General features: G+C 44.6%; 8 protein-coding genes across 9 annotated transcripts in view; 5 read left to right on the forward strand and 3 right to left on the reverse strand.

Annotated features, from left to right (window-relative positions):
* Positions 1-9,524: 9,524 nt before the first annotated feature.
* On the forward strand, positions 9,525-40,967 carry arhgef39 (Rho guanine nucleotide exchange factor (GEF) 39; the record flags this gene model as incomplete). The annotated part of the gene is made up of 11 exons (XM_083691946.1): positions 9,525-9,674; positions 10,592-10,686; positions 14,206-14,326; positions 17,146-17,264; positions 24,447-24,517; positions 28,307-28,435; positions 32,642-32,871; positions 36,831-36,919; positions 38,483-38,624; positions 38,848-38,981; positions 39,825-40,967. 11 exons carry the CDS (start codon positions 9,525-9,527, stop codon positions 39,862-39,864), a joined length of 1,320 nt encoding a protein of 439 aa, XP_083548072.1. The 3' UTR covers positions 39,865-40,967.
* Positions 40,968-48,610: 7,643 nt separating this feature from the next.
* Positions 48,611-93,508, forward strand: LOC310820275 (receptor-type tyrosine-protein phosphatase zeta-like; the record flags this gene model as incomplete). Its single annotated transcript, XM_083691855.1, has 34 exons — positions 48,611-48,698; positions 67,810-67,881; positions 73,191-73,370; positions 74,236-74,387; positions 74,534-74,629; positions 75,093-75,159; positions 75,281-75,438; positions 77,077-77,227; positions 78,295-78,479; positions 79,911-80,037; positions 80,210-80,262; positions 80,377-80,901; positions 81,031-81,190; positions 81,376-81,621; positions 82,668-82,781; positions 82,899-83,582; positions 84,252-84,396; positions 84,922-85,013; positions 85,125-85,210; positions 86,663-86,683; positions 87,062-87,158; positions 87,255-87,337; positions 87,591-87,725; positions 87,980-88,111; positions 88,292-88,449; positions 88,670-88,805; positions 89,305-89,451; positions 89,758-89,851; positions 90,020-90,093; positions 90,247-90,375; positions 90,704-90,856; positions 91,017-91,159; positions 91,787-91,922; positions 92,275-93,508. The coding sequence occupies 34 exons, from the start codon at positions 48,611-48,613 to the stop codon at positions 92,416-92,418; spliced, it is 5,163 nt and encodes a 1,720-aa protein (XP_083547981.1). The 3' UTR covers positions 92,419-93,508.
* A 1,278-nt stretch (positions 93,509-94,786) lies between these two features.
* LOC310820418 (HMG box-containing protein 1-like) lies at positions 94,787-100,571 on the reverse strand. Its single transcript, XM_083692027.1, has 11 exons — positions 100,553-100,571; positions 99,444-99,642; positions 99,079-99,271; positions 98,829-98,952; positions 97,778-97,889; positions 97,254-97,366; positions 96,625-96,781; positions 96,364-96,508; positions 95,937-96,236; positions 95,673-95,814; positions 94,787-95,422 (listed from the first exon to the last, which is right to left on the reverse strand). The coding sequence occupies exons 1-11, from the start codon at positions 100,565-100,567 to the stop codon at positions 95,405-95,407; spliced, it is 1,518 nt and encodes a 505-aa protein (XP_083548153.1). The 5' UTR covers positions 100,568-100,571; the 3' UTR covers positions 94,787-95,404.
* A 435-nt stretch (positions 100,572-101,006) lies between these two features.
* On the reverse strand, positions 101,007-107,289 carry LOC310820178 (cAMP-dependent protein kinase type II-beta regulatory subunit-like; the record flags this gene model as incomplete). Its single annotated transcript, XM_083691736.1, has 11 exons — positions 101,007-102,932; positions 103,137-103,266; positions 103,543-103,611; positions 103,812-103,886; positions 104,346-104,447; positions 104,865-105,018; positions 105,233-105,342; positions 105,530-105,613; positions 105,884-105,939; positions 106,418-106,453; positions 107,007-107,289. 11 exons carry the CDS (start codon positions 107,287-107,289, stop codon positions 102,799-102,801), a joined length of 1,233 nt encoding a protein of 410 aa, XP_083547862.1. The 3' UTR covers positions 101,007-102,798.
* Positions 107,290-107,715: 426 nt separating this feature from the next.
* On the reverse strand, positions 107,716-117,864 carry pik3cg (phosphatidylinositol-4,5-bisphosphate 3-kinase, catalytic subunit gamma). Of its 2 annotated transcripts, none has more exons than XM_083691690.1 (16): positions 117,757-117,864; positions 116,705-117,095; positions 115,944-116,564; positions 115,525-115,820; positions 114,940-115,424; positions 114,549-114,783; positions 113,885-113,950; positions 113,613-113,756; positions 112,868-112,949; positions 112,565-112,668; positions 111,957-112,103; positions 111,553-111,643; positions 111,055-111,185; positions 110,479-110,590; positions 110,109-110,266; positions 107,716-109,890 (listed from the first exon to the last, which is right to left on the reverse strand). In XM_083691690.1, the coding sequence occupies exons 2-16, from the start codon at positions 117,081-117,083 to the stop codon at positions 109,609-109,611; spliced, it is 3,333 nt and encodes a 1,110-aa protein (XP_083547816.1). In that variant the 5' UTR covers positions 117,084-117,095; positions 117,757-117,864; the 3' UTR covers positions 107,716-109,608. The 2 variants fall into 2 exon arrangements, with proteins under 2 accessions (XP_083547816.1, XP_083547817.1); XM_083691691.1 differs by having other exon boundaries at positions 116,705-116,983; positions 117,757-117,778.
* Positions 117,865-119,115: 1,251 nt separating this feature from the next.
* On the forward strand, positions 119,116-133,381 carry nampt1 (nicotinamide phosphoribosyltransferase 1). Its single transcript, XM_083691708.1, has 11 exons — positions 119,116-119,252; positions 123,924-124,080; positions 125,385-125,488; positions 126,180-126,308; positions 128,923-129,081; positions 129,339-129,475; positions 130,269-130,494; positions 130,771-130,890; positions 130,978-131,118; positions 131,337-131,471; positions 131,627-133,381. The coding sequence occupies exons 1-11, from the start codon at positions 119,199-119,201 to the stop codon at positions 131,738-131,740; spliced, it is 1,476 nt and encodes a 491-aa protein (XP_083547834.1). The 5' UTR covers positions 119,116-119,198; the 3' UTR covers positions 131,741-133,381.
* A 526-nt stretch (positions 133,382-133,907) lies between these two features.
* On the forward strand, positions 133,908-138,793 carry sypl1 (synaptophysin-like 1). The gene is made up of 5 exons (XM_083691998.1): positions 133,908-134,167; positions 135,638-135,753; positions 136,301-136,505; positions 136,767-136,958; positions 137,222-138,793. The coding sequence occupies exons 1-5, from the start codon at positions 134,096-134,098 to the stop codon at positions 137,351-137,353; spliced, it is 717 nt and encodes a 238-aa protein (XP_083548124.1). The 5' UTR covers positions 133,908-134,095; the 3' UTR covers positions 137,354-138,793.
* Positions 138,794-142,869: 4,076 nt separating this feature from the next.
* The window catches only part of irf5 (interferon regulatory factor 5), a 9,326-nt gene continuing 8,016 nt past the window's right edge, over positions 142,870-144,179 (forward strand). Inside the window, exon 1 of the mRNA XM_083692222.1 lies at positions 142,870-143,186. The gene's annotated coding sequence lies outside the window, so the exon portion shown is untranslated. The remainder of the gene's footprint in view (positions 143,187-144,179) is intronic.

Raw genomic sequence — 144,179 nt, forward strand, 5'->3', positions numbered from 1 at the left:
GGCATCCCCGACTGCTCTTTCCCTCTCGGTACTTGCTTTTTCAACTGCACTTTCTTTTCACTTTTGGGGGGAAAGTTTTTTGGAGCGCACACCGCTCTGCTTCCCCCTCCCCATCCTCACCATGTAGCACAACACATCTCCCTCCCCTTGCATAAACCTAAACTTTGAGTCTGCTTGCTGCTGCACCCACTCTCTGGATGAGGCCTATTCCCAGGGCTCACTCTTTCCAAGTAATTGCCCTGTTTTTCTGCATGCACGGGATCCAGTGCCACACCGATGCGGTGCTTTAATTTGCGGGTAAATAGGCTTTCTGCTGAGTTTAAAGGCACTATGCCCGTTGGGGGATTCAGCTTTGGGGAGATACTCTGAGGCTGGGAGAAATCATTAGGCAAGAGGGGGTTCTTATTCTGGCTGTGTCTAGGAAGTGTGTAAGGCAGGCAGCAGAAGGGAGTTATACTGTGGACATGATTCATGATGTAAACAAGCATCAGGGCTGACCTTACGTGTGTTTTCATGTTGTTGTTGTTTTTTTATAGAATAGACATCGTATTCCTACATGAGTTGTTTTTTTTTATTTTTTATTAGAATGTATTGGAATTCCTTAAAAAACAGGCAGAGTCAAATCAGTCGGTGAGTTTATGAAGAGTTCTTCATGTAATTTAATGTTACGTCAGATATCACAAGGGAGCACATCCGGTTTTGAAATTAAAAAACGTCAAATACAAATACAACAATTTTCATGTTTTTAGAACGTTGGATATGTCCATTTCTAACTTCTAACTAACTAGCTAGCTTCTGTAAATAACTCTAGGACGAAAATGAAAAACAGCAATGTGGGGGTGTGGGGGAGCATCTAATCACATTGGATTATTTTTTGGGGTCTCCATCTCAGAATGCTAACATAAGGTCGGAGATACATCGCCTGTGGAAAAAGGCTGGTTTAGAGGCTGGTTTAGAGGCTGGTTTAAAGAGGCTAGTTTAGAGGCTGGTTTAGAGGCTGGTTTAAAGAGGCTAGTTTAGAGGTTGGTTTAAATAGGCTTGTTTAGAGGCTGGTTTAAAGAGGCTAGTTTAGAGGTTGGTTTAAATAGGCTGGTTTCGAGGCTGGTTTAAAGAGGCTGGTTTACGAACCTATTCAATCTATGGTGTTTATAGGGTTTACTCACCTGTGTTTTTACCACTGCATCCCTGGTCATGTCACTGTGACAAAGAGCATGTGTCTAGAGCATGTGGACCACTGGAGACTGGTGGAGGTAGAAATCGGAGGACGGGCTCATTGTAATGCATGGAATGGAATGAGAAATGGTATCAAACACGGGTGTTTGATACCATTCCTCACTTCATTCCGTGCATTACACTGAGCCCATCCTCCGATTTCTACCTCCACCAGTCTCCCCTGATGTGGATGCCAGGCTACCTGACACTGTGTTTTCATACTGATATGTTTACCAGTCATGGTGATCTCTTTAATCCCTTCATTAGCAAAGGGGTCGCCTTCTAAGGCTACCACATACAGCACAGCTCTGAAGCAATTACACTGCCAAGTAATTGCCTTTCAAATTGCCAGGTTTCATTTGACAACCCCCTACTTGAAAAGTGAAGAAAGTCTTCCTTAGATTCAAAGTAGAGCTCTGTTCTTCTGGTCTTTGATAGCCCACGTTGGTGTCATTAGAGTATCTTGAGCCACAGATATAGCACTTAGAAGTATAATTATTAGCATATGGTGACAAATGCACTGAAAGTCATTAGATAGTGTTGCGTCCCTCGTCCTGTATGCGTGAGGGTTCTCCTGTCGTGCTGTGTTTTGTGTTCCAGTCTACGTCTCCTCCTCTCACTCTCACTCCCATACAGGTGTCCGTCCACGATTGACCTGTCAGTCCCATCCGTCATCATTCGCGCACCTGTTCCGGATCAATCAACCGTCCGTCCGTCTATTTAAAGCCCCTCCTGTCCTCTGTTCGGGAGTCGTCGTCTGTCGTGTTTTGTTTGGTGTCGATTGTTAAAGTGAATTAGCCAAGCCATGCGCATATTTAGCTGTTTCTTGTTATGGTTTAAAACTATACACGGTATAGTGGTAAAACCATACATGGTATAGTATATTTTGGTTTTGGTTTTCATGTGCAGGGACAAGGGGATAGGTAAGCTGCCCATGGGTTTACTTTGCATCACATATCCACATCTCTGTTATAAACATTTAGACTAGGAACGGGTGCCCCCCATGTGTTTTGTGGGGGGGGGGGGGGGGCTCAACTCACAAAGGGTTTATATTAAGACATTTTGCAATAAATCAATGTATGGCAATGGACTAGTTCAGTGATTGTTTCCTCAATAATCTGCTATTTTAGTGATAAACTCAAAGTCCAGAAATTATTTCTATAAAAAGTCTATTTAGAGTTAGAATCTGAGAATCCTGAGTGCTGTGTTATCAAGCAGTAACTTAGATGATCAACTAAGCTAAGTAAATCACCAGAGCTTTTTATCATAACACACAAATAAACTCATAATAAGAAATTATCTGTACACACACACACACACGCATGCATGCACACGCACGCACAGACACACACACACACACACACACACACACACACACACACACACACACACACACACACCTCTGAGTACTCAGACCCTTCCTTGACCTGGTTTCATAATAGATAGACATTTACTGAACAGACGTCATTGATGCAGCTTGCTTACAGAGAAACCGTGCATTCAATAGCACGATGCTTAACAGCGCTACAGTTCAGCGAACACTGAATTACTCCATGAGTTCATTTCTATCGCTACCATGCCTGAAGCATACTAAGAACCATTAAAGATGAACAAGCTCTTGTAATATTAATTAATTCCTGCATTTGTCTGATATGGAATTATCAAAACAGTGAGAAATGTGGTCAGATGACCCAAGGCTCAAAGAGTTTAAGTCTGTAGGGACCTCTTCTGATACAAGGCAATACATCACCCGGGAAAATGTTAAACCACATTAAACTGAGTTAACCACAATTTAACCTAGTTTCCTTTTTCATCCACTACATCATATAATTTGGCAGTATGACTGGAAGAAAATGTAAAAAAAATAAAAAATAAATGAAAATGAAGACCAACCGTGTGAGCCCAGAAATCAGACAGAAACACCCTATAGTGACACTGACTAAGAGGACAGGCTGATTCTCTCTGTGAGATTAGAACTCTCTGCCATTCAGATAGTAACTGACAGATCGGCCTACATGACAGGCTTTCTTACAAGACAAGAAGTTCTAGTTCTAGAATGTGAACTGCTATTCTATTGTATATTCCAGAGAACTGTATTAGAACTGAGACATATGTGGGAAGGAGTTCTTCTGAGCATCATATTTGAAATAATGTAATTGGCTATTGTTGAGTTGGTTACATTTGAGGGACGTGGGTGAATCATGATAATTAAAATAGACACATCAGGAAAAGTGCAGCCCTAATAATGCGATAGAATGAGATAAGCAACAAGAGGAGTACACTCAGACACTCTTTGTATAGAATATAAAGGGATTTGCTTTGAAAATAAAAGACAAAATATCTCTGGAGAATAAACCAATTATAATGAGATAAAAGCAAGCTAAAAATAAGGTTGCTATGAAAAGGCTTGTTTGTTCACTCTGACTACCACTGTTAAAATAGTCCTGCTTTGACTCAAAGTGAGATCCCAAAGGTCTATGCAGGTTAAATAAGGGCCTTGACAATCCAAGCATGGTTCTAAATGATGGTTCTACTGTCAAGTTACACAGAACAGCATGCTGTTACTGGTCAATATGGGACATTCAAAGTCAGACACACAGTAGGTGGACAACCAGTAAAACACGAGAAATGATACCACGTGTTTGATACCATATCTTTCATTTCATGCATCACAGTGAGCCCATCCTCCGATTTCTACATCCGCCAGCCTCCTCTGACAACCAGGTGTACCTGCAGAGTCCTACAGCACTATACCAATTTACTTCTGATGTTCATATTCATTATCTCTCCTATATGTGTGTAGAGTGGCCGTCCTTTATAGCTGTAGACCGCGGTAGGCACCCTTCGGCCCCACTAGACAATACCCAGATCTAATCTCACCGACACAAATTCAATACAGGCCCATTTTGCAGTTTGATAGTTGAGCGACAGCTTTTGAGTGAGTAAGTGTCCCAGACCGTCAATTAGGGGCAAACCTCATTGACACGCATAAAAACCCTGCCATCATGCGCTTTCGGTAATTGTGGCCATGGCAGTTTATCACTGTCCATGAAAACCATTGGGTTTTGCAAACACATTTGCTGCTGTTTTGATGGTCCTCCTCCATTTGAATGTCACCCGACTGTAGTGTGTCTGTTTGTTTCCATGAGATTATTTTTTTCTCCCGAGGCCAAATGGTCATTTCACTTTAATGAGCTCACCGTTTCCAAACACACAAAACGGCGAGGAGAGTGGAGTGCCAGGTTGCGGAGGCTGATTGAGAGCTTTAATCAAGGCCACCAAAGGTAGACAATAGGCAATTATCGCAAATTGCTTTTGAAAATCCTCTACACACTAGTCTATCTCAATTTGTATTGTTTTCTCTTTTTTGTTTATTTGCTCGTTCAACTTTGTCTGGGACTTCATTTCCATTCGGTGACTTAATCTATCATTCGCCTTTTGCAACCCAATAATTAAAAGTATTTACTCTCTAGAAAGTTTGGGGAGATGGTTGCCAAAAGGACAACTTCCATGGAGAAAAAAGCAGCAGACCATACAGTAGACCATACAGTAGACCATACAGTAGACCATACAGCAGACCATACAGTAGACCATACAGTAGACCATACAGCAGACCATACAGTAGACCATACAGTAGACCATACAGTAGACCATACAGCAGACCATACAGTAGACCATACAGTAGACCATACAGCAGACCATACAGCAGACCATACAGTAGACCATACAGCAGACCATACAGTAGACCATACAGCAGACCATACAGTAGACCATACAGTAGACCATACAGTAGACCATACAGCAGACCATACAGTAGACCATACAGTAGACCATACAGCAGACCATACAGTAGACCATACAGTACACCATACAGTAGACCATACAGCAGACCATACAGTAGTTTGTATGAATATTCACAATTAGTTTGGTCTCCCCATGCCTGGAGAGACACTCCCCTAGAGACCGCTGAAACAATTGCTGCAATACCCTCAACGTATTATAATTTGAATCAGTAATTAAGACTTACTGATACAATGTATATTAGGACAATTATGTACTTAAAAGGCACCAAGGAAGCCCTCTGCACAAGTGTCAACACCTGACGCTGAGATAGCCATTTGACAAAAACATTGTAAATTGTTACCCACAAGTTAACTGAAGTGCTATGACCTCAGCATTTATTTTTGGCCCCTTCAACCACGGTAGATAACTATATGCGATATCAATAAACACATACTGAGGGTTTATTCTACATTAAGTGGCAGGTACCAGAAAAAAACAGTGCTATTTGGCATATGCCATAGTCTCATATTTTTTCTCAAGAGGTTTCTGTCTAACCAGACCGCATATTTGTTTTGATGTGACTTTATATTTGTTTTTTAGCAAACTGATTTGACATGTCTTGGACTCGCAGCAGCATCGTTTCATATGACATCTTCAAGCTAAAAGGTAGCCTTTCCCTCCTACTTTTGAATAATACATGAGCTGAAATCCAATACTATTGGATTGGAGTAAGGGGGGACTCAAAAGTTGAATTACAAAACATGCATTCTTTCATCTCATGAAGTTTTTGCAAGGTGCAGGGGTCAATTAAGAGTCCTCTGGCAATAGCGCGTATGAATAATGCACCACAGGGCGAAAAAACCTTGGGAGAGTTGCTCTACTTGTGTAGATTATTGATGCTTATACTGTTTTTTTTTCTTTCCTCAGGTAAAAAAGGACCCTTTGTCTGTGGTGTCTCGTAGTGCTCACGCCTAGATAGCCTGAAGGCAAAATGGGCCTAATTTGCACAGGTCTGTTTTGGGGCCAATTATTATAATACCAAATGTACTGGAAAACACAATAAAATTGAAAACAGTAAAGAGTGGACTGGCCAATGTCATCATACATTTTAATGAATTTCTCATTAAAGATGCATTTCAGCAATTTGCAGTGCTTTGCTTGACTTTCTTTACCGCCCTCTGAATTACCTGGAATTACATGGCTAACTTACTCCAAGCAGCAGTGTGTGGAAAATTGATGTGAGACTCAGATTTCAACCTAGTTTAGATTCTCTTTATGTACTTGGACCTCATCTGTTTACGTGTTAACTTTCCTGGCTGTAAGACATTTTTCATGAATATATTTGATTGATATTTACTTCGCTTTGTACAGTTGTTCATCAACTTTGAATGCATCGGAGGTAAAATGCAGTTTACTGTCAAACTCAAGGTCTCATCAGGCATTTGAACCCAGGCTCTTCACTGTTATCCCATCATAAAAGGTTAATGGCCATGCATTGGATTTCATCACGTACCGTGGAACACATGACAGAGACAAGACAGACCACAAATAGGCCTACAGTATTCACATACGGTACACTGGATTGTTGTGTCCTAACAATAACATTCCTACCCATCACAGTTGGGCAAACTGACCACAACTCCCAACGGTTGTGTATGACCACAATAGCAACGTGAGTTTTCAGTGCTTGAAACGACACCCGACTGTACATTTTCTGTGTATTTTCAGCATGTTAAAGGACACACTATTTTGCAATATCTGTGTATTTCAGTGTTCAGTAGAACCCAGACAGACACATCAGCAACACTAGATGTCAGTGTTCCTTCTACAGTGTGGGCTGCAAGCTGTGTTTCGAGGTTGAGAAAGTGTACAGGGACATGATTTCTATATATATATATATATATATATATATAGAGAGAGAGAGAGAGAGAGAGAGAGAGAGAGAGAGAGAGAGAGAGAGAGAGAGAGAGAGAGAGAGAGAGAGAGAAATATAAATATATATATATATAAAAAAGAAAAAGTAACCTATTCCTGCTTTTAAGTCCACGCTCCTCATGGATTAGATGGTATATACCAGGGACAGTTTTCAAGGAGCTGAGGCTATAAGTGTACCATTGCCTGATCAGGGGGCATCACTTTCATCTTACCCACACAGATTCATAATTAGCTGAAATGTGCTGAGATGTGTTTTCTTTTTCCTTAATTTCCTAAGATGTATCATCAAGTGTACGAATTCCCAGCATACTTTAGACTCATGCAGAGCAAAAGTCACTTGTTGCTAATTAAGTCTATGGGCAAAACTAGTGTGTGTTCTCTCTCTCTCTCTCTCTCTCTCTCTCTCTCTCTCTCTCTCTCTCTCTCTCTCTCTCTCTCTCTCTCTCTCTCGCTCTCTCTCTCTCTCTCGCTCTCTCTCTCTCTTTAATAAGCAAAAAGTTAAGCGCAACTACAGTAGTTTCACACAGCTGTGGCCTTTTGAATTTATTGCGTTTACTGATGTTTCATGATCTGAATATGTGAAATAATGGATGTACCTCAATCACGCACAGGTCTCCATAGTGCAGAGTTGGGATGTGGCGGAGTGTTGAGGACGTCACGTATGGGCGGCTCGCTGTGGATGTTTTCATATCCCCAGGGGCTGCAGCAGGGAGGGAGGGAACGAGCCAATCGCGTTGGTTGACAACCCGGAAGAACAGCAACCGAAAAGAGCGCCTGGATTCAATTTTTCCAACAGAAGACGCTGTCAGGTGAGTCGAACTGCAGTAACATTTCAATTTCAAGCAAAGCAGCGATTTATCCAGAACATCATAGTTACACGTCATTCGTGTACACTACCATTTGCATGTCGTCTTGTTGTGGACCAACACATATTTTCTTTGTTACATGGTCTTCTTTTAGGTATCTTGGAAAATAACATGTTGGCGACAAAGCTACCGCCGTTTTAGCCGAATATTTTGAGGAATAAAGTTGAGTTAACTATTGTGTATAATTAGTTTTACCGTCCCTTTAGACTGTCCCAACACAACCGCGGTGTTACTTTGCACGTGTTTAATGCACGAGACAGTGTAGCTGTCAAACTGCTGTCAATCAAAACAGCAGCGATCTGCTCCAGGTATCATTGTGTTAAGGCACACATACGTGTACATAACTGCAACTGTCTCGCCTCTCTTAGAGTTGCAGTGAACCAGCATAGTGTAGTACACTTCTGAAATTATTTATATATTAAAACTTCCTGTTGTAGTTGTAACTTTCATAGCTGTTTTTTTTTTTTTTTTAAATATATTTTCTGTAAAAGACACTAGGGCTACTTGTGGATCATACACATTTATACACAAGCTACTATTCAAATTATAGCTTGGCCTTTTGCAGAGCAGTCTGCAAAAACTGTAAGTCCTGAGCTGCCTCATGATGCAATTTACTGTAAGTTGACTACACTTTTTGTTTATTCTGTAGGCCTGTATCATAAAGTGCTCTCGCATGCTGAGCATGTGCCAGTTTGGTCATATATTTTCATAATTCCACACTCATTCTATGCTACAGCAAGCTTGACATCTGTTCACTGACAACAGAAGTGAGATTTACTGCTGATGGAAAACCATATCAAACACATGACAGAGAGAAGAGCCTGACTCTAAGGGTTGTTTCACAATCACATGCCTTCATAATACTGGCCGATCACGCTGGAGAGCAGACCTCGGCCATTTTGTGACTCTGTGTGGGGGAGAAGGGCGCCCTGTTTGGCCTTGATCAGGCCTACTTGTTTACAGTGTGTTAGTGGCTGACGTGCCGTGGCGCGGACCCCTGGGGACAGCACAGGGGTTAATTGCTGCTAAAGCGGTGGTCTCGGCCCACTCTCCGGCCCTGGTGCTACATAGAAGATGACACTAATGAGGGAGTGCAGGGAGGACACCTCCTAGCCAGGGGGGAGGAGGGTAGAGGGGGGGAGGAGGGAGGGAGGGGAGGACACCTCCTAGCCAGGGGGGAGGAGGGTAGAGGGGGGGAGGAGGGAGGGAGGGGAGGGAAGGAGGAGGAGGAGGGGCAAGGAGAGCTGGTGACAGAGGCAGAACGAGAGAGAGAGTGTCAACAATTGCAAGTGGTCCCTACTACAGTACCTCTACACAAACACATAAAACTATGCAAAGCAGTAATATTGGTCCTTGGCATTGGGCCCTATGCTAGACTGTGTGTGCAGTCCGATATGACACTCCAGTGATTAATTTGAGATACCGGCCCCCTATAATTTCTTTACACTTTCAAGTTCAGATTTTCACTGACAATCTAGTCAGTTTTCATAGCCATAGTGACTTATGAATTAGTAGCATTCCTATTAAGGAGGGCATATAGTCAAGTAATACCGAACCATCATTCAGAAAGTGCATGCATGCACATTTGGTAAACATCCACGTCCCCTGTGGTTTAATCATTGAATTACTACTGTATAATGTGGTTTGGGTGGTTGCTGTTACACATTTGTATTGATTTCAACTGGACCTCCTACAGTTACCCAGAGTGTGCGCCTGCCGCCAACAGCCATGAGCTTCTCCCCCAGCCCGTCCTGCCTTGCCGGCAGCCGCAGCGTCCAGGAACAGAGAGATCGCTGGGAGAGGAAACGGACCCGCACCGCCCGCGAGCTGGTGCAAACCGAACAGCGCTACTGCGAACAGCTGGAGCTGGTCGTCACGGTCCGTTCGCTCCCATAGTAACTCTACTGTAGACAGTGACGTTTACTCACCAACTTCTAGTCCTATCTGGGTTGGAATACATTGTTGGTAACACTTGGCTGTGTAGTAATTACTGTTGAATTAACCACATGTTGTTTCATACGTCAGGTTATCATAATCTGCATATCCTGTACACCACCACAGACTGGTAGTTACATTCACAGTAACGTGCCCACACTTTCTACCCCTGAAACACACACACACACACACACACACACACACACACACACACACACTGGTGCATCTACCAGTATAGTCGCCTCATCCATGTCTGCAGCCCGGCACAGCCAGCCACTCACTCATTCAAGAAATCTCTACCCTCTGTCCCATTATGACCCGTTTTGAGCCCAGTGTGCATCCAATTTGCTAGTCCCATATTGCTTTCAAATGACTTGAGACCGACACAGCTGTCCTCTTATTGCCGGTGGTGGTGGTGTGTAACGTAACCCTCTCCATGCTAACTTGTGCCGGTGAGTCACCAGCACACTCTTAGATATGCGAGTGTACATGATGTTGCAATTAACATTTGAGCTAAGGGGCTAGCTAGAGCTATTAACTGTATGTATTGTTGTCTCATTATGTTAATGAAGTGGTTGATTATCAGAACTAAATATTATTTTTATGTATGACATTGTATGCTTTACGCCGTCTCATCTTCACCCCCCCCTGGTTATACTCTGTGTGTATACTACGTATTATTGTAATTGAGATATCATCAGTGATGCAGGCACTTCTCTTCCTATGATGTTCCTTCATGTCTTGAGGGTATCCAATACAAGATGACAGCCCCAGTTAGATGGGGAGTCTTATGCAAATGGCGGAAAAATACTTAATCTTGTCCTTGTCTTCTTTTTTTTTTTTTGTCTTTTCTCCTTCAGTATTTTGTGGAGATTTTGAAGGCCAAAGGAACCCTCAGGCAGGACATTAGAGAAAGCATCTTCAGTTCAATTAAATCCATTCATTCAGTAAACCAGTAAGTATCTTTTGAATAATTAACAGAATATTCATGCTGCGGAGAGGGTGGGGAGACATAAATATGGGAAACTTAATTGGCCTCCTGCATGAGAATGAAGTCTAGATAAACACACGGTTTGCTCAACATAGTCCCCATCTTTACCACTGATAGGAATCAATCCGGTCTAGGACTAGATTGTGTTCCAATGTTCAAGCTAACATTCCACTAAACCCTGATTCACACTACAGGGCCAAACCGAGCTGAGCTGTTTTAACTGCGTAACCAGGCTAGCCCAGAGTGACTCAGTATGGTTCAGGTTGGCCCTGTAGTGAGTAAAGCCACTTAGAATGCACTACCAATACTTTGCTTCATTCTCTGTAGTACGATAGTGTGCATATTGGAACACAACCTTGGTTAGAGCTGTATCATCTTCCCCTGTGACTGTAGTCTAGATGTTTTATACACCTGTAGTTTACCTGACAGGTTACATTGATCTGGTACTTGATCTCCTGAAATGGTGAATCATCTGGGTTATGTAGTGCTTCATTTAATAAATGCAGATAGTTTGAATGGGACCACATGCATATTTGATATCCCAAATCTATCATCCTAGGCACTGCTTTTGAGTGTTTGACAAGCTTCAGAAAGCAAGAGCCTTGTCTGGTGTTTTTGGAGTTCAGTACTAATTCATGAGGCCCACTTGTGGCCCATCTTACCAAGCCTCAAGAATCCCAGTACAGTTCATTGGCTTGTGGCGGACAGCTTCTCCATACTGTGAATCAAAACCTAGAAAAGAGCTATTTGGAATTGATCTGAGGATCAAGGTGGTGCAAACTAACTTCAAATGTACTTGCAAGAGTTCCAAAAGTTAGATTTTGCCAATGCGAAGCTCATTATTGGACAGCACACCTGTGGTTGGGACTAGTCTGCAATTCATCACAGTCTATTTTGATGCTCTGAGAGGTTATGTTACCCATCGGAATTACAAATGAAGAAAGAATCTACTCTCTAGAAAGCAAACCTCCAACTTTTCCTAAGACCTTCTTGCAAACAGGAACAAACCCCACTTCAACATCCTCACAATCTTTGTCGTGATCCTCCCCTTTGCAATTTTGGATACAGTCTATTTGTATTTTCTCATTTCATACCCTGATCACACCGTCAACAACAACTTCTTCTGTAACACACTAATGAATATGTTTGCGGTAGAAGGTTGTTCAGATCCAGTGCTATCCAGTGCATCAGGGGGAATGGTTATATCTCTTTTGATTGAGAATTATATTTACAGTCTAGATAATGAATCGCCTTGAGTCTTTAAGATCCCCATCCACTCTAGACTGACAGGCCTTCTTCTTGAGAGTGCCAAAATTAAGATTGAGGGGTGAATTACCAAGTGTGATGTATTGAATGCATTGTTACCCGGTTTCCATACATCTTCATTACGGAGCCATGAAGATACATTTGTGGTGAAGCTGATTTAGAAGAATGACTGCTTGACTTTCCCTTTTCCAATAAGTCTCATCTGTCTATCATTTGGAAGATGATGGTTGCAGATTATGGTTGCAATGAGTACGATGATAATGCGGTTGCAGGTGGATAGGTTGAAATGGAGATGAGAAAGAGTACCCTCCCTGTCAAACATGCCATATTAAAGAGACACACTCGGAGGAGGGAGCTATATTCAATTGACATTTCCTGTTTCTATTTATTTTACTCCTGGGTAGTGAACAACTTTAATGAATTCCAGTTTTATTAAACATTGCATGTAACAAAGAAAGGAAATATTTCAATATATTGATACGCCCATGCCATTCATCATCGTTATAGCTGTTTATCGAGAGTAGAGACCAGGCAATGGTGGGAGCAACCCAATTATCCCTGACTGCTCCATAACAAACTGTGATAACGAACTTGAAAGAGCTGTCACTTTGTCGAGTAAGTAGCACAAAATCAAAAACGTATTTGAAAGATGAATATTCCAAAGAACGCATCTGGGGGCCTTCTTAATGAGAATAAATGTGATATGAAAATAGATCAAATAACATCCCACATGACGGAAGTCAGTCCTTGTCACCGTTGGAAGAAGAAAACCTGCTGCATAAAACCAAGTGGTACACTCTTTATTGAGTTCAACAATGTTCTGCCCTGTTATTTTGTTTTCCATGTTGTGGGTATGTATGTGTGTGTACAGAATGTGTGTGTGTGGGTACATGCTAACTACACATTGACAATAATTAGTATTCCTCCTGTTCTAGTCCTCCACAAATTAAGCCACATCGGCCTGGATTGTTTGGTCCAGGCTGTACCCACCCCAGATGTCGCAACTGCTAAGAATTAATGTGGATTAACGTGACGCAAGAGGAATGCTAATGTTATCTACATCCTGCTCCTGACGGCCAGACAATTTAATTGCCCTGAAAAAAAAAGTATAAAAAATGTAATTCGTAATTTCATATTTATCATAATAGCCTCTGGCTGTGAGGGGGGAAAAAAAACGGAAACACTGTTTTTCCCGCCCTTTGCCCTCGTTAGAACTCTCTTGGCTGCTCCGGCATCTCCTGATTACGAACAGAGGCTACCTTGGCGCGCAACTTCATTAAAATCTATTTAAATCAACTTCAACGGCAAAGTGCTCCTTCTTCCAGCATGTAAGAACGCAAAGTCTCTGGGAACATCATTAGAGAGTAGGACTGTGTGTGTGTGTGTGTGTGTGTGTGTGTGTGTGTGTGTGTGTGTGTGGGGTGGGGGGGGGGGGGTACTTACTACTTAAGTTTGGATAACAAGCTCCTTCACAAGTGTCAACACCCCCAACCAATTGTATCCAGGTTACAGTAATGTGGCTGACGGACTGAGTGACTGCTTTGCCTGATGCCTTAATTGTGTTGTTTTGTTCTTGGGTTCAGCGGGCGCGTTCACACTACAAAGCTCCTCTCGGTGCCCTCGGGGCAGACCCACTGCCTGAGTCCCAGTAAATGTGTCACACACAGGGAGAAGCCCCTCAAACAACACCACAGAGTGTCGACTCTTAAACACCCATTAACCAGGAAGTAATCCTCTGAACTTTACTTAACGTCCTCACTCTCTCCAAACGTGTTTCTTTGCCCAAAATTGATGCTTGAGATCTTGTCAGACTTGTTTTATTTGAGCTTTTGTGTTGATGCAGAGCAGCAGTGCATTCTTAGGCAGTAATAAGCACTAACTCAGAGTCCAATGTGGTATGATGACTCAAGGCCAAATGCTCACTGGGGGGTACTTTTGACATGAATGCGCAAAGAGTCTGTGATGCACAAGAAATATGCAGCCTGATATTGAAGTAGTTACTTATGCCATGATGTGTCCTCAATTCGTGTTGAAAAGGTCATTGCTATGACCTGACAAAGCCCTCTGGCTGGCATGCAATATGCGACACTGACCCAATGGAAGCACTCTGTAAAGGCAGAATGTAACATTTGTTAAGTTTATATTGATAGCGTTTCTCTTGTCTTGTCAACGACAACTGTTTTATTTCTTCTTGTTTTGTCTCTGTTCTTTGTTCAGGGCGCTGCTGGTCCAGGTGGAGAAGGGGAACTTTAGCCAGGCCTTTGAGGAGTTCTGTCCTCATTTGCATCTCTATACCACCTATGTGGACAACATCCAGAACGCCAGCAAGGTCCTTGGGGTGAGAGAACACCACTCAGACGTCTGTGCCCCCCAGAAACATGTCATGTCCCTTCTCTCTCTGTTATTAGATAGATACTTTATCGACCCCCAGAGAGGAACATTAAGTTCACAGTCCATTGTTACAGAGACAAATAACCACCGTGTCACAAAAGTAACATCACAAACATCACTCTAATGTTACTGTCTGGATATATTGGGTTTCCTTCTCCTGTGTGTTGAGGATGATTCAATTAGAACTCTTTTGGGAATGACTCTGTATCATTCAGATAACTGATGACTTCTCTCAATATTATTCATGGATACAGGTTCATGGATGTAGGCTATGTATTCAATATACTGTAGATCGTTTGAGATTAATTTCTTTGGCAAAACAAATGTCAACCCAAATTCGTCCAAAGACAACTTTTGTACCAAAGTTTCCCTCCACACACCCTCAATTCTGGACAGTGGGCTATTAGCAGTAGGGTGTAAGGCAGGCCCAGCTAAGAAACATGGCCTGTCTATATTTAGCATTTTGAACAGTTCACAAAATGGAGTCAACCTTCTTGATTGGTGGATGACACCCACTCCTGAGCCAAAGCCCCAGCGGTCCTATTAAGTCCAGCACTCCTCATCTCATTAGGACTGACTTAAGTGGTGCAGCAGCCTCCATCATTTGGCCTAAAAATTGCAATGGGGAATCTCACAGCTAATTAGCACCTTCACTCAGAAGGCACCTGTACCTCTAGTACATGGGTGAGTGGCTGGCTGGCTTACTGATTCTTTGTTAGGGTGAATCCACCAGCAGCTATGACACAGAAGGAAGAGGAAATGCTGTGGCACTGTGGTTACGTCAAGTTTTAATGCCATTATTATATAAGTCTTATAACAACATTATGTAGGCCTTATAACAGAACAATATGTAGGCCTTATGACAGAACAATATGTAGGCCTTATAACAGAACAATATGTAGGCCTTATAGCAGAACAATATGTAGGCCTTATAACAGAACAATATGTAGGCCTTATAACAGAACATTATGTAGGCCTTATAGCAGAACAATATGTAGGCCTTATAGCAGAACAATATGTAGGCCTTATAACAGAACAATATGTAGGCCTTATAACAGAACAATATGTAGGCCTTATAACAGAACATTATGTAGGCCTTATAACAGAACATGAATGACTAGATGACCAGGAAAGATGTAAAATGTATACAGTAGATCTGTGTTGCTGTGTGCGGGTCTGGGTCTGGGGGTCTGGTCTGGTCTTGTCTCTTGTCGTGGGGCCATGGCATCGCCTGCTAACATCTGCTCTTATTGGTCTACGGGAAGCCCTGAGCTGCACCAGATATTAATGTCTTAATTAAGAGGAAGGATGTGTCTGCAGCAAATGTACTGATCCCATTGATTAGGGACTGAGCCGCGCGAGTTAGCATTGATTCCTCCACCGGGTCTACATTGCTATAATTGCCTGAACATGCAGCCGCATGTTAGCGACGTTAGCCACAGGCGCGTGACTCACGCTGGGGTGATCTGTCCCTCTTAAGCAAACAGTGACCCTGTCTGGCATGATGCTGTGACTTCACCCAAACAAGGTCTGGATTCTGTTTTGAATATGTGCTTTTTCATCCAGTGCATTCCGAGTTTTGAAACGTAGGGCCCTTTTACACACCACTGTGTGTTCGAGAGAGATACCTCTCTGGTCATTCGATGTTGTTTGGAAATCATTTCAGTTTTTCAAATACATGTGGCGTGTATTGTGTAAATGTTAGTGAGATAGGTAGTTAGAGTTGTAGATTTAGAATGTTATTGTAGTTTAGAGCTATATCCTCCATCGCTTTCAGAGGAAAAGGTCTGTTCAAGTTCACAGTTCAGTCTCTCTCATTTCACCTCTTGCGCTTAAGGGATTCCTCTCACATTGTGCCCATCATTCAAGTGATTTAGAGTCTGTCTGCTTCACTGTGTCCGACTCCAGCTGCCAGAGGCATAATGGCAAGCTAAACAGCTGTGTCTGGTGTGAGCACACACAAGCATGCACGCACTCATTCACACACACACACACAGACTCGGCCACTAAGTGAGGCAGCAGCATCAGTGTGTATGGCACGGTGCTGTCTTATGAGTGAGGGTAGGATAGAGCACAGCTTTACCCTGGTTGGCCTGTGTAAATACAGGAGCATTGCTTGTTTTGATGGCTGCCGCGGATGACAAGATAAGACTTTTTTTGCCCTCCAAATGTTGACACATACTCGTGTTGACATGATTTGCGAATGCATATTTAATGACAGAAGCTGCTCCCCCCCTCCCCTAAACCCCAGCCCACCCCCCCCCCCCTCCACCCTAACCGGCAACTGGAAGTAATGAGTGACAGGAAGGTGATTTGTGGGGTTTGTCAGGGGGAGTATGCTACGCACACGGAAAGTGACACGAGATTGGGCGGTTGTTGCAGGTTGTGTCATGTTCCCGTTCGCCATCAGTACCAGTGACTGGGAGCTAATGTCATTAGGAGATGGAGAGAGACACGGTGAAGCAAAGTGCTGCAGAACACACAGCCTTCCTCCATTATCGTACTGCAGGCCCTCCCCTTCAGAGAACCACTAGACTCATTTAGATAATCACACACTACAGGGCCGACCCCAACCACACCAGGCTGGCTCAGATGTTTTCCTTTCACGTTGTCCTTTTCAGCCCTGCTACAGCAACTGTGGTGGATGCATAAATTCAGTGAGCTTCATTGACATGAATTATTAAATGACTGCCAAAGCAGACATAAATGGAAAGTATAAGTAAAAAATAAAACAGCATAAAAGTCTGTCTCTTGTCTACACCACAGCTGCAGATGAAGAAGAACAAGGCCTTCAGACGGTTCAAGAAGCTGCAAGAATCCAGGCCTGAGTTTCACAACTGCAAACTGGAGGACCTGCTCCCGCTGCCTGTCCAGCGTATCCAACAGTAGGTTTCAAGATTCAAGATTCTTTATTTGTCACATGCAAGTATGCAGTGAAATGCAAAAGTGACAGTGCCACAGAGGAGTGCAACAATAAATTTAAAATAAATAGAATAGAATATAAACAGCAGGTTTCACTGAAGATCAGCAGAATACATACTACATCTATGTACAGTAAACATCTTTTGATTGGACTAAGTGTCTTTGGATTGGCTGTCTTTTAATTGACTGTCAAGTTATCTGGCACACACACTGTACTGCAGGCTTACCTTTTCCCTTCGCAAGCTTCTCACCTTCACAAGGTGTTCCATCGTACGGGATACGGAAGTAGCGTTCCGCAGAGAACACTTTCGCTAGACGGGTCGTGGTTTCCATGCTTGATTTCTCCGTCGCCGTTTGTGTTGTTTGTTCGCCAGTCACCCGCTGCAGTGACAGATGTAATTATTATTTGATGTAACGCCTGTGTAAGCACTCAGACTGTCCAAGAACTGTCAAAATCCCCTTTTGACAACCACCCTGTTTTTTTGTTGGTTGTAATTTCATGCGGTCTTGAACCCAGTCGTTAATTAGTGTAACATGAGGAGAAATGGGCCGAAACACTCGTATGAGCGTTGGAAGATGTGGGTGACATTGGTTTATCAAGCTGGTCGGTTGTCTCTTAATTAGTCTCGTCTTCTCCGCGTCCTACTATGTGTAAAGTAGCTCTTAACGCCAACTGTCAATCCATCAAGCAACGGAGGAAATGTTCCATTCTCAGTCTTCTGACTTCGCTGTGTCGTTTCCACCTCAAACATCTGTTTGTACCCACAATACCCGATGTATGCAGAGTTAGGTTTCTATTTTATGTTTAGTTTGATCTCACACACATTTCTCTCTTTATTCCTGTGCATGCCCAGAGAGATTAATAGCTTTAGTCCCCCCCCACCTACCCACACACCCACCCACCCACACACACACACACACACACACACACACACACACACACACACACACACACACACATACATACATACCTCATCGTTTGAGGAAATACAGCACTTTTATATCAAACTCGTTCAGGCTATGCGTAACAGTTGTATTTTCTCCAGACCTGAGTTGGTCCGTAGCAGAGCGTCGTTCCCCATTGATTCCCGTGCTCTCCTCAGTGAAACTCTGGAGGCTCCGGGGACATGCCTAATTGTATGATGGTCTTAAGTGGCTGAGCCCAAGTGTTGCAGATAATCAGGAGGGCTCGGTGCCCGGCACCTTGCACCACGGCTCCACGGCTGGGAACAGGAGGAAATTGTTGTCACTTATCGCCGTTCAAGGATGATGGATGGCGACCACAGGGCTGGAGTATGGATACTTAAGGTGCTGCAAGGGGGAGAAATAAAATCATTGCCTTTATTAAGTGGCATTCACTGGAGCTGGCTGGCTGAGAGCCGTCTGCTCTCCCCCGAGTTTACGATTATGACAGTGATGGGGTCTGGAGTTGATTGTGACTTGTGTGAATAGCACATCTCTCTGGCTGTATTACCTGTGTCTGTGTCGATAATAGAGATGTAGCCCTCAAAGAGACGGCCGTCGTCTGAGACAGCTCAAGAGGCAGCTGCTTTGAGTTGACCGCCATGTTATACCGTGGGTGTGGGTGTGGTTGTGGGTGGGTGGGTGGGTGTGGGTGGGTGTCTGTCTGTCTGTGTGTCTGTGTGTCTGTTTGTGTAACCGTCAGTTACACGGTTATACATGGATGACCATAAACGAAAGGAAAGAAAAAAAAAACTGTTATAACTGTTTCAATACATTGACTTATTATTATTTATTTCATCATATAAATACACTTCAATCCAATAACAGCAGTGTAAAATAATGACTATGAACAATTATGTTGCTACTAACCCTAATCCGTCTATCAATCAAACTGTCTCCTTCTCCTCCCAAACGGACCGCGTAAATGCACTTTTTTTTAAACTTTCATGACGCGCGCACACACACGTCTTTGTACTGTAGCAGGAACAGTCATAAGGTCATTGCCATGGCTCCTAGATTTTGCATTGGCCATGCTTTCTTTTGTCCTGTATTTGTGAGAAGTGGATTTAAAAGTGATTGCCTGTGTGTTGTGACAGGACTTCAGATGGCTTCCTCTATACCAAGTGCCTATTGCTGTTGGCAATGGGGTCAGAAGGTCATCTTTTTTTGATTAATTTTTTTTGTTATCCTATGAAAGAATCCTGACGGACTTAACTTCAGTTTCTTTTTCTTTTGCTTCTCCTTCGTTTATGCTAGTATTGCAATTCAAAAAGGGTTAGTTTAGTGCCATCCGTCGTGAGTTCGAAGTTCATTGCCACGGTGTGTGTTCTGTGTGGTTACACAGTGAGACTTGTGTCCCTATGCTCTTGTGTCCCTATGTGAGGCATTCTAAAGTGAACTGAGAGTTGTTGTTGATGCCCTTGTTAATGCAGTTGGTGACTTTAACAGAACGACCTTCACTCTGAAGCCTCAGATTCTTTTGAATCTCATCAGTCATGTCGGCTAGTAAGGTTCCTGCTATGAAACGCTTTAAAACATTCAGTTCCTATAAAATAAATGTCACCACCGCCCTGTTCAAATTGATATTCTGATTTGAAATCAACTTACGGAACACAATAATTAATGCGCCGCCAATACTTTTGTAGTTAAACTAAACAATGTCTTACATTATCCACATTTGCAGCAAGTCCCATTCTCTTTCAGCAAATCCCTGTTTCTCACCCATTTACAGGGAGATAAGCCTCTCTTTGCCATTATTTTATATAACATTTTAATTGCTGAAGTTTTTGAGAGTAGAGTATCTCTGCACACTGCCTTGCAGTACTATGGGATGTGCCTTCGTCTTTCTTTTGAAGCTATTAAAGTTGAGTAATTATGCACAAGCCTATGCCGTGTTCACTAACCCATGCACAAGCCTGACAGCGCCTGTTGTCTCTTAATTAGAAATTTGAATCCTTAATGCACGTATTTAAAGGAAAATAATTAGACAGATATTTCCTCCCTCTCTTCTCCTTTACTGACGTGTGTAAGTGCCCGAATGACCCAACATGTCTGCCGGGAGAACAAAAAAAAAAACAAGGAGCGCATATCATCTGCATATTACAAAGGAATTAGCAAGCCCTGGCAGCCACATCCCCCTAACTAGGCCACCGCATGCTTTCTAATACTGCATTCTTCTTCATTAGAATATCTGAACTGTTATAAATATGGTTCAGATTACGTTATTGTCTCGTTATCTTCTCTTTGCTTTGGCGCTAATGAGCGGGACAGGGCGGCTAAGCGAGTGAGTTCCGTTTACATTATTTGGAATGTGCCGTAATAATGCTCATTAGGGGTGCTCCCTTTTTGTTACCCCGTCGCTTTAATTAGATTTTCCTCACCCCTCCCTAATAAGGACGAGGGCATCCGCTGCTGATAAAGCCTGTAATGTATTTGTTATTACAAGACGAGACAAGAAGAAAAATAAGTGAAATTATTTCTCTTTTTAAGTGTCTCTTAATTGAAGGCGGCTTAATTGGAGCTTGTTCGGTTTCCCTTTCATTGCTAATGAGTAATACAGTACTACAGTGTTGCTCTTTTCTCCCCTCTCGTTGGGAAGGCTTGCCGGTACGCTAACTCCGCAGTTCGGCTCTGCAGCTTTGCGATAGTTGCATTCAGTGTTCAGTAACTGAGCCTATGAAGGAGTTTCTGTCTGTAATTTTTTGCCATGGACTGACCTTCCTGTTATTGGGCTTGAGCTAACGATTGGACCGTTCATTAATCTACACAAACTTCACTTGTCCAAAGCCTTTACTGCCTCGGAAAGAAAGGCCTAACTTTGACTTCAACCTTGAGTTGCATTAAGCAGCAGAGGAGACCAATACACTAAATTGTCAAGAAAATCATAGTCTATGTGATATGATGTTGCAGGATTCAGATGCTTTCATTTGAATTATGCAGAATCATGCCGAATCACTTTCAAGGAATCAAGGAATGTAATCAAAAGCCGAACGACCCCAGGTGGTTGCTGCAAAAGAGAATATGTTCCCAGTCAACTTACTGGTGAAATAAGGGTTAAATAACATGTTTTGAAAAGCATGCAGTAACAGGAGTTCCTATTAAACACTGAATAGTTTTTGTTTTATTTTATTTAACCAGGTAAGAATTGATTGGAGATGTATTCATACCTAAACCTGAACCACAAGATACTGTACAAGTGACGTGGAATAACAACTCTGAGTTTGATACATTTATATAAACACAGCTCCTCTGTTATCACTCTCCTCCGCACAGCGCGTACACACACACACACACACACACACGCACACACACGCACACACACGCACATCACTCATCCCCACTCCACTGCCATCCAATGGGAGAAGTGCAAAAGTGGGATATGGCAGTCAGTCCGCGAGCATCACTAATGGCCTCTCTGGCACCTGTGTGTCTCTAAAAACAAGCCCAGACTGCACAAAGAGTAGGACTCTGAGAGACTAGGGGGAGGGAGGATGAGGGGAGGCGGGGGAGGCAGACACAGCGGAAATCAATGTCAATTGTCAATGCACTTCAAGGTCACGTTGTCCCTCCAAACTGCAGGATAAAGATTTCTGAGAAAGCTGCTGTTCTCCACAACTACTTTGTAGAGGGAGATTAAAGGGGGAGAGGAGGGTAAGTAAGGGAAGGGAAGGGAGGAGGGTGGGTGGGTGGGATAGGTTACTTTAATGTTTCCCTTATGGATCATACTGCACCTATAACACTATGAAATGGACATCAGCTTTAATATGCCTCTGTTGATCACATTCACACATTGTCGCCCCTATATGTCCGTGTAGTAACGCTGTCATTACTCGACGGACAATGTTGGTGTTAGAGTTTATAGTGCATTAGTAAAGGCTTTGTAATCGCAATGTTGAGTAGTGTGTGTTATTACACAAGCGGATTGTGTCGTTCACTGTTCCTGGGTTTCACTTTGTAACAACGCAAACCGTTCAAGCCCGTGTTAGTATTGTACAATGCTGTTCCTTGAGTAATTGGAGAGGTAGGCCTGCTGGGTAGGCCTGTACTGTAGAAGCAACTGAATGTTAAAGTGTCATCTCTGCAGCAACACTTTGTTCCTGATGTCTTTGACCATTGTCATTGTCATCACTTGGATTAATGCTAGTTCTTAGAGGCACAAGGCTTTGAGCAAAGAGTCCTCGTGTTATTTCTGTTTACTGCCCCAATATAACCCTCTTTGTTTAACCACCGGCGTGAGCAGCTGTGACAACACTTTTGTTTTGGTTTGTGTTCACTCAGGTGGAACAAAGAAACACCATTCTAAACTCATATAATGAACCAGCTCAATTCCAAAGCTTCTCTCAGTCTAAGCTCTTAATGTGAAGGCTTTGGCTGATCCTCCCTCCGCCGTCCTGAATAAAGAAAGATACAAACCCCTCCTTTCTCCTTTTCAGTGTGGAACAATAGCACATCACTTGTTTTCATCTCAGAGAAAGGAGGAGGGAATGAAAGAGAGAGGAAAGGAGAGAGAAAGAGAATGTGTGAGAGACTAAATTGGAAGCTTCTTCTCTTCTCATCCAAAGCTCTCCTTCTCTAGGTCGTCATCTCTCAGCCCCCCGAAAAAAATCGTTATAAGTGGAGTTTAAAGCCGGTGCACCGGGAGCAGGAGTGTCTCTGTACTACACAGTTCTCTCTCTCTCTCTCTCACACACACACACACACACACACACACACACACACACACACACTACTGTCGCTGTTCACAAGTGACAGGTGACATGGCCTCGGCTGTCGCTGGTATTTACACTTCTACATGGCTGCAGGAGGCCCGAGGCGGTGGCACTGTTCCCCTCTCGGCTCTCCTCCAATTAGGAGAGCCTCTGTGCCGCAGCTTAACCGGTGCTCCCTGGGAACTCCGGGAACGGCAGTACTTAGACTCAACTTTTTGCCCTCAGGGATTAAAAGTCTGGCATGTGAAATGGAAATGGAGCACTGTGGGTGAGGAGTTTTATTTCAAATGTAGGTACTGTTGCACCAAAAGCAGTGTGTAGCATCTGCAAACATTCAGGGAAGAAGTCATATCTTAAACAAGCAGACGGATACTGTATGTCAATGATGATTTCTACCTGTTTTTTTTTTTTACTTTATTGCCGTTAGAAAGTTTCCAAATTGTTTCAGGCCAGGGAAAATTTAACCTAGACGGCTAAATCTTCCGATTTTTACCTCCTTTTTTCATCTCAAGCAGTGTGCATTATGTAAATGTGTGTCTGCAGTTCTGAAGGAGACGTGATATCTGCAACGAAGACGGGTTATAATATGATCAGCTCTCAGGAGCTGGGATTGAACATTTTTGTCGTGCTTTATTATTAAGAAGAGGCCTTTGATGCTTTGAGAGTGGTTTGGAATGATGGGTACTCTGACTGAGCTCATCTTCTTTTGCTTTTAGAGAGAGAGAAAGTGAAAATAAATAACCCCAAATTTCCTTCATTTCTGTTCTATATCATCTCATGATGAAGGCCATTCCCGTAGCAAGAGGCCCATATTTGTCCTGTTATTAATAACCACTTCCTTTGGATACAGCTGTGATCAATATTAGATTATTCCTGGATGGCAATCCATTTAAAGAGGCATAGGAGTACAGTAAAGTCATAGATCTCTGTTCTGTCAAGTCCCTTTTTTCGTGTGGGTGAGAAATTGTCATCAGAACTTTATTTGAAGGAGGACCTTCAACAGTCAGTCGCTGTACTCAGGAGACAATCCAACCACATGAAAGGCTGCTGTGTAGTTTGTATGTCAGCCGGTCAGAAAGATGCCTTTCCGCTTCCCCGTGTCACGGACAAGGCAGGACTCTTCTTCTTGGTTTGCTGCTGTGACTTCCACTTGGGATGACTCCGAGGTGCATTCTGCCACGTCTTCCAAAGACACGTCTGTTGCTTTTGGTGTCTAGTTCTACGCTGACAGGATAGGTCTTATTGTTGTTTGGAGAGGATGGCAAAGAGCATGCTGATTAACGTCTTACCTCCTTCTGCAAACGTCTGGCTGCATGAATAATGTTTTATCCAAATGACAAGGCCCGTCCAATATGCTTACACCAACTTTTTGTTGTTGTCGTGGTGGTTGTTGTTTTCCTTTCTGTCTCTCTGTGCGTTTATATTTAGACATGCAGTACACATTGACCTTGTTTATTTTCTTTCTTTTCTCAGGTACAAGCATTTCTTACACAACCTGACAGAGAACACAAGTCCAGGCAACCCGGAGTTCCAACAGCTTTCAAGTAAGTGTCTTTCCCATAGCACAGCTAGCTCAATAACCATCATGTTATCTTTCAAGGAAAAATATTTATGGATTAACCCAGCCACGTTTCGAGAGCCTTTATTGTCTGGGGCTGGAGGCTCACATTTGCACACGTGTGAAGCTGAGGTTGATGTCGCTGTCACCTAGTTTGATGCGCACCTCTTTCCCGTTCTGAGTTTGTCAGGATTGTTCCAGTTTGTCAGCACTGAGGACCTAACAACAAGTGAAATGCATCTGATGATGATGTGCCTTGCGTCGCTTGTCACAAAGGCTTTTGCTCATTTTCAGTGTGGCTCCCTTCAAGCCTCCCTGACAGGCAAACTCAGGCATGGAAGACACTAAAGACACATACAGTACCAGGGGAGGCTGGCGGAGGCAGAAATCGGAGTTTGATACCATTCCTCATTCCATTCCATGCATTACAATGAGCCCGTCCTCCGATTTCCACCTCCACCAGCTTGTACTACTGTACAGTACAGTAGAGTAGAATATGGGGGCAAGTCTACTCCTCCATTTCAGAAATGAAATCACACACAGTAATAGGGTGCACTGACAACACTACACGACACTAGCCAGGGGAGGCCGGTGGAGGCAGACATCGGAGGACGGGGCTCATTGTAATGTGCGCTTGTCTGCCTCCGCCAGCCCTCCCTGACACGAGCCAAGTTTTGCGAAAGTGAAAGACAGTCGTCGCTATCTTCATTTGAGGAACAAAGAACAATACTCTCCCGCCCTTTCATCCCTCATTTGTTGTTATTGTCGCAGCAGAAGGAGGCTCGAGGAGGATGAAAGCGTGGCACAGCTCAACGTGAGTCGAAGTTCTCGATGTGGATTTTGACATAATTAATTGGGACCAGATCAGAGGATATTGAGCGGCGATATATTAATAAATAAAATCTTCCAACATCAACAGAGCCCGATAATGACTAATCTCAATCGTCAAATAAACAGCAAATCCGACTTAAGCGCAAATGCACACAAGGAATTATTTATGTGTATCAATTAAAATCTCATTGGTTGCGTGCTGCTTTTGCTTACAAATTAAAACAGCCCCTGACTCTAAGATGAAGGTACACATCGAAATGTGCTCCTCCATCGCCTCATCCTCCTCTCATTAGAGTTCCTTTTTTAAACTCACAGCTTTTTATGAAAGGGGGAGGGGGGGGGGGGGAGAGAAACTTTCCGTACTTAGCCTGGTTGTATTGTAAAGGGAATTATTTAAAAAGAAACCCCAGACAAATCACATTGTATCTGATTAAGCAAACTAGCAAGAGAGAATCGCAAGAGATCTTTGTTGTTGTTTTCAGTTTTCTCTTGTTATGTTGCTCTGTTTTTGTTTTCTTTTGTCTGTAGTTTTTTTTTTTTTTTTTTTCTAAATCACCATCTCATATTTGTATATGCATTTCGTTTCGGACGGCATGGTTTTAATTGTTGTAATTGGTACTTCAAGAGGTTTTCATGTGTGTGCGCGCGTGTGTGTGTGTGTGCGCGCGTGTTCATATGGCCTCACACTGCGCACTTCTGCCTGCCTACAACCCACTGGAAGCGTCTCAGAAACACCCCCGACTAACTCTGTCAAAGATTCATTTACAAAAGTTAACACAGTCATGCTCCTCTAACCAAGTGCTATTTAAACATTCTTGATAGATGAAATAAAGATGGTGAAAACGCAGAGGAAGATGTCTTCAGAATGTGTAATGGGTTAGTTCTATTATTAATGCGCTGGGCAGAGTCGGGCTGAGCTGAAGCATACCATAATTAGGGAGTTGTTGTTTTTTTTAAAAAGAGGCAATGGAAATATTCTGAATGCGTAAAAGAGCCATCTCTATACAGATGCTTTGTTTGGTTTACATTGTAATTGTTGTGAAGATAACCGAGCCAATTAGGCCATGATTATTTTATCGTAGAGGAATCGCCCGAAGCATCATGTTCATAGACTGAACCGCTGCGCTGCTCCCAACGAGAGCAAAAAAAAGTTGAGCTTGAAATTAGAATCCATCTATTTGTTGTTATTTTGGATGTTAGTGATGGAAATGTCGACAGCAATTATTATTACTTGCATACTGTAATTGGACGGTTCTGCCTAGCATTGATGATTCGCCTGCTTTGCCGAGGACGCAGATTCTCACAGAGCGCTTGTTAAAGAATGTTTGTTGCAAGAATTTCTCTCTCTCTCTGTGTGTGTCTCTGTATTCAGCTGTGTCGTAAAGTTAGAAACCTAGTGACCAAAGATACCAGAACCCTACTGAACAACCACCGAGATGAGCTTGCTATACTGTACCTCTGTCACTGGTGTGAAAGTCTTGTCCAGGGAGGGGGTTATATGTTAAGGTAAACAACAATGACAGAGAAGGGCTTGTTTAACCAAATGAGTGCTGCCTAATACAGAGGGGTGCAATTGTTTGTACACAATTAGCTGCTGAGGGCCTTGCTAGTTAGTGTGGGGGTTACAGAGAGCCCTGTAGTGCAGATTATGAGAACTCCTAATTAATGTGGCTGTCCACAAGGCCACACACACACACACACACACACAGACGACACACCCCACCCCTCTCTCCTCTCGGCGGCAGATCCGACCCAATCAGGAGTGTTTTGATGTTTTAATTCACACACCCTGGGTCAGCTCTCCGCCGGGGGCTGATGATGAAATCAAACATGGGGATGTATGAATGCCGACGGTGCCCGGGACAAACACAAACCCAGCATTAGCTTTAATCATGTGTGCTCGGCACTGTGTGTGTCTGTCTGTGTCTGTGCCTGTGTCTGTTTGACTGTTTGTTTCACAGGACCGTTGCATAGACCCCTAGGCTGCGTTTTGTACTGGTGACGATGTGTTAAATTAGCCATTTTGTTAATATACCAGTAATGTACTGAAATGCATGTCTGTGTAGTTGTATAATCGTTCATGGTTTGCTGGGTTGATGGATGGACAGGTATACAAACTAAACAAACTTACATTTATGTCCATAGACATACACTCACTGAGCACTTTATGAGGAACACCTGTACACCTTCTCGTGGTGGAGGTGGTGGAATGGTGTAGGGAATGTTTTCTTGGCACCCTTCTTGGCCCGTTAATACCAATCAATCATCGCTTGAATGCCACAGCCTATTTGAGTATTGTTGCTGACCATGTGCATCCCTTCATGGCCACAATTTATCCATCTTCTAATGGCTACTTCCAGCATGATAATGCACCATGTCACAAGGTAAAAGTCGTCTCAATCTGGTTTCATGAACATGACAATGAGTTCAGTGTTCTTCAGTGGCCTTCCCAGTCACCGGATCTGAATCCAATAGAACACCTTTGGGATGTGGTAGAACGGGAGATTCACAGCTTGAAAGTGCACCTGAAAAATCTGCAGGAATTACATGATGCAATCATGTCATCATGAACCAGAATCTCAGAATATTTCCACCATCTTGTGAAATCAATGCCACGAAGAATTGAGGCTGTTTTGAGAGCAAAGGGAGGACCTACCCAGTATTAGTATAGTGTTCCTAATAAAGTGTTCAGTGAGTGTATAAATCACACATAAGTCACATACTGTAGACTCAGGGATTGATCTAAAGTTTATGGGTAGGAACGCAGGAAAATGTATTGTATTGTATTGTTAAACAATACAATACATTTCCCTGTGTTCCTACCCATTTCCCTCCCACCCACACACACACACACACACACACAAGAGTGTGAGTAGGAGAGTGTGTGTTGGTTGAGTAATGTGTTCTGGCAGTACAGCGCCTCATCTGTACACACATGCTGCAGGGGCAGTGAAGGCGATCTCTGAGGTGTCCCAGCGTATCCAGGACAACGCCCGCAGCCATGAGAACCACCTGCAGCTGCGGCGGGTGCAGAAACTGCTGAAGGGACGAAAGACCAAGGTGCTGGCTCCAGGTTAGTGATTCTGATCAGATCAGCCATTCCTTTCATCTCATCTGAAGAGCTACCTCTCTCGCTCTCTCTCTGTCTCTCTCTGGACCTGGAGGAGGAGGAGGGCAGATGAAATGGGGGAAATTGGTTTAGTATGGAGAGAAGTTACATTTGATAGACACTTGACTTTATCGCATTTAATCCATGCAACATATTACATATTTCTGGGAAGATAATCCGATTTTTGCACATCAAAATGGCTAAATCTATCAATACATCTCTCTACACTAATTGGTGGGGAGTGGGAGTGTGCCTTCCTTCTTTTTCTCCCTCTCTTTCTTTCTGTCTTTGCTTCATTCTGTCTCTCTCTCCATCTCTCTACTTGTGGAGCAGTGGCCCTTTCTTCCTGCCTCTCCTCCCTGTTGTCTGTCCCCTGAGAGATGCCCACGTGTGGAACAACAGAGACAGCCCTCCTTCTGCACCGCTCGGCCTGCCAATCTCCCCAAGGACCAATTAGAGCTGAGGCTCATCTTGTGGGCCGGCAGATGAAAAGGAAGGAAGGAAGGAAGGCTTGTGTGTGTGTGTGTGTGTGTGTGTGTGTGTGTGTGTGTACACTTGTATATGCACACTGTGTGTGTGTGTGTGTGTGTGTGTGTGTGGTGTGTGTGAGTGTGTGTACAGAGGTGGTTGGGGGGCTACCGATGAATACCAACTGAGCGTCGGGCTCATCTCTCTAATGCGGACGTGGGACGTTTCAAAAGCTTCCTCTCATCCAAGTTCTCAGGCCCTCGCTACTCCGCCGAGCTCCCCTTCACCCAATAAGGCTCCAATCCCCTCAGACAAACTTCAGAGCTACCACACTCCCCCACCCCACACAGACCCACACACACACACACTCCCCTCCCCCCACCCCCACCCCCACCCCACCCCACACAGACCCACACACACACACTCCCCCCCCCCCCCCACCACCACTTCTAATGTGGGTAAAAGAAAGCCCCTGCTTTTACAGATGAGAAGCGCCAGAGCCCCTGAAACATATTAAGTAGCTCTGTAGGAGATGAGGGGGGCGATTCTGAGACACGAAGCCTGAATCAATGGGACATCGATACGCCAGACAGTCTGGCTGTTCCCTGGGAGGCTCGTGTGGGCTACTGCGGCGCTGCACACCGGGCTGTCTGCACCACCGGCCTCCTCAGGCCCCGCTCTGGCTCTCAGAGAGAGAGGGAGAGGGAGAGTAAAAGAGGAGGAAGAAAAGAAAAGAAGAAAAAAAAGGAGAGCGTGAGATTGAGAATGACATTGATCAAATGTCTCCTTGCACTTAAACTGTCCCTTAATGGTCTTATCAGACTGCATTATCCTTAAGTGGCTGTCCAAACTATTGTTTTCTCTACTCAAAGACTGCAGGTCACTTTTGAATATTGAGCAAATACATTTTTATGCACTTTGGATAGTCTATGAATGAGTGCTTCATGTTGATGAATGACAAAAGCACTAAAGGCCTCTCCAGATGAACACGTTGATGCTTCGCGTCCCGACACCAACGCCACCCGAGTGTCCTTTCACACTTTCATTTCCCTGGACTGGACACATCACAACGACCCTGCCCGAGGCCTTTGTAGTTTAACCTTTAGCCTACCTGGCCTATCCCCGTCAGCCCCCCCGCCAACCCCCCCCCCCCCACGGTTCCGACCGACAGGCCTTTGTAGCCGAGCAAAGGTGCTCTTTCACAGGGGAAGTTGAAAGGCTGGACATGGAGACGGGTGCTCACACTTCCTGCTCTTTGAACCCCAGGCAGCGCTGCTTAAAGTGCTTTTTGTGGTATGGCACAACACAGACAGAGGAGGGGGTGGAGGGAGGGGGGGGGGGGGGGGGGCTGCCCCCTGCCGAGTGCCACTGCCCCCTGGTCCCCTAAGAGCCACCCCACCCCCACCGTCCCCCACCCTCCCAGCCCAAAGCCTATAAGGCTCTCTACCTGTCTCTCTGGAGGCCAACGGAGACCATTCCATGCAATACAACGAGCCCGTCCTCCGATTTCTACCTCCACCCAGCCTCCCCCTGCGCCCCTACCTGCCTCTCCCTTCTCTGCGTCATTCTGAATGTTCTCCACTGTGCTGAGTACTCTGCTGTAGGCGGGGAGCTGTCTGGAGAAAGCTGGTGACGGGTACAACAGGTACAGAGATGAAGGCAGAAGCCTGTTGATTGTTGTTTCAGTTAAAAATAAGTGTCAAAGGTTTCTGCTCCCACAGAGCGCTGGCCTGCCTTTTTAAGTCAACTGAGATTTGTACTCTCAATCCAACAAATTCAACATAGACTATGTTTACATGCAGCTTAATCAGGTAATAGTATAATAACGGAATAAAACAACTTTAATCAGAATAGAGCGACTGATGTTTGAATGACGTGTTTGGGAATGGAAGGGCTGGGTTATATCTTTGATAAACCGTTTGGTAGGAGAATATTAGGTCATATTAAGCATGTAAATGCTCATTCAGCTTACTTGCCCAATCACAATAACGACGTTTTCTAATGCGCTTCAAAAGGCATACAAATAAAAAATGCCAGACGCATTATCAACGGGATAGGCGCTCACATGTTTGGTCCTAACACTTTCCATGAGCGTGCACAATTTTGTACAGGACGAGCGAAAGTCATCCGAAAGTTCTGTTTCCATTCCTCATCAGTAAATTCCGGGAGCTCGTCTTTCCCTCCAGTCTTCCCGCTGATCCAAGAGTGGGAGGATTTGTTGTTGTTGTTGTTATTGTTGTATGTCTAATTAGCAAAACAAAAGAGGATGAACACGAGCAGTGCAAATAATGTAACAAAAAAAACATATGGGCCGTTTGTACCGCAAAAAGGCCGCTGCACAGGACAGAAACGCCTCGATTCAGATTATACGTTAAGACATGTAATCAGTTACCTCCAAAAGGCCTCTTGAATTTGCGACCATATGAACCAGTTCGTTCGGAATAACTGAATTCGTTCTTAATGGCCAAATATTGTGCATGAAAACGTAGTCTGCATGAAACGACAAACTCACGATGCTCCTAGCTTTCCTGATTTGTCTTGACTATCTAGAAGTGTGTGTGTGTGTGTGGGCGGGGGGGGCGGGGGGGGGGGGCTGGCTGGCTGTCGGCTATATCTCTCTGTTGCTTGGCTGTTGGCTGCAGTATCTCTGTTGCTGGATTGAACTTGTAACCACATGCCCTTTTCAGAGCGATGGAACCCCCCTCAGTAGTGGACGTTAGACACTCAGCCAGTGAGCATGACTCTAACTGGGGTATGTTGAATTGAATGCAACCAGTCCAATCTCTACACAACACCTGAGAGAGTCACATGGAGTCACATCAATGTTTTCCCATATTAAACCCATGGCATTTTAAAAGCAATTTGACCCCCGCTAGAGCCCTCCACTAATCACAGTGGGGTTGTCTGTAGCTGAAAATGTCCTCTCTGAGCCCCACAGCTACGGCTGTTCGCTGGAGTCGTGATCACAGGGTACTGGGGCAATTAAAAAACCTGGGCCCAGGCTGAATTCCATCTTATCTATCCAAATGTCAGCCTCCCGTTTATTAGCCATCATACGGACTGCCAATCACCGAGGGATGAGGGTCTCCTTCACACCTCCTCCTCCTCCTCCTCCTCCTCCTCCTCTCTCTCTCTCTCCCTCCCTCTCTGTCTCTCTCTCTTCTTCTGTCTCTGTATGTGTGTGTGTGTCTCTCTCTCTCTCTGTACCACTCTGTTATTCCTGCTTAGCTGTAAACATACACATATTTTCAGAGCGTTCGGCAGGTGAGATCCCCGTTTAATTCTGTCTCACTCTCTCTCTTTCTCTCACTTTCTTTCTCTCCCCCGCTCGGGTTTTTTTCTGAAATCTCCATTTAATTCTCTCTCTCTCTCTCTCTCTCTCTCTCTCTCTCTCTCTCTCTGTCGTATTCTCGTACTCCTTTCCTACCTCCTAGTTAAATGTCTGTTTATCTCTCCCTCTCTGTTGTCAGTCATTTCCAGAATTAGATCTGCTCTATTTGAATGACTTGTTATGATTGAAATATTGACAAGGCAATTAAAACATGTTCCACAAAGTAATTAAAGAATAACAAAACAAGACACCCAGGTTCTTGAACCTTAACTAAAAATGTTATCTGCCTGATTGCCTCTCTCTCTCTCTTTCTCTCTCTCTCTCTCTCTCTCTCTGTCTCCCTCTCTCTTTCTCTCCCTCCCTCTCTCCAGGGAGGTGGTACATCCGGGAGGGCTGGCTGAGGACAGTGCCCCCTAAAGGTGCGGAGACCAAGCCTAAGATGTTCTTCCTGTGCTCTGACGTGCTGCTCCAGGCCAAGCCCTGCAGCGCCCTGCACCCCACCAACGGGGACAAGTTCACCTGTCAGCGGGCCTACCCCCTCAAGGACTGCACTGTGGACAAGGTGTTCGGACACACCAAGAGCCAGGGAGGCCTGCTCAGCGTGAGTCACAGACTGGGTGGAGGAGAGTGGTGGGGTGGGGTGGGGTAGAGAGAGCGTTTGGGTGGGGTAGAGGAGAGGAGATGAGAGGAGAGGAGGAGATGGGGTGGGCCAGTCAGACTAAAGCTCCCATAGCTTGCATACACACCAGGTGGAGAAACATCGCCATCTGTTTACTGATTTATTGACAAAACACATGATTTGCTTTTTTTAATCTACGTTTGTTTGATTTACAGTATGTCACTTTGTGTAGTACGTAGTGCACTGCGCCAAAAACTACATCCCTAAAAAACGCATTAGGTACACTATCTGAGGTAACGGTGAATGAAAATGTCATTTTTTCTGCCTGTCAGAAGAGTCTCCCCTCCCTCCCCCATCTCTCTCTCTCCTAATTACTTGAAAACCTCATCGAAGAAGCCAGAACTTAAACTTTTAATGCCTCTCCTCTCTGCTTGATCCCTCTCCCAGGTCTCTGTACAGCTGCTGTGTGACAAATTGTCTCTAAATGATGTAGCTGCTGTCATGAAACATTCAGACGAATGAGTCGCGCGTCATTGAGCGAGTAACCAAACCGTTTATGCAATGAGTGTTTAGTGTGTGTGTGTGTGTGTGTGTGTGTGTGTGTGTGTGTGTGTGTGTGTGTGTGTGTGTGTGTGTGTGTGTGTATGCTGCAACGTTATTAATATTAATATGAGCTGATGGTGCACTCAAAGAGCCCTTCATGTCCCAGCGTTCCTTGTGCCCCTGTGATACTAACCTGGTATTGGGAACATATAGGAGCGTGGTGTAATTGTTGCTTGGGGTTTTTGAAAGGTTTATTGGGCAATTTTTTTATGCTGCTTCCTCTGGACCAGAATGGTATGTGCTTTATTTCACAACCCCTGTTGTGCATTTTCAATAAGACTTTGTTCTTAACTGGCCTGCCGGGCCCTGGGTAAATAACGGTAAATAACGGACACAGACTTTGTGTCACCGTACAATATTGACAATTTCACTGATGTATCGGCATGACCAAGCCCAGGCATCTCCACTAGTTCAAAGTTCAAAGGCATGTGGATTAAAAACCTCCCGCACCACCCCTCAAGTGACTAATGAAGGGGACTTGGAGACTTGGGGGTGGGGGAGATGGGGGGGGGGGGGGCAGTTTTCTGCTCCCTGTACGTCTAGTGCGTGTGTGTCCCACGGTGTTGTGTGGCGGCGGTCTGCCTCCTGTGAGAGAGTGATGGAGGAAGACAGGAGAGAAGCTCTCAGCTCAGCGCTCCATCAGATTAGGCCCGAGATCCATCTCTTCCTCTCCTCCAGTAAATACATCTTCCTCAAGCCTGTCCCCCCCCCCCCCCTCCACCGGCCCGCTCCGCTTGGCGTTATCTAATGGCAGAAATGGCATTTCATTAGGTCCCTTATCCCACCGAGGCCCGAATGCATACTCCATAGCATTAGGCGTAATTTCTCATAAGGACATATTATTGATCCAGGGCCCTGTACCTGGGCTCAAGGAAAAGGACTGTCAGCACACAGGGGCCCTCCTCATCCAGACCATGAAGAATTAAAGACCAATTAAATTTGACACCTGTAAATGCCACGGCAATCTATATGCAAAGTTTGAAAAGGAAAATAAAGAGAGGGGAAAAAAAAGGAGCTTTTATGAAAATATCCTGCGTCTTCTCCCACATGTTTAAGAGAGGAGAGGAGAAAGCAGACTTTTTTATTTCTGAATATCCCTTCCTCATCTCTCTCTCTCTCTCTCTCTCTCTCTCTCTCTCTCTCTGCTCCCCTCCTTCCTTAATCTTCCCGTTCACCTCTCCATCCTCCCTTCCTCTCGTCCTCTCTTGCTCTCTCTTCCTCTCCTCCCATCATCTCCTCTCCCCCCCCCTCCCCTCTCCTCTCCTCCCCTCCTCTCTTCCTCTCCCCTCCCTCCCTCCCTGTCTGCTGCTGCTGCCTCTTCTTTCCCCCTAATATCCCCTCACTACTTGAATATTATTCTGCATCCGTGACAGATTCCCTTTGATGTATAAATAATCAAGCTAAATTATGTGCAGCGAGGAGCTCAGTGCTCCATCGTTCTTATTATACAAAGTAATTTCTACCTAAGAGGGTCAGATTTCCTGACAAATCCCTAATTACCGCGTCGCAATAGAAGTGGAATCTATTTGTGCATAAATCAACCCTCCCGTCCCCCAAGTGGCGAGCGCCTAATACCACGCGTCGCTCTATCTGGCCCCCCCTTACTGAACTCTGCAATTAGATAATACTTTTGATGATGGTACATTTGAAATCTTAATCCATTTAATATATATATATAAAGAAGAGACACTCTCTCCCCCGTCCCCCATCCCCCATCCCTCACCCCTACCGAATGAACCCCTCCTTCCCTCCATCCGTCAAACCATCATTATTTTCCCCCCAGGTATCTCTACCTCCGCCACTGTTCAGGTTACGAATCTCCCCAAACAAAGATGGAGAAATGTTCAATATGTCATCACCAGCCTGGCCCGTTTCCTGCGTGGAACGCGGCCGCCTGGGTAAATGTGAAGAGGTCATTTAATATGTTGAAGGCCTAATTCTGATCCTCCCTAATGGCTTTCCTGTTGTAATTATCCCCCGGTGTAAAAGGCCCCTTTTGTTTGGGCTTGGATGGGCTCCTGTTGGTCGGTCTGACGTGCAATCTCGGACGTTAGTCTCCCTAATGCGGATGAGAGATGGTAATGACTGTTGACTCGGGATGAGGCCCCCTGATATGGACCCGGCAGCGGGAGGGGGAGACGGAGGAGAGCACAGAACGGAGAAATTAAAAAAACACGGGAACCATATTCATGTCGTACTGTGATATCTGCAGGGCCCATATGGTTTTACTCCTCTTGGATGACGTTATGTTGTCCAGGGGAGGCTGTTGGAGGTAGAAATCGGAGGACGGGGCTCATTGTAATGCATGGAATGAGGAACCCTAACCCTAACCCTATCCCTATCAAACACACCTGATGTTGGCCTATGACCTGTTTGGACCAGCTACATGTAAACTGGAGGTACTCAACTGACCTAGTTTTGACTGGAGGAAGTAGTGGCCTGTTGTTATTGGTATTGTTGCTGTTGTTGTTGTTGTTGCCATTAGTGGTGGTGGTTTCCATCATCCTACCCACCTCAACACAATCTGTTCTTTCGTTCTTGGCCTCTTCTCTCTCAGACTGTGTGTGATGTGGCCTCTCCACCCCCTCTCTTTTCCTCTACTCATCCCATCATTCTCCTCTCCTCCACCTCCCACCCCCCATCTTCTCCCCCCCCCCCCCCTCCTTTTCCTCTACTCATACCCTCATGTACAGAAATGTTCTCCTGCGAGGTCGAGGTGGATATCCAGCAAACACACACACTGATATTTGCTGTCTGACATGCTGACAGAAAAGGCTTTCTAACTGAGTTTAGGCTGTCCTCTAGTGGTCAGGTGGTGGTGTTGCAGGAAGGAACCCCTTTCACCGGACACTCGTACAGCATCACAGTGTAGCATCATGTGGTGTAGTTGTCACAGCAAAAGATGAGTGAAGTGTCCGGAATATTTAGACACACATTATTCTGACATTGTACACTTAGTTTTTTTTCCTCCCTAATACAAGGGTTTAATATACTACCCTAACAGGACCAATCGTTTATTTAATAGTATTTCATAGAGGAAGGTTAAAGTGTATTTACAATGCTATAAGAACAGCTGCAGGTATGCACAGACAGACAGACAGACAGACAGACAGACGAGTATCACAGCACCTTCACACGGAGGGAGGGAGGGAGGGAGGGAGGGAAAGACGATTACCACAGTCTGCCAACGCGACAGTCTGGAAGACAGAGACGTCTGATCTACAGTGTATGGATTCTAATATGTCACCTAAAACCCAGTACTCTAACACCCCTGACTCCATCCAAGTCGGCCTAGTGACTCTCTCTCTCTCTCTCTTTCTCTCTCTCCCCTTTTCCAGTTGACCTTCCCCAAAGCCAAAGTCTTGCTGATGTCCACCAACCAGGAGGACTTCAACGACTGGTACCGCAGCCTGTCCTCTGCTGTAGGGTATGTTAACAATAACACACACACACACACACACACACTCTCTCTCTCTCGATGTGTACTTCACATACTGTACATTGGCTGGCCCAGTCTGCCTTCCAGACACCCTATCTGGCATTGTAGCATTGATCAAGCGTCAGCCTTCCCTGTCACAGTAACAGTAGCCCTGCATCCCTGAAGGAGGGCTGGGGTCACATTGTACGCACAAGGGCCATCCAGGTCTCCTGCTCTTCAGAGGGCCGGGGCCTACACTGCCTGGCCAGGCTAATTAGTTTATCACCCTGTCACAGGGACGAGAGGGAGAGGCTGTCACAGGGTCCTCAGACCTCACAGAGGATCCCCTCTAGAGCCGGTGTCTGCCTGGCCCCCGACCTCCAGGGAGTGTAATTAGCCGTGGAGGTCTGAGAACTGGACGGGCTGAGAGGACAGGGGTCATCAGGGCTCTGACTATTAGAGATGAGGGCATATAGGTGTGTGTGTGTGTGTGTGTGTGTGTGTGTGTGTGTGTGTGTGTGTGTGTGTGTGTGTGTGCGTGCGTGTGTGCGCGCACACCACACACACGCCATCTGCTCAGGTTCTTTGACTCTCAAAGTATTGATTTATTCACACATCTTACCGTTCCTTGATCACTGGTCTACTGAGTCTTTTTAAACCTATAGCCAGCTATATATATATAATGATAATCAGACAGGTAAGCGTTATCGTTTCTTATACAAATCAGTGTCAAATATCCGCAAGGTTGCTTTTACTGCTGTTGGATCAGAAATACGATCCTCTTATATCTGTTTATTGCATACCATCATATTATCGTATTAATCAATTAATAATAGCAAACGTAAGAGAAATACAATGACCTTATTCTCTGCACTTAAGGACTTCAACTTTAAGTTCATTTTGCATGGATGCTGTTTTTCCTAACTTGGTCATGAATAAGTTACACACGCACACACACACACACACACACACACACACACACACACACACACACAGCTCTAAGCCAGGGGACTCAATCAGTGCACAGATCGATGCGCTCAGTGACACAAGGTGAAAAAGTGAGGCTCCCTCCCCTCTTCAACTGCAGCAGTGGGGCCTTCTGGGAATCCACAGGAAGCTCTGCCTGGCCATGGAGGACAGAAGAACAGACAGACAGACAGACTGGTCAGTGGTCAGACAGGCAGGCAGAGAGAGACAGACAGACAGGCAGGCAGGCAGGCAGACAGACAGACTGGTCAGATACAGCGTCTCCACTGTGGCTCTCAAAGACCCACTGCAGTAAAGAATCGGGACTCCATACTGCAGATCTACTCTCTCCTTTTTATTCAGTCAATGGATGGGGGGGTCAATGGGAATAAAGCGGAAGAAATCGATTTTCTCCGTTTTTCAGTTTCAGGAGAAAGCTAATTTCATACCCAACAGTGAAAGTGTATGGAGAGAAAGTTTTAGACAGTTAGTGCAGTATATCAATCAAACATTCCATCCCATGCATTACAATGAGCCTGTCCTCTGATTTCTACCTCCACCAGCCTCCCCTGTTGTAAATGTGTGTCCTCTCTTGTGTTGTGGCAGGCAGCTGAGGTCCAGGAGCACCGTGGTCCACCAGAGGGACGAGCTGTGCAGGAGACCCCTACGCTCCACCACAGACGGCCAGCAGAGCACGCCAGCGGCGGCGTCTGGCGACCACGACGCACCCGGGAGGAAGAGGAACATGGTCAGACCCCCCACTCCCTCCTTCCCTCCCTACCTTACTTACTTACACACACACACACACACACACACAGACATCCCCACACCATACCGCAATACAACACAACACAGCACAACACACACACACACACCAGCATGTGGGGCCTACTGTTATATCCATGGCCATATTAATGCTCTACAGTATATGTAACTAATTTATAAGTTGAATATCTCTGTGAACTCAATAGAGAGGGGAGTTTAGCGGTCAGACCAGTGAGAGTTCCCAGAGCCAGACCCCATCCAGCAGCAGAGACGCCCCAGCCGAACCAGAGGGCAGCAGCGCCACCAAGAGGATGAAGCTGTCTGAGGTGCCACGGGAGAGGTCAGTTCTTTTAACAAGTTACAATTCAAATGTGCTGTATACCATTTAGCAGAAAGGCTTTATCCAAAGCCACTTACAGTACAGTGAGTGTATACCGTTTTTTTATACAGTATATGGTCCCACGGGAATCGAACCCGCAACCTTAACGTTGATATCGCCATGCTCTACCAACTGAGCCACACACCAAACAACTTCTTTTTTTTCACGAGGGATATTCAGTTATAATTATACATTCAGGATATAATTAATTCTGTACAGAACAAGTCACGAGGAAATTCACAAAACACCAGAGATGCATTTAAAAGGGTAACACATTGCATATACCACAAAGGTTACATTTGAGCTCTCTGAGTCCCCCTAGAGGGCGATCGAGGAGGCAGGCAGAAAACTTAGTATGGGAATACACCGTATAAGCCTGAATGATCGGACCGGGTCATCTTACCCACCAAGCCTCTCTGTGGGTTCACTCTATCCTGATAGATGGTATTACATTGTAATGACCATGATTTAAGGTACTCTAAGAGTAAGCAACTCCCTTCCTTGAGGCCTGCGGTCTGTACAGGTCTTCTTTTGTCTTTTTAATCAGCAACTGATCTGGGCCAGGGAAAGCTGTTGTATGGACTGATTGGACTCCCTCACCAATCAATGAAATACATACCTATTAAGTACCAGGGAGAGGATAACTAAACTAACACACACTACAACCTTAGGTCTTAAGTTGACGCAGATGTGAAGTCCAAAGGAGGTGTATCGCATACAGAGTTTTTATTCACGCTGTTTTTTTAGTTTTATACAGACATTGTTTGTATTATTGTTTTCATAATTCATTCATTCTTCCCTCAGTTCCCAAGAGTCTGCGGGGTCCAGCTGTGTGATCCTGTGATGGACGGAGGGATGACGGAGGCCTCCACACACACACACACACACACACACAGAGAGAGAGAGAGAGAGAGAAGAGACACAGAGTCTGAGAGGAGAAGCTGTTATTGGTGGATCTATAAGAGCAGGAGGCTGAGGGTGGGGTAGTTAGTAACTGGAGGATCAGGGTATCGGATCTCTTTGCTTTTTAGACATACTGAACATATACTGCCAAAAGAGACACAGATGGAAATCGTGTTTCGGTTCTTCTTTTAACGTGATTTAATTTTTTTGTCTTGAAATGTGAACATTTTAACACTGATGCCAAAGAGCAGATGCCTTGGACCATTATGGAGATGTTGGGACCATAATACAGCAGCCATATTTGTATCTCTTCACTTTTATATTACCTCCACTCCATAGTACAAATAGTTGGGATATCTGAGATATACGAAGCCCACAATTGTACCTATAATGAATGTAATGGTTATCAACCACATTTGCATCATACAAGTGCTTATTTGCTCATATTTAAATATCATGCTTGCCAAATATATTTACCATAACATATACTTGTATCAATATATCTTGGGAGAATTACAGTATGGAGATAGTTTGGATGCAGTGCAATAGTTGGAGGAGTGTATGCGAGCCAGTTACACTGTATTCAAATGAATTACTACGGAGGTGTGTGTGTGGTGTGTGTGGTGTGTGTGTGTGTGTGTGTGTGTGTGTGTGTGTGTGTGTGTGTGTGTGTGTGTGTTCCAATGAATTACGACTGAGATAATTCATCTATTGGTTCCCATTAGCAACATCTTCTCTGCCCAGAGAGAAATTAAACTTGTGTGTACATGCTTCAACATTAATTATATAACCTGATATGATTGCAATCTATTCACATTATATATCTATATTTTATGATCATGTACTCATCATCTATGCCCTCCTCTGAATATCAAAATGTATACATTGCAATCGTTCTTTAGGGTTTTTTTAAGTCTAAGATGTATTTTGACATTTTGTTTTATGTCTTTATTTCTTTGTCAATTTTTTCTATCACTCCTCCAATAACCTTGCTACTCAAAGCTGTTACACTGGTTCAAAATGACAATCCGTTACTATGCCTAAATAAAACTCCAATGGATTACAAAGACCCTTCTATGACCTAGGAAATTCATCACCAACCCCCACAGGGATTTGTAGGATATTACTTTGTAGGATATGGGATTGGCAGTGTGTACCATACATCTTATTTTTCTTTTTAATTCAATGTAATATTATCTTATGTTGTTCTTGTACTGTTCTGTCTATAACTGTTCAGTCCTCAGCCGTGTATGTTATGTTCTATATGGACCCCAGGAGGAGTAGTGGCTGCATGTGGAACAGCTAATGGGGATCCTGATAAACAACAGCAACAACAACATCAACAATAACACTCAGTAGCCACTAGAGGGAGACTAACATTAAGAGACATGGGGATGTTGTGGCACTTGATACAGTACTTATATTATATTATATATTAAATTATATCGTTTGGCCTCTAGGCCATTCACTTCAAAAGTGTTAGTTTCAGCATAGCTATCACAGTGCATACATTGATAGTGGCCTAATATGTTTTATCTTATGAAAAGACATGATCAATGTCTGTAAAAGGCCCATAAACTGTAATTCATCATACAAACAGAAATGCGACAATTGGCTGTTGATAAATCTGCTGTAGTTCGTATGACTTGGACCTCACTGAATCAGCAGGTCAGGATCATGATAAAGTCCGGTATTATTCGTCTCACTCCATCTCCGGCTTCCCATCCCCCCTGTCCCCCGCTGAGGGCTGGGTTAATGTTGATGAAGACATTTTAAATATTCAATGACCCCTATATGTGGAAAGCTTTAGAGAAAGACTGATTTGATTCTATTTTAAAGAGGAGGTGTTGAGGGGTCAAGGAGTTGTCTGAAGGATTAATACGATTACAATACACCGTCATCGCTTGTCCAAGTCTATTTATCATTAAGTGGTTTCTACCATTGCTAAAGCGGCCGAAAGGTATGTGCTCTTCTTCGCATTTCACTGAGGCATCGACCCTTGTTCAGTTTATCAACTGTTTTGGTAATCGTAAACAAACTCAAATCAAATATAGTGTATTCTGTAAAGCACAGTCCTCTCTTGTTTAGTGCTTTTTTCAAATGTTCTTTATTTTGTAGGTGGGCCTACTGCATACTGTTTTGGATTTCATCCATGCGAAGGAGTCATTGATGCATTATGAATGTCTTATTGTAAGGTCAATCAGTCCATATAGATAAGGAACTGCCTTTATACAATTCATGAAGTTAAGTTGTAAGACATTGCAGTACCACATTGTCCCCACTGGATGGCGATCCAAACGTTGAAGTTTGGAAATATTACTGGATTTTTCACTTTTTTATTTGTACTCATCTTCTGTGATTAAAGCATGTGACGCTTATACTGAATTTATTTTTGGTATTTAACACCCTGCTAGGAATGTTTCATGAAAATACAATCTCTAGCTAGGTATCCTCCTTAAAATAATTTACAATCTTGGTTACTATGTTGTTTACTGTGGCATTTATTGGTATCTGCCTGTCATCTTACCTGCTGTCTCACTGCAAAACACTTTATATTGTCATGGGTCATTCTCAGCCTTTAACATGGCGATATACATAAGGCTCCACATAAGCTTGCAGTCCTGTATATACAGCATACTGTGTGAATATATGTGGCCTATGCTCTATTAGTCAAACCAGCAGTAATTGTTTTTGCAGGACAACATTATGTAATAATCCTAATGTATTCATAATGATGTGGGGCTCTTGACCTGTTTGGTAATCTGCCCAATTATAAATGTGCGTGCGTGCGTGTGCGTGTGTCATGTGTACTCAACTTTATCGACATTACCTGCAGGTACAAATACATTTGTATGGAGTACTAGTCATCTCCACTGGGATGGCCGCCCCTGTAATAAAAACCCTGTGGTGTAGATGGATCATTATACCATACTCAGTTGTTCACTAATCAGTCTTGATGCCTGGATGCCTTGTGAAAGCATGGACGACCATGGCCCACTGTTCCTCTACTGATGACCTCATTGGTATTTCAGGGATGGACACTGTCTCACACTCACTCTCTTCTCTCCCTCCCTCCCTCCCTCCCTCTCTCCCTACCCCTTGGTCCTGTAAATGTTGTTTCCCCCCAGAGATGAGGCCTTATCTGCACTGTGACATGCTTCATCTGTATGTTAATACTGAGAGAATTATTCTCTACCACCGTGTCATGTTTAGCCTTTGACCCCGGTGTAAATCAGGCATGTCTAGAATTCATCAAGCTCTCTGAACAGGCTGTTCAGCACTCTGATTCAGTGATTTCTCGGAATAATTAAAAATGTCCTTTCGCTGTGACTGGCCAGATAAACACAGCATTAAAATATGAGCAATTCTTGACATGCTGTCCAAGCACTGCTTAGGACTTCTGAGGACAAACAAGCCCTGTGGACTTTCCTAAACTTACGTAAACACGCTTGGAAGCATGTTTTGTTCTTTTTATATATATATTTTCTGAGAACCACAAACAACAGGGCCTTTGGACAATGTTGGAAAATGACAGATTGATCAGATGGAAATATGCTGTTTAGAACATATAGACAAGGGAGTCTAATCAGCTCTACATTTCCATCTGCAACACTCAAAATATTTTACTGAATGTATGTTATTATTATTTGTATTGAACCTTTATTTATGCAGGGAAACACATTGAGACTAAGGTCCCTTGCGCTGGTCTGCCTTGTCGTTACACCCCAGGCCAGCGCAGTCCCTGGCCTCTGCTCCTACGTGACTGCAGGCCTATGTTCTGCTCTGCTCTGTGCTGTGCTGTGCTGTCGCCCGCATGGGATGTGATTAATATGGCTGACCTTGTATACTCTGTCCTGTCTGGAGGAGAGGCGCCATACAAGGGTACCCCAGCCTTCATCCTCTTCATCACAGTAAGACACGCCCTCGCCCATTACACCACCCATCCTCTTCATCACAATAAGACACGCCCTCGCTCTTTATCTCAACCATCCTCTTCATCATGTTAAGACACGCCCTCACCCGTTACACCACCATTTATTAACCTTGCTCTTTATTTTTCATATGTAGAAGTCCTATGTTAAAGTCTACTGTACTGCATGTTGTTCACTCATTCTCACAGCTTTCTAGCCTGGTCTAAATATGCCCAAGGGGAAAGTGTCATTAATAAATTAGTTTCATAACCAGGCAAGAAAAGTAGGGCTGAGGAAGGGGGGTGGGGGGGGGGCAGAACAAACATTTTCCATGCCCTCCAGTTTCAATCTCTCCATCATTTTCATTGTAATTCACCTCTTATCTGGCCTATGTCAGGTCAGCTTCTGCCAGCTTTTTGGGCGTCCATCTTGGTGGTGAGCCTGAAATGGGAGAAGATGTTGAATAACCTCCACACACAAAAGGGTAATGTTATGACAGGCTCCTTATCGCAAATATGAGAGAGTCCCTCTGTGGGTGGAGTAATTGGATTGGTCATTGCCTGCTAGTCAGTCACGCTGTCTGCACTCCATGGCAATTATGTTACCGTGGTGACCTTCTTCGAGGAAATGCGGTAGTACTGAAAGCTTTTCAGTCAGTTTTGCAGCCGATAGGACAGTGTGATCGAGGTGGTATGGTAATGGTGTCCTTGTTATGGCGTTTACACGCGGTTATGTGTGTAAACAGCATGGAAGCAACATGGAGTTCACATCCCTGAGAGACATGAGTGATGACAGCCAGGAAATGTTATTCAGCTTTCTGCCTCATTGCTTCCCATAACAACAGCCTTCATCTATTCTACACACTCAGGGGACGAACTAAAGGGACACGCCTGACCAGCAAGCCAATGTTGAATTTGTGAATTGGTTAAGGGTTTGGTTAAGGGTTTGGTTAGGGTTAGGGTTAGGGTCAGTTTTAGGTTTTGACCTAGTCACATACTGGTCAGGAAGGTCCCTTTAGTCTCACACTCACTGCAGTCTTCACCTTTCCAAGTCAATTTCCTGTATGCGCAAATATACTTGGCCAAATTAAAGAAATCTGATTCTGATTCTGATTCTGTCTGGACTAAATAAAGGGTTTGATCGGCAGCTACTGAATCAAACATGAGAGATGTGCCAAGTTTATGTGACATAATGTGTCACCATCTGGATGGTTGGCTTGACATTTCTGTTGCTTCAAGAAGTTGAATGATTCAGTTGCTGTGTCTGTGGGACCTCTTATTCATGTTATGTCAGTATGGCTTTTGTCATACTTGACCTCATGCTACGCAGACGCAAATGCCTGTTAAAAGGAATGATGTTTGAGTTTGAATCGTGTAATACCTATTTAACAAACATCCTGGTACCGAGGAAGTTACAGAGGTATTGTACTAGTAGGTCCAGGGGAGGCTGGTGGAGGCAGAAATCGGAGGACAGGCTCATTGTAATGCATGAATGGAATGAGCAATGGTATCCTCATTCAATTCCATGCATTAAAATGAGCCCGTCCTCCGACTTCTGCTCTTACCAGCCTCCCCTGTTACAGAGGTAGGTCGTAAATTATGGGAAACCCTTGTTCAAGTTCCAAGCAATTTCCATAACCTGTCGAGAAGCTGAAGCTTGAGCAGGACGTCTCCTCAAGTGATCCTTCTTTGCAACCCACATTCTATCTCTCTCTCTCTCTCATTTCAATCTCTCTCATCCAAACCTTTTCCTCTCTCCATCCCCGCCTGGGAGACTGCAAGCATGGCAACTGTCATCCAAGAACGGATCTGTACTCATCTTTTTTTCCATCCATAAATCCCACGCAGCCGAACAATGAGCCAGACTAGAGACACAGCTTGGCGTCCATTTAACAAATCCCCACAGACTCAGTGGGAAGCACGGGCACTGTGGGTTGAGTGAACACCACTCAATAGCACTAAAGCTAATAGCAGAACAAGTTAAAATGATTAAACCACCAGACCAGACTACTCTGAATACCACTGTATGTTACATACAGTTATATCTGTGTAGCAGTGGAGGCTGGTGGAGGTAGAAATCGGAGGACGGGCTGATTGTAATGCAGAACCCGGTCAACTGCTTGGAAGGCAGCTATGCTCACCACTATACCACCAATGCTCATGCTGTCATGGGATGCTCTCTGTTTTTACCTTGTCGCACAGACATGTCTCCCCCCACATCTCCCCCTATCCCCCTGACCTGAGGATCCCTTGGGATGGAAGGGGACTTGGGATGAAGGGGGAGAGTTCAGACAGACAGCTTGTTGGTCTAGGGTATGATTCTCTCTTCAGGTACGAGAGGTCTTGTGTTCAAATCCCAGACGAGCCTGTTAGTTCAGCCTTTAACTCAAACGCGCCTTGTCTCATTGCTTCAGTAGGCGCTGCCCCAGGTCACTGCAAAATTCCCATGGCACAATCAGCAAATGTCTTTCTGGCCGGCTTCTCAAAATGCATGGGAGGAGAATATCCGAGGTTTCACTTCTCCAATGTGTTTTTGAGGAGGACTCGAGAAAAAAGTTTGTAGATTTGGCCCAAGGCCAGGAACAGACGGTATTCATCCTCTCTATGGCTGTGGAGTCATCCTACTTTTTCGTTTTGGGAGAAATGGCAGTGGTGGGATTTGAACCCACGCCTCCGGAGAGACTGGAGCCTTAATCCAGCGCCTTAGACCGCTCGGCCACACTACCTCTTGGTTTAGGGTAGCAGGGCGGTTGGGTACCTCAGCCTTCCAGGCATCTTGAGACTTTAATTGTTTTCTGGCGTTGGGTTTAAGGATCTGGTGGGAAGAAGGACGGGGCCTATAGCGGAGCAAGACAAGATGGCTGACTGGTTAAGTCCATCGACTGCTAGTTCACTGTGCTTTGCCTGTGTGTGTTGGACTCGCCACAAGACCTTACTGCTTTTTCCGCCACTTGGGAAGACCGGGATGGACACAGAAATAAAAAAATAAACTGTTCTGAGAGACACTACACTCAGTGAGTGTATAATGACTTGCTTGGGTTGGGTCAGCTTTTCTAAAGATGGCAGCGGTGGGATTTGAACCCACGCCTCCAGAGAGACTGGAGCCTAAATCCAGCGCCTTAGACCGCTCGGCCACGCTACCCCTTGGCCTAGGATAGCAGGGCGGCTGGGTAGCTCAGCCTTCCAGGCATCTTGAGACTTTAATTGTTTTCTGGCGTTGGGTTTAAGGATCTGGTGGGAAGAGGGGTGGGGCCTATAGCGGAGCAAGACAAGATGGCTGACTGGTTAAGTCCATTGACTGCTAGTCCACTGTGCTTTGCCTGTGTGTGTTGGACTCGCCACAAGACCTTACTGCTTTCTCTGCCACTTGGGACCAGGTGTGGAGTCATCCTACTTTTTGGGGAAAAATGGCAGTGGTGGGATTTGAACCCACGCCTCCAGAGAGACTGGAGCCTTAATCCAGCGCCTTAGACCGCTCGGCCACACTACCTCTTGGTTTAGGGTAGCAGGGCGGTTGGGTACCTCAGCCTTCCAGGCATCTTGAGACTTTAATTGTTTTCTGGCGTTGGGTTTAAGGATCTGGTGGGAAGAAGGACGGGGCCTATAGCGGAGCAAGACAAGATGGCTGACTGGTTAAGTCCATTGACTGCTAGTTCACTGTGCTTTGCCTGTGTGTGTTGGACTCGCCACAAGACCTTACTGCTTTTTCCGCCACTTGGGAAGACCGGGATGGACACAGAAATAAAAAAATAAACTGTTCTGAGAGCAAATGGAAGCCCTACACTCAGTGAGTGTATAATGACTTGCTTGGGATGGGTCAGCTTTTCTAAAGATGGCAGCGGTGGGATTTGAACCCACGCCTCCAGAGAGACTGGAGCCTAAATCCAGCGCCTTAGACCGCTCGGCCACGCTACCCCTTGGCCTAGGATATCAGGGCGGCTGGGTAGCTCAGCCTTCCAGGCATCTTGAGACTTTAATTGTTTTCTGGCGTTGGGTTTAAGGATCTGGTGGGAAGAGGGGTGGGGCCTATAGCGGAGCAAGACAAGATGGCTGACTGGTTAAGTCCATTGACTGCTAGTCCACTGTGCTTTGCCTGTGTGTGTTGGACTCTCCACAAGACCTTACTGCTTTCTCTGCCACTTGGGACCAGGTGTGGAGTCATCCTACTTTTTGGGGAAAAATGGCAGTGGTGGGATTTGAACCCACGCCTCCGGAGAGACTGGAGCCTTAATCCAGCGCCTTAGACCGCTCGGCCACACTACCCCTGGGCCTAGGGTAGCAGGGTGGTTGGGTACCTCAGCCCTCCAGGCACCTTGAGACTTTCATTGTTTTCTGTTTGGGCCCGTTATTACCAATCAATCAAAGCTTGAATGCCACAGCCTATTTGAGTATTGTTGCTGACCATGTGCATCCCTTCATGGCCACAATTTACACATCTTCTAATGGCTACTTACAGCATGATAATGCACCATGTCACAAAGCAAAAGTTGTCTCAAACTGGTTTCATGAACATGACAATGAGTTCAGTGTTCTTTAGTGGCCTTCCCAGTCACCGGATCTGAATCCAATAGAACAACTTTGGGATGTGGTAGAACGGAAAATCTGCAGGAATTGCGTGATGCAATCATGTCATCATGGACCAGAATCTCAAAGGAATTTTTCCAACATCTTGTGGAATCAATGCCACGAAGAATTGAGACCGTTCTGAGAGCAAATGGCGGCCCTACACTCAGTGAGTGTATAATGACTTGCTGGGGTTGGGTCAGCTTTTCTAAAGATGGCAGCGGTGGGATTTGAACCCACGCCTCCAGAGAGACTGGAGCCTAAATCCAGCGCCTTAGACCGCTCGGCCACGCTACCTCTGGGTATACCTGAACCTGCCACGCTCCTTTTCAATGGACCCTGCACCTTTTTGTTGAAAAGAGTTTCTGACCGGGGAAAGAGTTTCTGACCAGGGACACACAATGTGTGGCGTCTTTTTATACCATACAAACTGGATGGGAGGGATTGGAGTTTCTTCCAAAATCCACTAGATGGAGCCAAATCATTGAGCTGAAAAAGTTGACCTGAAGAAGAATATTGATTTTCACCATAGATAAGTGGGGAGCTTGGTCCATCTATGTATATCGGACTCCACCTCCAACAAAACATTGTTGTAGTTATTAGCAGAGGAGGAGTGTAGAGAGGATACATTTATTTATTTATTTTAAATGTATGCCAACGTTTTATCATAATTATTTAGAAAATGAGGTGGCACACTGGACTGAACCAGGCATGAAGTCCCCCCCTATTCTCCCTAGTAAGTGGCATAAGGATTATGGCTCCAGATTGCAGATAAAAAGTACTTTTAGGTGTTTGAAAAATAAAATTATAAATGCTCCAGCTTCTACTTCTACTTCCCCTCTCCCTACTCATGTAATTTGTGGGCCCCTGTGATGCCACTGCTTACTGAACACAAGCTCTGAGAGGGTGAATAGGCCTGCCTGATGCCCGTTACTATGGATCCCAGCAACAATCCATTTCAGAAGCACCAGATTCAGAACTAAATAACACACATACCACTCAGTTTGATCCACAGTAAAAGTGTGTACTTGTGATTACAGCATTTTGACCTCAATGTCCTCCTAGGTCCTGTCTTAAGGATAGTAGCCTATACACAGAGCCACATTTGGTTCTAATTTAGGATACTTTTAAAGGTTATTTCTGTTTGGCAACAGAAAGGAGAGGAGAAAAAAAGATGGGGTGGATGGTGGGGGTTACAACTTTTTGGGGGGGTGATTAGGGTCTTAGCCTAGCACTAACCCTACGCACTAGGAGTGGGAGAACTGTTAAACCTCCATCCAGATTCCAAGACTTCGTAGTGAGCCAACACTGAGTGTTTAGCCACCCTTGATAGGCCATTTACAGAACCTGATATCTTTGGCCTCTATCTCAGCCTACTAGTGAGCACATAGAGAGACATTGATACTAGCAGGGCTGAGTAGACTGTTTATACTTCATTGTTGTTCAAAAGAAAAGAGCAGCAATGCAAATGCAGTGTCCTTGCATTTAGCTCTATACTCTAACAGTTTGGATTTGATTGGTTTGACCATTTAGAAATGACCTTCCTTTTTATACATAGTCCCCCTACTGTGCCATTGAAAGGTCACGGCTGTGCAGATTTCATGGCAAGCACAGATTAGAGTACAGAACATTCTCTTCACTCATTTAAACTGTTTCACCTATTTATCTCGAAACCTATACATCTATTTTGACCTCTGTGTCAATTGCATATGGAATCTAAACCATGTCTTAATTCAAATTTTTTACAAACTTGAAGAAAGTAGATTTGAGCAACCCGACCATTACTGTACAACGTCTCGAAGAGACTTTGTGTTTGGCTCTTTAAAAAGTCATTGAACAAAATGAATGAATAAAGAATACTGGCGTCATTTTGCACATGGTCTAGCTGTTTGATGTTCACAGTGGTTTTGCATGGCCTTTAGCCCTGTCCTTGCCTGTTGCTAGGGAACTCAGGAGCACCAGCCGAGTCCGGCCTTCCTCACAGAAGAGACGCTCATTACCTAAGGGGTAATCAATGACGAGGTGTGTGGTTATAGGAAATTAATCAACGCCATGGAGGTGGGAGGGGTCGTGTCCGTGTCCACTGGACATTTCCTAGTTGTTACAATGGGAAGAAAGTGATTCATTTGGGCATTTGATAAATCTGTTCACTTTTGGTGGTCTAAAGTAGGGGGACTGTCTAAAACGCGTTGTAATTTCTGAATGGTGAAACCAATATGTACACAAATACCAGTACCAATACGTCAAAGAAAAGCTGAATAAAATCCCAACTGTTGAGCCAAAAGAAGAATACTTCACTGCTCCAGTACTTATGCAGGGCACCATAATGACACGTTACATGTTCAAATGCATTTGGCTGTTATTGAAATGGATCCTGTACAACAGCAGGTTAAGATTTGTATTCTGCTCTATGTGGACTGTGGAAGAGATAGAGGTTTTCACATTACAGGTATTGTCTCAGTGGGAGGGTTGATTGACAGTTCATAAAAGGAGAGGCCCACATGCATTTCCTGTTTCCTGATTAAGGAAACCACAGGCTAGGATCCCCTGCTGTGTGCGTGTGTGTGTGCGTGTGCGTGTGTATGCGTGTGCACATGCTTATGACAGAGAGAGGGAGATTCCTATGACTCTGTATCGAGTATGAGTCTGTACCAGGGTTACTTGTCTCCTGTCTTTGTCTGGTTCCATGAGGGGGGTAGAGACAGGAGGGTGGATTGGCACTGTGGCTCTCTGACCCTGTGGTCCAGATGAAAACTCTGTGACACTCTCTCCTCTCTCTGGGTTTAGGGAAGCCTGATGTCACATGAGACGGGGCCTTGAAATGAAGCTGTGTGAGGTGCTATTGAGGATAAGCTTTATGCTGCTAGTGGACAGAAGGCTGTCTTCTCCGGCCGCCTCAGCATTCTGTTCCACTGAGGGCGTCTGAGGACAAAGTCTCAGAGAGAGGGACTGGGCTGTGAGGCAGACAAGTGGTCCCTAACCACTGATAGATTGTCAGATATGTTGTCATCCTGTAACGTCCCGCCCTGTTCCTTAGTTTATGTTTGTCTTTGTTTCATGTTATTTCATTTATTGTTTCCTGTTTATTTCTGTGTTACCTTGTCTCTCATTTCAAACACTTCACCACCTGCCCTTGTGTGTTCCCCGCCTGTGTGATTGTCTGCCCCGCCCTGATTGGCTTCATCTGTTCCTCATCATCCTTCCCTGTGTGTTTAGTCTGTGTGTTCCCCTGTCTCTGTGCCAGTTCATCTTTGTACCTTGTGTCAAGCATTCCAGTGATTTTTCCTAGTGTTGAGTATTCCTGGTTATTTTGATCTCTGATAGTGTTTCTGACTTTGCTTTTCACCTACCCCTTTTCTGATTATCTGCCTACCCATTGAATGCTTACCTGTGTACCAAACCTTTTTTGATAGTAAAGACTATTCTATTGGATTTAAGTTTTTGGCGTGCATTTAGGTCCTCTGCCTAAGTACTCCAGTCATTCCACATCCCCCTTATAGTAAAGGTTAAGAGTGTGTGTAGGGTAATCTGATCCCAGACCTGTGGTGAATGGCAATCTCTACCTTGACGGATGGTAGATAAGAAAAGCTCAGGTATCAGTTACATGCGTCCCATAACTGAGGGCTGGTTGTGGGCAATTAAACAGTGCTCCTTCCTGTCTCCTTTGGTAAGAGCACTGGTATTAGGGATAGTTTACACAGCTCTATTGACGTGCATCTTAGTTGAAAAGTATATGGGTGAGTGAGTGAATAAGTTAGTGCCTTTTGATACGTTTACGTAACACAATCAAACTGTGTCGCCTGAGAGGATGTGCAGTCATTCATGGAACACAGGCAGAGAGGGGTTGGTTGTGCACTTTCCTGGTAACCCGGCCCCGCTGTGACAAGCATCGATCTGTATGGCGAGCGGTGGTGGTAGTCCAGGATATTGAACTCCAGGCAACACAGCTGGTTGTCAATAATGTTGACACTGACTGGGGCTACAGACTGACACGGCTGTCATGGAAACAGTGCTGAGACAGCAAGCCAGCCACAATCTCACAGGGAGATGTTGGTTTCATTATGTTCTCACAGACCAGCCCATCAGGTCAGAGAAAGCCACCTCGGGGGGTCAGAGGAGAGTCCTCAAATGGCTTTGAGGTGCTTTACCTCCCCGCTGGCAAACACAGACTAGTAGTCCCCTGGTGTGTTTCGTTTGGTTGTTTTGTCCTGTTCTCCCATGGTTTTCTGTCTTATCTCTTGTAACTCTATCCACGGGTAGGGTCAGTCAGTAGGCTACAGCAGTCATATGGAGAAGACGGCTCTGTTTTGTTGTGCTGTTGTTTTTGTCCCACACTGCTCTGTGGTTTTGTGTTCCCTCAACTGATCTTTCTCAGACCTCCTCAACCACCACAGCCCCTCCCCATGGGTGTAACCAGACACTCTGCAATGACATGACAATGCTGTGTTCACCAATGGGCTCTTCTTGTCCCACATCTACTCCCTTTATTGATGAACACACAACTTTTCAGGTGTCATCGTACAATGACCCGATATCATTTATCATCCCCTCGGCCACATTTTGTCTGATAATAGGCTCAGTGAACGTTCTGGTACCAGATTGTTGTTCCATCCAGGATCCAGGTACAGTGTCCTGTGTGAGGAGAGTGAAGCATTTTTTCTTCTTTTGGTTTGGATTTGAAATCATAGGGTTGATCACAATGGCTTCCCTGACTTTCATTGACGTCTCTTTGGTCCTCATGTTGACGGACACCAATAGCAGACTCCAAATGAAAACGCAATACTAGACATTGACAGCTCTCTTATGACTGCACGCATGATGTGACAGAACACACCTGACAAACCAGAAACACCTGTCAAGCCAATTATCCCATCACTTTTGGGTACCCTGAAATAGGGGGACCATGCATAAAGTGTTGTAATTTCTGAATGATGAAAGCAATATGTACACAAATACCATGAAACAAAAGCTTTGTGAAATCTCTACTTAAACCTCATCGTAATTGTTTGATTTCAAATCCAAACTGTTGGAGTGTAGAGCCAAAAGAAGAAACAAATCTCTATTGTCCCTTAACGTACGCAGGGCACTGTATATTGATTTGCTTCACATATCAGCCATACTGGTTTCATGAAGGGGAAATGATCCTGGATCTGTTCTGCTCTCATGTCTGTATGAGAAACAGTATGTCTCGGTCTTTGCAACCTCAGTAGCAGTGAGAGGAGGTGGGCGAGTCTCATTTCTCCCCTGTTGTCTCCCCAGTTAGCCAGCCAGCCAGTAGAAGGACTGCTGCCTGGAAACCAGCCCCTCTGTTCTATTATCCTCACTGCAGAGGGAAGGACTCTCACATACACGTCCTTCATTATCAACAGGTTGTTTTCACAAAGCCACAGGGTAGCACAAGAGAGCACACACTCATATGCACACACACACACACACACACACACACAAACACAGATGCACACAGACACATGCACTCACTCACTCACTCTCACACACACACACACACATGCATACATGCACGCACGCACAGACACACAAATGCAGAATAGCGGCGGAACTCAACATGCAAAAGACAACTGTATCGACCACAAAAATGTGGTCAAACAAATGAAATGCAGATCCTGCATAAATTAAAGATAATCTCACTTAATTTATGGTAATTTATTCGAGGGGATAACAAGAAGGAACACCAAGTAGCATGTTATTGTGTGTTTTAAGTCCTGCCCCCAGATTAGAGTGGAAGTATCCAAGGGTGCACATAGTGTGTGTAGACCAGCGTGTGACAGCCAATGCTCTGCTTCCTTCTCAGGGAGAGGAGGAGACAGAAACTTGGTCAAAACAGTAGCCTAGATCGACATTCCTACACTGACGTATTGGGGCCCTGACTACAATTGCATGAATAAGGTCTATTCAGATCAACACTAATACAGTATAACTAATTGATAGACGAGTGAAGTGCACAGTAAGCCTTATTATTTCAGACCTCATGGACCACACGCTGATTCTCAAACCCATTCCAGCTGTTTCAGGAGGTAGTAATCCTGCCATTACGACTCCCTCTGGCATTATAGTTATTTACCCTAATTTAATTTGATTGCAGTGTAATGTTTGTCATTGAATCACAAAAACAAAACCGAGCTTTCCTTGGTTTAGCCGTTCTCAATGGATGCAATTGCTCCCTTACCACTGAACACTTACTATCACCGTACAGTGAGTGAGTGAGTCCAACAATCCGTTGTTTCCCTCTCTGCGTTTATGTGGGGTAGTGAGCGACGCGCCTACCCAATCCCCCTTGTATGCCAAGCGAGTGTACTTGAGTGAGTGGAACCAGTCCGTTCCGAGCGGAGGAGAGTGAATGTCAGGGAGAGGTAGGGGCACAACACAGTCGGCATGAGGCGAGCATAGCATCTTTACGCACCAGGATTGCATTTGATCTTTAAAACAAACATTTATTTTTTTGTTTTTTTCCTATCAACCATTTTTTTGTGTGCTAATATTGGAGACTTTGGAGACGGCTGTAACCAGAGTGAATATGTTGATCGCGCAGCTTCTGAGCATCTGTCAATTAGGTAAGGAATCAGAATGTTGATTGATTGTATATTGCGTACAATGCAGGTAAACTTGCAGAACGTATTAAGTTGAGGCACTGTGCTTTTTTGAAATGCATTCTCCCTTAATTCAATCGCATCCATAAAACGTAGCCATATTTAAGACTAATTTGTTGTATGCCAAACAAATCGACACTGTCAGGGTGCATACAATTATACAACAATTACATGTGTCACACAATAGTACATTGCGAGAAGAACATTTGCCCCCCTTGTCTCATGAGAACTTGGTGATGTTCCAACTCAGTCATCCTATTTTCAACCCTCCACAGGCAACTACTAGACTACAGAAGGCACACTGTTGTTTTATTCAAGACATTATAGGGTTGTTATTGGGAAAAGCTTTTGATTACTGTAATCTGTCAGTGGATCAATGTCTCTCATAGTTCCCCTCCCTAAGGAGGTTCTCTAAAGGATGTTAAAGGAGAATTTCTATTGACATTTTAAGATGCCCATTCAGAGAGCCTGTTGAAAGCTTGGGTATTGATTCGTTATTAAATTCAATTTATTCCTATTATCTTGTTTTCCATTGTTTTCCCAGTGAAGTCAGGGAAACAGCCTTAGTTACAGACTGACATTTAAGATGACTTAATGGAAGTCTAGCTGGTTACAAATTGACGGTACTGGAAAAAGAACATTGTGCTTTTGAGATGTATTTATGACCATGTGCATTAGATAGGATAAAATAAGGAAGTACACTTTATTAATCTCCAAATGGGAAATTTGATTTATATATAATCTGCTTGTACAATATGTTATGTCATCTGCATTAATAGCTTTCCAAGTTGTTATGTGTGATCCGAAGGATGGAATGTTTTGCTCATAGGGTGGGAATTGTGACAGCAATTCATTGGAGGGAAATGAAATAGCCCATCTCCAGCCATCTGTCCCTCAATATGCCAGGCCACCATACAGGAGCACACACACACACACACACACACACACACACTATATATCATATGTGGCCTACATATTGTACAGTATACACACTATATCCAATAATATCGTATCAACTAACATATGCTAAAAAACTGTTTTGAGCCGTGCAAGTGACTTCACCCCTGCCTGTTCCACCAGCAGCTGTTCTGTGAACTGTGTATCAGCGAGCACGAGGGGGCTGAGAGGATGTGGGCATGGTGGCTACACAATGCAATGATTATGAGGAGAACCCAGCCCACTGATGGAGAGTTCATATGCGTGAGAGCATCACACTGATATCCTCACTGGTTAAAGCCAGCAGTGCTCTCTCTCTCTGTGTGTGTGTGTGTGTGTGTGTGTGTGTGTGTGTGTGTGTGTGTGTGTGTGTGTGTGTGTGTCTGTGTATCTGTGTGTATCTGTGTGTGTGTGTGTGTCTGTGTGTGTGTGTGTGTGTGTGTGCGTGCGCGCGTGTGCGTGCGCATGCATGCAGAGAGCCCACAGCAGTCGCTTCCTCTCAGTGGGGCATCTGATCAGCTCTCTGCTCTCACACTTTCCTGCTTGTATGAGCAAAACAGACTAGTGATGAGGTTGACCTGTCATGTATCTAAAACTGTGATCCTGTCGATGGAGAGGGCATGGAGGAAAGCTATCGAATGATGGGATTAAAAGATTGATTTCTCACACTTTACTCTGTGTGTGTGCAATTGCAATGTGGGTGGGGGTGGGGGGTGGGCGGGGGGGATGGGGAGGGGGTGGGCGGGGGGGGGGATTAGGTATTATTCAGCCATGCAGCTCAGATGCTCATTTTATCTGCATGGGAAACCTTTTGCCATTCTTGGCACACATTTACAACACCAGCAAATGGTTTATGTTACCTATTTTACGAGCTGTAGCAACAGCCTATGTGGGTCTGTAACTACCCTGCATGGATTTGTTGATGTGTGTGTGCTGTTATAGGATTCCACCATCAGTAATTAGGAGAGTTGCTGGGCTCTAAACCGTGGAGCTTAATTGGTATTTGGCAGCGAGTCCCTGCAGGTTCCTTTGAACCTTTACAAACTTATATGGAATAAAAGCACACAAAAAACCAGACCAGTATCCAAGGCTATAGCGATACATGTTACAAGGTAGAATGGGAGGCTTCAACCGAATAGTAATGTATTGCTGCTGCTGAAAATGTTTAGCTGAAGAGTTAAACAACAAAACTGTGGCCTGAGTTTGCACTGCTTATAAAGCCTGTATTAGCCATTCATAGAAGGTGTTATTCACTGGTAGTATTAGTAGTTTACCTTATTAATGCAATGCCATCTCCTAAAAACCATAAGTGGATGATAGTTCTGCATATTAGGCGAAGCTAATTAGCCATCAGGTTTGACCCCTGAAAGGAGGTCATGTTTATCAGTCTATTAGCCCCACGGGTAATTATGTCATCCTATGAAGTGCTGCTTACGTAATGAGGAGGTAAAAAGGTAAATCGATTCAGAAATCAGCGATGCTTCAGCAGACCCATATGACTGGTTCACTAACATGACAGACTCTCCTGTATCAGATTAGATTCGTTTTCTATTTTGCCCAAAATTGTTAACTTAGTTTAGAGCGAAATATTTTAGCCATCCTGGTGGATATACTGTAGTCTCCTGTTTTTATTTTGTATGTGTCTGCAGGATAAATTAGAAGCGAGTGTGTGTGTGTGTGTGTGTGTGTGTGTGTGTGTGTGTGTGTGTGTGTGTGTGTGTGTGTGTGTGTGTGTGTGTGTGTGTGTGTGTGTGTGTGTGTGTGTGTGTGTGTGTGTAGCGGATGGCTTGAGCGATATCAAGCAGCAATGTTGCCTTCCAGAGTCTTACTGTTGCTGTTGGCCCTGACCCAACAATGGCTTGACCCTTCTTTCTTACTCAGACTCTGTGTCGAGGGACAGAATAGGCCTGAAGTACTTCATGCTGAGTCGCTTGTTTCTTACCATTTTCACACTCTGTCATTTTTTTGTCAGTCATGGCGACAATTAACCAGTGGGGATCTATCTAGTGCGACTATTAATATAACTAATTATGTCGATCATTAAGGTTACAATGCACAGCCAAAAGACAGGAATCTGTATCGGTAGCCATGGTAACATGGATGAAATAGTGGGTTAAGATGAAACAGTCGACAGGAACAGCTCATTCCTCTCCCTGCAAGTTGCTGTGTTTTGGGTTTAGATCGTGTATGTGATGTATAGATGCATTGATGTACTTTATACCCAGAGGGAATGTTGATCGTTCACATTTTCCTATGCAGCATTGTTTCAGGTGGATGTGTAACTAGGCCAGCAGAGTACCGCTCAGCTTGGCTCAGCTCAGCTGGGCTCTGTAGTGTAATTAGGATGTACTTGCAGTCAGTAGAGCTACAGTAGGATCTGCAAAGAGACAGAGGAGTCTGTATGCAGTTCCACAGCACTGGGCCTGCCTGCTGTCTGTAGTCCTGCCTGCAACAGCCTTGGCTGGTGACACAAGCAGAGTCTGTCTGTCTGTCTGTCTGTCTGTCTGTTTGTCTGTCTGTCCTCAGAGGGGCCTTTCTCAGCCCGTGAAATGCAATATGCTCTTTGTAAAGAAACCCTTCTGTCAGAGTGGACCTGGAGCAGCTCAGAGCTGGCTGGCTCACAGTAGTAAGAGCAGAGCAGGCTCCCAACACTACTGTGTGTCCTGACTCCCCTTTCCCTGTGAGGACTAGTTTAGCCCTCAATGTGCAAGATGAGATTAGATCCGGATGAACATTTATGTCCACAGCTCAGAACAGACCCACTCTGTCCCAACTCTCCCGGCCGTAAGCAGAACAAAGTCTTCATGGGACTGGAAATCTTGTTAAAAAGATTGTATAAATAAAGCCTTCTTATAAGAATCCTTTTTTAGGGGGAGGAAAAAAGTAGAATTGGCACATCTTACCACGGAGAGAGGAGAGATTTGGATATGAGTATTCAGAATATTTTGATAGCCACCTTGTTGATGAAACTGAAATCACAACAGTATTAAATAATTGATTCCTAGCCTGTCTTTAAAACCTTTACTTTTGCTTCTTTGCTTTTTTCGGGGGCATGTGTGTAATCAGCGCCACGCAGTCAACTGTAATCCAATTTATTCATAAGCACTCTTTCTCCAAACACCATTTACGCTGGTTGTCTGGCATGCAGTCACAGCTATTAGAACTTGATACAACCTACAACTTTGATCTCCCGAGTGAGAACAAAACCCAGTTAGGATACAGAAAGTTATTTCCACCCGAAAAACAGGACATTACATTAATGGCTGCGCATTAGGGTGGTGCCGATAAAATTGTGGATAGCTGCACATGTTTACAGAGAAGTGCCCTGTCATCAATTGTCATGAGTTCCCCCTGATACTCTCTAGTATGCTCTCTAGACACCAGTAATGGAAACAATGGATAAATCATGTCTTTGGTACTATGCCAATCCCAGTCCAGGGATTAATCCCTCCCCTATATGGTTTACCATGGCGCTGTCCCAGGACATGGGACCAGAGTGCTGTTATGGGTCCCCAAATAACTCTATTACACTACATCATCCTTTAGCTGCAGTGTAAATGTTTAGAGAAGACTGACTAGGGAGGAGGAGGTGAGTGTGTGTGTGTGTGTGTGTGTGGGGGGGGTTACACGGGTTGACAATAACAGGGCTTGCCTGTGGGCCGTAGCTGTGCAGCCAGTCAGTCACAAATAGAACTGTTGTTGTTTAAAAGGCCTGGCAGAGGAGAGGAAGAGAGACTTCAGGGGGCAGCAGGAGAAGGTCTGGCTGCTGCTGCACTTGTTGATGTGTGGGAATCAATCAACTACACACACATTTTTTTTACTGAGCTGAGAGCAACAATACTGCACAATGGTTCAAAATGCGATGTCAGTTCAAGGGATAGTTTTAGCAAATTCCTAAATCACTGGGACCCCATCAAAGAAGGGGGAGGGGTGGTAGTGAGGTGGACACTCTGTGAAAGAAGGTGGTAGGGAAGTGGGGGGGGCACCCCAGTGAAAGGTGAGGGGCTGACTCTGTGTCCATGGCGATGGGACAGGCGGCAGAGGAAGTCGGAACAAGTCAGGGTGGCCAGACGCCATGAGAGACTCTGCTGTTGTCAAGGAGTTGCGGCTGACGCTTGCTGCATGCTGATGATGGGAGACCTCAGCTGCATCTCAATACTCTGAAGCAGCCTCATCTCACAGCTCAGTGCAGAGGTGAATCTCAATAGTCTGAAGTCACCTCCTCTCCTCATCTCACAGCTCAGTGCAGAGGTGAATCTCAATAGTCTGAAGTCACCTCCTCTCCTCATCTCACAGCTCAGTGCAGAGGTGAATCTCAATAGTCTGAAGTCACCTCCTCTCCTCATCACACAGCTCAGTGCTGGGGTGAATCTCAATAGTCTGAAGTCACCTCCTCTCCTCATCACACAGCTCAGTGCTGGGGTGAATCTCAATAGTCTAAAGTCTGGTTGACATCCTCCATATTGTGTCCCAAAAGCCCTGTTTACAGATCAGGGAAGCTGAGGGAGAGGTGACAAGGAGAGTCCTTCTCATCATAGCTTGTGCTCTGATGCTGAGCAGATGGACATGGTGCATGTCACTGCATTTACTAGAAGAACCGACTAGGCCACACACACACACACACACACAATCACACACGCCCAAGTAGACCAGTGTAGCAGAGAACACACAGTTCTCAGTGTGGGTTGAGATTGAGCGTTTATGTCATCATGATGACAAACACACACATCTCCACTGCTGTGTCTAAGTGCAGTCCCTGCCTATACCTGCTCCTGTCTGGTTCTCAGAACTGGTGTGGGTGTGTGTGTGTGGGCGGGTGGGTGTGGGTGTGTGTGGGTGGGTGGGTGGGTGTGGGTGTGTGTGTGTGTGTGTGTGTGTGTTCCTCCATCTCCACTCGGCTTGCTGTGTTCTCTCAATGCTCGGGGGGTCTCTCTCTTTGCCTGATTTATTTATGAGCTCTTCTTGGGATGCAGCCTGTTTTTAGACAGACTTTTTGAAGCCGAGAAGAACTTTGTTTTTGTTATTTTAGGCCGTTCCTCAGCAGGGAAGTCCCAGACCAGCAGCACAGATTAATGATAGCATTTTTCACGAAATTGTTCCCAAATTTGCACTTCATGGAGACTCCAGTGGATCGTCTTTCACCATAGATCTAATCTTATTAAAAAGAACAGGCGTCTCTATGAAGCCATTGGAACAGTGAATTCTGTGTCCAAGGGAAGACCAGGGGAAAGATCAATCGGCCCTGGACTGTGACTCACAGATAATGACTGGAGATATCTCATCCAGTGTAGAGCAGTGGCCCGGCCATACGCACACACACACGCACACGCACACGCACACACAAACGCACACACACACATATACTGTGCAGTGTGACAAACACACATAATAGATGTCCCCATGATTCATGAGCAGAGCTCCCAGCCTCGTCTATGAGAACTGGGCTGGACTAAGTGAACAGGGCAGTGTTGCCTGGATAGTTTAAGACTAAACCCACTTGCAATTAAAATATGTCAGGTGTAATTGGATGCACCTGTGCAGCAGTGCTGAGGGTTTAATCTCACTTGCAACGTACCACTTACTGGTAATGGCGAAGGGATATGTTGGATGTTCAAATTAGACCTAGGAATTCAAGGTTTACGAGCATGCCTATATAATCTACATGCTGCATGTTTTGCCTAGGAAATCAATTGCGCACATGCTGTATTTCTACACTACATCAATATACACTACATCAATATTTCCACATCCGTGCCAATATTGGGCAACATGCTTTGTTATTTTAGGCTATGTGATATTTTCATGTGTAGTGACTATTACTCAATGTGTAGCTGAATATATAATAGCATTGTCTTGCACTCAATAAATGTAGGTTCATAACGACTCTGACATCTGCGATCTGTTATTCTCTGAAATCTCCACTGTTAGAAATGTGGTGATTATAAATATTATATTTGGTTTCTGAGAAGCATACAGTAGGCTACAGTTAGAACTCTTCTGGGAAAACACTAGCTGGGAAGCATCCTCCCTTTTCCATTCATATGGACTGATAGTGTTGGAGACTTTGTCATGTATCGAAATAAAAAAGACCCTGCCAAGCCACAATTTGTAATAAAATCCTGCTTTAACTCACTCTAATTGTTCCTCTGGTGGTTGTCTTCTTTGGCAGGCATAAAGCTTGCCAAATGTGCCTTCCAAAAACACACTTTTCAACCTACAATACCTCCTCTAGGGGTATACTTCGAAGCGAGGTAACTTTAGCTCAAACTCGGTGTTAGGTCACTTACTTGGCAAGAGAAATTTGTCAAGCTTGATGACCGTCAAAGGGGACAACCACCCAACGGACCACCAGAGTCAGTGAAAGAAGGATTTTAATACAAATTGTGGCTTGGCAGGGTAATTTTGATTTTGATACATGGCATAGTCTCCAACACTATCAGTCCATATGAATGTAAAAAGGAGGATGCTTCCCAGCTAGTGTTTTCCTCAAAGAGTTCTAGCTGTAGCCTACTGTATGCTGTATCTCTCCATAGGACTGTATAGGGGAGGAAGCTATCCAGCTAGGAAAACACAGAGGTGTGACATATAGCCAGCAACCATTGTATTTCCCAAACCTACTCATATTCTTCCAATAAATCTTTGCTTGTTTAATGGGTTTAGAACCTTTTATTAAGCTGACTCATCACATAGGCTTACATAAGCCCAACACTTACATAAGTCAACTTCCGCACACCGCTTCCCTTTTCTATTAAACCAGTACAGTACACCACAGTTGGTTTAAACCTCAGCTGTTCCCCCAGTGTTACCACCTCCAGGAGCAGGGCCCCAACTTCTCACGGTTACCGTATGTCACCAGTCCCCTGACCTCACCACAACAGCTGGACTCAAAACAAATTCTATGCTACACACCTCCTATGACCAATGAAAAACATGACGTGTGTGTGTGTGTGTGTGTGTGTGTCTACACCACTAAGTTCCCTTAGAACAATACACTGTTTGACAGTACCCCCTAATATCCCCCATTAGAATTTGGAATTAACCCTTTAGTCTTCCTCTGTCTATCTGTCAGACCTGCTAGTAGAACCTGCTCAAGGGGAACAAATGGGATAATTCCCACGGCTGTCCGTCCTATAGCAGCTGTAGCACATGAACACTGTGTGTGTGTGTGTGTGTGTGTGTGTCCGTGCGTGCGTGTGTGTGTGTGTGTGTGTGTCTACAGGGCCAACAGGTGCTCTCTAACAGGTGACACCACTATGTGGCTTATTGATCAAAAGGCAGATGAGTGGATGTTGTGGGTGCTGCACCCCTGCCCTCCTAAAGCTCTTGAAGCTCGGCGTTGTGTTCAGTAGGCCACAACCTCAGCAAACATTTGAAACACCAAATCGAAGCCATTGCTCTTATTGGACATGCTTATGTTCAGTACAGCACCTCTCTTAGCGCTGCAGCTACAGTACCAGGGCTCAGGAATTAAGCTAAAATTCTAATTCCAATTCTAAAGATTCTCCCTCCCTCCCTTCTGTCTCCTACCTCCCCTCCTGTGTATCCCTCCCTCCCTCCCTCCCTCCCTCCCCTCCTGTGTCTCAGCCTGCCTCTCCCTGGGGTGCTCTAAGCCTCCTAGTCTATTCATTAACATTCACCAGGGGCTCGTTGGCTCGCCAGCCATACGGCTTACAGTGAGACCCACCTACCCTCCATCAATCCATCCACAGTGATACACAGGCCTTCTTCATTAAGAGAGAGGCTAGGTCAGGGGCCCTGTGTTCTGGACTAAAGTGTTGTACTGGTTAATGTACTACTCTGCTCTAGTCCCTCCTCAATGACTTCTATTGTGCAGGAAAGGCTTTAAGCTCCTGGGTCTCGGCTCCCTTAAGAAGACAGTACGCCGATTCTTGGGTTACAGTATTTGGTAAGGCTCCATGGCCAACTCACATACTGTACAGAACTGAGACAGCTAGAATTGCACTGCCCTTAAAAAGAGAGTTCACCCAAACAGTCTTCATTTCTTAATCTATCACATACCTTAGATGTTGCCTGTTGACCAGTCGTGACATCTGTGAAGCACCTGTCATTTGTCACAGCAGCTTCGAGCGTTAGCATACTGTACAGTAGCTTCGGTTAGCAGTTTCTAGTTTCTCAATCTTCTAACCCAACAGCATTATTTGCATTACAAGCCAAAATGCGACAATGTTATCCGTACTGAAAGAAAGCATGGTCTGCAGAGCATCATTGTTATATTGTTGTATATCAATGGAAGGTGCAGTAGCATTTTCCAGTCTCTGGGATTTGAGGAGGAAGATATTGAGAACGAAACCTTACGAGGGGGATTTCAGGGGATCTTGAGAAATTAGTTTTATCCTTGCTTTTTACATTAACATTTTTATTTCTTTTTTTATGAACATTTTGAGGAGGCACTGCCTCCCTTGCCTCCCAAGCACAACACACCCCTGGTAAGGTGGTTCCCTCGTGACTCTATGTGAAATTTAGTCTCATGTTTTAAAAGAATGTGACCGAGGAGGAAAGAGATAAGATGAAGGGAAGAGGAAAGGGAGAGAGAAGGAAGGAGGGAGTGAGCCAAGAGGTTGTAGTGTTGATAATGGACTCATTAACATCACACTGTGAGGGATTTTAATCTAATTTGCTGCTGGCTTCTCCCTCTTGACACAGTGACTGGAGGAAGGCCAACACAGTGGGGTTCAGACAGATCTGTCACACGGGAGGGGGGCTTTAACACTGTAACACTGTAGCATTGTAGCTCTGTGGAACTGTAAGACTGTAGCATTGTAGCACTGTGGAACGGTAACACTGTAACACTGTAACACTGTGGAACTGTAACACTGTACCGTTGTAGCACTGTGGAACTGTTATACTGTAACACTGTAACACTGCCCAAGAGCTGTCCCTGACCTCTCACATTCCCCATGGTCCCTCTGGTGTGTTACAATTACAGTTCGATAAAATAGGACAGAGATCAGTGCTACATTGTGAATCCCCTGGGGCTGTATACTTTTGAGAATACAGTGTCAATGGAATATACCGTAATGGAGACTGTATTGTTGTCGGAACAAAGACAGTAACCTCTTTTTATCTTTGTTGTTTTACAGTATGGTAAACAATAAGATTATATGGACACAGCATCATGTGACCAAATTTATTGTAGGATATCAACAGCTTGGGTCGTGACCCATAGCTGACCTCTGGCTTCACATGAAGGGAACATTTCATAGAGTGTCACCATGACTCAACTTACAGAGGGAAAGAGAGAGAGAAACAAACTCTCACAAAACAACAGCAAGAAACAACAGCAAGGTCCTCTACATTCTGTTTTTATACCTGACTTCCAACCATAGTATTTAAATTAAGAGCTGTTTATAAGGAGAACCAATGAGACCTGATCCTATCAATTCTATTCATATGACACCACAGCATTAATACATTACCAAGGGCTTGGTAGGGCTTGGTAGGGCTTGCAAAACATCACAGAGAGATCACAGTCATTTGGGCCATCGGGGGAAGGTTCATCTGGCCCATCAAGGGAAGGGATCTCAATAAGTGGGGCAGAATTGATGTCTCCCTCTTCACTCTATGACTTTTTTATTGAGGAACATTTAGAATTAGAATTGGACTTTCAGCCAACTTCCTGAATTTAAACTAATTGAACCCAACCCTGTATACCAGCAGGCATTCCAGAGCCAGGCACAGCAGGTGTGGGGTAAACAAGAGAATGCCATCTGACACTGATTCCCTCTAATACTCTGAAGCGCCTTCCCTGAGAGCTCTGCTGTCATTTAGTTATTAACACCAGGCTGCCAGCTATCTGTTTCCTACACAACACAAACGCCTATTATCCTCTGACCATTAACGGGCAGAAAGAGCGTGTTTCACTACGTGACTTTGCCATTTTAAATGGAGAGGTTCGGGTGGACGGGGGTCAGAGAAGGGGAACAGGGAGGGGGATTGTGTAAACGGCAGCAACGCTGTGCTAAGCTGACTTTGATATGGATCGTTAAGTTTCCAGCCTATTAAGATCTCTTCTCTGGGCTTAAGTCCCGAAGGCTAAATATCCTTCATCCGATCAGCACAGTGACACTTTAATAATGTAAAACAGACCTGTGTGCCCGTGTGTGCCCGTGTGTGCCCGTGTGTGCCCGTGTGTGCCCGTGTGTGCCCGTGTGTGTGTGTGTGTGTGCCCGTGTGTGTGTGTGTGTGTGTGTGTGTGTGTGTGTGTGTGTGTGTCACCGTACCATCTAATCCATTCTACTGCTGTGGGTATGTAGACAGGAGAAAACAACTCTCACTTTGGGAGAATCAATAATGATGACCACCCCTTCATCACATTCTCATTAAGAGACCTGTTTACGGAATCAACCGCTCGCTGACAGAGCTGCAGACGAGGCCACGGTTGTGACGGCAATGTGGGAAAAGTCGGAGAGGCACTCTCATCAGTCAGGCCAGAATGTAAATAGAAAGAGAGACCTGAGAGGTCGTTCCGTGGCGCCCTCTACCTCCAGACTCACCCCTTCCATCCCCCGCCTCACCCATGCCTCACCTCTCACTCTCCCGCCCTCCTACCTCCCAACCTCACCCTCTTTCATCTGTCCTTCTATGTCGTGCCTCACCCCTTCTTATCCCCCCCCCCACCCCTTTCTCATCTATGTACACTCACTGAACACTTTATGAGGAACACCTGGACACCTTCTCGTGGTAGAGGTGGTGGAATGGTGTGGGGAATGTTTTCTTGGCACACTTTGGGCCCGTTAATACCAATCAATCATTGCTTGAATGCCACAGCCTTTTTGAGTATTGTTGCTGACCATGTGCATCCCTTCATGGCCACAATTTACCCATCTTCTAATGGCTACTTCATGGCTACACCATGTCACAAAGCAAAAGTCTTCTCAAACTGGTTTCATGAACCTGACAATGAGTTCAGTGTCACCGGATCTGAATTCAATAGAACACCTCTGGGATGTGGTAGAACGGGAGATTCACAGCTTGAAAGTGCATCTGTAAAAATCTGCAGGAATTGCGTGATGCAATCATGTCATCATGAACCAGAATCTCAAAGGACTGTTTCCACCATCTTGTGGAATCAATGCCACGAAGAACTGAGGCTGCTTTGAGAGCAAAGGGAGGCTCTACCCAGTATTAGTATAGTGTTCCTAATGAAGTGCTCAGTGAGTGTATCTATCTATCTATCCTGTGCCTCACCCCTCTCTCTCCTGTGGAGAATGGACCTGTGATACACGCCATAGAGGGCTCAAATCCAATCAAATCAACGTTTATTTATCATATTCTCTGGATACAGGAAAGTCTTGGAGTGCTAAGGCGCAATAACAGTCAATAACTGCTATGCCGCTTCACCCCTTCTATCCCCCGCCTCACCCCTCTCTCCCCCATCCCTCTATCCTGTGCCTCACCCCCTCTCTCGCCCACCTTACCCCTCTCTCTCGTGTCCCTCTAAGCCGTGCTTCATCCCCTCCACCTCCTCATGCCTGTCTCTCTCTCGTCCCTCTAAGCCGTGCCTCACCCCGTCTCTCCCTCCCTCCCTCCCTCCCTCCCTCTCCTCACCCCTCTCTCCCTTGAGCTTGAGAAGCTGTATTGAGAGACACTCAACAACTGGCTGCTCACTCTCCTCTCCAGCTAAATGAAGTGGTTGTAATGTACAATTTGACATGAGTGCAGAATGAGAAAGTTGAGCCCGTAACTCAGCATAATGCAAGGTCGCACAGTGCAGAGGTCTGAGTGTGTTTGTTGAGTGTATGTGTACTGTGTTTGGCTAATTCTAACTCTCTGTCTGTCTCTGTCTCTCCCTCCTCCCTCTCTCTCTCTCTCTCTCTCTCTCTCTCTCTCTCTCTCTCTCTCTCTTTTCTAGTGGTGGTGGCAGAAGCATACTCCAGGAACCCCCAGCGCAAATTCACAGAAGACATTGACTGGTCCTATACAGGTTGGTACAGTATGTACATGTGAGGTGGCAGCCTCCTCTCATCTTCTCTCATCTGAGCTGCGCTGACAGACTTGAGCATATGGTTAGCACATATGCTAACTCAGCACTGCCTGGGTGCACTAAACCAGCTAGAACCAGCCTTAGTAATTGCCTTCTCTCAACACTCTAGGCTAATAGACAGGAGTGTTGGGGGGGGGGGGGGGGTTGGGATTAGCTACCCCACTTATCCTATAAGGCCTTAAAGGGGCAATCTGGGATTGGTACATCCATGTTTAGACTTTTAAGTCTATGATTTATAGCCATTGATTCTTGAATATAACTTACAAATGCCTCATGATGTTAGTTCAACTGTCTTACCCCATTATAACTAAAAATCTAATCTTGTTTTACTCCATCATCTTGTTTTACTCCATCATCTTGTTTTACTACATTACTCCAGCCCCAACCCTCATCCCTGATTGTGCTATCAGTGTAATGGACTGTACTGGACCGGACTAGTCTGGTTTGGATAAGTTGTGTTGTAGATGAGAGTCATGAGTGAGGGTTTTGAATATGGTCAAGGGTGTAAAGTGAAAAAGATTGAGACAAGTTTATGTCAATCTCTGTCTGAATTGTGTATCTGTACAGAAGCCCTAAAAGGCCATATATCTTTTTTTTTTTTGAGATAATGACATAAATAACGAGAAAACAAAGAAAATTAACTTGTTATCACGGGAAAACTGAGTAAAAAATGTTATGAATACATGGCCTTTTAGGGCTTCCATATATCTGAGGAGACTGGAATAAATATTAGGAAAAAATATGTTCAGATGTACTATGTTGTGTTTTTCATACATATTTGACTTTCCATCCTCCAAATCTCTTATATTAAGTCCACTCCATTCCTTCTAAGGTTTTGGTGATTTTGCCTCACTAAAAATGAACTTTATGGTCATGAGTCATGAAAGGTCTTCCTCAAATGGAAATTAATGGAAATTTCTCCCTCTCTCTCTCTCTCTCTCTCTCTCTCTCTCTCCCTCTCTCTCTCTTTCTCTCTCTCTCTCTCTCTCTCCCTCTCTCTCTCTTTCTCTCTCTCTCTCTCTCTCTCTCTCTCTCTCTCTCTCTCTCTCTTTCTCTCTCTTTCTCTCTCTCAGAGAGTCTGTTAGATGTGCGTAGATATCATTAGCATTATGCTTCCTTCACATGTAGTTTCCACTGCTGGTCTCCAGAGTTCAGGGCAGCGTCACAACAAGCGGTGTAGTCTCAGGGATGGCGGGGCTGGCAGAATGTGTCCTCTTCTGAGGGGCCAGAGTGTGTAACTGTAGCTGTGCCATGTGTGGAGGAGCAGGCTTGTTTTTCTGACCTGGTATAATAGTGGCAAGGCGGCTGTCAGTGTGGTGCACTGAGCCGTGAGTAAAATAATTAACATGTGAAAGAGCACACTGCTTTGTGAGGCGCAGAGTTATAGAGAGAAAAGTAAGAGAAGAAGAAGGAGAGAAAGAGAGGGAGAGAGAAGAAGGAGAGAGAGAGAGAGAGAGGGGGGGGAGGAGGTAGAGAGAAGAAGGGGGTATACAGACTGACTCTTTAAGGAGTACCCAATCCCAACTTGAACTGAATTTGTGGCGTTTGAGCTCAGGAGTGCTCTCCCATTTAAATTGCATTTCACTTCTGAGTTCCATTTGTCGGATTGCACTTTGTACAAGCAATGGATTATCAAGAGAACCCATATGGGATTGAGTACTTATGGTGTGACAGATAAATGATTTGTCAACCCCGTTTGTCTTTTGAGCAGGCAGACTATCCAAATCACATCGTTTATGTACACACACAGGTAGATATGTGTTCATATCTGAGGCTACAGTATAGTACACAGATGATATTATGCCATGGCCCATGCATGTATCAATGTGTGTTTTAAGGTAACAGTACTTCAGTAAGTGGATATAGCAACCTCCCCCTGCCTTTTTACCCAAACCCCAGGGGGTCCCTCTGATCCCCGTGTCTGGCATTGCCCCCCCAAGGTCTCCATCTGCTATGGCTTCCGTGTGTGCGTATGTGTGTGAGCGTGTGTGAGCGTGTGTGAGCGTGTGTGTGTGTGTGTGTGTGTGTGTGTGTGTGTGTGTGTGTGTGTGTGTGTGTGTGTCTGTGTGTGTCTGTGTGTGTCTGTGTGTGTCTGTGTGTGTCTGTGTGTGTGTGTGTGTGTGTGTGTGTGTGTGTGTGTGTGTGTGTGCGTGTGCTTGCATGTAATCGCCATGCTCTGATAACCCTGGGCTCCAGCCAGCTCTTACCACGCGATGAGGGAGAGGTCAGGGGAGGGTTGTGGACGGACACTCAAGTCACAGCAGCTCTGTATGTGTAACCCCTCTGATCTCCTTCATCTCTGAATACAATCTCGCTCACATGCTTTCTGTCTTTCTCTCTCACCCCCCACCCCCTGTGTGTGTGTGTGTGTCTCTCTCCCTCTCTCTCTCTCTCTCTCTCTCTCTCTCTCTTTCTCTCTCTGTCTGTCTAGGGTCCTAGTACACACTGAGGATAGGAATTAATCATCCTCACAGTCAGACTGCATGCATATATTCAGAGCACGGCAGGGATGTATTCTCCCAGGGCACAGTTAACCACCACCCCATTGACTTACTCCAGCTCACTTAGTCATAGAATCTCTTCTGCTCCAGTTGTACCCCCCCCCCCCCCCCGCCCCCCAACCCCTCCCCCCCAAAAAAGGTGACTTGCCGGTTAGAGCAAAGGCTGACTCGCAGGACACCAGTTGCTATAGACAATCATCCAATACATGTTTTAATGCTTTCATAATAAAATGATGAAATGCTTAAATGATTAGTATTATCAACATTATTAGCGCTTACTAGCATTTAGATACTGATTTAGTCATTACACCGGTCTTTGGGCTTGTGACTGACTTCCCATCTGTGAGACTGGGGCTGGGGGGGGGGGGGGGGGGGGGCGGCTTACTCCCCCTCTGTGATCTGTGAGGCTGTGGGTAGGACTGGAGGGTGAGTATGGGGTTGGGGATGACTCCCCCTCTGTGAGGCTGGGGTTGGGGCTGGAGGAGGCCAGGGCAGGGGGCTGTTGTTGGGGGCTTAGGTAATAATGCAGCAGGGCTCAAAGCCTCAGTCACGCTGGATGGTGATGTGTGTCAGCCCATCATTACTCTGAGGCCTGTTGGTGAATATGACAGGTGAGGAGAGAGAGAGTCCCTTTAACGAACATACATAATACATACAGTATATTCAGTAGCTTGTCTATTTCCAGACTGGCTTTAAAGCAGGAGACAGAGAAAGAGAGAGGAGCATTCATTTTGAGACATCGGATGCATCTCTAACATTAATTCAGCTTCATTAGAGCCTCTTATAAGGAGTTTAAGATGCTCTTCAGTAAAAGGCAGTAATCTGATTGCAGGTAACTGCTGATATTATCTGTGCTTCTGAGAGGATAAAGTAATTGTGTTAGTGTAGGGAGTTGTGATGTCTGGTAGCCTGTAGTGTGTGTGTGTGAGTCAGGAAATGAGTGTCTTTGTCTCCAGGGATTTATTCAACCTTTCTGGATGCACAGGGGGCCACCTGTGTGTGTGTGTGTGTGTGTGTGTGTGTGTGTGTGTGTGTGTACGTACGCATGGGTATTGGGGGTTCATATTGAGTAATAGGGGGTCCATTTGAAACATTGAACATTTCCGTTTCTGGGAAGACAGAAAAGTGTGTTGCTTCAGGCAGTAAATTCCCCTCCAAAACCTCTGCAGCTACTTGTTGCCATGGTAGCGCCTCTTCAGCGAAGCAGCAGTGTGTCATTGCTCTCATAGGAGGCCACTGGGGCCAGATGTGGCCATGGTGCCCATTGACAACCCCCTGTCACTTCACTGTCGGTGGAGGAGAGGCGCGCACACACACCACACACACACACATTCTGACACACACACACACACATTCTGACACACGCACGCACACATACACATGGAAACACTCTCACTCACTCACACACACACAGAGTGCCTTGCTTAAAAAGCGCAGGAGAAGCTCCTCTCCTCTGTAACCAGCATAGTGACTTTCATTCCAGTCAACTTCACACACAATGGAAATGCTTCCCAATTCAACCTGGAAATAATTTGACCCATAAATCCTGCGGTGAATGTCGGTCACACCTGATGAACACGGTTAACTAGAACATCTGAGGCCCTGCTTACCTCCCCGGGCCATTGATACATCTGTATTCAGTTTTACTGTTAGAACAGACAGAGAGAGGAAGAGATGACAGATATATAGAGAAAGGGAGAGACCTGTGACAGACAGACAGAGAGAGAGAGAGAGAGAGAGAGAGAGAGAGAGAGAGAGAGAGCGAGAGCGAGACTTCTGTCAGAGAGAGAGAGAGAGAGAGAGAGAGAGAGAGAGAGAGAGAGAGGAGAGAGAGAGAGAGAGAGAGAGAGAGAGAGAGAGAGAGAGAGAGAGAGAGAGAGAGAGAGAGAGAGAGAGAGAGAGAGAGAGAGAGAGAGAGAGAGAGAGAGAGAGAGAGAGAGAGAGAGAGAGAGAGAGAGAGAGAGAGAGAGAGAGAGAGAGAGAGAGAGAGAGAGAGAGAGAGAGAGAGAGGTCAGAACAACAGAGATAGAGGTGATAATGAAGTCTTTCCTCCGAACATGCGTCTTTCCTCCTGTGTATTCTCATGCTAATGTCTCTGAGCTCAGACAATAGACAGGCTCATTGCACCAGCCACCATCAGGATCAGAGGCAGTCCACACTCAGTCCTCAGAGAGGCAGTCCACACTCATAGAGTACAGAGTGGGAATACTATACTGTAACAATTGCCCCATTTACACAGAGGCATTTGACATTATGTGTAGAATGGATAATGTAAAGTGCCATATGTGAACCCGTTCAGTCACGTGTGACCTACTGTTAATGACCATCTGTTCCATGAACCCCTCATCTGCTCCTCATCTGCTCAGGACTGAAGCACGGTTGTATAAAGTAGATACTGCACTCTGTGTGCTTTAGTTAATGTGTTTAGGTCATGGTAAGGTTAGCATGTCATCGTACTGTAAGCGGTCCATTTCGAGATGATCGCTTCTCATTTCTGGCACGTTGTAATGGCGATGATCCTTTATTTTTTGATGCAAACGTAATAAACAGTGATTGCAATAGTGTTTTTTTTTTAACTCAACCTCAACCGGCTTACTCTTGAGTGTGTGTGCTGAGTGCTTTAAGTGTGGCCATTATCAGCAGGCTTGTCATTCATCTCAGCTTTGTGCTTTGAATTCCCTACCATCGTTCACCTTTCTGCATTGTTCCATCTTTTTACAGATATTTTCTCTTCAATGTTATCCTCAGGGACTTTAAACCAGAAGAACTGGGGCAAGAGGTACCCGTCGTGCAACAATGCCAAGCAGTCGCCCGTCGACATCGACGAGACCTTCACCCAGGTCAGGGTAGAGTTCCAGGGCTTGTATCTGGAGGGCTGGGAGAGAGAGACCCGCGCGACCACCACCATCACCAACGACGGGAAGACAGGTTAGTCTGCTGTTATTGTCCTCTGTGGCAGTTGTATGGCCAACACAGTATCCAATAGGGCAGGTGTGCCCAACCCTCCTCCTGGAGAACCCTCCATCCTGCAGGTTTTCACTCCAACTCTAACCTATCATGACCTGTAGGACGGTGACTCTCGAGGATGGGGGTTGGACATCCCTGCAATAGGGGGATGTTTGGAAATCAGATGGGGCTGTGAGGATCAGTTACAGTATGACTGTTTCAGCATCGTATGAAGCGCTATTATGCAGAGAAAATGATGTAGATGTTTCAGTCAGTGATGAGTTTCATAGTTTAAGCGGAGTTGATGGTGGGAGAAAGAGAGAGGGAAAAGAGAGAGAGAGGGATAGGCATAGAGACGTGAGAAAGAGAGGCAGATGAATGTGTCTGTCCTCTAGATTAAATTAAATGTGTCTGGGGTATCTGCTCTCCATTATGAATCCTGCTGGCTGTCTTATGTAAATGCACCCTGGGTGCTGATATGAATCTCTCTATTCCATACGCTGACAAGAAAGCAATTTGCCAATAAAAAAAGATCTCTCTGAGAAGTCATTTATCATTCTGTTGTGTGAATCGGGGATCAGGGCAGGGGAGACAGGAGCTTTATTCTCAAGGGGAGTGGAGATGAATTAGGATGTGTTTCGGGGATAGTATAGTTTTCTTGTAATCTGTCTTCACAATAGTTTCAATTATAATACGTGGCATGAAGAGACAATAGCTGCTTGCCCTTTGGAGCCACTGCCACACAGGTCTATCCAAGCTTTACCTAACTTTCCTTTCAGAAGCAGTGTGACAGGCACATTACCTTCATGGTAGAGGAAATCTATTCAAGTGTGTGTGTGTATTACAGTGGTAATAGGTGTGGATGGAGAATACTATGTGAGTGGAGGGGGACTGAGCTCCAGGTTCAGAGTGGGCCGGATCACCTTTCACTGGGGCCGCTGCAACGCGTCATCAGATGGGTCAGAACACAGCCTCAGCGGCATGAAGTTCCCCCTGGAGGTATCAGATCAATCAATTATCCAAATGATCAATCAGTCAGTGAATCAATCAATCAATCAATCAATCCACTCTGTGCCGTAGTACCACAACCGTATATTATTCTGTGAACACTAAGCGTAGTGTCCTCTCTCTTCCCACGCACACAGATGCAGATCTACTGCTACGACGAAGAGCAGTTCCAGTCTGTAGACGAGGCCGTCAGGGACGGTGGGAGGATCACAGCACTGGCTGTTCTGTTTGAGGTGGGCCTCTCAGACACCTTCTTACTGACTGAGCAAGAGGCTAGCTAGCCTGTCACTCAATGGGTACTTCACTGACACACAGGAAGCGATGCTTATATGAGAGCCTCTGTGTCTATGACTGGACTGGACCTGCCTGTACTATGACCTGGCACAGTACAACAGACCTATGAAGAAAAGAGAACTCGCTAGAAATAATTTCCAGCGAGTGCAGGCTCCTTGGATAGATGATTGCATGGTTTAGACTCGCATACATGCAATTTCCTCTAGGTCAAATGAGGGCTTCTTGCGACCCTGCACCCTTAAGATGTTTTTTGAATGAGTTGAGCAGAGCGCGGCATTCCCCCTTTCTACAGTACAACAGACATAGTCCTCTTAATCAGCAACAACATGAAGAAGAGGTGGAGGGGCCTGGGAGGCACTGAGACGAGAGAATTCATCATGAATGTTTTATTCTCCTCTACAGACCAGTCTGGAGGATAACGACGACTACCACCCCATCATTGAAGGAGTCAACCGTGTGAGCAGATTCGGTATGTGGTTATAATCAACGTTCCCCCTGGGTGCACAAACGACCTACTGTACCAGAACGGAAATACATTACATCTAGGGGAATGTATAATACTAACATATGGATGCTCATTGTGATTGAAGGCAAGAGTGGTACCGTGGAGCCGTTCTCTCTGCTGGGCCTGCTGCCCAACGCCACCGATAAATACTACACCTACAACGGCTCCCTCAGCTCCCCACCCTGCTCCGAGACCGCCCAATGGATCGTCTTCAAACACACGGTGGCCATATCAGAGACACAGGTAAAAGACAGGCTCATCAGCTCCTTAGTGACCCACATACACACGCAGGCGCGGAGGCACACACACACAGGCAGTACACACACGTTTGATATGCTCTGTCAGCACTCATCAGATCCTCAGTCGTTAAGATTCAAGATTCAAGATTCTTTATTTGTCACGTGCATACAAGTATACAGTGAAATGCAAAAGTGACAGTGCCACAGAGTAGTGCAACAATACAATAAGTTTTAAAATAGAATAAAATAAAGTACTAAAAAAATATACAGTATGGACAGTATAAACAATATGAACAGTATAAGCAGTAAGCAATGTAAACAGCAGATGGATGATTATGTGTGTGCATATGTGTTGTGAGTGTGTGAGTGACTTGAGGGGGGCACTGGTGGGGTCATCGTTGATGATTCTGATGGCATGGGGGCGTTAGCCTATGATAGTGTGCAGGCACTCAGCACATATGGTTCAGCTCTACAGTCTATGTCTGATGAATAGTCTCAATGTAAACCTCATCACTCATCACCACTGAGCTCTGTATGTTTATGCTAATTGAAGACATAATGTATAGTGGAGTCCCACCGTGATAGAGACCTGCTGGTGCACATTACATGGATGTAGTTCAGATGGGTTCAGATGTGGTTTAGACGCGGTTCAGATGTGGTTCTGATGCGGTTCAATGTGGTTCATATGTGGTTCGTATGGCTCAGGTGGTTGGAGCATGGTGATAGTAATACAAGGGTTGTGGGTCTGGCATGTGCTGTACGGATTATGTGTGTTACTGTAACTGTAAGTAGCTTTGGATGACGTCATCTGCTGAATGATCATACATTATGTATGAGGAGGTAAAAGTAAGTGTACGGATGAGGCCATACATATACAACCGAGAGGGCCCCTGTGTGTGTGTGTGTGTGTGTGTGTGTGTGTGTGTGTGTGTGTGTGTGTGTGTGTGTGTGTGTGTGTGTGTGTGTGTGTGTGTGTGTGTGAGAGAGAGAGAGAGAGAGAGAGAGAGAGAGAGTGTGGGGGTGGCAAGGCATGACGTGGGCACATCTCAGGCTCTTAAAGATGGCCCGAAAATAGAGCAGCACTCTCTCTGCCTACTGCAATGACAGCCCCCCCCCCCCTCACACCGACACACACGCACAAATAAATAAACACACACACACACACTCTACATACATTTAACCTCAGCAGTGTAGAAATGTACAGGAACACATGAGCAGGGACAACAGTGTGTCTCTCTCCTCCACAGGGCAGGGAACTTAAAATTCTCCCTTTGCACTTTAAATCTCAATTTAACTTTCCTGGAGTATTGCTTTATTTAGCTGGGAAAGTAGTGTGTGTCGTGCCTCATTTTCTTCCATAATCCACTTTAGAGCAAAGGACATTAAAATTTCATCGTTTGAAGAATAAGGCAGAGGGAGAAGTAAGCTGATGATTCTTAACCATTTAAATGTGGTTGTGTGTCCCCAGCACACACGACCTATACATAAATACACAATGAATCTCACTCTCATGCTTTCTGTCTTTCTCTCTCTCACCCCCCCCCCACACACACACACACACAAACACGTGTGTGTGTGTGTGTGTGTGTGTGTGTGTGTGTGTGTGTGTGTGTGTGTCTCACTCTCTCTCTCTCTCTCCTAGCTGGAGGTTTTCTGTGAAGTGATGACCATGCAGCAGGCGGGGTATGTGATGTTGACCGACTACCTGCAGAACAACTTCCGGGAGCAGCAGCAACAGTTCATGGGCCAGGTGTTCTCCTCCTACACCGGGACGGAGGAGGTTCTCACCCCCAGTATGTACCAGAACCATAGCCCCTAACCCCTAATGCCTAGCCCCAAGCCCCTAGCCCCCAGCCCCTAACCGCCAGCCCCTAACTCTTAGCCCCTAACACCTAACCCCTAGCCCTGAGCCCCTAGCCGCTGGCCCCTTGCCCCTATCCCTGAACCCCTAGCCCTGAGCCCCTAGCCTCTAGCCCCTAGCCCCTAGCCGCTGGCCCCTAGCCGCTGGCCCCTTGGCCCCCAGCCCCTAACCCTTAACCCCTGACCCACAACCCAAACCATCAACACAATACTGTTAGGGCTTACCTCTAACCCTTCCTCTCAACCCAAAGCTTACAGTCCACAAATGTAATCCTAAACCTACAGTACGCACCCATGCAATATTTAATAATATATCATATATAAAACGTACCATTTTGAAATGCCATGGTACCATTACACACACACTCACACTGGGCCATATTTTCAGTGGTTATATTGCCTTCTCCCAAGGTCACATGACTTTGGTAATCAAAGACACTCTCTCTTCTGCCTTTTTAATAAAAGACCACTTTAAAGTAGATCCATGGGTTGGAAACCCTACTTTGTAGTTCCCCCTCTCGGCATAGCAATTTCTTTTGAAATTGAAATAAGTGCTCAGAAATTCAGAAATTCTGTGCCACTCTGTCAGACTCTGAGCATAGATATGCATCCTCCCTCCAAGAGAAACCCTGGACAGTATTGCTCTGGGAAAGACAGGAGTTTTTCCTCATGAAAGCTTCTTTTCATCTCACCATCTTCTTCCCTGTGTTGAAAATGGACGTTATGACAGATGTTCCTCCACCCTGCAGCACTTAGAAAATAGGTCTGTTTTTCTCCAAGTTTCCCTGGTGTGGTATTCCACTGAGTCAGAAACAGCCCTGAGACTGGCAGCGGATACCAGCACAGACACAGCCTGTCAGAGAACAGGCAAAACACCCACAAAATAACCTCCAATCTTACAGTCGTTATGACCAGACACCAATACATGTGTACTCGTTATGAGATTAATCATTTGTTTGATTGATAAACTCTTTATAATTTTATTCTCTGTGTTCTCCAGCGTGCAGCTCAGAGCCAGAGAACGTGCAGGCAGACCCTCAGAATGACACGACCATCGTGGTGATGTGGGAGCGCCCCCGTGTGGTGTACGACACCACCATTGACTGGTACTCTGTCACCTACCAGCGTCTGCAGGGCCAGGAACAGCCCAAACACGAGTACCGCACGGACGGAGACCAGGACGTGGTAATACACCTGTCTGCCTGGCTGTCTGTCTGTCTGTTTGTCTATATAGACTTAGGTGTCGATCTGTCCATTTAACCATCCATCCATCCATCCATCCACATGTCCATGTACACATGTTGTTTACATATCCATAACAAAGCTCACAGTAATTTTCAGTATATACCTCTGTTTGACCTTGCATACCCTTCTACTCTCAGAAAAAACAGGACCCAAATCCATAGCATTGCGTGCTTGTTGGAGATCAATCACAAAAACTGTTTGCATGTGTTAAAATGCTGACAGTGACCTAACGATGTGGATGCCCGATGGTGCTCAAAGTCTGCGCTGATCAGCTGTGTGGTGTACTCCAGTACCTCTTTAACTTGAGCCTCAGTCTGGAAAAGGTCCCATCAATGTGGAAAACATCTTTCCTGGTACCGGTACCAAAGAAAAGGAACCCCAGTGTTCTGAATGATTATAGACTGGTAGCCTTCACATCCCACATCATGAAGACCATGGAAAGACTGGTGCTAGCACACATGAGGCCCCTGGCGAAGACATCTTTGGACCCCCTGCAGTTTGCCTACCAGGCAGACATTGGTGTGGATGATGCCATCATCTACCTGCTACACAGAGCTCACTCCCATTTAGATAAGGCTGGCAGCACTGTGAGGGTCATGTTCTTTGACTTCTCCAGTGCATTTAACACCATACAGCCCTTATTACGTCCGGATAAACTGCTGAGGATGCAGGTGGACTTCCACATTGTTTCCTGGATTACCAACTACCTGACCAACAGGCCACAGTTGGTACGGCGATGTATGTCAGACTGGGTGGAGAGCAGCACTGGTGCCCCCCGAGGGGACATTTCTGGCTCAATTCCTCTTCATCCTCAAAACCTCAGACTTCAGGCACAACAAAGATACTTGCCACCTGCAGAAGTTCTCGGACGATTCTGCTATTGTGGTATGTATCAGTGGAAGCCAGGAGACCGAGGACTGGTGGAGAGTTTTGTTGAGTGGTGTGAGCAGAACCACCTGCTACTCAACATCAGCAAGACAAAGGAGATGGTGGTTGACTTTAGCAGGCTGGGGGATGTTAAATCATGCTGGACTGTTCTTACTGTATATAATGTTTCAGATGTCGATATAATGTTTCTGATTTTATTTTTATTTTATTTTTTATTTTATTCTATTATTCTAATGTCACTTTATTTTGTTGTTGTTTATGATGTGAGCTGCTGTAACGCCTTAATTTCTCCTCTAGGATCAATAAAGCACCTATGTATCTATCTATCTATCTATCTATCTATCTATCTATCTATCTCTAATGTGATGTGACTGCTGTATGTGTGTATTGGCAGGCTCGTAGATGAGTTAAATTAGTGAATGTGGTATGTGTTCATTGAAGAGTTGATTGATTGATGGATGTATTGATTTCCTCCCGGCCCAGGGGGCTATCATCCCCAGGCTGCTGGCTAACAGCAGCTACGTGGTCCAGGTTATCGCGGTGTGCACCAATGGGCTGACCGGACGCATGAGTGACCAGATCATAGTGGACATGCCCTTAGAAGACCCTGGTGAGACCAGTATTTATGGAGTCATCAATGGTGTCACGCTTGGGCTTTCCGAACCAGGATCTTCATTGAAAGTGATTTTTAGTAGTATAGGCTTAATCTGGGTGGGTCCAAGAAATTGGCCCTGAAATGTTAACAATTCTGTAAAATGTGTATCCATGCCTTTTTCTTTCAGGGATTGAGTCTGATCCTGACACTGACTCTACAGCAATGGAAGATATGCTGGGGGTAATATTTCTATATTAGCATTTATAATTATTGAAGTGTATCAAATGAGGACCAGACATATGTATGACTGAGTTATTCTCCCTCAAGGTAAAATCTGAGCCCGTTCTATTTAAGACCCAAGTGAATGAGAACCCAGAAGATCATAACCCACAAGACCAGGACCCAGAGGACCGTGACAAAGAAGATCCAAGCATAGAAGACCAAAGCCCAGTAGATGAGATCCCAGTTGAGCAGACCATAGTGTATCAGAACCGTGCTGAAGACCACCAGACCCAGCAGATCGTCCCGGATCAGCCCCTCACCAGTGCTGCCTCCAAAGTCACCCCTGAGGCCGCTGCGACACTACCAAAGACCAGAGAGGACCAGAGCCCTGTGGACCAGGACCAGGACCAGAACAGACTGGATCAGAGCAAGACCAGAGAGGACCAGAGTGGTGTGAATCAGAACCGAGTAGACCAGACCCAGCGGTTTCCCAAGGACCGGCCTTTCACCAGTGCCGCCGCCGATGGCAAGAGTGCCATCTTTGTCACCATGGTGACAGACCAGCCGGGATTCCTGTTTCCCATCCCTCGGACCACCAGCCTGCCAGTCCGCCGGCAAATCACAGAGGAGGCTTCGCTTTCACAGTCACCAAATAAGGTGATTACACTGTATTTTTATGTTCTACTCTTAATCTATCTTCTGTTTTTCTTCTTTCCTTTATAATATGCATGCATCATGTTGAGATCCAAGGACGTTGACCAATGTTTGGTATGATGTGATCTGTAGGGAAAGGGTTCCCAGGGTCAGCCTGCTGTAGCAGGTCTCTCACCACCAGGGGGCGACTTCTACACTACTCCAGTCGAGGACATGGTCACTGACATTTACTATGAGGATGTGGCCAACAACACTGTGTTTGAGTCTACCACCACAACTACACCATTACTAGGTAAGAGAGCCAACATAGTATAATTAGTTTATTCTTAGGCTTTTAATAGGTTAGATATCAGGCTAGCTGATTCTGTGTCATTGATTGCTTTTAGACCAATGTTTTCTTTAAACATTAAAACTAATAAAGCCCATTGAACTGAGTTGAATTTAACAGTCTCAGTACTGCTCAATTTGACCACACAGAGAGTAGCGAGGACAAGGGGATGGTGATGACGTCTTTGTCTAACGACGATGGTGACCCAGGCACAGTGACCACGGCCACCCCTCTCCCAGAGACCCCTGTGTCAGTGACCTCTACTACCCCGCCTGTGCCTTGGGTCAGGGCTCGGACCGCAACTCCCAGCAACACCCTTTCTACAGCCTACAGCTCCAGCACCACCTCAGTCCTCTACAGGATCCTGCTACACACCACACAGCCCATGTTCAATGGTAGGAACTATACCCTGTCTACTGTTTACACTGACCCTCTTTGCCTGCATGCTCTAAGGGCTGAATCCCAACTTGAGACAGGGTTATGGTAAATGTATGCCTAACTCAAACTCTCACATAGGATTTAAATAATTTATTAATGTCAGCTCAAGTTAGGCTTGGATCTCATGTTAGGATTCAGCCCTACACAAGACCTTCCTGTGTCCATCCTACTGTGTCCAATGCTTGCAGTGCTTAGTATGATTGGTTGGTTGATGGTTGTGTGATGGTTGTGAGACTTGTGTGCCTTCCTCTCAAAGCTGGTAGCTGTATGCTGCTTGTGCAGTGATTGTGGTGTTGTTGATGGTGGTGATGGGAACTTACATTTGACATTACATTTAAATCATTTAGCAGACATTTTTATCCAAAGCGACTTACAGCAAGCACATTGTACAAGACTTGGCTTGGTGGTGGTTGTTGTGGCAGACAGTACGGATCTATGTGCCTGACTGTAGTGTTAATAATTCACTTCTTCTCTTGAGATTCAGTTCTTTCAGTTTTCCTTTAGTCATTTGGCTGCCCAGTGTGGTTTATACTGCAAGATACTGGAGTTTTGGTGTCTCCACGGCGTTCAGTGATTCTGGTTGCTTATTAGTACCTAGAGTTACTTGTTGGGCTTTTTTCCCACAGCAGTGCTTGCTTATTCAGTGGTGGTGGTTTTACCCAAGCTAATCTTACAGTTTCTGTCTTTTCCTTTCCTAATGATCTGACGGAGGACCCACTTCTTCCTCTTACATCATCTTTTGGGACACTTCTGCTCCTCCTGCTGTGCCTGGCAATGTTTTCTGGCTCAAGTGTGCCATCTGGTGGCGGTTCCATTTCTAAGGTTACTCTACTTCCCGATCGGGTGGCTACAACGGTGTGGTGGTGTGGTGGTGTCTCTAGTCTACTGTATTGATTTTTCATCCGGTGCTTTACTGTTTCTGGGCCATTCTCATCTTTGGTCCTGTCTGTCCATCCTAGTGCTTCTCCCTCAGTCTCACGTGTTACAGGCCTGTCTGTTCCAGCCAGTACTGCCACACCCCCACCCAGCTCTCAGGAGGGGTCCTGGGGTTCCCCGACAGCCCCCCTCACCTCTTCAGTCCCTGACCCCACCGCTACCCCTTCTGAAGATGGCCTCAGTACCTTGGAACCTTCTATCCATCCCTCCAAAGAAGGCCCCAGTGTTCTACCCCTTACTCTTACCTCCTCTGAAGAACCCTCCACAGCTCTGTACCCTACTCTCACCCCCTCTGAAGTGGGCCCCAGCACCCTGCAACCTTCTCTCACCCCCTCCTCAGGGGGCTCCACCACCCTATACCCCTCTGAAGAGCATTCCAAAGCCCTGCACCCTTCTCACACCCCCTCTTCAGGACGCTCCACCACCCTATACCCCTCTGAAGAACACTCCATGGCCCTGCACCCTACTCTCACCCCCTCTGAAGGTGGCCCCACTGTGCTGCTCCCTCTAGATGAACAGACACATAGCAGTGGGTCAGGGTCTGGCCTCTACACTGAGAGCCTGGAGCAGAACTGGGACACTGTTGTGACTCTGGCTTTCAAGAGCGAACTGCCTATCCTCACACGCATAGCTTCAAGCCTGGACCCAGCAGAGAGGACAGAAAGTGAGGCACAGAATGAGACCAGCAGTGAGACCAGCAGTGAGAACAGCAGTGGCACCAGCAGTGGCTCTGAGGGGTTTTCCTCTGCATTCTACTTCGAGAGTGTGACAGAAAGTGCGACAGAGAGTGAGACAGAGAGTACCGTGTCACAGGAGGAGAAACCAGAGTCCACTTCCTGGGTGTTTACAGTGCTGGAGGATGGCAGTGGGTCTGGAGATAGAGATATCATACAGGAGCTTCACAACAACATTGACAAATCTGTTATAGAGTTGCGTATACCTGTCTTCACAGACAGCAGGGCTATGGAGGAGCAGAGGAAAGGTAACACAGCACCCACTCAGGACGGTAGATGCTAAATGGGATCTTTGGGATGACCCTAACCTTAACCCTAACCTTAACCATAACCATAACCATAAACTCTAACCCTTAACCGTTTTAAATCTCCACTTCAATGGGGTGTCGCCCGAGTCAGGTCGTCCCAAGGATCCCACTTAGCGTTTACCCTCCCAGGACAGGCTGATCTTCAGCTGATTCAATTCAATTCAATGCAACTATATCAATCCCATAGAGGCAATTAGAAGAGCATTGAATGGTTGAATGCTTGTTTGTATGCTTGTTACATGCTTTTGTTATATTCTGAGAGTGATATGAGCATTGGTGTGTGATGTGTGTGAGGATATGGCTGTGGCAACAATTGTCCATGAGGTGGCAGTAGAGATCTTTTATTGATCGTAAGTTCAACTTTTGCAGACACTTATAGTGTATGAGGAGTTTGTGAACGGTACATCTGTACATATTGATAATGAATGGTGTGTGTTGTTGTGTGTAGTCATTGTAATAAGGAGTGTACAATATGTAGTTCATTGCGTGCGTGTGCGTGCGTGCGTGCGTGTGTGTGTGTGTGTGTGTGTGTGTGTGTGTGTGTGTATACAGTACATGTAGGACTATGTGTGGTGTAACCTACTCTCCCCCCCCCCCCCCCCCCCCCAGAGGGCAGTAACACCAGCCATCAGTCGCGGGTGGGGCTGGTGGGCAGTGTTGAGAGGGAGAAGAGGACAGTTGTGCCCCTGGCGGTGGTCTCCACTCTCACCATCATCTGTCTGTTGGTACTCGTGGGCATCCTCATCTACTGGAGGTATTGTACCATACGGCCTTCACAACCTTTCAGCATTTCATCAATGATTGGGCCTTCAATTTCCTTGAGCAAATAGTGTTGAACTACTTGCTCAAAACACCTGTTTCATTGTACCATGTCTTAAACTATGTTTTGGAGAAAACTGTGATTATTCAACCAGAGTTTTAGAACACAGTCTGAACATGCATTGCACATCATGCAAACGCTAGTTGTAGTATTCAGAACTCCCATTGCATTATGTCCCATCGTGTCTATTCGACATATGATGGTTAAGTTCGACTTTGCTACATTTTTTGCACTTTTTCTGCTCGTGCAAAAATTGGAGCCCTTGGTGTGGTATAAAAGTGCTTGAGGTGAATTACCTAGTTTCAAAGGGGGTTCTAACATACAGTAGGAAATGGTAGGCTGTGTATATACTCTCGCTTATGGTGATACAAATGACAGATCACATTGATAACTTTTTCTAAGTCACAATCCATAGGCCATGTCAGATGTTAAAGGGTGTATTTTTTTTCTCATTTTTAGAAACTGCTTCCAGGCTGCTAATTTCTATCCAGAGGACAACGCCTCTCCCAAAGTCATCTCTGCACCGTCTACCCCTCTGCTGCTAGCCACAGGTAACACACACTCACACACTCACACACTCACACACACACACACACACACACACACACACACACACACACACACACTTACTGACTTACTGTCCATTCCTCCATGTGTTTCAGATGAGCATGAGGCCCTGACTGTGAAGATGTTTGTGAAGCATGTCGCAGAGCTCCACTGCACCAACACGTTCTCTAAAGAGTTTGAGGTAAGACAACAGTCAGAGATCTGGACACTGAGAGCATCAATCTCATACATATTTAATGCACCCAAAGCAGTATTAACATCACATAGAGAGAGTTTTTTTTGTACTGTACTGTACTCGGAATCATTGATGGGATTTGACCTATGTAGAGGCAATCTGGGATTCAAACAACAACAGTGGTCATCTTGCCACTGTTTTTGGTAAACAGCTGATGGATGGGCTGGAGAAATGTAACCACTTTTAAATTAGCTAGCTGGATGCAAAGACTGACCGTACATGAACACAAAATGATAGTTTTAACCAAAGCTTTACAGTGTTTGTTTACAATGACTAAAACAAGCTTATATTTGGGGTTCTGATGGGGTAAGACAGTTGAACTAAGCTCATAAGGCATTTATAAGTTATATTCTTCAAGAATCAATGGCTATATATAATTAAGTTAAAAGTCAAATGTATGTGCCAATCCCAAATTGCTTCTTTAATTGTCTGATAGCCTCCCTCATTCAAATCTATATGTTCAATTGACCTCAGAATATCTCAAACAGCACAGTTTGATAGCCAATGAAATGTTATGTTACATCTGTGAACATTTATTGAACTACCATATACCCAGTTGTCCTGTTTGTCCCTATATCTCAGTGGAACACCCTGTACATGTTGTGGTGGGTGGGGGAGCATGTTGAGGAGGGCAGCATGTACAGTATGTTTGGGTGAGGGCGACACTATTCCTGTTAGACACTGCCTCTGTAAGGTAACCTGAGGCTGGTGGAGGTAGAAATCGTAGGACGGGCTCATTGTAATGGATGGAACGGAATGAGGAATGGTATCAAACACGTACAGTACTTATTCCATGAAATACAATGAGCGTCCTCCAATTTATTCCTCCACCACCCTTCCCTGCTATAAGGTAACCTCAGGACTGTGCTACTGTATCTGTGTCCCCGGTGGTGTGTGGTGGGACTGCATGGCCCACCACATGGAACACCACCCCTGTAGAAACCCTATCCAGAGCCATGGATGAACACATTTCGGCAAACCCAATCTTAGATTGAGGTCCTTAATGGGCACCATGCTAGTTCCAAAACATTCAAAACAATTACAACTTGAATGTTATTGTCATGTCATGTTTGGAGCCAATATGGAGGATAGTTTGTGGAGCTGTGTTTGTCTATGGTTCTAACCCTTGTCCATAGCATGAGCCACTACCTCCCAGAGTAACCTGTCTCACACACACACACACACACACACACATGCACACACATAAACACACACACACACACACACACACACACACACACACACACACACAGATGTACCTCATGTTTCTGTATCTGCACTGACTGTTCACTGTCTGTCACCCACCCATCCTCATCGCTGTGCTTTCTGCATTCTCACTTCCCACCCACCCCCCCCTCCCCCACCCCACCCCCCTACCCCCCCACCCCCCCCCATTAGATTGTGAAAGAGTTTTATGAGGTAAGCCACGTCTCCCTTTGTATTTGATTAGAATACACTAGCAGAGATGTGATTTTGTCCTGATTCATCATCAGGAGTTCCAGATTTGTGGCTTACAAATCTGATGGTAAATAAGACAGTAGATGTTGTTCATACTGTCTTTGTTGTGGCGGATCACATCCCTGTAGTGCTGTAGCTGTACTGGTCCTACTGCCTTGTCTCGTCTTCTGTTGTTTCCTTGCATGATTACTCTATGCTATGTGGCCTCAGGGTGTGTGTGTGCGTGTGTGAGTGTCTGCGTGCCTGTGTGTGTGTGTGTGTGTGTGTGTGTGTGTGTGTGTGTGTGTGTGCGCGCACGTGTGTGTGTGCATGACTGACTGACAGTGTTTTCTCTCCCAGGAGGTGCAGACATGCACGGTAGATATGGACATCACCACCGACAGCTCCAACCACCCGGACAATAAGAACAAGAACAGATACGTCAACATCCTGGCTTGTACGTGAAATTAAGACACACACACACACACATACACACACACACACACACACACACACACACACACACACTGATGACCGTCCCTCTCTGTTCTAGATGACCACAGTCGAGTCACATTGTCCCACAGTTTGGGCAGCGATGGAAAAGGCGGAGACTATATCAATGCTAACTTTGTCGATGTAAGTGCGCTCTCATTCATTTCAATTATTCATTATCCTCCAAACTCTAATTTACGTATATAAACACTTGTATGTAAATCGAGGAAGACTAGGAAGAATATGGATTGAAATATGGATGGATGGATGAATAGATGGATGGGTGGATAGATGGTTAAATGGATGGGATTGATGGATTGATGGATGGATGGATAAATGGATAAATGGATGGATATATATAATAGAATGGATTAATTTATTGTATGATTCCTGTCAGGGTTTTGAGCGTCCACGTGCGTACATTGCGGCCCAGGGCCCTCTGAAGGCGGGCAGGGAGGACTTCTGGCGGATGGTGTGGCAACAGAACGTAGGAGTCATCATCATGATCACCAACCTACTGGAGAAGGGACGGGTGAGTCTGGGGTCATGTGTGACATGATCCTTACGAGCTATAAATAAGCCTTGTTTATGGTAAACAATTAGGTTATTCAGGATTGACCGGTTCTGTTTTCATATCTCTCGTATACAGAGCCACCTTGTGGTGGAATCAGGTACGGTATATAGAATGCAACATACTGTACAACACTTGTACTGTGTTAGTGAGTTCGTGAGAGACAGGTGAATGACTGAGTGTGCATCTCTCTCTCTCTCTCTCTGGTCTATCAGAGGAAGTGTGACCAGTACTGGCCAGAGGAGAACCAGGAGGACTATGGTCAGTACCAGGTGACAATCAGAACCAGTAAGACCCTGGCCTACTACACCCTGAGGACCTTCACTCTCAGAGACACCAGCCACAAGGTATGTGTGGAAGCACAAACACACACACACACACACACACACACACACACAACACACACACACAGGTGGACATGGACCTTAACTCACAACCACAATCTCTTTGAATCGCTGCTTGCAACACTTATATGTTCATCAAAACCAAATGAAACCTTCTTCTCTCCCATCCAGGGGGGTTCCCAGAAGGGTCGTAGCAGTGGTGAGAGGACGGTGGTCCAGTACCACTACACCCAGTGGCCTGACATGGGCGTGCCAGAGTACACCCTGCCTGTCCTCTCCTTCGTACGAGCCTCCTCCCTGGCCAGGACAAACGAGATGGGGCCTGTTCTGGTGCACTGCAGGTGGGCTGTGTTGGAGTGCGTGCGTGCGTGCGTGCTTGCTTTCCACAGAGGGCTCTAAGTGGAATCCAAAAGGATTGTTTAAAGGGTGTTCTCCCACAGAGAACCCTTTCGGGAACCCTTTTTTTCGAAGAGTGTACAGTATTAAAAGACGCAGCATCCCAGAGCATGGTGTAATGTTGCATCATAATGTGTTCTCTATTTGTGTGTGTTCTCTCCTCAGTGCTGGCGTGGGGAGAACAGGCACCTACATCATGCTGGACAGCATGCTGCAACAGATCCACGACCAGAGCACAGTCAACGTCCTGGGCTTCCTCAAACATGTCAGAACACAGAGGAACTACCTGGTCCAGACTGAGGTAAGCAACACACCCCTCAGTAGGCCATTTGTCAGCATGACGTCATTATTGGAGACACCTTTGGTGGAACTTATCACAAGTGTCGATCCGTGAACATTGTTGTTTTGATTGTGTACGGTAGGCTTGCTGCAAGGTACATTTGTAAGTGAAAGACTAGTCCCATTCCTAATGCCTACTACTCTCTATTTTCAAATGATTGCACAGTTTTATTGGCACCATGCTAGTGAGCTGCCATAGTGACATTCTATGTCTTTCTGCGCTTATTGTAGTTTATTTGTTCTCACTCGGGAGACATAGCTAGCTGTAAAAGTTATGTACGCTACTTTGATTGATAACAGGAAATGAGGGACATAACTTCCATCCAAAAGGTTAAAGGTCAATAAAACCATGGATACTAGCCTCCAGTGCCTCTAGTCTACACCCAAGCCCTGTAGTGTGTAATTCAGAAGCCTGAAGTTTCTTCCTCTCTCTCTCTCTCTCTCTCTCTCTCTCTCTCTAGGAGCAGTATATGTTCATCCATGATGCCCTGGTGGAGGCCATCCTCAGTAGGAACACACAGGTGACCTCTGACCTCATCCACTCCTACGTCTCTGACTTGCTGACCCCAGGGCCTTCTGGCAGGACGCGCATGGAGAAACAGTTCAAGGTCAGGACGCTATCGGTTAAAAACACTGTGTATAAGGCATTAGCCATTAGCATCTCCACCAAGTGAGTTAATTCTCTTAAGGGCAGTAGCTAGCATGGCCAGTTGGCGAGCGGAAGGTTGTGAGTTTGATACTCGCTTGGGGCAAACTACTCTTACCTCGCTGTGTCTCCAATGACACACTAGTCTCCATAATCTGCCCTACTCTTGACCATCATGGACAATACTGTATGCAGTAACGTTTGTATATTAACTTCTAGGATCGTAAACACAGAGGATGGTCAAACGTTTTCTCACGTGTTGTTTCAGTTGATAAGTCAGCGCAGAGCCAAGCCTTCTGACTACACCAAGGCTCTGAGAGAGGGCAACGCTGAGAAGAACAGGAGCTCCTCGCTCATGCCTGGTGAGCAGCACTGGACGGCTTCCAGCACTGAGACATTTATGCGATAGGAAAAACCGACATATTGTAACTTTAAGTCAAGAACATTCATCGTATTTAATGAACTGAAGTTCATTGTAATATAATAGTGAACTGGTTTCAATGGGTCTCTCTGTTGTGTGTCTGCTGCAGTGGAGAGATCCAGAGTGTGTCTGTCCTCAGTGGGAGGAGATTCGTCAGACTACATTAACGCCTCCTATGTGATGGTAAGCTGTGATGTCTCAGTCACTAAGCTGTGTCTTGACTGTGTTGCATGTTGCACTTTGTCCTTGATATTACTGACGTACCTGTAGATGATACTATTAAGGACTGTGAACAAGACACAGGCAGTATCAACTGGTTTGGTGTGTGTGTTGCAGGGTCACCACCAGAGTACAGAGTTCATCCTCACCCAGACTCCTCTGTCCAGCACCGTCTCGGACTTCTGGAGGATGGTCTGGGACCACAACGCACAGGTCATCGTCTCCCTGCCCGACATTCACACACAGGTAGGGGGCGCTGTATACACCTACAGGACACACACGCATGAATGCACACAGACATGCACACACGCCCATACGCACACACACACCTACAGGATGCACGCATGTGCACACACGCATGCACCCATGGAGAGAACAAAAATAGACCCGAACCCATAAATAAAAAGTAAAACTAAATATCTGGATGAATTAGGCTTGATGGATTTCCGCTCTCTTTCCTCTGCTCCATGGCTCCATGCTCCATGGCAACCATGACATTTACAATTCAAATACACACACACACACACTCTATAAAACCACATACAGACCTCTCTTTTCCCTGTGTATCTTTCAGAAGGAAGGGGAGGAGTCATGTGTGTACTGGCCCAGCAAGGACCAGCCTATCAGCTGTGAGGGTTTCACCGTCTCCTTCTCCAGAGAGGACCATGTCTGCCTGGCCAATGAGGAGAGACTGGTGGTACAGGACTTCATAGTGGAGGCCACACAGGTGAGAGACACACACACCAGCACTGTTACAGACAGACAGGCATGTACACACACACACACACACACACACACACACACACACACACACACACAGAGTCTTCTCACAGCCCCACCCCCCTCTCTTTTTTCTCTCTCCCGCTGTGTCTGTCCGGTCTCCTCAGGATGACTATGTCCTGGAGGTGAGGCAGTATGGCGCCCCCTGCTGGCCCAACCCAGACAGCCCCATCAGCAACAGCTTTGAGCTGGTAAACATCATCAGAGAGAACAGCAGACAGAGGGACAGCCCTGTGGTGGTACACGACCAGTAAGTGTAATACACTGCTCCCTGAGACTATACACTGCTCGCTTGTAACCAAACACTATTGAACGCCATCACTGAGAATGTTCTGTAGTTGGGGAGGTGTTCTGAGGTGTGATATTGGCCTTTATCAGACTTCCTCGTTTGTGTACTTCCTGTTTTTGTTAGTAGTGTTAAACATGGACAAACATTAGGGGTCAATTGCAACTCTGGTCTCTAAATCAACACTCTAACAGCGCCTAGATTTAAATCTTCTTTTTTTCGACCAGACTAAGGTGCCTTGGGTGGCAATTTGGTTGCAAAATGAATTCAATTTTGCACGTAAACTCAACAAATCGGCAGATCATTTGGTTGCAATTGGCCCGAGGTGACAACCGAAATAATAAAAAGAGTTAAATGATTTCGCTAGATACGTGACTTTGTCTGTGCTAGGCTAACATAGCTAGCTCTGGCTGTCTAAAAACCCTCATCGTTGATTTAGCTACGCGACTAACAAAAACAGGAAGTACACGTCATAGGGGCGTGTGATAAAGGCCAATTGTGCCCCAAAGACGGGGGATTGAAGTGGAGAACCGTGTGTGCTGTTGCTCTCTGAGTGGATGTCTAAATGTGTGTGTCTCTTGACTGTGCCAGGCTGGGTGGCACCACAGCAGGGCTGTTCTGTGCCCTCACCACCCTGTCTCACCAGCTCGACCAGGAGGGCTTTGTAGATGTGTACCAGGTGGCACGCATGACCAACCTAATGAGGCCGGGGGTCTTCAACGACATTGTAAGTTCTTGAGAAGTAACAATCACACAAACAGCGTTCATACAAACTAATTCACACAAACACACGCGCACACACACACACACTGTGAATGTTATCCAACTCACACACAGACACACACTTCTCACATGCTATATAGTACACAGCTGACAAACATAACACAGCATACACAATTCTCCCTCACCACACACACACACACACACACACACACACACACACACACACACACATCACATGGGACACACTCAGCATACACAATTCTCCCTCACCCCACACACACACACACACACACACACACACACACATCACATGGGACACACTCCTCCTATGCTCACCCTCTCTGTCCCCCTCCTAGGAGCAGTACCAGTTCCTGTACCGTGCCGTGTTGAGCCTGGTGAGCAGTCAGGAGGACCAGAAGGCCCTGCAGTCCTCAGAGACCAACGGCTCTGTACCCCTGGGCTCTGTCACCATAGCAGAGAGCCTGGAGTCCCTCATGTAACCTCTTCATCTCTTAAATTGCTCTTAACCACAGATCTAGGGTGAGATTACCCTCCACCAATCCTAACCTTAACCATTTAGGGGGATCAAATATTACCTGGCCCTGTATCAGTGGTTAAGGGGCAGTTCTGCTCAATCTAAGATCTCTTGTGAGGTTAAAAAGTGAGGTGCTGCCCATTAAGTGGTAGCATATTGCCTTTTTACCAGGAACCCACTTCTTTTCCATCATCCAAGGGGTTAACGTTGTTTTCAGACATCGTTGGTCGTCATGGGCAGCAGGTGTGGAATAGTCTTGTACTACTAGCCCTGTTTTAGGGACGCTGCAACCAGCTCCATGAGGTCTTGTATTCTGTGCCTTTTGTAATTCATGTTTTTTTCACTTTTCTTCAGTCTGTTTTGATACAATGGTGTGTGACTAATGCCAAATGTTTTGTGCTTTTTTTTTTTATTATCTTAAAAGGTGACCCGCTGTCTTGCTTATTGTTAACATTTCTGGGTTTGTTTGATTTAACTACTATCTTTTTTGGAAAAGTCCTTTGTGTGTAATTACTGGAAAAGGTCCTTCTCATATTCTGTCAGTGTGTATTCATCTTCTTCCCCTCATGGAAGGCTACTGTAAATACTGTTCCAAATGGTGTTCCGTGTGGAATACAAGCGAAATCAGAGTGGAAAAGTATGATATTATCTCATATGTAAATTATAACTGACCACATCAAAAGGCCAAAACTATTTATACCTCTAGATTTTATATTTTACTATGAAGGCGGTTTTTCTAGTCATTTACAAATGTATACTGTAACTGTGTTGATAATTTGATAATTTAGTTGGAATATGTTTCTTAATATTTCTGAAAAAAAAAAATCATCTTCTTTATCTCATGACAACGCATTTATTGTGAACTTTTCTGTAGTCAGAAAACATTAGAGATGGCATTGTGTATTTACTAGTGTATAGTGCCCAAACCAGAAGAGTAAAGTCTAAAACTCCTCACTTACGATCATGACGGCCTCATATCATTGCTTGTGTGGTCTCACAATTTCTTTCATCTAATGAAACCCACCACCTTACCAGACAACCCCATAGCTAGTCTGAGATTAACCCCATAGCTAGTCTGAGATCATACTCTGGTTTCTGGAACACTGTAACTAGGGCCCTGCAGTACCAGTGCTGAGGTAAGGAAGAGACCAAACCGCAGTGTGGCCTATGGTACTACATTGGTACTACAATGGTACTACATTTTCATTTTCTACAGACTGCTTCATAGTGAGCATCAACGGTTGGGGTCAAATCCATTTCAATTCAGGAAGTAAACAGAAATTCAAATTCTAAAATGAAGGCACAGAGGAAGTTTGGAATTGTAATGGACGCCAATGAATTTGAACCCTCTGTGAGTGTGTGCGTTCGTGTTATACATACAAAAAGATTTCAGATTCATGCTTTTATTCATACTATAATACAGATGCATCGTGTGAAATAGCTTCAGGAGGACCTGTACATAATTGATAGAGAGAAATAAATCAATCAATCAAATAAATGCACAACCTTGACACGTTTTGCCAAGATTGAGTCAGAAATTATATTTTTCATAATTATATTTTTCATAGCAATGTTTCAGTACACATTATATCAGTCAAACAAGGTAATAAAGTGTATATAGTGCATAACACATATCCCCAAAGTGCAGTGAGAGTATGGGTGCCCCTCCCATCTAATGTACGTTACTGTTCACACATCATTCCGATAGATTATGGCCCGTTAGTCTGTCCAACACTCAAGAGTACAGGACCTGGGTAAGAAATGCCCGATCCCAAATCAAACCCCTGGCTCCTCTCGACACACCCTCTCCAGATCTGAAAGGATCGGATGGGTGTAACGCTGTGTCCTAATGACTCACGTCGCGACCGAGGGCCGAGAAGAAAAATAGATCTCTCCCACTAAAATCAGTTTGGGTGTCCTAATCAGCTGTGTCCGTCAAAAGGCTCTGTGTGCGTCTACACTGCCACGCGTCTTAATGGTCTGTATTTCAGGTGCTTGTGCCGGTCAGATCCATCCATTGTTTGTTTTGGTGTTGTCTTGCTGTGTCGTCTGACGGATTATATGTATACGCGACACTCATATATATATATATATATATATATATATCTATACGCGACAGAGCGTATTAGGATTCAGTGTGAGATCGATGTGATATAAACTCCACCTAGCTTCACTACTGCTAATCCCTATCCAATCTTTTCAGGTCTACTGTACAGGACAGTGCCAAAGGGTACAAAGGGCATGAGCCATAGTTAAGCACATACCACCACCACTCCACCCCCCCAACTCCCCCCCCCCCCCCCCCTCCATTCTACCCCCCACCCCGACCCTACCCATCTGCATGGACAATGTTAAAATAGAATTATAGTTAATATACAAATATAGGCATAAGAACGTCTGAGTGGAAGCGGTATTTTGTAGTCTCTTGTGGAAAAATAGACCTTTGTTAGGTGAAAACAAATAATTGTAGTTTTCACCTCTTGTCTCTACTTGGAAGTACTGAAGCACCACAGGGTTTTGTGTTTTCAAGCCTAAAGGGTATAAAATTACCTGACATTTTAATTATTTACAAAGACTGAATAAATTCTTGCTTTGGAAGATTAACGCAAGTCATTAAAAATATATCATATTCAAGCACAGTTAGTAGATAACGTATGTTTTTTCTAAACATAATGTATGTATTTTTTTATGTGTTTCTCTCTATTTGGTTAGATACAAGCATACACCATGTCACAGTAGAGAGACGCCAGTCTGCCTCAGAGCAGAAGGGGGCTGTAGACTCTGGCGTGCACGTGCACGTGCGTGTGTGCACGTTTGTGTGGAGGTGAGGGGGACATCAGTCTTCCATGGGCTAGCCTGTCTTCTTCTCTGCTCTCTCTACCCCTCTCCTTCTCATCCCACTCTCCTTTCTGTTCTTTTTCCTCAATCCCCTCTCCCGTGTCTGTGTCCTCCTAGTTCCCCTGGGAGCCCTGTGGAAGAGAGATGAGAGGTCAGACATGGAGGCTCAGGGAGGTAATTTACAGTATGTGTTTGTTAAAAAGGGCTCTTAAACTTACAAATGGTCAGTGGCCTTATCTCAAGTTACAGTAGGAAATTCTAAATTAAGTAAATTCTTAGGGGGAAATATTGAGTTTGTACCGCACAGAACCACCACTAATGGATGAAGATGTCATAAAGTGTGTGTGTGTGTGTGTGTCCCAGGGCCTCTCCTCAGCTCACCGAGTTGGTTCTCTTGCGTTTCCAGCAGTCAGGGTTTATTCTCTTCTGCTCCTCAGCCAGAACCTTGGCCTCCATGGTGAAAACCCTCCGCTCCTCGCCTTTCATCTTCTTCCACTTCTCCCCCAGAATCACACTGATCGCTCTGTAGGAAGGACACACACACACACACTTTATAGTAAATTCAACTCATTACAGGTAATATGTCATATGTCTCACACACACATACACACATACACACACACACACACACACACACACACACACCTGTTGTCCTTCCCAGGGTACATCTGCGTGTACTCCACTCTGAACTTCTTGGCGAACAGCATGAAAGCATTCATTGGCCGCTTGCACTTGATGGGCGGGGCAGTGCTGGCTGCTACCGAGGCCTGCTGGCTCTTGATTGGTTTGCGGCTGGAGGAGGAGGAGGAGGAGGAGGAGGAAGCATGACTCTGTCTGTCACGGTCGGGACTCACAGCGCCCCCACTGGACAGGGAGGTGCGGCGCTGCCTGGCCATGCTGCTCAGCACGTACACAGCAGAGGAGTCCAAAGGGGTGAAGTCATAACTGGGAAAGGGATAACAAACACAAACGTCAAAGTCTAACCAACCGAACTCTTTAGCTACAACTGATTAATGTTATTGAGCAAAAAATTGACACTACTTTCATAAAGGCCTTGTTTTAGCGGTTTTACCTCCTGAATGTGTCAAACACCCGTGAGTCGTCTGTGTGTATGGCATCCCTGTGCCCCGGAGGCAAACACAGATCTCCAACCTGCACCTCATAACACGGGATCCCATACTGCACCACAGTGAGGCTCGGGTAGAACGAGGACCACCCTGGAATACATACACACACGTTCAACAAACACACCTTAAACATAAACACAAACACACACACACACACACACACACACACACACACTACACAAGAGCTCACAGGTCTAGCTTTCTACCTTTGTTTTTGACATAGAAGGGGTGGTCCAGTTGGCACTCGGTGGTCAGGAACCCCTCCCCAAAGGAGCCAGGGTCAAAGGTGAGTTTGAGGACAGACTGTCCGAACGCCAGGCTCTCAGCATGGCCCACCAGCCTTAGACCCTCAGAACCATAGCCCTGGAAAACACATTACCCAGAGAGAGAGAACAGTTACAGATGGGGCTCACAGAAAGGATGGACTTCGGACCATATTAGCTGACTGAGCTAAAGAGGCACTGGTAACCCTGGGATATTTCCTCTAGCAGTCTGTACCTTCACAGGATAGGATTTACATTTTACATTTTTGAGATTTAGCAGACGCCTTTATCCAAAGCGACTTACAACAAATACATTTGTCTAAGTAAGTGAATCATCTATCCATCAGTCATCATAAGAAAAACAAATCTATGCTAGGACCAGGGGCCAATATATATATATATTAATTTATTTACAGTAGAGAAACTGTACAGGGGGGTAGTGGGGATGAAGAGGTCTTTAGGAGGGATGGTAGCCTGAAGAGATGGGTCATCAGTCTACGGCGGAAGGATATTGCCTCTATAGCAGACTGCACTTTCAGGGGATGGGATATTGCCTATACAGCGCTCTGTACCTTCGGGGGATGGGATACTGCCTCCCCCTCATCTTCCGACTCATACTCTGACTCCAGCTCCTCAGCATCCTGCCACTCCACGTTTGGACCCTTGTGGAAACGCAGACGCGTGCCTGGGGAGGAGACATACAGCACAGGGACGACAGAGATTAGCATGTGAGCAGGGTTCTCCCCAAACGCGCTGTGAACATTACAGGGCAAATTAAACAACATATTCAGTAATGATAGAGTAACTATCTTTGATCGCCAACAACATTGTTGTTAAACACTAAAGCAAAAGCGAAAGCAGTATGATGTTCCTCATTCAGCGCTTTAACAGTATTTTTTGCACATTTTGACATTTTGATAATACAATCCAGCACCACGCTGTTGGGTAGAACCCTGTTTGAGCAAAGGAATGAATAGACTTTGTCTATGGGTTGTTTATGTGTGTGTGTACACCTGTTTTTGTACATGTACCATATGTCTTTCCTATATGTGTGTGTGTGTGTGTGTGTGTGTGTCTTTCTCTCCTGTGTTCGTACCTTTCAGAAAGCAGTGCCAGGCAGTAGCAGGCCAGGAGTGGCACCAGCCCATGTCCTCATCATCAGACAGTGAAGACCTGCAGGACACAGCCGACTCACACTCACTGGTGGCCTGCAGGAAGAAGACAACGGGGCTTTCAACACTCTATTCTGTACCAACTAGAAACACTCAACACACTACACCACAGCCTATTTCACACGATGAGGTGGAACCGAGCTGTGCTATCCCGTGTCGGACCTCATTCACAGGTATGGTATAACAGTCTGTTGTCCTTTCACTTTGTCCATTACAGCTTGTTAGGGCGTATTATCCAGAACCGCCACGGAGAAGACAGGCGTGGTTGGACAACCTAGCGATTGCCCGCCCTCAACACAGGGCGGTTTGGACAGTGTCAAAATTCCCTCCGTTTGTTTCTTTGTTTCAAACATTCATTGAACCTATGAAAACAAACACCGACATCTAATCTTTAAAAGTATTTACTTTGTTTTAAAGTAATGGAAGTAAAGTGACGCTTGCTTGGAAGGCAGTAGGAGGAGGGCCTACTATCGTGCCATTGACTAAACACGTTTCCAAAGGTTTTCATGCATGAGTTATTGGATTATCTGCACAATATTTGGGTTGGATCATGCCCTGAGCTGGTGATGTGAGTGGCATTGGAGCTAAGTTGGAGTGGGAGAGAAGGCTGACGCTCCAGTGTTTTAAATACCCGATCCACGCTCCGGTCAAATTACCCCCGCTCCGCTCACATGCTCTGCAACAGATATGTTGTGGGACCAGCTGAGCAGGCTTTTAACAATCCGAACTGTAATGAAAAAATCCAATGTGAAAGGAAAACATCTGTGCTAGCATAATACGGCTTAGTACAGCCCGATAATGGACGGTTTCCCGGACAAAGATTAAGCCTAATCCTAGACTAAAATGTATATTCAATGGAGATTTTCTAGCTGTGTTATTTAGTTAAGGACTAAGCTTAATCTTTGTGCGGGAAACCCACCCTAACAGCACAACAAACGTCACACTCAAATCTGTGCTTGATTGGGGAGCTCTTACCCTGACGCGCCTACGCTCCCTGGCAGGGCCTCTAGGGGGCGAAGGTGCACTGCTGGAGGTCAGGGGAGGCCGAGCATAGGAATGTAGGTTACTGCTGGTGCCAAAAATATGGACTGGAGATGACCTAAGGAAGTAATTGGATTGTTATGGACTTTCAATTCTTAAAGGGGGGACAGGAAGGTGTGTGGGTGTTTGTGTGTGTGTGTGTGTGTGTGTGTGTGTGTGTGTGTGTGTGTGTTGTGAGGCCGACCTGTGAGCAGACCCCTGCAGCAGTGGGCTCTGGGGGCTGGTGGCGATGTGGGCCAGCTGCGTGAGCCAGTGTGTGTCCAGGGGGGCTGTGTGTGTGTGTCCGTCACGCTCTTGGTGGGACACACACACTCCCACCTGAAACACAGCAGGGGATGTCTGGTCTTCCTCCACCTCCTGCAGCTCAGGGAGGTCATCTGAGGGGTCATACATAAAAATAGAGTGTGTAACGACAGTTGTAAAATCCACATTTCACAATTGTATTATTTTTCTCTGTTGGATGCTTTTATCTATTTGAATTCTTTTTTTTTTTAAAGTTGAATAGTTGGCATGTATTGTCTTGTTATTGACATGCTGGTCTGTGATTACCATACTCCATGCGGCTCTCACTGGTGGGGCATCCAGGGGAGGAGGCAAGGTGTTCCTCACACTGGAGCATGTCCAAGGCTTCATCCATCCCTGTGCTCCTCTCTGTCTGGTCCATCCCTGTGTTGTCCAGCTTGGGGCTACTGCAGGCCAAGGGAGTCTTCACTTCCCACACCATGTTATACCTTTTTAGGTCATCCGACTGCGTACAAACACAACAAAACATAAATGTGCCTTCTGGGACCTCGTATACAGATTTCAGCAGGCTAAATTGGGCAGTTGCTCTCCATGTATTATTTATAAAGGCCTCTATGAGGTTTGTAAATAAGAGTGCTCGGGAAAAAGAGTGACTACACTTATTAGATTGTGTATGAGGTGAGCTGTACCACAATGATGGGTTAATAGTGTAAAAGTAAAACTACAGCTGATAGACGTAAATAGCATACAGTCTGTATGTCTCCTATCAATTTCGCAACAGCGTCATGTGATTCCTTGCGTGCAGCCCTTGTTTGTAAACTTTCAGGACTTCACGCATGCGTATTCGAGCTCATTCATTCAATACTGAGAAAGGACGATAACTCATTCGCATAAGTTTAAAAACAAGCAAAATGTCTAACACAATAACAAATCGAACTGCATTAGAATGACACGCATGTACAAAATAGCGATCTCATATAAAGGACACAATGTTGACAAAGATTTTCCTATTAATTTGCCGATCGCCTTTGTTGTCACAATATACAGAAATGTCGCGGTCGCAAGAAAACAGTTTCATTGGTTTTACACGTCGACGACAAGTCATTTTACTGACAATATCATACACTATAAGATGCACAAATATATTCAATAATGTCACAGGGAGGAAATGCCAATATCCATTACAAAACGAATGAACGAGCCTTCGAGCTTTCCTCTTGCGCAAGCAGTAACAACAAAACAACAAACGTCAACAATGAAAAGTCTGACATGTCATTTGCAAGTAATGTAGCCAATGTCATCTTCTCGTTTTTCATATGTAATCTGTCCTGTAAGACCTGCATCTTGTTTTTTCAATAACTGTTCATTTAAAGCTTTGTCTTCAGCATTTCAATTGAACTTTCTTTGGAACTCACCAAAACAGTCGCCATCAACGCCAAGTTGAGAGAGATAAATTATAATTGTTCTTTGTGCAAGCCTATTGGTAGATCGAGATGTCAATGTACGGCTGCTTGCTTCCCAATTGGCTACTAGTCTTGTAAATACGCCATATATGTGCATATGCTGTTCCCATTGGCGTGTGTGTCCATGTCCATCATCAGCTCTTGGATCTAATTGGACAACCTGATAACAGAACAACTACTGGCAATTGTAGTTTTTATACTGTCTCTGTTGACTACAAGAGTGCTGATATGAAATAGCAAAAATAAAGATCATGTAAAATTATATAAATATATAAAGTTTTTGTTATTGAGGTTGAACATAACCATTCATTTACTGATAGTATCAGTATGTAATACCAATACATGCCAGAACAGTTTAACCAATTCTTTTCAATAAATAAAATAGCCAATAATAGACTACTTTATATTTTTAAAAAAAACTAATTTTATTGCAATGGCAATTCAAATAACAGTTAAATACAGAAAATACTCTGGCAATTAAGTGTAACGACATTACAAGAAAAGGGGCAACACAGCAAAGCATGTGCCAGATGGTGCTCCCTTAGAAATGGTTCAATTAAAACATTAACAGATTGTTTACACACTAAACAGTAAAGGTATACAATTACAAGAATACCATTAAACAAGGAATAACAGATACCCTTCGTTGGCATAGGTAAATATGTGCAGAGGTAGGCAATATAAATCCATTCTGTTGACTCACAAAACTTGTTTAAAGAGGTTTACTTGCATTAGAGGCTGAACTTCCGACAATGTAATGACAAGTAAATGACAGTTAAGAATATCTGGTTCAAAAAGGCAAATACGGTACTAAGCTATAAAGAGAGCAGTGCGTTGTTTACAAAAAAACAAAGAAAAAGAAAGGCTTCTTTCTCATGGACAAACTGTCGTATCCAACTAAGTATCAACCTAAGGGATTAGCAGCAAAATGCAAAATGTCAACGAAATATTTCCCAATAAGGACCCGCTGTATGTTTCACCCGTTTGGAAGTGGCACGGAATTCAGTAGAGGCAACTCATCTACAGTTGAACTTATGTTTGGCTCTGATAGAACAAGGAGCTCTATCACACCTGTTATAAACAGGCCATCAAATTTCAAAGACATTAAAAATGACATTGGGGGGGGGGGGGGGGGGGGGGAAACAACACTATATGTCAAGAGGATGATAAACCAAAGAAACAAACATCCTCTGACAAGTCATCAACAGCAGCTTGTCATACAATACCTACTCAATGAGAAAAGAAGCGACAAAGTTCAATCACTCAATGGTTCTGTGGACCTTTTATAAACCAACTTCACATTTGAGTCTAGAAATACTGCCTTTTTTTTTTTGCTACTGAGCACCGAGTTGTATGAATGTCCCATTTGACTTCATAAATATACCGTAGGCCAAAAAAAACAATTGGCTACCAATGATAATAATCCTTCACCAACTATATGATCGACTGCAACCGAGGACTACAGAACTAATACAAACTTCAAGTACAATACTTTATGCATTGTTCAGTTTCATCAAAAAAGTAAATTGGTTATCACAAACAATTGGAACATTTAGATATGATAACTAACTGCACGACCACCTCCTGTGTTGTTTTTGAGAAACTGTTGTCTTCACATCACTTCAGGTTTAATTGCCCAGACAAAAAAAAAAGGCTGTAAAAATTTGCCAGGCGATAGGGAACAAGAACAAGAAATGAAATCTTATATTTCATATCCTATGAATTAATAAGCTTGTAACACAATAACAGGCTAAAAAAGCAAATACTGAAAACACTGTTAGGTCTTTTTTTTTTTTCTGTGAGAACATTAAATGCTGGATAACAGATGACACCATTTTGAATTTAATCTATAACAAAGTTCATCTATCAGACAAACTTCAGAAAAGTGCATCTTTTCATGTACCATTTCTATGTAAGGCCAGGGATGAAACTTGGTCGTTGACAAACGACACTATGCCTTTATATAATACAAAATACTAAAACTATTATACACATGAGACTTAGGTCCCTATGACTGCTCCAAATAATGGCTGAAATTCATGTAAGCAGTATGAACGTCATCTGTTTAAAACAGTTTGATTGTTAACGTTAACAGATATTTTGATGTGTGTGATAGCAAGCAGACTGATCATTTCAAGAGCCCAGTACCAAGACAAGAGTGGCTAAGAGTCCTGTTTCATCAGAATGTGTCGGAGCTCTCACACGGTTTCATCGTGAATGTCAGTGCTACTTCCGAACAGGACGGATAGCTGCTCTTCGTAGTTGGCGATGTTCCTCTTCATTATGTCCATGCAGGGACCCAACAACCTCTCAAAGGCCTGCACGTCCATCACTGCAAAACAATCCAAGTACAATGAGATTACTGGCCTTTTATAACTGAAAATGCTAATAAAATTGTCACACACAAAACAAATGATACAAGGTATTAGACGTGAGCTGAGGTGTGACCTTGACATTTAGGATATTGACATTCAGTTGCACAGAGTTTCCTGAAGTGCGATGTGCTCCTTTAGGTGTTAGGCAGCCATAAACATACCTAAACACTTGACGTTTCCGACAGCAAATGCAGAGGCAGCCCTGGGCTTATTGGTGACCAGAGCGAGCTCCCCGAAATGCTGTCCTCTGGAGCACATGGCGATCTCCACCTCATCACCCTCCTTTTTCGTCTGGAAGGAAAGGACAAATTAAAAACGTGACAAATGAAACATCATTGCCTTTGCCATGGTATCATCAGGCCTTCCCAACCTGTCAATTCTGACAACAAACACCATCAACACCAGCTTGAGCGACAACAGGTGCTTTCTGAACATATAAAAGAGTAAACAGTCCTGATGTTTATTTGATCTAGTGAACCGAACATTAAATCTAAAATTCAGAAAAATCACAATTGTCACCTTGCAGGGCCTTTAAAAATCAGGGCAGATCTTAAAGCATACTCTTACCTTGCTCCTCCTCATTGTGATTCTGACTTGACCAGATTCCACAATGTAGAAACAGTGAGCCAAGTCCCCCTGTACAGAAATACCAAGACAAAACCATTTGAATTGCCCCTCTCAAACTTTCTACATTTATTTACATTTATGGCATTTAGCAGACGCCTTTATCCAAAGCGACGTACAACAATACATTTGTTTAAGTAAGTGAATAATCTATCCAACAGTAGGCATGCAAAGTCCATTTGAAGCACGCAGGGTTCATTTGAGGGCATTACCTGAGCTATGATCTGTTCGCCATCACTGTACGATTTGGAGGACAGTACATCCACCACTCTCATTCTCTCCGAGGGCTGTCAGGGCGAGAGAGAACGGCAGTTATACTGCAGGCCTGTTCATGGTGCTCACAGTCAGGGAATGCTGTCATCATCAGACATACTTCACATTACGAGGAATTACAAGTGTTCATGTTGTGAGGGTATTATTGAGGATCGGTGGAATTTCAATTCAGTCAAGTCAACCAATATTACGATTCGATGACTGCAAATAAGACATTGTATTTTCAATGATTTCTAAACAAACTGAAAACCAGGAGCTTTTAGCAATAACAATCATTTTTTACCAAGATTTGTTTGTAATTTCTGAACTATACATTCAAATCACTTCCTGAATTGACTAAATTGAAATGGAATTGACCCCCAACCCTCTTATTAATGCGTTCATTCATACATTCACAGTTCAGCATTACTCTCAACCAGTGAAACATAAAGACATCAACATAAAGGTATCTGAAAGGAATAGACAACTCTTACGTCCAGGGATGTGAGGAGGGGGAGCGACTCAATGAAACACTCGTACATCTTTCTCTTCTTGGCGTTGTTTTTCACTATGAGCCGTCGGAAGATCAGTCTGTCCTGGAGCACAAAATCATCGGCTCAAACCTTCAGCCCAAACACGACACCAATGACCCCAGCCCCCTTCTCCTTAGGTGTTGGTGCAAAACCAAATGAACATGATAAGTGTAAGCATATACGGCGGACGCTTCATTGGAAAGCTAGGTGGGTAGGTAGAGCCATATTGCTTACCTCTAATCTGGTCCCTACGGTTTTGCAAACACAGAAAGGGAAAAGAGGCTTGGGGTTGTTTTCAAACCAGGTATGTTTGTATTGAGTGTAGCTTCTAGCATGTGTAACTTCACTCACGAATCCAGCAGGGGGGCATATTCTCCCATTCAAACCTATGTAACAACAGCCACAGGCTCTTCTCCACCCAGAGTAGCTCCACCACACGCACACACGCACACACGCACACACACGTTCAGCCCAACTTACCAGGCACCAGAGAGCTCCGTCAGAGGTTGCGATGATGGTAGCAGCCCTCGGTGTGTTGTACATCAGGGCCAATTCCCCGAAACTACCGCTGTTGTCGTAGGACCCCACCACTCGCTCCACACCGTCCTTTTTCAACAGGATATCATATGTCCCTCTGAGAAAAGACAATGACACTCATCATCACAACAACAATGGATCCCATTTGCATAGTGCTCAAGCACTCTCGTATCATGGTGCTGTTTAGAGAGTAACTCACACTAACCACCATGGTACGCATCTTATTGAAGCGGTAAATAAAGGGCAAATAAAGGTTGTGTGTGGCTGTTTAGTGTTAATCAATAGCACAGACATACAAAGTCCTACTGTACCTTTCAATGACATAGAAGTTATCCGCATCATCATCATCTTGGTCGATAATGTGTTCTCCAGCTGCCACAGACTTCTCAAACATAGCATCCAGCACCTGGGACATCTGCTCCTGTTAAAGCCAAATGTGTATTTTTTTTTGTCATGCGTAGCCTATTTGTTGAAATGTGACATAAGCCTTCAGGTTACTGTCGAGATTATTTCCACTGTAAGTGGACCCAGCAGAACTCCTGGGAGATGAGCAAATGAGTTTTGGTCCCAAATGCTTCTTTCCCCCTGCCTAGGCTACTTCATTTTACCGGGTCTAAGTTTTTGAACAGCAGAATGTCTTTGCAGGCCTCTTGTAGTCTGTGTCTCTGCTCGTCTGTTTTGGGGTGGGTGATCTGAAAAAAAAGAGAAGCGCATAAGATATGCAGAATTGTAAAAACAACAAGCTACAAGTATCATCATCATGAAGTATCATCTTGCCTGTTCTTTCTAAGTACAGATGCATTGGCCCTGTCATGCTCAAGTTATCTTTTGTGAGGTAGTAGGCTTGGTGTCATTGCCACAATGTCAACATCTAAATCCAGGGCTGCCGTGAAAAAGACATTCATATGTCAATGTGACTTACCTGGATAGAAAAAAATTAATTAACAAATAAAGGATCTTACTCTGGCCTCTCTGTCCTTCTCATCATCCTCATCAGGGTTGAATGCCTCTGCACACACTGCAGAAAGGCACAAGAGTCATATTATACTTCTGAATGTGAGACTCTTTCAGACCTAGACATGTAGCCGACCCAGGACTCACACCACTAATGTAATCAGTGAATTTAGTAATTGCGGAAGAGGCACATCTCTTCACCCAACTTCTGTGGAGACCATTTGAAGCTGAAAATTCACGAGGACCTCTGTTTCTGCTACTTGAGTATTTTGTGCTTTGAAAAGCCTGTCGTTGGCTGTTCTGATCCTGCTATTAATAACAGTGATTCTGATGACAGCAGCAGTTGCTGTCCTGCCCAGATCAATAGTCCCAGCCACAGAGAAAATTCTGCTCCCCATTACATCTGCATGTGGACACCAGTTTGGTTGTCAACACCATGTCAGTTCACGTCACTTTTGGAACATTTGCATTTTGCAGTGGGGGCAGTGGGTGGAATTTGAGGAATGTTGGACTAACTATGATATTTGGCTCAGACTTCTTACCTGAGGTTCTTCTCATGAATCTGTTGATTACTGGAGCTGAGAGAAAAATAAAAAAAAGGCAAATGAATGAATGTGGTGTATTTTGCAATGCAAAGTGTCACTAGCTTGACAGCATTCTGACCAATCGCCATCAATGTTTCATGTATGACCTCCACCACCGCCCTGAAATAGTGGCTACCATGCTTACCAGCATGCCAGACAGTTGCTACAGTACAGTAGATATGCTGCCTTGTATGACAGGCCTCTTGTCTGTCTGAGTGGGAGCCAGCACTGTGCTGACTAGAATGATGCTCAGCTCAGTCAGGCCAGGTTCGGGGACCTCAAAAGCCATTCATATTTGAGGAATACAATATTCCGTTATCTACACGCTGAGTTCTTCACATAATTGAGATAAGCATTCCCCCCCCCCCCCCCCCCCCCCCCCCCCCCCCCAATACCTGTAGCCTTTGCTTGGTTTGGCATCCCATTTTGGTCATAACAGTAGCTAGCTAGATAGCAAGTCTCATCTGTCATTGGCTGGCTAGCTAGCGAACACTGACAGTTAGCTATGGCTAACATAAGCAAAACGATGCCTAGCTAGCTAACGTACCTACGAATTCCTCATCATCCTCATCCTCCTCCTCATCATCTCCATTTTCTGAGTCAATTTGCATTGCCTCCTCGGCAAAGTTGACCCCCCTCCCAGGTCGACAGGTTGCGTTAGCCGAATTTCGGGCATTGTTGCAGGCGGCTCCTGACTGATTTTCCTTCAGATGTGTGAAATACTGCAAGGTAAAGTCCAGAAGGTCTGCTGGTTGCGGTTGATTCCTCAACACTTCAACTGTAAAGCTTTGCAACAGCTCCGTCAGTCCCTCTGGGATTTCAAAACTCATCTCTGAAGAGTCCAAAAGCAAAATACACAATTTTTTGAAAAATACACAAATAAATTCCAGCTCACTTCAAGGATGCTTCAAGGCCAAGGGAACTATGAGTGAGTACTGATTCCAAAAACACGGCGTTTTGCTACAAATGTGGCTAACGTTATCTCCATGCTCAGTCTCTGTTCAGTTTTGGCGAACTAACCGCCTTTTGATGTCAACTGAATGAAAATGGCAGTAAAAATGTAGCATCATTTTGCTGCTGGCTACAGGAAACCCACGCATGTGACCCGGGTAACCATGGCAACCACCCGTCTAGCGGTTGCGTATGCTGTAGCGCAACGGCAAAAAGAGTCATAGAAATAGAATGAGCAGAACATGAACATCCACGTCTGTGGTTCATTTTTTTTTATTAAAGATGATCAAAATCATCTTATTTTTAAGAGATCTTTATTAATGGCAATAGATGAACCCAAACAAAATAATACAAAAATCAATTTCAGGGTGAAATAAAAAGTGGATGAACAGAACACACGCTGCAAGCTCTAATTAATTTTAGCACGGAGATTCATTAACGGATGTCTAAATACAGTAACTGACCCCCTTAGAAACTTGAACTGGGTTGGAACAAAAAAGTGCTGCTTCGCTGCTATAAGGCTTATATTCATTATGGCTGGGTGTTCACAGTGCACATAGCTTCAGTATCTGCTGAAATTCAGTTTTAGTGTGTTTGATTTAGACCTAGGGAAACCAAACAGAATCAGCAGTTTTGCATCCCTCCATATCTGGAGTAGTCTTCTTGAGTTCTGATTACTTACCTCTGAAATGTTTGCCCAGGCTACCAGTTCTTGGGGGGTAAACTATCAAAACATGCCTTTAAAGATCCAGTATGTGCAGATTTATCATGGCCATTTAGCAGTATTGTAAAGCTCAAATCTACAGTGCCTGTGTAAGTAATGGGACAGTGAAGCATTTTTTCTTTTTTTTAAATCAACAATTAGAAAAAAATCATTTAAAGTGGTGTAATTTATGAATGGTGAAACCAATATGTACGTAAATACAATCAAATAAAAGCTGAGAATCTATACTTTAATTGTCTATAATTTAATAAACTAAAAAAGAAGAAAAAATGCTTCACTGTCCCACTACTTACGCAGCTACTGTAGATTTGAGCTTTACAATACTGCTAAATGGCCATGATAAACCCTTAGCAATCAAGGAGTCACATGAAGCAAGAAATACACCAACCTTTTCCATTCTACCATTGAAATACTAAAATTCCCCAGACTTTTCACAGTATTTCCCCATTTCCCCATTTACAGAATAACCATCTTTAATAGACTGTATTTTACCATGCTTACTGTAAATGCTGTGACTGAGGTTGGGTCAGCGGTGTGGCGTGTGAATCCTCCCCCACAATGACATATTGCTGCTCACACTACTGGACCTCACTTCCTCTGGGAGAACAACCCAGTGTATAAACTTACTCAGTGCAGATATGATTAATTTGCCAAAGTGCAGCAAAGCGTGCAACCTCTCCTCTTGTCTGGTTTTACAAGGAAAGCACACAATGTGTGACAAGGCTTTACTCTGATCTTAAGAGTTGTATTAAAAGAGTTGATTCAATCCCAAATCTATTAGAATATTGTACATGAAGAGGAAAATTAAAAATGAGTTCACTTTTACTCGTTCCCATCGTGCAAAAAAAAAGGTCTTTGCTGAATCGTCCTTTACACGTCCTCCCGTCTAAGTGAAATGATTGTGCTTTGTATTTTTTTTCAGAGCCCAGGGTTTTCGGAGCCCAGAGTGGGGTGAAGTGTCCTGCTGTGCGAACATCCATCTCCTCTCCTGCGACAGGAGACGTGTGTCAGGTGTTTGTGTGTGACATTCACGCATGTCCCTGCTAGGAGAGAATCTGTGTGTATGAAAATGTGACACAACAGCGCTGGAGTGGGCCATTTTCATCTTGACCTTCTCCCCTGCAGTCTCACAGTAGGTAGGCAAACCTCTCTAAGATAACCCTCCGACATGATCTGTGACCATGAGGGTCCCGAAAACTCTTCTGATGTTATCAATATCAGTCCTGCACAACAACAAGTCCTGCAAGTCTTGTGTACAAAATGTATTACAGTGTAACGTGATCTGTCATCATATATCTGATATTTGTACTGATAGGCTACATCAGTAGTATGGCAAACATGTTTCAATATTCACTTGAGATTCATTGTAATCAGGCCATTCTTTCCCACTGACTCCTACTCCTGTCGTTTTTTTGCAAGGGAGTCCTAGCCAAGAGGACCCCCCCCCCCCCCCCCCAAAGACTCAGAGGGAACACTAAGCTGATCGTTTCTCCACCCCCTGCTTGATGCCCAGCACCAGATGGAGGAACCAGTTGAACTGCACGGTCCAGCCTTTGTCCCTGCAGATCTCGATCTGATCCAGCAGGTGGCGCTGAGCCTCCTCCTCCGGGCGGCCCACTGTCAGTGCTTCGCGGATGTACTCTATGTCTTCTTTGCTGGTGAGCTGCGGCATGCCCGTCATCAGCATCATGGAGAACAGGATGATGAGCAGGTTGGTGTGGTGCCTCAGGGCCAGGTAGGCCTTCACACACACGTCCTGAGTGAGAGGGTTAGGCCATGCATTTAGGACTCAGGTACTATACCTTGACAGATTTAGAGGTATAGGCATTTAGCATGGAGATACTATAGTATATCATTATCTTGAGCCGTAGGACCATGACGAATGGTGCCAAAATGGTGGACAGTTTGTCATTTACTGTCTAAGTTCTGCCTTTCATTCATTACGTGTGTGTGTCATTACTATGTGTTCAATACCTGGAATTTCTGGAAGTGTGGGCTGCTCTTCTTCCCAGATGTTCCCATGACATACAAGAAATCTGGGGTCAGAACAAAGGGAACCCTCTCCTTGCTGATGCCCAGGAAGCTCTTGTAATTTCCCAGGATGTGTCCGAAGTCAATGTGAAAAAGGTTACCTAACAGAAGACATGGTAGCACAATTTTAGAAACAAGGGATCGTGTTCAAATAAATACATTGTATGTTTCATTCAAGTTTTCACTGAGATACTGTAACATGGATACTGAGATACTGTTACATGGCAACCTACCCACATTGAGGAGAATATCCCATGTATCATGTGTCATGTGTTTGTGTGTGATATAGGAATATGAAGTGGAGATGTGCTACCGGATTCCGTGATCATGATGTTGTCGTTGTGTCTGTCTCCTATCCCCAGGACATACGTTGCGACACAGTACCCTCCACATGAGTACACAAAACGTTCGACAGCCTGTTGAAACTAGGAGAGAGAGATGGGAAGACAAACACAGACAGAGAGCATTTGCCAGCTACCATTTCACCAATCCACCTCTGCTCAACCACTTCCTAGCACATTTACATAGACAACACTGACTGCAAACGCAACGATGTGGAACCGAAACCAGACATTTGACTCACGCACAAATAAGTATTTCACGTGTCAGTCATGCTAGTTGGTTGGTTAAAACCTTGCTCTGCTACACCAAGGTCTGAGATATTTTCATCACAAAGGACTCGGTCCAAAATAGACGCAGAGACCTGAGAATGTGCAGGTCCAAATGTAACTTCACATGAGTAATGTTGAGGACAAAAGACTTGAGACAGGAAGTCACAGGAAGTGTATTGGGGGTGTTTCCTTCCCTTCCAGCACTGCTATATCCTCTACATCTGATAAACACTGACTGCAGCCATGTGGTGGTAGCGGTAGGTAGCTAGCTCCAGTACCTTTTCCTCATTCACACACTTGTCATGTAGCCACTGGTTGAGGATCTCATCTTTAAATGCACCTGTGCTTCCCACAACACTCTGCTGGATGTTAGCAATGGTGGTTGCGTCCTTCACTATCTCAATCATCCCTAGAGAGAGGAAGAGAGAGAGAGGGAAAGAGAGAGCGAGGGAGGGAGATGAGAGGATATTATACTTTATTAAAGGGACATTTAACCACATTTAAGCCACCATAAAAACAACAAAGAGATAGACAAAACACAATCACCACATTAAAAACACAGTACATTATACAGTATATCAAAGGCATGTAAAAAGTTTTAAAGTACCTGATAAAATCACACAGTGAGTCTACAACAGAGATGAATGTGTATTGTGTTATAACTCAACTACTAACAGACCTTTTCACTGAGGCTTATTCTGATGTTCCATGTTCTTCTTGTATATATTACTCATATTTTTCAACTTTATTGGCCTACAGCTGACCAACTGACATACCTATTTTATTTCCAGTAGAAATACAGCCGTACGGCAACAAGGACAGGTCCAGAGATTCCTCCTCCCAGATGGACTCCATTATCAGCAGAATCTAACAGCAAAAGAGATGAGAACTCATACATTGGTGGAATATCCTGGGATGAAGTGGGGCGTAAACACATATGAACGTTGTTACGGAACCCTTTTTAAGAGTAAATAGTCTTTTTATGTTCCACCACAGTTGATATGCTGATGTATCAAGCCAACTAAAAACTGTTTTGATTTTCTGCGGAAGGAGAAGTGAATCTTGTTGATTGAAACAGCAAAGAGGGATATGGTATGGGTATATCGTGAATATACCACGTCTGTCAACCAATCGGATTGCGTTATTACAATAAACTGCTGTAAATTGCTATACGTCCCACCTGCAGTATGAGCATGTCCTGTCTCAGGTCGTCCCCGTCCTTGAAGATGACCCCGATGGTGTCACTGGACAGGGTGGTGGGGTCGGCCCTCTTGAACTGCAGCCACAGAGGCTTCTTCTTGGACGCCATCACCTTACACTGTTCGATCTGCACAGAAAGCAATGGAGTCTGGAGTCAAACACCAATCACTTGTTAATGAGGTGCAGGCCAGGATACGGTGAGGAGCAATAGAGTTGGGCCTCCATCTATGTTCTAATTACACATGGACTCTTTGGGGTGCCCAACAACTTCTGGGGGATAAGAAACGTAGATAATCTTTAAGGAGGATCCACATTGAGGATCTACATTGATATTCAAATGTTTTTGTTATGGGATGCTTGGCCACCCCAAACCCCCCTGTAATTTGAACCAATGGCCTACATACTGAAATGCTCCAATACAGAGACAGAGATAGTAGGAGAGGAATATCAGGGATGAGGAACAAGATGGGGGACACAAAATTATGGAGCAGAGTTCAAATGGAAGAGAGGCAGAGGGGAGTCTTGGGAAGAAAAGTGATAGAGATCAACGAGAGATGGAGAGAGATGGGTTGCCCAGCCTTTACTTACCACCAGAGCTCCTGCGCGTAGTCCTGGGTCATACGGGACTCTGAAGCTCTCTGGCAGGCCCGACGTCTGCAAGTTCTCCAGTTTCTGACGCAGCTGCATCACAACTGAAAACCCCCCACCATGTGTTTTATTAAAATGTCGCCCGCCTCATCTTAACCTTTATTTTACCTTTTTGCTGTACCCTTCTATTTTTAATTTCCTGCGGAAAATACAGGTGCATTCACACTCAGTGAATCAGGCCTTCTGTATCCAGTGCAATGCTTTCACAGGTCAAGTAGGGAGCGATGAGTGTTCTGGACTTACCATTTGTAGACACATCATATTTCTCGGCAGAGATGGCTTTGATCTCCCGGGTGACTTTCTGCAGAGCCTCTGTCATCTCCACCTAATGGTAATAATTAATAACAATGGTGGATTGGATTATACGACACTTAAATCACACTTATATCACATCCTGTACTAACCCTAACCCTAACCCTAGAGACCTCTTCACCCCCACTACCCCCCTGTCTAAGTTTTTCTCCTGAAAAAAAAAAAAAGAAATCTTCTAGCATTGTGACCGCCAATGGTCCCTGGTCTGAACATTGATTACTTTATCTTATGATGACTGATGGATAGATGGTTCACTTACTTAAACAAATGTATTTGCTGTAAGTCGCTTTGGATAAAGGCGTCTGCTAAATGCCATAAATGTAAAATGTAAATGTAAATGTTATATACGTTATTATATTATATGTATAAAGATTATTGCTCTGTACATCAGAAGGGACCCTACGTATTCATTTAATTCAGCTGACAGGGAGAGTTCTAATGAGTTGTGATTCATCTTTCAGCCAAATGTATCCTTAAAACTCCTCTCATCCACAGCCTGTGTGTATCATCCCAAGACCTATCATTTCAAATATTTATCGGTGCTTGATTGTGTTTGCCTGGTGCAACTGAACCAATGGAGTACTGTAGTCCCGTGCCCATCTGGCACTCCAGGCAGGTTCAAGCCAACACTCAAAGTATTCACTATTTGACCCAGGTGTGATCATCACCCACTCACCTGTCGTCTGAAGTCCTGCAGCATGGCCTCTCCACAGCCTCGCAGGTAGCCCTCCAGAAGCACAGCGTACCTCTGCTGGTAGTGCATGGACTGGGCTATCTCACTACGCAGGAACCAGAACAAGAAGTGGCCGATCCGCTTACTCTGTAAACACACACATGCGCATGTATAGTACGCACATGTATATACACATACACACACATACAGACGTTTGTACACCCATTTTTCATATTGTGTTTACAATTATAATTGGCAGTGGCTTATTTGCTTACTTTCAGAGCCCGTTTTAGTAGGAACCTGGCCAAGGCGCTGTCATGGTACGGCTCAAACTTCACAGCCTACAGGAGACAAATGGGGACACATATCAGTGATCAAAGCAAAGTTTTACTTTCTGCATCATATCTGAGTTCTGCAATATTTCTCCCACATATATTGTAACTCATCATCAAAAAAAGTCTATTGACCGGCAAAAATGCATTTATGTTGCACTGTTGTTAGCAGGTCAACAATAATCAGATTGTTTCCCCGTTCTTGTTTGTCAGGTTTGTCAGGTTTTTTTTTATCTCTGGAGTATTTCCATATGATGGCTGTCCTTCTGTAAGACAGAATCTAAATAACCAAGCGAAGCAGACTCATTTGCATCTAGCACCAAGGGTTCTTTGTCGGCTGTGGTGTCAGTTTATTGATATTGACACTGATGCTATGATATGTAAAACAAACCTCAAAGACTTCAGTTGGGAAAAAGGGAAGGTAAACAGAAAGACATAACACACAAACCAGCGTTGAGGTAAATTCCATTTAAATTCAGTCAATTCAAGTTAGCTGAGTACGCTGAAATTCCAATTCCAATTCTACATTTTTCTCATTGCAAAGCATAGATTTTCAGTTTCCGGAATTGACTGAATTTAAATGGAACTGACCATAACATTGACTCACCTGCACCAGCTGTAGCAGGTACCTCAGGACGTCGTCATCCCCCAGAGTCTCCAGTTTCCTCACGGCCATGGAGCGTACGTGTGCGTCCGAGTAGTGGCAGTCTAACAGCTGCATGGCCAGGCCCACGTCCAGCCCGCTGCGGTCCCACACAGAGCTCTTCTCCAGCAGCCTGTGTGTGGCTAGCACTTCCTCCTGCCTGCCCCAGCGCACAGACCCCAGCAGCTTAGGGTATGCTCTGGGGTGGAAAAGGGGGACGAACAGATGATGGACAAATATGCATTATAATATGTATCATACAAAAATGAATGCATTCTACTGTGTATCATTTATCCAAATTTCTTAGGAATATTTACAGTATGAACAAATGTATTATCATGCCAGCATGCAGTACCTGGGATGACGCATACACTCATGCCTGAAGTGCCAGAGCAGCTCCTTGTCCTCTGGGCTGAGGGGATTCAGAGGGTCTGTCTCCACGATGGCCTCAAACTGTTTCCTCAGGTGGTTGGGCATCTCTCTCTGGCCCCTCTCTCCTCCCTCCGCCTCCGCCCCAGCCTCCCGGCCCTCCCTGCTCTTAGGCAGGGCTACGGGGTAGCAGTACTTATCCAGCAAGATGGCTACCGCCATGGAGGACGCCTTGTCAGGGTTAGTGGCGGACGTCAGCTTGTCAGCGTTGACGCTGCTGTTGTCCTCTGTCTTCTCGGGCATCTTCCACATGTGTAGGATGAACTCTCCCTGGCGGAGCAGGGAGCGGTGGTCCACCAGGAGAAGGTTGACATAGTACAGTAGCCGGCTCTTGCTCTTACTTTCATGGCCGCTGTTGTCTGGGTAGTGGCCCCCTTTGGAGGTCTGGGTCTGGGCCTTCCCACAGGATACCTGCAAATACACGATAGAAGAAACAAGAAGTAATGAGAAGAAACAAGAAGAAAAGTAGATCCGAAATAAAAAAGTAACCATGAAAATAAACACACAGCACCTGTAGGTTGAGACGTGCTCCCTTGGGCAGGTCTCTGATCCTGATGTTGAACTCGAGCCAGCAGTTCCAGAGCACCTCTTCGGTGAAGGGCTTGGAGGAGGTCCTCTCCTGGGATAGGAGCTGTTGACCATGGAAAATACTGGCCTCCACGTACACTATTAGCTCTGGGTTACGAGGCAGGGCGGGGATGTCAATACCCAGGACTTTAACTCTGAACTTACGATGGCAGTCCCACAGCGAGATGGTAAACACCCTGTCGTGATCCTTCTCATCAATGGTCAACTGTTCGTGGGTGCCTGTGGAATAGAGCAGTGAATTCATGAATAAATTATTAATTCCAACATTGCAGGTTAAAGGTCCATTGAGATGTAATCGATCCGATGTGTCCAATACTAAATATAAAAGTTGTCATTTGATACCTGCCACTCCAGTACAGTCGTCCACCTGAGCCCAGTCCTCTCTCTGGACCAGGTCCTGGTCCGGGTTAGGAGCCGCCTCCAGAACCAGGTGAATCTCCTCTCCATTCTTCAGACACTGCCGGACCCAGTGGAAGTCTCCAACGGGATGGTTCCCATAGATGTACTCCTCTCTGCCGCACACGCGTAGCACGAAGTCCGACTCGCACACATCCTCCGGGATGCTCAGCAGAGCCCTCTTTTTGGCGATCTTGGTGAAGAAGCTCTGGAGCACCTGGACGGGCGTGTTGTCGATGGACACCTTGATGGTCTGGCTGGCCTTGTTCCTGTGGATGACCAGCAGGATGTGGTTGCTGCTCACCTTGCTCAGCAGGTACTCTGGAAGGGGCTTGGACATAATCCAGGGGTCCATGGAGTAGAGTTTGTGGTCTCTGTCGGAGAGCTCGATCTTGCGGGGAGTGAGGAGCTTCCTCCTGGTGAACTCCAGCTCGTCATCGTGCACGTTGCTCACGTCTGTGACGTCGTATCCGATGAGGTAGTTGAGGTACCTCTGGTACTGCGTGGACTCCTCCGAGGGCTGGGGTCTGGAGGCTAGGTGGATCTTCCCCACGTCTTTCTTCAGTGCTTTCGGATCGGATCAAATCAAACTTTATTTAGAAAGCTTTTAAAATATCTTGATTCATTTGCGAATTAAATAGACACAATACAATACAAATAAAAGACATTATGACCAAAAAACTGATTAAAGAGCAACGGTTTTCTACCTTTCCAGTAGCGGATGCAGTCAAGGGTCTGGAACACCTGGTGTTTGTCATAAATTTCACACCAGTTGCCTTTTTTCTGGTAGAGGAGAATGCAGTGGTCGGGTGAGTACTTCTGGTAGAACTCTGGGCAGAGGTTGGTGGCTACAGCTCTCAGCCACACCTGAGCCTTCACCTGCTCCACGGTCCAGTTCCCTGCTACCTCTAGCAGCAGAGTGTCTGGGCTCCCGCTCAACTTGGTGGTGGTGGGGAGGACAAAATCGATGGCTATCTGATCCATGGCTACAGAGGAGATGGAGGTAAAAGCTTTCATCTTCCTTCTCCTCCTCCTGTTCTCTTCTCTAAGGACTACAGGTTCTTCATCACTCACTTGCTGTTCCATAACACTATTTACCTAAAGTCAATATAACATATGAAAATATTAATTATTATTTAATATTATTAATATTAGACAATGACAGTGACATTCACTTGAAACCACTCATGTTTTTATATGATACAGTATGTGTAGTCAGATCTCTAATGAATGAAAGTTGTCAGTTCTCTAATGTACCAAAATTTAGTCCAGAATCCAAGTCTAGACTTGTTATTCTGATACAATTCTACCACCGAAACGTATGTGGTTCGCTACAACTTCTTCACATGAAACCTCTCTGCTAAGGAAATGTAGCAAAGCAGGAAGCGAGCAAAATCAGACGCTGTCAGCAGTAACGAATGTATCAAATGAGGCAGAGAAAGCGTTGCATCAAAATAAACCTGAATGTGGCAACATTGTAATCCCACATAATTTTTGGAACAGTTTAATCGTTGCCAACATATAGGAATGTCTGAAAATGACACTGATATGGACACTTGCAAATAAAACGCAAACTTTAATCATATCATTAGTTAGGCTATTGTAATAAATAAAATAATTGATGTAAAACACTAAAGGGCTAAAGGGATAAAAGGCCGAGTAACATTTGTGAAAAAGACAAGTAACATTTGTGAAAGTAACGGTACTGCCCATAATATTCGCCGGGGGAGTTATTCTCTGAAGATAAGATAAAACTTACCGTTCAACAAAGACACAACATACGCCAGCAGAATCAAGACAACATATATTTTTCGGCATTTATGCTGATAATTGCGAGAGTCACGATATAGTGTTTGGGTTCTTAAACTAGATTAGTAAATTCCGGAGTGTCAAAACTACTGGAGCCTCCTTCATCCCTCCCCTTGTGAACTTGTCACAGTCAGAAGTGTACATGTTCTGTTCTTATTGGTTGAGAGAGAGTCACTCTAGGAGGCATCACGGTAGTTCTGAGGGCAAAATGTCACTATGAACTACATAACACAGCTTATTATTATAATCATATAATTACCATGGTTTTACAATTCCATTATTGATGATAATCAGTGGTAATCATTATTATTATCATATGTGCTATGCTTTTTATGATTTATTGTCTTAGTCATGATATCTTTTTTATGTGGTTTAAGGTTAACTTTTTCCCCCTAAAAACAGTAAGGAGTCCTTCGGTATGATGTAGCCTTCTCCCAGGCAGATTTTGAACACGTTTGAATAGCCTATAGTGATTATGCCTACAGTCTAGGCTGCAGTAAATTGTATTATGGCGCTATCTGCTGGTTACACAAATGTTGATCTCAATCAGTTACCCATACTGATAAGAGATGTAGTCTACACTGTAGCTGTTACAGCTGTTACAGCTAAAAAAATAAATAAGATTATTGTAGGTCTATAGTGTACAGTCTAATTAATAGAATGATACAAGTGTAGTCTAACACCATAGTGCAATTATTATGATGTTTTTCTTTTATAATTAATTAATAATGTGACATGGTCTAGTGTCGTGTGTTCCCTGGTCAGGTCGTGTTCCCCCTCTATTAATTGTAGTTTTAAGAGATGTCTAAGGCAAAACTTAATCGATATTTACGTTAATTATTTATTTCAGAACATTCATTGATGCTATCGCAATGTGTCAATTTAACAACAAACTGAATCAAATTTTTGACTTGATGATATAAGATTACACCAATGAATAATATGTAATCTGCAAGCATCAGCTACGTCTTATAGACAAATAAATGAAAAATATTCATATTTTGCAAAAGCTGAGTAATATAACATTCATGGTAACATCTGACAACGTCCTTTGCTGAGTGAACGAACATTGCTCGATGTTTTCGGTTTATATATTCTTATATAATGTATAGGCCGCTATATATGATATGTGACAGCCTACTGTAATCAGGGATAAGAGCATTGCTGTCATCTTGCGCGATTGGACTAGGTGATAGTCTTGCCCCCAAACGCTACGTCATCGCTACCCTCCACTTGGCTTGCTGCGTGCTTGTGTGACTGGAGGTCCGCGTTTGGACCCGCCTTTCTCTGTTTGTTCACCGTCCTTCCCCAGCGACGGAGCTAGGTTGTGAATTCCCCGGCAGCACAGCGCAACAATACTGACAGACGCGACTGACTAAAACCAAGGGGAAGATGGAGCACAGAGACGCCGATTTCAATATATTGTTGGCTACCGATTCCTATAAGGTGAGTGGTCGACGCCTAAGTGTTGGTGGGACCGTCCAGGCTGCGGGGTTCATTCGTGCATGGGTCCTTGAATGAAAATAAATAACTCAAGGTGGTTTCATCTTCCAAGGCCATCACGCTTGCCTTGGTCGCTCTCTGTCTGTCTGTTCGCTAGGCCAAATGGGAGGAGAGAGGGCAGGTAGAAACGGAGTACCAAATTCAGAAGCATCCTTGCTTTGGTTCATTTCATCCTGGATGATGAACGAAATGACCACCAGCGAATTTAACGCCACACAATGATGTTCACGTTTCGTTTTGCAAAGTACTCTGATGATAGCAGTTAGCCAACATGCTAGCGAATAAGACGAGGGGGGGAGTGATCGCTAATTGAAAAGGCGGTAGCTTGCTTGAATGGAGGGCTGTGCAACCCGAGGGATGGCCAAAGAGGACACATTACAAACCCTCTTTGGGAGGGCTAAGTGAAAGACAAAGCTAGCTAATAACAGGCCAATCATAGCTACATATTTAGCATGTTCCTATCAATGCAAATGGCCTGAATCAAAAGCGAAACTTTGTTGAGAGCCTATCCTTTGGCTTTGAGACAATTCTGTTTGTGCAGCACTTTTTCCATAATGACGACAAGAAAGGAGTGCTGCTGCACACCAAATATGTATATCTTATAAATGTGGCTCCTTTTTATGTATTGAGTATATTGACATTTTTTATTTCCATCAAATATTTTGCCATGATTTTTTAACGTCTTACAGTCTTATTATAGAATAAAGCGTCTAGTAGAACTGGGTGTCTTTACCAGGGACGATGATTTGTGTGTGATCATTCAACCTGGTTCTTGGTGTGATTGCTGTTCTATGGTCTGTGGTAAGCAAGCATGACTGGGCGTGCATTTGGCCCCTGTGCAGCAACCCTGTGTGAGTGTACGGTGGCATATAGAGGACATTCTGATAGCTGGGCTCAAGGCAACATCTGGGAGGACATGGAGTGATTTTTAAACTGGGAGAGAGAGAGGGAGGGAAACTGAACTTGATGACCGGAGTGCTAATCATTTCACATAATTGCACATTTACTTTGATAAATGCATAATATAACTCATTTTCCACTTCCTTATTGTGTGTTTCTCTCTCTTGTGCAACGATCCTGTTTGACTCAGGTAGATAGACATGGCCTGTAAGACTAAATGTACTATTGATTGTTGTTATATCATGCACAGTATATGACTCATAGCAGTGGAGGCAGAAATGGGAGGACGAGCTCATTATAACGCATGCAATGGAATGAGGAATGGTTTTAAACCTGCGTGTTTGATACAGTTCCTCATACATTCCTTGCATTACAATGAGCCTGTCCTCCGATTTCTGCCTCCCCTAACTCATTAAGAGATACACTGTTGTCCTGGTGTAGTTTGTTATGTCCGTGAGCTCAGGGCCTTATTCTCTGTGTTATCCCTGTTTGACCCCCACTCTTCATCTGCACTAGACAAACAATGGACAAACACTAATGTCTGGCAGAGTTCCCTTTTCCACTAACAAACACAAAGTACTCCAGGTGCACATCTCTAATTGTATGAAGAATGCTTCCGTGTGTTTGTATTTTATTCCTGTATCCATGGAGCACACGCGCACACACACACACACACACACACACACACACACACATACACTAACTTCACTTTGTCCATTGGGCTTCAAGCCACTATAGCCTAGAGGAAGGACGGGGAGAGGGGTCAGTGGAACTGTTGAGCTGACTGACATTTAGTCGACAGATGCTATTGTGATCATTCATATCTAGCAGCTAAAGCTAATCAATAAAAACCTTAGTGGTTGATTTGCTTGATTTGCTTGACACGCATCACATTCAGGCTGACTGGCCCCATGCAACAGCCACTGACAGGCGGAACCATCAGAAGATCTCAGTTGTCAGAGGTTACAGTGGGATGGGATGGCTGACTCACAACTGAGTTGCCTATAGGCATAGATCTAGAGTTTACCCTCGACAAATTCTAACCTTTACCATTAGGGGAGAAATACAAAACTGACCTAAGATCAGTGTCCCCAGGGGACTACGTGTCCTCAGCCTACTCACTCTGCACTGTTGATACAGTATTGGCCTATTACCAGGAAATCTCAATGTCATAGTCAATCTCATACCAACTCTTTGGCCTGTTAGGACTAGATTCTGACTGATACTGTTATTTTTTAGTGTTTTTTTTATTGTTTTTTTTCAGAGTTCCTTTTTAGCACTTCATATGAAAACAATTGCAAAAAGATGCTCTTAATGCTGATTAGGAAAGAAATCCATATCTCAATAATGACCTGAAATGATCTCCATTGATAAATAGAGCAACATTTAATAATTGTATGTGCACAAAGAATTTCACATGTTCAGTGCACTGCATATTGATATCAGTGATTTGCTGTTCAATATAACATGCTGTGATACCGCTTGATCATCTACTGAATTATTTTTGTTATTCATTTCATTTACAAAAATATAAACATCCACTGTGAAAATCATTCTTAAAACAGACTGTTAGAATACCCCCTGCACTTCCTGGTTGCCAACCACTGTCATTTCCAGTAATTACACAGATTTTCAATAATTCAAGAATGTGAGGCTGATGCACATCTTTGGTGATGTGCCATATTTCACACTATTGGTGGAATATGTCCCGATACAGATATTTCTGTAAAAGGCAGATATTGGCTCTGGTGCTCCGATATATATTTATATATATATATATATATATATATATATATATATATATATATATATATATATATATATATGTGTGTGTGTGTGTGTGTGTGTGTGTGTGTGTGTGTGTGTGTGTGTGTGTGTGTGTGTGTGTGTGTGTGTGTGTGTGAGACTGCCTGACTGACTGACACACAGTGTTTTCTCTCCCAGGAGATGCAGGCATGCACGGTAGATAGGGGCATCACCATGGATCTGTGCGCGCGCACGCGTGTGTGTGTGCATGTGTGTGACACTAACTTCACTTTGTCCATCTGGCTTCAAGCCACTAAAGCCTAGAGAAAGGACAGGGAGCGGGTCAGTGGAACTGTTAAGCTGACTCACATTTAGAACCTGAATTCCCAAAAAGAGTGAAAGACAGAGAGAGCCAAAGAGAGTCCAGGAGTGAGTACTATGTCAGTAGCACCACTGCAGAGATATGCCACTGTGACCATACATAGCTAGCAATAAAAGCATAAGTGGTCTGTTTGCTCATCCCTCTTTGTTTGCTTGTATTTAGAGTTCCATCTGGTTCACAGCCGGTAATTTATGTTCTGTTTTCCCCCCCAACGCAGATATTAAGCACACATGCCTGTGTTTTCCTGGTGCTATCTACCCAGGCGTGGGTTAGCCGGCCTCTGCAAGCATGCCTAAGCTTTTAGGATAGTCTCTCTGCTGGAGGGAAAACAGAAATAGAAGGTGTTGCATCTGTGTGAGGGGAGTCCCAGGGGGGAGAGAGTCCCGGGGGAGAGAGAGAGAGACCCTGGGGGGAGTGAGGGGAGCTGCGGTCACTGTCAGCCCAGAGCTTCAACATTGGAACTCTCTCCGGTCACATCAGTGTCCATCCTCACCCCAGGTGATGTGAGTTAGGCCAGCATAGTCACGTAGTACCAGTATCAAGGCCAGCGACCCAAATGACACCCTATTCCCTCGGAAACGCCAGCAGGTGCACAACTTTTTCTTCGTTGAATCTGGTCAAAAGAAGTGCACTGTAGGCCACACAATGATGTCATTTGAGATGCTCACTCTCGACTTAATGTGCCTACTACTAAGGGTTTGGGATGAGATGATGACCTCGGTCGAAATCCTATCTCGAGATCTCCGTGCGTAACTCACCGATTGGCGCAAATCTCTCATTGACCTCAATGCATGATTTACCCAGGGAGGCGGGGCGGGGGTCTTTAATTGGTTGGCTGGTGGGAACAGTCGTTGGTGTGTCCATCTCTATGTCTCTAAATCTAGATGTCCCCCTGTTGTACAGATGGACAGGCCCAGACACACCTCTGCCTGATGCACCTCTCTGACTCTTTTCAGTGTCAGTAGTGCAGTGTCATCTGAGACTCAATCCTCTACACACACAGCCTACTGACCCTGGTCCCACAACATCACAGCGATATGAGAGACTAAACTCCCCGGTGTCTGTCCGTCCGTCCGTCCGTCCGTCCGTCTGTGCGTGTGTGCACACTGTGTGTACACTGGGGTAGTTTGATGTCGGGCTGCCTTTGTAACTAATCATACCCTGAGAGGCTGACATTTCACTAGGCTATTTCACAACATTGTGATGTGAAACACAACTTCCTGGTCATTACGAAACGTCTGTTAGCAATCTCCTGTCAGGAAAACGAGAGCAAAACCATGAAGTACAGTAGGCTATTACTGAAGAAGCACTCACTGTGTATTGAATTCACCACGCCTGAGGGCGCACATCTATTTTCATTTACTTTAATCCTTTGATTAGTTATACAGGGGGAAAAAATAAAAAAAAATACTAAGTGTAAAAAAAAAAAAAAAAAAATACTAAGTGTACAGGTGAAGATGATACTAAAGAACTTGAGCCCTTCTCAGTAACACACACACGCACATGGACACACACACACACACACGCACATATATGTATATCTTGTAGATATTGACGTTGTCTCTCCTATTTCTATTTCATTTCAGGTGACACATTACAAGCAGTACCCACCGAACACAAGTAAAGTGTACTCCTACTTCGAGTGTCGTGAGAGGAAAACTGACTCCACCAAGAACAGAAAAGTCAAATATGACAAAACTGTTTTCTATGGGCTGCAGTATATCCTCCACAAATACTTAAAAGGTAAGAATTACATTGAGTGTGCCAATCACTCCTTTACTCAAACTTGAAGGCATAGGCCTAAATTCACCCCAGAATCAGTTGGTTTAACATGTTTCCGACCTTTCCTGAGATCTGGAGGTCTGAGAAACTTTGATTTATTTCTTAGAGGCCATTTCACTAGAAGTCCTTATAGTGTAGAGAAATTACTGATTCACAGCAGTATCACTCTCATGTGATGGGCCCGAGATTTTAGAGTCTACAATTGATCATAGAGGCTTGGCTAAGAAGGAGAAACCTCTCAACAGCGTAGACTGGACTAGGGCATTTTTCCCCCCAAAACTTTAAACATTTCTCTCACCTCTCTTGAAGCACAGTAATCCCTGATCTCACACAATTTGACTGTATTAAAATCTCACAGAGCTATCTAGGATTTCACACGACAGTTTTTCCAACCCTGTTATGTCCGATCCATGATTAGCCTACTCCGAGGAAGAAGGAGGCTATTTCTTTCAAAGAAGTGGAACGGGGCCCCAAACCTCCTATTCTGTCCCTCAGTCAGTCTGTGGGGGGATTGAGGGGCTGTTGTCGGGGGGCTTAGCTGAGATATCCCACCTCAGGAATCCAGAGGAGAATATACTCCCTCCCCTCTCCCTCTCCCCTCCATCTGAAATGTATTTCATGGTGAGGAGCTAGGTGAGAGAGGGAGGGAGGGAGAGAGGGAGGGAGAGAGAGAGAGAGTGCTGAGGGGGCGAGCGAGGAGACAAAGGAACATCTGCTCTCTCACCCCTCTGCAATAGAAAGGCCAGCTGCGCAGGAGCATTAATTCAGAACAATAATAATACTAAAAACGGCCTGAACTCGAGGAGTAGAACTCACTCTGTTCCTGTTTACTATGGTTGTCACTTTCATCGCGACAGGGAGCGGTCAAGCTTTTTGGCTCTGTAAGCCGCACGTCACGTCACGTCACGTCACGTCACGTAAGCCCAACACACTGAGAAAGACAGTTCTCAGTGTGTTGGGCTTGCATGAGATGACGTGTGGTTGGTTAGTTGCTGTTATGTGTGTGTGTGTGTGTGCGTGTGCGTGTGCGTGTGTGTGAGACTGTGTGTGTGTGTGTGTGTGCGTGTGTGTGTGTGTGTGCGCGTGCCTCTTTAAGCAGGCCAGCAGAGTCTGAGTGACTGAGTGTGCATACGCCATCCTGAAAGGACAAAGACTCACTGTCACAGTGTGAGAGACGCTCCTAATTCAATAACAGAGGGACCGAACTGTATCTGGGTTCCTGTTGCTTTAACCAATCCCCCCCCCCCCCCCCCCCCCCCCCTCAGGGAAGGTGGTGACTACTGAGAAGATCCAGGAGGCTAAGGAGGTGTACAGGGAACACTTCCAGGATGACGTCTTCAACGTTAAAGGATGGACCTACATTCTGGAGGTACTGATGCTGCCCAATGCCAAACCGACCCCTACTGCCCCTACCTCCTACTCCCTAGGCACTTCATGTAGATCTAAGGATGGATGGGTATTAGATATATGGCAACAGTAGTTCCACCATTCACTATGATGTCATTGGGGATCTTTTTTGTTTCATTATTATTATTATTATTATTAAGTTTCCAGTTTTTGAAAATCACTGAAAAAAAACATGCCATCTTCTGACCTTGTTGTTGTATCTTTTTTACTACAGAACGTAGAAAAACACTGTTTTCACACAGTGCCCTGTGTGAGTTATCAGACAGTGAAGCATTTTTTCTTCTTTTGGCTCTACACTCTAAACTTTGGATACCATCCAATAAGAGCTGACAATCTCTACTTTAACCTACATAGTAGTTATTTGATTTAAATTCCCAACTTTTGGAGTGTAGAGCCAAAAGGATAATAAGGAAAATGCTTCACTGTCCCATTACTTACGCAGGGCACTGTATGTAGGCCCTGGCATGGTCAGTTTTATGTTACTCAAACAATGTTTTAATTTAGATACTGAGGCATGACATTTTATGATATTTCACTTGTATGGTGTAAAAACTAAAAGTATATCGGTGACAACGACGTATTCCTGACTATGGTATGGCTAGGGCAGCCGCTTCGGCTTGCTAACAATCGTGTTTTTGTTTGTCTGTTTACAGAAGTACAACGGCCACCTGCCCATCGAGATCAAGGCGGTGCCGGAGGGAAGTGTGATCCCGCGGGGAAACGTCCTGTTTACCGTGGAGAGCACGGACCCCGAGTGCTACTGGCTCACCAACTGGGTGGAGGTGAGAGAGAGGACCTCAACAAACACAGTCTTTCTGTAAAATAGGAATAGTTCATTTGAGTAGGGACAGATACAATTAAAACATAATGAAACACATTGAATAATGACGTGTCAGATGCATTGCACCATCATGCTTTAGCTAAAAGGATCTGGCGGTGAACATATCTCTCTTTGTTTTACCAAATTATTTACAATAGACATACACTCCAGTCCAGTCATTTTTGCTTCCAAAAAAATACTTCAGCAATTAAAAGATACTTCAGCAGTTAACGATATCATCTTAAAGGTAGACTCTGGGATATGGAAAACATATAGCAAAATGAGCATGCTGACACTGCCAGAGACTAGAGAATTTACACTGTAGAGTTGAATGCGATTGGTGCATGTGCTCTGACATCATATGTCGGGGGGCAGTGAAACAAGCGGACGCTCTCGTTCGCTGTTGCCCACGACCATGTCTCTGATGAAACTTTGATGAAAGCTCTGTTTTCACGGTGTGACGTCATGTCCCAGCGTCTACCTATATCAACAATAATACTGCGAATAAGTAAATGTTGATATCGCCCGACCCTACACACTGTACTCTGGTAGTGTTGTACTGTACTACTGGAAGAAATACTATGACCTGTAGGCCTACTACCTATCCAGTCCATGTGGCCGTCTGATGAGATTTCTTTTTAGGAAACCTTTATTTTAGGCAGGGGGGGGGGGGGGGTCCTACTGAGACCCAAGGTGTCTTTTTCAGAGGAGCCCTGCTGAGCTTGTGCCTGGTCTTGAATAGACGATATTCACCTTCATTCGTCTCCTCCTGACCGGCCTTGCCATCCTGCCACCGCTAACGTGATGCATCCGCAGTCACGGTGACTCGACTGGATTGAATTCATTTACGATGAGAGCCGTCAATCTCTCCCTGCGGTCACACCTTTCACTTTGATACCCTGGCTCTCCCTGCTCTCTCTAAGCCTGTTTGCACAGAGGCATTCACCCTGTAATTTACTGGAAGTGTCTTGTGTGTGCCAAGGATGGTTTGCTTCTAGCCGCTCTCTGGTGGTTTATACACCAGGAGGGCCTCGTCTTCTAAAGTAGCGCGTCTTCGTCTTGTCTTGTGTGACTCTTGAGAGGATAGTTGGGCTGGTGGACGCCGCAGTGGCACGTCGCAGTCCGTCTTCGCGGTTGATGAATGGAGCTGCCTTCCTTCCGCTGGCGTCCTTGGGCTGCGGAGCATAACGTCACTAGGCCAGGGACACCCGGCTTGTTATCGGCGCTGTTTTGGCTCTGGGGAGACACTGGCTGATGGTCCGATTCTCAACCCTTCTCCCGAAGTGTATAGTCGTACACTTCCCCCCTCATAGATTTAAAAGGAATGGACTGGTAGAAGCAATATAGCTCTCTCCAACTGTGTGTGTGTGTGCGTGTGCGTGTAAGTATGTGTGTGTGCGTGCGTGTGTGTGCATGTGTGTGGGGGTGCCCCCGCTGGGATTCTGAGGGCAGAGTACTTGTACGCCAGCCAAGCCCTCTCTCATGTCAGCAGTTTGAGGTGGAAACCCTGGTTTGTGACGGTGTCACATGAATACAGATTATATATTATGCTTTGGGAGCATGTGACTCTGATAGCGCCATACCGGTGTGCTCTGGAGTGGCCTCTACAGTGTCACCATGTCATTACAAGCCCTGTGATGGTACATCAACTCAAGCAACAGTAGGGCTCCGGTTCCTTGACATTTCTGGATTGATTTCCTTTATTATTATTATTTTTTTAATATCTTATAGACAGTGCATACATCAAGGTGTCGCCAGAGTGTATGTAGAAAGGCAGAAGAATCTTAATGGAACCCAGATCTTGTTGTTTTGAGTTGGAAGAGGTCATCCATGCGTAGTCCATGACCCTCCCTCCTGCCCTGGGTTCTCATGGTGTGTGTGAGCCTCCAGACAGGTCAAACACACATGTGCACGCATGCATACACACACACACACACACACATCATAGCTTTTTGAGAAGTCTTGCTAAACACACACGCTCAGACACGGTGTGATAATATTGACTTGCCCATTCAGTGATGACTAGTCCTAAACAAAGCCCCGGGGCCTATGTCCCTGGCAGCAGCCCCCAGCTAAGGTAACTCTGTCCTGGGCCTGGGTACGTGCAGAATCCCCCAGACAGACTCCATGTTGACATGAGGCGCTTCTCTCCCCGCAGCTTTTCCCAGGGAATGTGGCCCATGCCTCAGCTCCCTGAGCCCCCTGAGCCTGTCCAGCACACCCCAGCACCCAGCAGGATAAAGGGCCCGGTCTAAGGGGTTGGTTTTGGGTTCAAGTTCCGGTTGACTACACTGGGGGTTGTGCTGTGTTTTGTTATCCTGAAACCAAGGCACAGGCGTCTGGGGGCTGGAGACAGGGGAGGGTTGGACGACTCGGGTCACCAGGAGAACAGGGTTGTTTTCTCTCCCAGAGGCCCCTCCCCAGAGCTGTTCTCACCACCTGCTGTCCTTCTTGCTGACTCATGTACTAGCTAGCTAGCTCGTCATACTATCTCTTTGCTGACCCTTTTGTTAACCAATGACCACGCCTCTACCCCCCCCCCCCCCCTTCCCCTTCCCTTCTGCCTCCCCTCCTAGACCATCTTGGTCCAGATCTGGTATCCCATCACCGTGGCGACCAACTCACGGGAGCAGAAGAAGATCTTGGCACAGTATCTCCTAGAGACCTCTGGGAACTTGGAGAAGTTGGAGTACAAGCTGCATGACTTTGGCTACAGAGGAGTGTCTTCACAAGAGGTACAGAGCCTACAGTGCCAACCTAAAAGTCAATATTCCTGACAGATACTCTGAATAGAATAGAATACTTTATTATCTGTGAGGAAATGTGTTTGGCAGACTCTACAAACACAGCAGACGGATACATACTGCCTACAGAAATATCCCAAGCGGTTGCCTGTATTTATGCATCAATGTACTCATGGAAATGGGTGGTGGCCAGAATAGATTCAGCCTTGTGTAAACATAAAAATACACCCCTCTCTTTCTGGTTTCAGACCGCAGGTATTGGAGCCTCTGCCCACCTGGTCAACTTCAAGGGCACAGATACAGTGGCTGGCATCGGTGTCATTAAGAAGTACTACGGCACCAAAGACCCCGTGCCAGGCTTCTCTGTGCCCGCGGCAGAACACAGGTACAGAGAGGAGACTGTTTCCATATGCCGTCTCTCGTTATTTTCTTATGGATGGATGCTTGGATGGATGCTTGGATGCTTGGATGGATGTGATGTTGGCTTCATATATTGTCATGTGCAGTGTCTCTGTGTCAAGGCTATTGATAACAATGTGTATAGACACACACACACACACACATAAAGATGTATGTGTTCAGCAGAGTTACTGTACACAAGGGCAGTTACTACTGCTCGAATGCACCCTTCATCTGCCCCAGTGCATTCTGGGACTGGCTAGAGCTGTCCTCTTACATAATCTGTCATTCCACGAATTTCATACTCTGAGAAGTCACTGTGTTTTTTCATAGGATGCACAAAACCTTGTCACACAATTGCCCAATAAGTGAAAAATGTCATGCTAAATATATTTAGACATACCAGTACAGTGCCTATAGAAAGTCTACAAAAAAACCATCTACACAGCCTACAGGACACTTTCAAAGTTGAAAAATGTTCAATAATTTATTAAAAAGAAAAAACAGAGAAGACCTATTTTCTACACAACCCTTGCTGTGGCTCTCCAAAAATTAGCTCAATTAGGAATTGTTCGAGGAACAACAGCCAAATGAATCTGCAATTAAAAGTATTACAAAAAAGAGAGCTACAGCACACTGTTTGGCCATTAGATTCTGTCTCAAAACATTGATACAGATGCCCTCTTGTGGTGGGTTTTCATATAGGGCTGACCAGTGACCAGGGGGTATTCAGTATTCTCTCTCTCTCTCTCTCTCTCTCTCTCTCTCTCTCTCTCTAGCACCATCACCGCGTGGGGTAAGGACCACGAGAGGGATGCGTTTGAGCACATCGTGAAGCAGTTCCCCAATGTGCCCGTGTCCATCGTCAGTGACAGCTACGACATTTACAACGCCTGTGAGAAGATCTGGGGGGAGGACCTCAGGAGTCTCATCGAGTCCCGCAGCGCTGACGCACCCCTGGTGGTCCGCCCCGACTCTGGGAACCCCCTAGACACAGTCCTGAAGGTACTATTTGGCCTAACTTAACCCTAACTCAAGACCTGAATATGGGCCTGTCTTAACCCCAACTCAATCCCCCCCTAGACATAGTCCTGATGGTACTACAGGCCTGACTCATGATATGCTCCCAATATCACAATATGCTGCACACATCACGATATGCCATAATGTTAAATATCGGCTCAACCCTAATAGGCACCAGACAGTGTTCTCGGAGCGCCCACCAGTGGGTCCTGTATGGCTGTGTGACCTCTGACCCTCTTGTCCTCTTCCTCTCCTCAGGTGCTGGAGATCCTGGGTAAGAAGTTCCTGCCAACGGAGAACTCTAAGGGTTATAAGGTGCTGCCGCCCTACATCAGAGTCATCCAGGGGGATGGAGTGGATATCAACACGCTGCAAGAGGTACACACACACACACACACACACACACACACACAAACACACACATGTACATGAGTGTTAACAGTTGGTATCTATCTCTGTCTACAGATAGTGGAGGGGATGAAGCAACACAAGTGGAGCATTGAGAACATTGCATTTGGCTCCGGAGGGGCTCTGCTGCAGAAACTGACCAGGGACCTGCTGAACTGCTCCTTCAAGTGCAGCTACGTGGTCACCAACGGGCTCGGGGTGAGCAGTGTGACTCTATTCTCACACACACACACACACACACACATGCACTACCTTCATGATGAAAAGACAACTGAAACTTGATGTAAATGTTGAATGTTCCCTCGTACTGTAGGTGTGACTCTACACACACACACACACACACACACACACACACTACCTTCACACTGAAAAAGACAATTGAAACTGAATGTAAATGTTAACTGTTCCAATCGTAGGTGAACGTGTTCAAAGACCCAGTGGCAGATCCCAACAAGCGGTCAAAGAAGGGACGTCTGTCTCTGCACCGGACGCAGAGCGGAGACTTCGTCACACTGGAGGAGGGAAAGGGGGATCTGGAGGAGTACGGAGTAGTAAGTTAAAGTTTTTAACATCTTACGCCCCCCAATCAGAAATCAACCCTTGCTTTGGGTCCTTACCCTTTTTACTTACGATGACGACCATAAAAGAATGTTTTAACATTAAATGTACTTAATAACGTCCCTCTTGTGTTTCTCTCTCTCCGTAGGATCTGCTGCACACAGTGTTTCAGAACGGGAAGATCGTCAAAACGTACACGTTCGATGAGGTCAGAGACAATGCCAAGCTCAAAGAGAGCGAGCTGGAGGAGCTCCCTCACTGAGTAGTAGCACTCCCCTTTCACCCCTGACCCCCTGACCCCGAACGTCCGCCACCCCCAGTGGAGGCAGCGCACTACTAATAACCCCCAACCCCCTCCCCCTTACAAAGCACTGTCCTCCACCGGAGAGGAGGAGATTAGAACCCACACATGTCCGAAACCCACACCTGAAACCTGAAACACCCCCACCCAGGGAGAGAGGGGGGGGGGGGGGGGGGGGGAGAAAGACAGACAGACAGACAGACAGACAGACAGAGAGAGAGAGAGGATTGAGAGATAGAGAGAGAAGGACACATCCACACTGACTGTACCCTGTGTTTTATGTACAGAGCTGTTTAAAAATGTCAGAATCTACTTAGCTGTGTCTGTTTAGTGATGGACGAAATGATATCATGGTATGTAAATCATTTAACTACGGTTATGTAACGGTGTGTATATGACCAAGTGTCGCTATAATTGATCACAGATCTTCGCAGGAAAGGAGATGCTGTGTGTATACTGTGTTAATGAAAGTAACAGAACATTGTGTGGCGGCAGGACTGAGAAGTACATGTTAAATGTTGCTGTGTGTGTGTGTGTGTGTGTGTGTGCGTGCGTGCAGACAGTTTCTTTCTTTAAAGGATTATTGTATTCCTTTATGCAAATACATTTGCCGATCAGGGGTGAGCGCACTCTTCCTTTACTTTGTTGGCCTTTTTTTTTTTAAGAGAATATAGTATATAATAATATTATTATTATATTATTATTATATTAAGAGAATATAGATTTTTCCCCGCTAGAGACAAGACTGCTCAAATGTGGCCAAGAAGGTTGAAAAGCGAATCATGTTTCTGAAACACTGTCTAAAAAAAAGTAATGCCATAGTCGAGTCTCTCTGTTTTTGTCAGCGTTTTATTTGTGTACAATTACTCATTCCTGTTAACCATCTGTTTTGAGATTCTCGCTGTTTTTGAATTATGGGGAACGTTTTAGTGAAGCTTGATTTTACTATTTTGATACTGTCTTGGTTCGTACCTCAAAAAAACGTTATTTTGTATGACAATGGTTATTATTGCCAGAATTATTGCAGTAAATATCTATATTTACAATGATGCGGCCAAAACTGCCTTCTCACTTATGTATATAACAACTTACTTTCGATGAGGGGGAGGGCAGGTTAGGGAGGAATAGATATGTTATTATTTTCTTTGTCTAATGCCCATTTTATACCAACAGAATCCTCCAAACTGGTTGGTTGTAGTATGACTGGTGTCGTGGTCAGCTTGTAGCACATGTTTGTGTATAGTCTTTTGTGAATGCTTGAGAGTGTGATATTGGTGAATTCTATTTTTTGTTTTTGTTTTATGTATATGCTGGTTGTCCCAAATTCTTTCCCACAACTTATCTGATATTTTAACTAACATTACTGTTGCAATCAATGTTGTCAACACATTAAAATACCACCCTGTCAATTTGCGGAAATGTTTGACTTTTTTTATGGTTCAGTGAAAAAGGTGAAACCATTCCCTTTTCTAGCTGCTGTCAAAACAGTCTGTTTCCTCAATGCACAACCATTTAATTAAATTATATTTAAATCACATTTTTGAAGACTTAAACAATTAGAACTTGTGTGTGAACGTTTGAATAAAAAAAACCTTTATTGTTTCCAGTGTTCTCTATTCATTTGTAAGGTCTCGTATGATTTCAGGTAACCTATCATTACTTTCTGTGTTCTTACTGCTGAGGCCAGGCTGGACTACATGGGAGTGCATAGGCTTAATCACAAGGCCGTGCTTTTACCGCATACTGCTGCATATCTATATCTAATATCTAATTTTGAGAATTCGCGGTTTGGTGTGTTTCTAGTCATATGACTGTAATAGCTACCGGTGGTAGCGACTTGACCAAGAGACCGAAGAGTTTATTGCCGTCACAACCGGAGATCCGACTGTGCGCAGAGCTTGGTGGGAAGAGCCGATATCACGGAAAGGTCTGCCAAGGACAGAAAAAAAAACATCCTACCGATTACTTTCTAATCTTCATTTTATTCATTTGGGAGTGTTTTTTGAAGAGTGGGCTGGTGCTTCTGAATCGTTATCTAGAGTCATCTAAAGTCTTATCACTCGTTTCAGTTTTGAGTAGTAGATGTAGTAATTTATAGAGAATGATGAAGTTATACTGTTTGTGAAGGGCACATTTTGGAGCTTTTTTTCCCTCTCTCTTAGTGTACTGCCTCCGTTATTTGCGTAGGAGGGACAGCATCAGCAACAAGCGGACCGCAGATCCACGTCACTCTGAAACTCGATTTTTCTGATCAACTTGGTGATTTGCAATCTTCATTTTCGTTTTGAAAACATTTAGGTAGGCGAGGAGTAGGAGATGATGACGGGATTTCGACTGAATTTGGCCCCTCTCAAAGAACCGTTAGGTTTCATCAAACTTGTGGAATGGGTAAGTGAGGTTTTCAAATCCTACTGGAGGCAATCCGCTACTCCACAGTTGTAATGCAAGCCAGGGGTTTTCACTCTAGTTCGGGGCTCTGGCCTGAGAATGGGTTCATTTCACACCGCTTATTCTACATTTCATTCAGAGTTAGGGTAAACCACTAATTTTCCATCAGTTAGGGTATGCATGGACCAGTTCATTCTCTTTTCTTGCATTTCTTTGATCCTTTTATGAGAATATGATAATGTAGCACTTACTGTAACTTATTGTAACTGAAAGTCTACAGTATGAGTTTGTGGCATGTGGTTCGGCCAGAAATGTCCTTGTGTTACAAAGCCCTATAGCTGCCCTTCAAATTAAAGACAATTGTTACACATTAATTTCTCTGTAATAATTTACTTGACAGATGCCTAGCAGCATACAATGATTGTCTTGGTGAGAACTGTCTTTGGGTAAAGTGTACCACTGCCATACAGAAGAAGTTGAAGAAAAAAGGTGCAGCCCTCAAATCTGACATGTTTTCTAAAACTAAATCGGACTTATGATTCAGTTTTTCAGTGGGTTGAATACTCTCTTGAAAGAATGAATGTCGTCGTCCAGAGAAACATTATTTTTGGAAAATAATCATTAATCAGGTTTACTCCCTGGTCCTGCATAACTCGATCAAAGGAATCTTGTGTATGCAGGAGCAAATTGAGTTACCAATTCAGCTGTTTTCTCCTGTTGCAATCCTCAGGGATATAGGGCACAGCAGCAACACCCAGTCATCTGACACACCCAGACCTTTCGATTGCCATCTCTTCTATGCATGCTGACTGATCGCTAATTGTTCTGTGAAACATGAGTAGCCAGGGAGGTGGTTGGTAAACAGGAAGTGCCAGGCAGTGACATCTGGAGAAACATCTGGAGAAGGCGCCACTGTGAAATGGAGGTGCTTCAGCAGCCTACAGTCCAGGGTCAGAGTCATGAGATTTGGCCAACATACATCAGAATGCTGTGCTGACGCAGAATGTTCTCACAGAACACAGAGGATAAATCATAAACGTATGGAATAGATTTCAAATTAAACCAAATCCTGCTTTAAAACCTTTCAGTTTTAATGCGGAATCCAGGCTCTGTTAAGGTGTGGGGTAAGAAAGCGTCCCTGTCATTCCCTGCCCTCCCTGTCATGAGATGGCCATTTACTTTCCATCGCCCTCGAAACCTTTCCAGCCTTTTACTATCAGCTGAGAGAGTACAACATGCCCATATTCGATAGTCTATTCCTGGGAGACGATTACTTTTGGGTGTGATATTTCATGGAGCCCATGAGTCTTGGCAAGCGAGACTAGGTAGGTATAGAATACATTAACTCTTTAGTCCGATTCACCAAAGGAACCGATGACCTAGCCCGTTGCATTGCTATTTCTGTTTGAACAATGTTAGCTGCAGCTCAGACAGCATGCGTGACGATCTCTCTCTTTCTTTCCCAAACAGTTGACTGCCATATTTGCATTCGGAAGCTGTGGTGGGTACGCAGGGAGGAATATAGTGTCCATCTTCTGCGAGGGGAGGAACGAAACACTGAATGCCACGTTTAGTTACCCCTTCAGGTAAGTGGCACTCATAGATGCCAGTCAAGGCCACTCGCCCAATGGCCCTCTTCAACGTTCTTGCCCCTGGCCACGTTAGCATTATCTGATTTCCTGCAGGTGGATGTTATTGTTGAGATAGTGTGAAAGAGAATGTAGGTGTGTGGGTGGGAGGGGGGGGCCGGGGACTTTAGAGGACAGAGCAGCCAATTGGCGTAGCAGATTGTTTCCTCATTTCCACTGGATGAGTTTGTACAATGAGGATGTGTTTGCTTAAATCAGGGGATAAAATGATCTTGGTGTTACAGCTGCAAAGCTCATTTTCAGTCTTGAAAGCCTTGGGGAGAGGGGGGCGTTATCTGTATTGTTACATGATCCAGATGTTTATAAATGCAGTGTTAAAATTCACAAAAAAACTTCCCCTCCCGCCTTGCGTGTGAAACGTAACATTGACTATAAAAGTCTCCCATTTATATAATCTTGTTTTTGTTATGTTATAGTTAATACAGTAACCTTGTTAGTTAGAAATACTAACCGTGTAGAGTTGCTCTCTGTTGCGTTTGACCAGGTTAACCCAGGTTCCTCTGGTTGAGAGCAACACGACTCTGTGTAACCACTCTGTGGCCGTCACACACCTGGTGGGCGACTCCGCCTCTTCTGCAGAGTTCTTTGTGGGTGTGGCCATCATCTGCTTTCTGTACTCTATGGTGGCATTGCTGGTCTACCTGGGCTACATGCACGTCTACAAGGACTCAGACTTTGGGCCCATGTTTGTGAGTACTGGTTTGATACCATTGACACCTAGAAAAAAAGGTGCTACCTAGAACCATAAAGAGTTCTTCAACTGTCCCTAGGGGAGAACCCTTTTGGGTGGGAGAACCAAAAAGGGTTCTTCCGCAGGGACAGCCAAAAACCCCTTTTGGAACCCTTGTAGAGATGCGATGTCTACACCCTTGAGTCTCCAAAGGACTATACAGAGAAGTTGATGGTGTGTGCTAGCCGGTCTGACCACTAGGGTTCTCTCTCTCCCACAGGATTTTGCCTTGACGGCGGCGTTCGCCTTCCTCTGGCTGGTGTGTGCGTCTGCCTGGGCCAAGGGCCTGCAGAATGTGAAGGATGCCACCGGGACCGCGGGCATCGCCTCCACCCTGGCACTGTGCAAGGAGACCGACGTGGCTTGCGAAGTCACTGAGTTTTCCAACATGCGCACCCTCAACGTCTCTGTGGCAAGTATCTTGATTGTATAGATAGGGGCTTTACACGCTACAGGGCCGACCCGAAACATACTGTGCAGGCTCTGATATTTCCCTTTCTATACCAGCACTGTTTCAGCAGCTTTGGTGGATGCGTAACCAGAACAGCCCAGTACAGCTCAGCCTGGCTCAGCTCAGTTCAGCCCTGGAGTGTGAATTTGGGTTTAGTAAGGGTGTGTTTTTGCTCTCACCTGGTCTCTGTTTGACTTAACTGATTGCTGTGTCTGTTTCTACAGGTGTTTGGTTACCTGAACATGATTGTGTGGGCGGGCAACGCATGGTTTGTGTACAAGGAGACCCGCTGGCACGCGCAGAAGTACTCTGCCCAGCAAGGGACAGGCAGAGGGCAGGTCCCTGCCCCTATCTAATGCCACCACAAACAGACCACTCACCCTGGGCCTGGGACCAGTCCAGGGGGTTGCAGTGGTCACTAAATGGCCATGCTAAAGAGGACAAACGTGGCGATGTTGTCAGAATCGATGAACAAATCCATGAGATTTTTGTTCATGTTAAGCTAAGTGATGAAAATCACATTGCGGTTTAAAAGTGCCGTAAAACATCACTGTTCTCTCTAGCATGGTCCGTGATGACCAGGTGGTGGCTAGCATCTATTAGCATCATGGGAGCGTGTGGCTTCTTCTACTCTGCCATCACCCCCTCACCCTCTACCCATGCTTGGCTCCTCCTCCTCGTCTCATAATAGCTGTGTTTAATGGTGCATTTAAATGCTCCTTGGAAACGCTGACCTTCCCACCCAGATTTTGTGTAGTATTTTGCATAGAGTGTCCTATTGGCTAATTCTGTGATCGCTCTAAGTGGGAAACTCTGAGATCTCAGAGGTTCACGAGTGAAATGTCCATGTTCCCTATTTCCGAGGAGCACTTGAATGCAGCTTTAGTACCTGCAACGACATCCAACTGTCTAGCTATGCGTTTTTGGATTTCAGTACCTGTGCCTTATCAATACGAACACCAGTGTCGTAGTTAGCCATACATGTGCCTTACTATGCCAATGACGTCTCCACGTGCCCTCTCGTACCTTTACAGAACATAAACCCCAGGTATGTTTTCCTATGCTGTGGTGTCTGACCTATTGACAGTACCTGTGCACATTGGCCTTGGAGTCTCTAGGTTGACCATTAACCCTAACCTGAGGTGCGTTCAGGTTCCGTCCATTGCATTTAGTGACTTGAACGTTTCTAAAAACACAAAAGAAGCGAGTGTGTTTGGTCATTTCTTGTGTCCTTTAGCTGAATGTACAGCACCCCTTGCCTTCAGTCTCACTGAAAATAAGGTACACGTTTCCTGTCTTGATATCATTAATTTTCCATTTTATCTGTTATTAAGAAGACTTGAGTTCTACATGTTTTCATATAGGATGTTTTTTTTTCTTTTCTTTTTTTTTAACAGCTTCTTCAGTGGTACATTTATTTTCTATCTATACTTTTGTTGTTGAACCACTGCCAGACATTGTGCACTGTACTGGCTTTTTGTTCCAAATTTGTTTGTGTCTGTTTTTTTGATAATGATTCCATAAAGAATGTTTGATTTCTTTTTCTGTTATTACCTTTGATATAGTAAAAGTGTAACTTGGATTATTTTGGTGCATCCAAGGCCAAAGTTGAATGTGTGTCTGGTATACTGGTTATGCCTTTGTTCTCTTGCAATCATCAGACCAACTATAGCTTTATGAATGATATTTGTGCATTTGTCTTGCCTTCGTTCTGGAGGGAGACAGCCACTATCCTCTTTACAACATGCAAATTATGAATGTCCTTTTTCTTTTCCAATAAAAACCAATGAATTTCACTTTGTCAGTCATATATCTTTCCCATGTAAGAAGTTTCTGATTTACTACCTCTCTCTGGTCATTTCAATTTCACCAAACTGTTTTGCAGGCCGAACGAGGGAGGTGTGGAGATTTCTGACGCAAGTATACTTAGACACGTCATCTGGAGACATAATGCAGCTTTTGTTTACTAGTCCATCCTGTGACTTCGGTGATTGCTGTTTCTCTGGAGAACAAACACAACATTATGGTGAATCCGCCTGAGCTGGTGGCCGATGCAGTATTGTCCTGCAGAGGAGCCCGGATCCAAACCGAAGGGCAATAAGTCTGTAGTGAGATCCTCCTGAGGCTTAAATCAGTGGTATGTCCTCAGTCATGTGGTCTGTTGTATGCCGTACAGAGACTCAAGCACACGAGGCATAAAGCACTGCTTTTTGGCTCCACATTATCTGTTGCTGAAGTAGATCTGTCTACTGCTGAATTGTTAAAAAGCCCCTCCAGTCAAAATCAAACATGTTAATCTGAAAATCAGAGGTTTAGGTTTTAAGTATAAGTATATGAATACACAAACATTTTGGTCTGAAATAGGCAATTTTGTTAAAAAAAAAAAAAAGATATTGTAATCTGAGATATGTCCTTTTGATGATGTGAAAACTACCTGACATCATTGAGGTGAGTTCTGTGCCTGCCCCGAACACCCTTTCTTGGAAACAGGTATACCCCCCTGAAATACTGTAGAGGTTTGTAGTGTGTTGCTAGCCTGTAAGGTCCGAGCAGCGCCACTACTGTGCCCACAAGGCTGTGGTATATTATAGCCTGCTTTTTTTTTGGTTTTGTTCTATATTTTCATCATCAGCTACGGTGATTTTGTTACACAAAATGACATGCAGACAACCAAATTTTGTGAAAGGCATTGATCAAAGGAGTTAAATATATTCATATATTTATACATACGTCTATACTCCAAAAGTTGTATTAGAAATCAAACAATTACTATGAGGCTGAAGTAGAGATTCTCAGCTATTATTTGATGGTATTTGTGTACATATTGGTTTCACTATTTAGAAATTACTTTTTATACATAGTCTCCCTATTTCAGGGCACCAAAAGCAATGGGACAATTGGCTTGACAGGTGTTTCTTGTTAGTCAGGTGTGTTTATTCACATCATTTGTGCAGGCATAAGACAGCTGTCACTGTCTAGTATTGATTCTAGGCTTTGCGTTCTCATCGATCTATCTATAACCTTCTCTCATCTATCTAAACTTCTGTCATCTAACTATATTTCCATCATCTATCTAACTTTCTCTCATCTGTCTATCTATCTATCTAACTTCTCATCTATCTATCTATCTATCTATCTATCTATCTATCTATCTACAGTAACTATCTATCATAACCAATAAACCAACCAACCAGTCATCCACCAATCAAACCATATTTAACTTTTTCCACCACCATAAAAAGACTGTCACTTTCTTCAACTACCCAGCAAATCTATCTATCTATCTATCTATCTATCTATCTATCTATCTATCTATCTATCTATCTATCATCCAAAACATCTTTAAACTTGTTCGACTACCAAAATAAGATAAATAAGTTTCTTCTGGAACTAGCTTTTATACATCACTGCACAACATATGCAAATGCCAGTCAACACTAATCTATTAGAAACATTCACAAAAAATGAAACATTTAAAACAACAAAAACAGGGCAGGCCTACATTATTAGCAGCAAGTCCAACCAAGCTATGTAGCCTATTGCGCGGAAGCCGATTACAACACAAGAACAATCAAGAGTTTGCAAAACAAGTCCACCCTTTGATTCTATGCATAGAGTATAATCTCTGGTGTTATACTGACGCCTTGTGGCAACACTTTGATTCTGCATGTAACATCATAACATCCCGTATCCTTTGAGGTATAGACAACGTATATGTGTTTTACTAAATAATAATAACCTTTTTGACATTGTCACACACATGTCAGTTTTGTTTTAAATACTTGCTTTCTACAACAATAGCATTAATGCATTTTAGTAATACATTGATGTTCGTACTTGGACAGACTACACACACGTAATTTAGCAGATATCATAAAGTCATTTCATTAATGCGAACATAGGAGTCTAAATTCAAGGTTGTTCATTTGAATTCAAATGCCGGAGTTGATTAAAACTATGATGAACTTGATGGATGCCTAAGTGTGAGACAAAACAGACATTGTCTAAGGAGTTGACTTTCAGGTTCTTGTGGTCAAAGGATGGTAGATCTTTTGTCAGAACATTCATGCTGCAACCTTTTAAGTAGACATTTTCACGTTATAAGATTAGAAGGTTTTGCAACGTTTCAGCAAATGGGATATGCTGAAAATTACAGGATGTGATACGGCACTCCACACTATTCGGAATGTAATTTCTGAATGTCTTCTGTCTCCATATAGGAGACAGTGAAACAAGGATAAAATGTGAAGGCTTTTGATAGATCCTCCCTGTTATAGGAGAGAAATGCAGACAGCCACGGGGGGGGATTGAACTGAGGCAGACGTCAGAAGTAAGTCTATAGTAGTGGAAGAAACAGACAAGAGAGCACAGGGTTAGAGGCAGACGGACATTGACTGTTCTATTCAGTTGTGGACAGGCTAAGCAGGTAAAATACTTATGCAATGTTGCCAACAACAGTTTCACAAATAAGGACTGCTATCGGGTACAACAGCAGAGGGAGAACTATAGAGAGTGGTGGGAGAACAAGACATACACAAGGAAAAGGCGCACAACAAGACTCTACAAAAACTGCATAGCTGACTGGCTGACGGAGAGAGGATGAGATATTGTTTTACTACATCCCTGCTTAGTGCACCCACTTAAATAACCCAAACCCCAACCATCTAAAAAGAAAAAACATACACAATTCAAAGACATACATACAAACATATTCAGAGACATAGCCTACTTTCAAACCATCATGGGATGTATGGAGGACCTAACTTGCCATAATGAATAAATAAATAATTGTACATTAGTGTACATACATGAATAAATAAATAGGAAAATGTCTAAGGAAATAAAGAAATAACACATTTAATTAATTATTTCTTAATTTATTTCTTCATTCATTTATTTATGTATTCATTTATTTCTGTACTTCTGTGGGCGTGAGTCATGAATGATGAATGAGTCAGTAGGCGTGACCACGTAGTATTCACCAGGCAGAAGAATCAAACTAGCAGGAGATTCTGAATGATGGCTGGTGGAATGGTAGGCTACAAACAAGTGTACTATTCCACATCACATGTCGCCATTGCAGTGCCAAGAAAACGATAATAAACAAACACAACAAGACAATTGGCTATGATTGGGTGTTATATATCACGCCAAATCAAAACCGAATCATCCCAACAGTTGGCGCCTCCTATATCAGTGAAAAGTGCCGTGTGTGTGTGTGTGTGTGTGTGTGTGTTTTCAGGGGGTGAGGGAAGGATCAACCATACGATCGGGGATTCTAACTACATTCAAGAGGTGCTAACTGTTCACGTTAAAACTGGATAATTTGTTTTGGATTTGGCCTCATATTATGAGATGGTTGTTACTACCTTGCATCGTGTGTCTTCAGAGTGAACAGAGCAAGGCTAATGTAATCGAGCACTGCACTGTGACATTGATCAGCCAATGGGGTGTTAGACACCACCTACTGACGTTTGATTGACACCTTATTATCATATTGGATAAAAAAAATACAGAAATAAGTAACTGAATAAATACATAAATTAATAAATGCAGCCATGAATTAAATATATGAAGGTGTGAATACATGAATAAATAAATGAATAAATAATTAAATACATAGAGATTAGTAAACAAAATAAATAAATAAAATGCTTTTATTTCTGTATTTCGTTACACATTTACATATTTGTTTTCTCGGGCCTATACCTGAGCTGTCTGTATAAATTGCATTAAATGACCGAAACAATTAGCCATATAGCACACATAACTTCAATCAACCAAGCGTTTCACAACTATTGAAAATGAAACAATGTTGCGTTCTGCTTTCGCCTAATAACAGACCGCCGACACCCGGAAGGGTGGTACCTGCGCAAGTTCTGCAATCACCGGGTTTTTGTTCGTGGTTAATCACAAATTATGTTTGGCCGCTGTTTGAGATAAGTAGTTTGGATACGATTTTGGATTAAGTGTCTGACTGCCACTCGCCCATTTATGCCTGTATACTTAACTTCTTTGGGTGTTAGGGACACTTGTCAGAGACCTACCTAGAGCTACCTGTAGCTGTGTTCATACACACACACACATATACTCCTTTCCAGGTTGTGGGAAGAAGGAAAGTGTTGCTATCTTCGGTATAAGGGAACGAAGCGAAGGAAATCACTGCGGATAAACCGATCGTTAAACCAGGTGGGTAAACTTTCCCCTGCCTCCTAAACTACTGTATTAGCAGGATCATATTCTTATATGAGCATTTAACATATTATGAGGATTTAACCATTATGAGGATTGTTTGCATGTGACTCTTGCCAGTGTCAAACCAGCACCATATTGTGCCTATCTCGTCTTGTGAATAGGCGATGTAAATGATTTTGACATTATTGCCTCTACCTAAACTAGACATATGCTATTTCTGTCAGTTTACTAACTACCAGAACCTAGCCTATAGTTTGTCATTGGAATCCAGAGTGTTTTGCAATGTATTCTGTTACATTCTACGGGGAAGTTGGCAGGAGTGATTTATCAAGTCCCATTCTGACTCTAGCACACCTGTCCTGGTACACCAGGTTATCTCTGGTATGTTTACCCCTGTAGCAGCACCTGAAAAAGTGTCTGTATGTCGTGGTGCCCATACCAATCCCAAGCTGTCCATCAACCAGTGCAATCATAAGCAATCTTTCTAGAATGTAGTCTGACAGCTAAATTGATGGACTAAATAGGAGCTATTATGAGTACTCTGCCACTTCATTGAATTCCTATGAGGCATGCAGCAGAGGCGAATATGCAGCGCTGTGCTGTCAACCTTCCAGTGTTCTGCTCATCTACTACTCTGACTCAGCAGATTCATGTGTGTACTGAGCAGTCTGGCTCACTGTCACAATAGTTGCTACGTGAGTTACTCCATACAATGTAAAGCACTCAGACCCCCCTAGTGAAATGCACATACAAGTCATTGGTATTATTCTGTAAGGTCACAGTCTATGATTTTTGTTTACAGAGCAGATCTGATCTGGTTCTCAGTGACCCTACAAGGACCTCACGTGGTATAGGTACAATATTGAATGAACAGGGTTGCTGTGTTCACCATACTTAGGGATTGGAAACAACCACTGATACAGGAAGCTAATTCCTTTAACTTACACACACGAGTTGAAAAAAAGGTGTGTGTGTGTGTGTGTGTGT

The sequence above is a fragment of the Argentina silus genome (assembly GCF_951799395.1).
Source record: "Argentina silus genome assembly, chromosome: 20".
In the NCBI taxonomy this organism is placed as follows: Eukaryota; Metazoa; Chordata; class Actinopteri; order Argentiniformes; family Argentinidae; genus Argentina; species Argentina silus.

Bases quoted from the DNA above. Each gene is read 5' to 3' on its own strand.
- LOC310820418 (XM_083692027.1), bottom strand. The intron at 98,953-99,078 runs GTCGGCCTCACA...TTACTTCCTTAG, and splicing joins CTGCAGGGGTCTGCTCACAG to GTCATCTCCAGTCCATATTT. The intron at 96,509-96,624 runs GTAGAAAGCTAG...TATGTATTCCAG, and splicing joins CTTCTATGTCAAAAACAAAG to GGTGGTCCTCGTTCTACCCG.
- pik3cg (XM_083691690.1), bottom strand. From the start codon at position 117,083: ATGGAACAGCAAGTGAGTGATGAAGAACCTGTAGTCCTTAGAGAAGAG. The intron at 113,951-114,548 runs GTGAGTCAATGT...TGTCTCCTGTAG, and splicing joins ACCTGCTACAGCTGGTGCAG to GCTGTGAAGTTTGAGCCGTA. The intron at 112,950-113,612 runs GTGAGTGGGTGA...TATTACCATTAG, and splicing joins TGCAGGACTTCAGACGACAG to GTGGAGATGACAGAGGCTCT.
- nampt1 (XM_083691708.1), top strand. From the start codon at position 119,199: ATGGAGCACAGAGACGCCGATTTCAATATATTGTTGGCTACCGATTCC. The intron at 124,081-125,384 runs GTAAGAATTACA...CCCCCCCCTCAG, and splicing joins CCTCCACAAATACTTAAAAG to GGAAGGTGGTGACTACTGAG. The intron at 130,495-130,770 runs GTACTATTTGGC...TCCTCTCCTCAG, and splicing joins CCCTAGACACAGTCCTGAAG to GTGCTGGAGATCCTGGGTAA.
- sypl1 (XM_083691998.1), top strand. From the start codon at position 134,096: ATGATGACGGGATTTCGACTGAATTTGGCCCCTCTCAAAGAACCGTTA. The intron at 134,168-135,637 runs GTAAGTGAGGTT...TTTCCCAAACAG, and splicing joins TCATCAAACTTGTGGAATGG to TTGACTGCCATATTTGCATT. The intron at 136,959-137,221 runs GCAAGTATCTTG...CTGTTTCTACAG, and splicing joins GCACCCTCAACGTCTCTGTG to GTGTTTGGTTACCTGAACAT.